Source organism: Mustelus asterias, chromosome 16, assembly GCF_964213995.1.
Source record: "Mustelus asterias chromosome 16, sMusAst1.hap1.1, whole genome shotgun sequence".
NCBI classification, from domain to species: Eukaryota; Metazoa; Chordata; class Chondrichthyes; order Carcharhiniformes; family Triakidae; genus Mustelus; species Mustelus asterias.
In genome coordinates, this window is record NC_135816.1 from 8,765,222 (window position 1) to 8,909,400 (window position 144,179).

Consider the following 144,179-nt stretch of genomic DNA (forward strand, 5'->3'; position numbering starts at 1 on the left):
CGGGCCTGCACCAACCACAATCCCACCCAGGCCCTATCCACATATCCCTACATATTTACCCACTAACCCCTCTAACCTATGCATCCCGGTACACTAAGGGGCAATTTAGAATGGCAATCAACCTAGCTCGCACATCTTTGGACTGTGGGAGGAAACCGGAGCACCCGGAGGAAACCCACGCACACACAGGGAGAATGTGCAAACCCACACAGACCCGAGCCAGGATTCGAACCCAGGTCCCTGGAGCTGTGAAGCAGCAGTGCTGACCACGTGCCCATGTTTTAAACGTTGCAGCCAATTTAGGTTAGTTGGTTTATTGAATGTGGGCAGATGTAGAAGATGTTGCAATTATTATGAGATCCATGTTTTCCCGTCGATTTGACTTCTCGAAGCGACTAGCACTGCCAGGATCACTTGCAACCCCTCTCTAGTGGCTGCTAACTTTGCCTTGAAATACTACTTCGGCATTCCCAAGATGTTTTGAATGCGCCTACCTGTGGCAGCTATTGTTTAAATATCCAGCACTTTGCATTTTTCATGTCTGTTCATTAGACGGTTGTGTTTCCGTGGTTGTCTCAATTATTGGAAATGATTCTCTCCTCACAATCCCCGAGTTTTCTGGTTGCGAATGTGGTCTTGCATTTTTAAACAGTTTGATTTGTCTCAATTCAAGTTGCAAATTTTCTACTTAGTTAAAAGTTGGAAATTCTATTTTCAAAAATGAAAGAGTACATCCTCGTAGAAATTGAAGCCGGCGACTACGCCGCAAAACTGGTTGCACACAGCTTTGCAATGGGATGCACTGTGAAATTATAAGGTTTTACTGTTTTCCTGGATGAAGAGATTGTGCTCCTTTCATATCAGGAAAGTAGAAACGTACAGGCACGTAAAGGTGTCTGACCCTGGTCAACCTGCGTATAAATGATCTTCCAGCCACATATAATCACTCTTTCATCAAGGCAGATGACATCTGCGGTGCTTGTCAATCAAGTGCTTTCAAGAACATTAACAATGCGTTTAATGAGGACCTCTCTGACTACTTTCAAATCCGGTGCCCCAAACCAAGTGCTGCCAAAACAGTATTTTATGCCTACAATCTTCGGGACACAAGAGCTCACCAGGAAATTGACCGCTACCTAAACGGCAGCCGCATCAAACACCATCCTGCACCCACCTATCTTGGTGTCGTTTTGGACTGCACAATGATCTTCAGCCACACCTCCAGAAATTCGCAACTAAATTGAAGACTCGCATCAATTTCATCAACAAGCTTGCAGGTTCATCTTGAAGAGCCAACAACAGAACTTTAAGAACTCTTTCTTTGGCTCTCTGCTACTCAGTAGCTGAATGTTGCACGTCCTCCTGGAAGAATTCTGCGCACTGCACACTGGTAGATGTCAAGCCGAATGAGACCATGAGAAACATCTCAGGAGCAATCCGATCAGCAACCATAACTGACTACCTGTGCTCTGCAACATTGTTCTACCAGAATCTGTTGTGAAGCGAGCACGGCACAATAGCAAGAAAGAGTGCACAAATATCCGGATCTGCCACTGGTAGAAGTTATTACCCACCCAGCAAACACCTCACCTCAAATGGGGACAATCTGGACCAACCTGCCAGGGTCAGGCAATTGACCAGTGAAAGGACCTGTGGCACAATACCAACAACATAGTCCAGGACCAACGCCTGGCTGATGACCCTAGGCCTTGACCTCCCGTGTGGCAAGTGGGTCAAACTGAATAGGTTTCGCATTGAAGTCAGGCCCTATCACAGCATCTTCTTCCTTTGACAACACTGAATCTCACCCTGTGTAACTATGGTGAAGTAGAAGCTATGGTGCATATAGTTGACAACTGCCCCGACCTTTGCTTCAGTGGCGGTCTCACTGTTCTACTGTGATGAGGAAGTTGCCACCTGACTGAAGAATTTCAAACTTGACACCTCGTTCTTCATCAATGCAGTCGTCACCTAGTGTTTGTGCGCCCACTTGCTGACGGTGCATGTCCAACAGTCTATTTCTTAAACAGAGCTGAGATGCGTCACTGACTAGTTTAGTTTCAACAGTAATCAACATATTTTGAGGCCCTTTTCAGGCTTCAGGTGATTGACAGTTAACTATCACTCAATTAGAATCTTCCAAAGCTGCGAACTCTGCGCAATAGATGAAGGGAACTCCACCACTGGTGGAGACACAAAGCATCCTGATTTGGAACTATTTTTCCAATATTTCACTGTTGCGGGATCTAACATGGAACTGCAAAACAAGGAATACAGCAGTTCAGAAAGACGGCTCAGCATTACCTACTCAAGTGCAATTAGGGTGGAAAACAATTGTTGACATTTCCAGTGACGCCCATGTTCCATGGAAGAACAAAAGGTTATGCACTGTCATTGTTAGAAATGACGAATGTTTGAAGGAGTGGATGGAGAGCCAATCAAATCAGTTGCTTTGCCGTCAGGGGTAACAAAATTCTTCAGTGTTGTTGGAACTTCATTAATGCAGGCGAGCTTGCAGGATTCCACCATACTCATATCTTGTGCCGCGCAGACGGTCGCAGAATTTGATAAGTCACGATTGTGAGTAGTTCACCAAACAATATTGAACCTCTGAGCCGCTCTTGTAGCTGCAGCATTTATGTGGTTCATAAAATGAATTTTCTGCTCAATTTCCAGGATGTTGAAGCTGAGGGTTTCAGCACCACCAATCCCGTTGACAGTCAAGGGGAGAAGGTGTGATTCTTTCTTGGTAGAAGATATTGGTACTTGTGTGGCATGGATGACGCTTTGCGCTTTTCAGCCCATGATTGAATAATGTCTTTTTCTTGTTGCAAGCAAGCACGGACTCTTTCATTGCTTAACTAGTGACTCCAGCGAGAGCACCTTCTAAACACGTACACTCTGTCACCTCGAAACACAAGGGCAGCAGATATATGGAATCACCACGCATTTGCATCCTTCCCTCCAAGCCACACACCATCCTGCCTTGGAACTTTCGCAGTTTTTCACTGTCGTTGGATCAAAACCCTGGAAATTTCTTCCGATCAACACGTTGATGTACCTACACCACATGGACTGCAGCGATTCAAGAAGACGACTCACCATCGCCTTCTCAATAGTTTGGGAAAGGAAATAAACGCTGCCTAGATAGCGACGCCCACACCAGTGAAATAATACACTTAAGAAAAGAACCTAAAAACCGTACACTCATCAGCAAGATTGCTCATTCTTCATCTAAGGATGGAGAGACACGGCTGAATATCGGTTGTGCTAAGATACATCCAAGAGAAACATAGAAAAATAAGAAGTAGAAGCGGGAATAGACTCTTCAGGCGCTCGTGTCTGGGCTCCCATTCAATCAGATGATTGCCATTCTGATTGTGGCATTACTCACATTTGTGCCTTCCCGCCTTGGTGCTTGAATCACTTCTAGGTCAAACATCCGTCGAACTCGGCCTTGAAGATATTCAATGATCAAGAATCCACTGATCTCTCGGATAAAATATTAAGGAACACCAGAGAGAAGAAATTGTTCCTCCTCTGGATATTAGATGGGAGAACCCTATAATCTGAATGGTGTCCCTAACTCGAAATTCCCCGATGTGTGGAAACATCCTCTCAGCCTCGACCTGTCAAGCCTCCTCATAAACTTCAATGCCCAACCTTCCTTCACAAGACAACCACTGTATCGCACAGATCAGCCTAGTGAGTCTTCTCTGACGTGCTTCCAATGCAAGTATACTTTTCCTTAATTAAGTAGAGCAAAAATGCAGACGGTAGTCTAGGTATGGTCTCACAACTACCCTGTAATGTTGTAGCGAGACTTCTCACGTTGCACTGCTTCTTCCCTGCCAGCAGAGACCAATGTTCTATGTACCATCCTCATTGTTTGCTTCCCTGGTTTAATATATGTTTTGGGATGCAGACGTCGTTGGTTAGACCTGCATTTATCGCCCATCCTTAATTGCCCTTGAGAAGTTAGGGGTGAGCCGCCACCTTCAATCGCTGAAGTGCACGGTTTGTTGGGACAACCAAAGTGCCAGCAGGAAGGGAGTTTCACGATTCTGACCAAGCAACAGTGAAAGAAACACGGATTTCATTCCACGTTCATTTGGAGCGTGGGTTGGAGGGGAACCCACCACAGCTAGTGACCTTCTCATGCATCTACTGCCCTTATTGTTCAAAGTGGTCAATATCGCAGATTTGAAAGTTACTGTTGAACATTGCTAACTTCCTGCATTGCATTTTATAGATGGACCACACTGCTGCCGCTGTGATTCGGTTGTGAGGGAGTGGAATTTTAAGTGGCGGACAGAATGCTAACCAAGCGGGCTGTTTCTGATCCCAAGATGGAATCGAGCTTCTTGAGTGCTGTTGGAGATGTATTCATTCAGATAAGAAGAGAGGATTCGCTCACACTCCCGACTTGTGGTTTTAGAAGGTAGACATGCGACGGGGAACACGAAGGTGAGTTACCAACTGCGGAGTTCCCAACCTCTGACTACTTCTTGTAGCCGCAATATTTATTTAGCTGGTACATTTCAGTTTCTGGTCAATGGTAACCCCGAGGATGTTGCCGATGGCATTTCAAGGATGGTAATGCCATTGAATTTCAGGAGGAGGTGGCTATTTTGTTTCTTCTTGAACTTGCACGCTGCCTGTCACTTTCAGGACAGGAATGTTACTTGCCACCTATCAGCCGAAAGCTGAATGCCGTCCAGGTCTTGCTACATATGAACACGGACTTAGTCAGTACCTGAGGAGTCACGACATATACTAAGCATTGTTCTATCAGCGGTGAACATTAATGCTTCTGATCTGATGATGGAAGAAGAGTCATTAATGAAGGAGCTTCAGATGGTTGAATCGAAGATAGTATCCCGACGAACATCTGCAGTGATGTCCTGGGAATACGGTGATTGAAAACCAACAAACACCACTATATTCCTTTGTGTAGATATCAATCCAACCAGAGATTCCTCTTGATTTCCATTGACATCAACTTTGCACCCAACTCGGCCATATGCTGCCTTGATATCAAGGGCATTTATCCTCACCTCAACTTTTGAGTTCAGCTCATTCGTCCCTGTTTGGAACAAGGCTGGACTGAGGTATGGGGCTGAGTGCACCTGAGGGAACCCAAAATGAGCATCAGTGAGTATGCTATTGCTAAGCAACTGCCACTTGATAGCACTCTAATGACGCCTTCCACCACTTTCATGATGATCGAGAGCAGAAATCAATGATTTCTAACCTCTTGTGATTTATAAGCAAGCACATACAGATCCCACTGCTCCATAGCATTCTGTACTCTCGCCCTCTCTCTAGTTAAATAATATTAATACTGTTTAATACGATATTACAGATAACATCAATTAAATAATAATACATTGTATTCTCTCTGTCAATTCTTCACTTAAATTATCTATACCTCTGCCGATTTCTGTGCCCTGCCAACATCACTTTATGCCCCCAATCTCTATGTCATCAATAAATTAGGTTACAACCCATCTATCCTTTCATCCACATATATTACATCTAGAGGGTTATCTTTATCTATCATTCTTGTTGCATCCTCAAATAACGAACAAATTTGACAAACATAATTTACTTTTCATCAAAATGCATTCAATCTGCTTGAGCGTATTATATTGTTTTAAATATCATGCCACTACTTCCTTAATAATGGATACTAGTATTTTCTCAATGATATATGTCAGGCTAACATGACTATAATTTCCTGCTTTCTGTCTCCCTCCTTCCTTAAAAAGGGGTGCTACGTTTGTGGCTTTCTAGTCCACCGCATTCCAGATTCTAGGAAACTTAGGAAGATTATAACAAATGTATCCACTCCCTTGAGCTAAAATAATTGGCCTCCAAAAAAAGGCATTATTTTGTGCTTGTTATGCCTTCAGAAATGAAAACTTTTCGCAAGTTGCACATTAACTATAATGTTTCAACTCTTCAATGCCGCACTTGGTCAAATGATGCCACGACGTAAAAGGAATCACTCTGACTTCGGGTCTAGAATTCAGTTCTTCTGTCCAAGTTTGGAACAAAGACTGTAATCAAACCTGCAACTGAATTGACCTGACTGAACCCAAAGTGAACAATGGTGACCAAGTTATTGGTGAATGTGTAATGCTTCATCGTTGTCACTTTTGGCACTTGGCTGATGATTCAGAGTGGACTGATGAGATACTTACTGGCTGGATTGTTTTATTGGGGCAGGGCATATCTGGACGAATTTCCATTTTGCCAGGCAGATGTCAAATTTGTAGCCCTAGTGGAACTGCTTGGCAACAATCAAGTCTATTTCTGAGGCACAAGTCTTCAGCAAAACAACTAAGGTGTTTTCCGGGTCCATAGATTTGCTGTCTGGAGTGAAGTTTGCCTATTTTAACATTACTGGGTTGTACCTACTTGGCTGAAAGCAGGAATCCAAGAATATGGGGCACTTCAGCAAGGGTCAAGAAGAGTTATGCCATTAATAATTCTGGGCTGAATATGATTGTGAACCGTCAAATCTTGTCTCTTGCTCTCATATGCTGGATTTGCCATCACTCATGAAGGGAGCGTCTCTTTCTTGTCAGTTGCTTAACTGTCCACGAACCTTCACAACTGGGTGTGACAGGACTGCAGAACTCTAATCTGATCCGCTGCTGGTGGGATCTCTTGTAACTCTACAACATGCTGTTTCTGTCATTTAGCATGTATATAGTCCTGTTTTGTAGCTTCACCAAGTTGGCACCTCAGTCTTTATGCCCAATGTTGCTCCTGGCATGCCTTAATGAGCCAGCGTTGGTACTTGGCTTAATGGTAATGGGTGTAAGGAAATGTTGGAGCATGAGGTTATATATATATTGAGGTGAAGGTACAATTTGCTCCTGCTGGAGGTCCGAAGTGTATCATTGATGCGTACTTTGAGCTCTTGGATTTGCCCTTAACCCATTTCATTTAAACAGACAATAACATCACCTAATATGATAGAGGGTATTTCCATTTCGAAGACGGGACCTCGTCTCCACAAGGACGGGTAAGTTACTTCTCTCGTGTTGGCCCTGTCACCATTTCAAAAGGGGCATGCCTAATGGTTATGTACTTCAGAATTCATTCAGCTTAGTCACCTGTGGTGCTGTCAACAGACATTTGAATGGAGAAGTACTGAAGAATAGATGTCATGAAAATAGATGGAACCTGGGGCCAATGGTGAGACCATCAAAATCAATGGTCTGTTGATGTGAACAAGTACACATTAAATGAGAAGATGCTTATAGGGAACAAACAAGCTATGCAGAAGCCTGTTTCACTCTATTTCAGATGTATGTTTAATTGGGGGCATGCCAATTTTGAAAGGATGGCACAGTGCAGCAAAACCATCATACAGCAGACGTTAGGGACAACATTATACCAGGGTTAGGCCCTCACAGCAGTTCTATCCTGCCAGTAGAACAGGATACATCCAGATAATGTGATGGAGGAGCCTTGACTGAAAGGTGTGATCATGTGAGCACGAAAAGATATCAGATTGTTGCCTATTCTGTGAGACTGATCTACCAAGTTCCCAGATATTAGCAACTTGGCAGAAGCACCTGGGCTAGTTGCTTTTTGTCCTTCCCCCCCTCCCCCCCCTCCCCCCCTCCCCCCCCACCCGCCCCCCCCCCCCCCCCTCCTGTACTTGCATCAGATGTGGGTGCTTTGTCAAAATGTTTTAGTCTTTTCTGAAGTAGTGTGAATCAACCGAATGGCTTGTCAATTTCCAGGAATTCAACCACATTTCCTTAGATCTGGATTCACATGTAGATCAGACGCCATTATTTCCCTATGGATATTAGTGAATCAGAGAGGTTCTTTTTTTTCAATCTGGTAGTTTCCACATTAATTTCATGAGTTAAACTCCAATTATCCAGCAGCGGAAGTGGGATTTGAACTCATGTCTCTGCATCCTTAATTCAGCCCCTAGATCATTAGATCAATGATATCATCATGACACTACTGAACACTTAAAAATTCCGACTTTATTCAGAAATCTACAAACGAAAGGTGTGGATAAATCTCATGCATTATTGTTGCATGCAAAATTAATATTCAGCATATGTTATCTGTTGATACCTTGCTGAAGCGACGCACCTAATTCGCAAGGTCTGCTAATTTTAATCAAGGAATATTTTAAATCAAAGCACTGATTTCTGATCTAAGTGGAAACTGATGCTTAAAACCAAACAGGAAAATTGAACACAATTATTGATTTATTGGTTTGGACAATTGCTGAGATTTAATGGACGTGCTTAACTCAGTATTCTCAATATTCATACATTTACATACAATAAAAGTTTGCATTTCTATTCAATTTCCCATGGAAGAATGCAGGTACATGTGACAAACAGAGCTAATTGATTATACCTCTTTATTCATAACAGTGACATTTCCTAACATTTCTCTTGAGGCAATGGTGAAATATAAGGCTTCAAGAACAGAAAATCTGTTTTGGAAGATTCCGGAGATAAACAAACCGTATAATGATAAGGTTCAGCAGCTATTTCGCCAACACCAGTATAATTCAAGTCGTCCATTCGTCCCTGTCTTTCAGCATACATATAATTTGAATCCTCCCCTCTGCAGCAACATAATGGGGAGTTGTAGCCTTCAATAATATTTCTGTCCTGTTTACACTTGATGCCAACCAGGAAAATTATAGTCACAAGAAATATTAATGTGGTTGAACCCAAAGCGATAATTAAATAGAGATTTAAATCAGTGGCATATTCAGGATTTCTGATCAAGTTGCTACTTTCAGAGAATCTTTCACTGACGTTGGCCAACATTGAAAAAAGGATTGTAACCGTGCTGGAGAGACTCGGCTGTCCATTATCCTTCACCAAGATCACGAGGCTCTGGGTGGAGGCATCCTTCTCCAAAATTCTTCGGGCAGTTCTGATTTCTCCAGAGTTCAGTCCCACGCTGAACAAACTGGGATCAGTGGCTTTCAGCACCTGATAGTGGAGCCGTGAGTTCTGACCAGAATCAGCATCAGTTGCGACTATCTGGGTGACCAAGTAGCCCTGACCCGCTGACTGAGGCACAATCTCCACTGCTGCTGATCCGCTCTGTGCTGAAGGTGAAACAATGACTGGAGCATTGTCATTTTGATCCAGGATGATCACATTCAATGCTGCGCTGCTACTCAGAGAGGGAACGCCAGCGTCTCGGGCTTGGACTTGGATCTGGAAGTTCTTCAGTTGCTCGTAGTCGAAAGAGAGCAGCGCATAAATGTCCCCATTATTGGAGTTAACGCTGATGATAGAAGACGCTGGCAGACCTTGGATCGTACCCGCCTCCATGGCATAGGAAACAAAGGAATTTTGATCCGTGTCTAGATCCAGAGCAGTAACTGCAAAAACAGAAGCACCAGGCAAATTGTTCTCCATCACGTACACAGTGTACAACATTTGCATAAATCGGGGTGCGTTATCATTTATGTCAGATACTGAAACATGGATGGTTTTATTTGTTGAAAGCGGAGGAGACGCCGAATCGCTGGCTAAAACATGTATGTTATACATGGAGACGGTTTCCCGATCCAGCATGCCACTGGTGATCAACTTATAATGGTTACTGGAAGAGGATTGAAGCTTAAACGGGATATTCTTTGGAATTTGACAGTGAACCTGTCCGTTTTCACCAGAATCCTCGTCAATCACATTGATCAAAGATATCAAAGTTCCTGGACCTGCATCTTCGGCAACCGTCGTTGACACGGATGTCACCTTTATCTCCGGGGCGTTGTCGTTTACATCAGTTACCTTGATGAGGACTTTCGAATGTCCCGCAATTGCAGGTGAACCGTTGTCCACAGCTTGTATATCAAGCGAGTAACTCTTCGTCTTTTCAAAATCGAGTGTTCTTTCAACTCTAATCTCCCCGGTCTGTGGGTCCAAACTGAATAATTCGCGCACTGCTGACGAAGCAAGTTTGCTGAAGGAGTATGTTACCTCAGCATTTGGACCATCGTCCAGATCATTAGCATTGACCTTAATCACCAAGGTACCCCGGGGTGCGTTTTCTGTTAAGCTGCTCCGGTAAATCGCACGGTCGAATACAGGGGGGTTATCGTTACTGTCCAGCACTGTAATGAGAATCTGAACTGTGCCGGATCTTTGAGGGCTCCCACCATCAGTCGCCGTCAACATCAGCTGATAGGACGACTGCTGCTCACGATCCAGAGGTTTCTCCAACAACAGCTCGGCAATTTTAAGCCCATCTTCTGTTGTTTGCATGTTTAGGCCGAAGTGCTCATTGGGACTAATTGTGTAAGCTGCGACTGTGTTTATTCCAGTGTCCGGATCTTGCGCACTCTCCAGGGGGAAAGATACCCCCGGTGCAATTGATTCGGCCATCTGTAGGGAAATGGTATTATCCGCGAATCTGGGGGAATTATCGTTTATATCCAGGATCTCCACTTCACCACGATACATCTCGAAAGGATTTTCTATTACTATTTCGAAAGGAAGAACACACGTAGCGACTGATCCACAAATATACTCTCTGTTGATTCTTTCACGAATGGATAAGACCCCATTATCCAAATTGACCTTCAGGTACTGCTTTCCGTTATCAGAGGCCAGCCGAAATTTGCGAGCTGACAGTTGCCGTACGTTCAGTTCCAAATCTCTAGCGATGTTCCCGATAAAAGTATCCTGCTCCAATTCCTCGGGAATAGAATACCGAATCTGTCCGGCAATCAGATCAGGCATATACACCAGAAAAAAAATAGCAAACGTTTTGAATGCTGAAGCGTCGTTACTCTGCGAATTGGCCATTGTTCTGGAATGAATCATTTCCCAAACCAGGCCTGTCTGGGATTAAACCGCAGAGCCGGTTTTACCACAAAATACGTACACCAATTACCTAAAGCCGAATTTGCAAAGTCGCGATCTTATCCTTCTGAACTTCTCTCCGCCGTCTGAAGGCAGGCACTGCTCCCTCTGCTCATGGATTCTGATCTCGGTCCGTTATGGGGGAGGGCCAATGGATCCAACACGGCATTTGAGTTTCTTATTGGTACACAGCGACACAACCAGTCCTTTTCAGTTACTGCATCAGCAATCCTTAAAGCCAGTCTGTTCTTGCAGTTGTTTAATATTGCACAACCATAAAACTTAATAAATGATAAAATCAAGTATTCAGCTTATTCTGACCGTAAAAGGTCAGTACAAACACTTTCGAGTGTAATTAAGATGAAATGTTGGAACTCATAATCCGTTCAACGTCAAAGTGATGGCATCAGCATTTCGGCGCCTCAACGTATAGTGTAGGCGACCTTCTTGTCTTGGTGACTGTAAATATTTTGACGCTAGTGAACCTCAGTTACGTAAATTGTTAGCAAATGAAGTGAGCAGATTCCAAAATATGTTCCATCACAAGTCAGGAACAGGGATTTATCTTGACAATTATGATACAAATATGTACATATAATTGTGAACTTATTAACATTCCTAAAACGTTGTTTCAGATATCCGGTTAGAATTTTCCGGCTAATCTAACTGATATTCTTCCGAATTTGATGCTACCTATTCTTGGAACAATTAAGAGAAATCCATGTAAAAAAGATCATTTGGCTGTCGAGTTCGGAACTATAAACTATTAACAAGGTGGAAAAATGTTGAAAACGTTTGTGAATTTGTCTTGCAAGGACACAAGGAACCAATAAACCAATAATAGAGTCATAGAGTCATAGGGGGTTACAGCATTAAAACAGGCCCTTCGGCCGAATTTATCCATGCCGCCCCATTCTTTAACCCCGAAGCTAGCCCCTATTGCATGCGTTTGGCGCATATCCCTCTATACCCATCTTACCCATGCAACTGTCTAAACGCTTTTCAAAAGTCAAAATTGTACCCCCTCTACTACAACATCTAGCGGCTTGTTCCAGACACTGACCACCTTCTGAGCGAAAACAAATGCCCTTCTGGACCCTTTTGAATCTCTCCCCTCTCACCTTAAACCTATGCACTCTAGTTTTACACTCCCCCACCTTTGGGAAAAGATATTGACTATCTAGCTGATCTATGCCCCTCATTATTATATAGACCTCAACAAGATCACCCCTCAGCCTCATACGCTCCAGAGAGAAAAGTCCCAGTCTATCCAGCCTCTCCTTGTAACTCAAACAACCAAGTCCCGGTCGCAACCTATTAAAAGTTTCTGCACTCCTTCTAGTTTAATAATATCCTTTCTATAATAGGGTGACCAGAATTGTACGCAGTGTTCTAAGTGTGGCTTTACCAATGTCTTATACCACTTCAACAAGACGTCCCAACTCCTGTATTCAATGTTCTGACCAATGAAAGTAAGCATGCCGAAGTCCTTCTTTACCACTCTGTCCACTTTGTGACTCCACTTTCAAGGAGCAATGAACCTGTATTCCTAGATCTCTTTGTTCTATAACTCTCCCCAATGCCCTTCCATTAACTGAGTAAGTCCTGCCCTGATTCAATCTAACAAAATGCATCACCTCGCATTTATCTAAACTAAACTCCATCTACCACTCATCAACTCACTGGCCCAATTGATCAAGACCCCGTTGAAATCCCAGATAACCTTCTTCATTGTCCACCATGCCACCAGCCTTGGTGTCATCTGCAAACTTACTAACCGTGCCGATCAAAGTCTCATCCCAATCATTAATATAAATGACATAGAGCAGCGGACCAAACACCGATTCCTGAGGCACACCGCTGGTCACAGGCCTCCAGTTTGAAGAACAACTCTCTACAACCACCATCTGCCTTTTGCCATCAAGCCAATTTTGTATGCATTCGGCTACCTCACCCTGGATCCCTTGAGATTTAACCTGATGCTATAACCTACCATGTGATACCTTGTCAAAGGCCTTCCTAAAGTCCATGTTGACAGTATCAATTGCACTGCCCTCTTCTACCTTCTTGGTTACCCCTTCAAAAAACTCAATCAAATTTGTGAGACATGATTTTCCACTCACAAAGCCATGTTGACTGTCCGTAATCAGTCCTTGCGTCTCTAAATGGCTGTGGATCTTGTCTCTCAAAATACCTTCCAAAAACTTACCCACTACAAATGTGAGGCTCACCGGCCTGTGGTTTCCAGGCTTTTCCCAAAGGTACTACGTTTGCCACCCTCCAGTCTTCATGCACTTCGCCTGAGGCTGCCGGTGATTCAAATACCTCTGCTCGGGGACCCACAATTTCCTCCCTGGCCTCTCACAACGTCCGAGGATACACTTCACCAGGTCCAGGTGATTTATCTACCTTGATGCGCTTTAAGACTTCCAGCACCTCCTTCTCTGTTATATATACACTCCTCAAGGCATCACTATTTATTTCCCCAAGTTCCCTAACATCCATGCTTTTCTTATCAGTGAATACTGATGAGAAATATTCATTTAGAATCTCACCCATCTCTTGTGGCTCCGCACATAAATGACCTTGTTGATCCGTAAGAGTTCTTGCGCTCTCCCCAGATACTCTTTTGCCCTTTATGTATTTGTAGAAGCTTTTTGGATTTTCCTTTGCCTTATCTTCCAAAGCAATCTCGTGACCCCTTTTTGCCTTCCTGATTTCTCTCTTAACTCCTTAAATAGGATCCAATTAAAGTAAATTAGAAGATGCTCCCGTTTATCATGAGCTAAATAGCAGGGATATAAATGTAATGTTCAGTTACATCCGTATAAAATCAAGCAATATCAAAGTGTAATATTTGACAACTAAGATGAAACGAATAAGATCTTGATATTATGAGCTCTTGTGACAATGTCTCCTCCCCAAGGTCCTTTCTAGTTCAATATTCCATTTGTTAATACATCGTTTGATTCTGACACAGACAGTATTCAGTCTTCATCTGCAAGAACAGTAAATCACAAATACTATACTGTGCAATTGAGGCACACAGAAAGGTAGCACTGAATTCCATTCTTGAAGCTATTTTATGAAAAGTAGCATTCTTCATTTGCACCAATTTCAATGAAATTGACGTTGCCCCTGCTGTAAGGGAGGATTGCAAGTTTCCAGGAACAAAAAGTTACCCTTATATGATTCTGGTGGTAGACAGACTGTGTAACCATTGGTATCTGGGATGGGGAATGTTTGAGCACAATAACTTGAAGAAGCTGTTGGCAACGATCTCCGAATAAAGGCACCATTCGAAACTTCTGGTTTGCAGCAGCATTTTGCAGAGTTGTACTTTTCAGTGACCCGCCTATCCTGGCCAAACAGGAAAATAATGATTCCAAGTAATGTAAAAGAAATTGAGCCCAAAGCAATAATCAAATCAAGATTTAAATAGGAAAGATGTGAAGGATTCGTGACCAGGTTACTACTGTCAAAGGATCTTTCATTAACATTGCCTAAGATTGTAACCATGATGGAGAGTCTCGGCTGTACATTATCCTTCACCAAGACGACCAGAGTTTCACTGATGGCATCGTGCTCCACAATTCCTCGCTCTGTTCTGATTTCTCCCGTGTTCAGCCCCACGCTGAGCAAACTGGGATCAGTGGCTTTCAGCAGCTGATAGTGGAGCCATGCGTTCTGACGGGAATCAGCAACAGTTGCGATTATATTGGTGACCAAATAGCCCTGAGCTGCTGACTGACACAATCTCCACTGCTGCTGATTCGCTCAGTGCTGAAGGTGAAACAATGACTGGAGCGTTGTCAATTTGATCCGGGATGATCACATTCAATGTAGCGCTGCTGCTCAGAGGGAAACGCCAGCGTCTCGGGCTTGCACTTCAATCTGGAAGTTTTAGACTTGCTCATAATCAAAAGCGCGTAAATGGTCCCGTTTATCGAATTAAGTTTGAGGTAATTTGACAATGGCAAATCTTGGACATCTAAATTGTAAAAGAGTAAGTGATGTAGTCAGTCACTGCGAAAATAGAAGCAGCTTTAGAAGTGTGTTCTCCATCGCACACACTGTGTCCATGGGCCGAGCAAATCTTGGAGCGTTATAGTTTATATCAGAAACGGCCATTTGGATGGTTTTATTTGTCGATATTGGAGGAGACCACGAGTGCCTGGCGAAAATTGCAATGTTGTATCAAGGGATAGTTTCACGATCCAATATGTCAGTGGTTATTAATTTATAATGACCACTCGGAGATGTTTGCAATTTAAAGGAAACGTTTTTGGGACCTCCCAGGTCACCTGTCCGTTTTTTTCAGAATCGCGATTGATTACATTGATCAGAGCTGCCACAGTCCCGGGAGTGGCATCTTCAGTGACCTCAGTGCAGCTACATAACTTTCTCGAGGGGAAGGGTCAACAGCCGGTAGCCCTGGTACATTTTGGTGCAAACAACATACGTGAAAACAAAAAAGCGATGAGGTCCTAAATGTAAAATATGAGGAGTTAAGAAAAAAGTTGAAATGTAGGACATCAAAGGTAGCGATCACAGGATGAACACCAGTGCCAGGTGCTAGTCAGAGCAGAAAGAGTAACATATATCAGATGAATACGTGGTTGAAGGCAAAGTTGAGGGGTAGGGTGTCAGATTCGTGTGAGTTTGAGACAGTTCCTGGGGAACAATTTAGATGGGAAACACCAGGACAGGACTGGGACTGATGTCCTAGGGAAATATTTGTTAAAATGGTTGGGGAGGGTTTAAGCTAAAATGGCAGGGGGTTGAAATTGTATGCAATGGGTCAGAGAAGGGGAAAACATGAACAAGAACAAAAGACAGAAAGATGAATAAGAAACGTGATCGTCTGAGAAATCGAGACCAGATTCAACCAGGGCGATAGTGAAAAATAATAGGAATGTAACAAGGATTGTTAAAAAGACAAGCCTTAAGGCTGCGAGACTTAATGCATGGAGAATTCACAATAAAGTGCATGAATTAATCACGCAAATAGATGCAAATAGGTATGATGTAGTTGTGATCACAGAGAAATGGGTACAGTGACATGCAATGAGAACTGAACATCCAGACGCAATCAGTATTTAGGGAGGACAGATAAAAAGGAAAAGTTGATGGAGTTGAGTTGCTGGTTGAAGAGGAAGTTAACACAATTGTGAGGAAACGTATTAGCTCTGATGTTGTGGAATCTCGTATCAGTGGAGATGATAAACACTAAGGGGTATAATACGTTAGTGGATGGTTGTAAATAGACAACCAAACTGTCGTGGCGATGTTGTGAATGGCATTAAAACAACACCCATAATTACAGGTGACTTTAATCTGCATAAAATTAGGCAAACCAAATTAGTGACAATGTCTGACGGGAGAGTCTCCAGGAGATTATACGGGATGGTTTTCTGAACCAACGCATTGAAGAAGCAACTGGAGAACAGATGTCCTAGAGTGGGCATTGTGTAATGAGAAAGGGATATTTGGCAATCCAGTTGCGCAAGGCCCCTGGAGATGCGCGACCATGATATTAAACGGTTTTGCATCAAGATGGAGACAGCTGTAGTTGATTCTGATACTAGCATTCTGAATCTAAATAAAGAAAACTACGATGGCATAAGATATTTGTTGACTATGATGGATTGCGAAACGTTACTTAACGGGATAATGGTAGATAGGCAATGGCCATCATAAAAGCACGCAAGGGTGAACTGTAAAAATTGTTCATTCCTGTCTGTTGCAAAATAAAACGGGAAAGCTGACCAAAACATGGTTTACAGGGGGAAATTAATAGAGCAAAGGATGATTCATACATATTGGCCACAAAAAAACAACAGACTTGAGGATTGGAGCAGCTTATAATTCAGCAAAAGAGTGCAAAGGGTATGATTAAGAACCTGAAAATAGAGCACGAGGGCAAGTTGGTGGGAAAGAAAGAAACTGACTGTAAATTCTTCTATAGGTTTGGGAAGAGAAATATATTGGTGAAAACAAATTTGCTGGGAAATGGTGTTGAGGAAATTGATGGGATTGAAGGCCAATAAAAACACGGAGACTGATAATCTACATCCCAGAGCACTTAAGGACGTGACGTCAGAAATATTCGATGGATTGGTGATCATCTTCCAAGATTCTATAGTCTCTGGAAAAGTTGCTACAGATTGGAGTGTAGCTAATGTAACTCCACCATTGAAAAAGAGAGGAAAAATAGGGAATTATAGACCAGTCAGCATTACATCGATAGTGTGAAATATGCTCCAGTCAATTCCAGAAACTTTAATAGCACATCACATGGAAAACTGTGGCAGGACCTGACAGCCTCAGCATGGATGGATGAAAGATAAATCGTGCCTAACAAATCTCCTGGAATTATTTGAGAATGCAGCTAGCAAGTTGACGAGAGGAACCAATGGATGTTGTTCATTTGGGTGTTCAAAGACGCACATAAGAGATTTGTGTGTAAAACAAGTGCATGGGATTGAGATAATGTATTGAGATGGATAAAACGCTGGTTGGCAACACGAAACAATGCGTCGATTACAAATGGCGGACAATGACCGGTGTGATACCACAGAGTTCACTGCTGGGATCCCAGCTAGGAAGGCTGATTATTATCTGAATAGTTCTAAATGGAGAAAGGGGAATATGCAACAAGACCTGGGCGCCCTTGTACGCAAGTTCCTGGAAGTAAGCTCGCAGGGAAACTAAATGGTGAAGCACATGTTATATTGATCTTCTTAGCGAGAAGATTCAAAACAACATAGAAAATAGAAGAATGAGTAGGCCATTCGGCCCTTCAAGCATGATCCGCCATTAATTTTGATCACCGTTAATCATCGAAATCAATATCCCGATCCCGCCTTCCCCCCATATCCCTTGATCCTTTTTGCCCCAAGACCGACATCTAACTTCTTCGTGATCTCACATATTGTTTTGGGCTCAACTACTTTCCGTGGGAGTAAATTCCACAAATTCCCCACTCTCTCGGTGAAGACATTTCTCCTCACCTCAGTCCCATAAAGTTTACCCCTTATCCTCAACCTATGACCTCTAGTCCTGGACCCCCCACCATCGGGAACATTCTTTCTGAATCTACTCTGCCTGATCCTGTTCGAATTTTATAAGTTTCTATGAAACCCCTCTCACTCTTCTAAACTCGAATGAATAAAGTCGTAACCGACTTAGTTTCTCCTGATATGACAGAACTGCCATCCCAGGAATCAGCCTGGTAAACCTTCGCTGTGCTCCCACGATAGCAAGGCTATCGTTCCTCAGATATGTACACGACAGCTGTACAAAATACTCCAAATGTGGCTTCACCAATCCCCTGTCCAGTTGTAGTAAAACATGCCTATTCATATACTCAAATCTTCTTGCTATGAAGGCCAACATATCATTTGCATTCTTTATTCCCTGATGTATCTGCGCGCTTACTTTCAGCGACTGGTGCAGGAGGACATCAAGGTCTCACTGAATATCCAATTCTCTCAATTTACACCCATTCCAATAATAATCCATCTTCTTATTTTTGCTACCGAAGTGGATAAACTCACATTAATCCACATTATACTGCATCTGCCAAGCAGGTAGTCCGGTGAGCCTGTGGGATTCGCTCCCACAGAAAGCAGTTGAAGCTCAGCATCGTACGTTTTCAAGAATGAATTAGACATAGCTCTCGGAGCTATGTGGATAAAAGGATGTGGGGGAACGCGGGAATAGGCTGCTGAGTTGTCTAATCAGCCATGATCATACTTAATGGCGGAGCAGGCTCGAAGCGCAGAAAGGCCTCACCCTGCTCCTATGTTTTATATTTCGATGCTTGTAAGTAGTCATTTTTCGATTCTCAGGTCTTATCTAAGTTCTTATATTTACATTTGCTGGATCCCAAAATATTTTAGACTTTATCACACTAAAACGGGATATTTGTTTGTAGTTCTCCGCCCATTCTTGTCTTGTTAAACAGCTTCAGGTCAGCATCAATGTTGAAGTAACTATAAGAATCCATTGGGCTGGTTATTGAACTTAAATCGCACCCATTGCCTTTTCCAATGTTTATAAAGGAATAGGGGCCCTCTAATCGCTTGTGTTGGCATTTAAAATAGCAAATAGTGAAGCGAAGTTCTCCACATTCATTTAGGTAACAATGCCCCAAGATCAATTGTGGGGCGCACCTGACAGCAAACCCAATTGTGTAGCTGATGGGACAACTGGTCTGCCAGATCCCCTTCTCAGCTAAAGGATGCCAGTTACAGACGCGTCGCTGTGATATCATGGAGCCTTTTATTTTGCACCATATCTTTTGATTAGCAACACTGACAGTTGCAAAACAAGAACCAATCTTTCATTCCACGATCGTGATCCTCAAAGCAAAAGCGTATCAGCAATACACGCGGCGGGGACGGATGTAACAAACGCTGCCAGTAATTCCGCTCTGCCTAAATGTTTTAAAAATCTTTAGAATTTAAAATTGTTCCTGAGACATGGCCGGTGTGTCGGGCTTCAAAAACAGAAAATCGCTTTTGGCTGATTCCGGAGATAGGCAAACTGCATAATGATGCGCTGCAGGCAAGCGAAGAATGTCGACAGCCGCAGGGTAATTTAAAGACTCTTTCAGTGTAGGCCTCGGATGAAAATCACGATGAGAATCGTCCAGTCTATAGCAACAACTTGGCGAGTTGTAATCTTCAATAGTATTTCTGTCCTGTTTACACTTGATGCCAATCAACAAAATGATGGTTACAAGAAATATGAACGATGTTGACCCTAAAATCACAATTACATAAAGATTTATATCAGAGTCATATTCTGGATTTGTCACTAAGTTGTGACTTTCCAGGTAAATGTCAGTAACATTCCCCAAGATTGAAAAGTTGATTGTAACCGTGCTGGAGAGATTCGGCTGTCTATTATCCTTCACCAAGATGACCAGAGTTTGACTGATGGCATCCTTCTCCAAAATGCCTCGCGCTGTTCTGATTTCTCCAGAGTTTAGCCCCACGCTGAACAAACCGGGATCAGTGGCTTTCAGCACCTGATAGTGGAGTCGTGCGTTCTGACCAGAATCAGCATCAGTTGCGATTATTTTGGTGCCGAAGTAGCCCTGAGCCGCTGTCTGAGGCACAATCTCCACTGCCGCTGATCCGCTCAGACCTGAAGGTGAAACAACGACTGGAGCGTTGTCATTTTGATCCAGGATGATCACATTCAATGTTGCGCTGCTGCTCAGAGGGGGAATCGCCAGCGTCTCGTGCTTGCACTTGAATCTGGAAGTTTTTGACTTGCTCGTAGTCAAAAGAACGCAGTGCGTAAATGGTGCCGTTCATCGAATTAAGATTGAGGAAATTTGACAATGGCAGATCTTGGGATGCGAGTTTCTGTGAAAGAGTAAGTGATGTAGGAATTCTGATCTAGATCAGGATCGAAGGGGGAAGCACCAGGAGCGTTATTCTCCATCACATACACTGTGTCCCTGGGGCGAGGAAATCTTGGGGCGTTATCATTTATATCAGAGACGGATATTTAGATGGTTTTATTTGTTGACAGCGGAGGGGACCCGGAGTCCCTGGCTAAAATTGCAATGTTGTATAAAGAGATGGTTTCACGATCCAACATGTCATTGGTTACTAATTTATAACGACCACGCGAAGATGCTTGAAGTTTACATGGAACAATCTTAGAGAGATCACAGTTCACATGTCCGCTTTTTCCGAAATCACGATCGATTACATTGATCAACGCTCTCACAGTCCCGGGAGCAGCAGCTTCAGGGACCACGTGAGACAAGGACATTAATAATATCACAGGGGCGTTATCATTCACGTCAACAACATTAATCACAACTTTAGAATGTCCAGCAATTGTCGGTGAACTATTGTCGATAGCTTGAACATCAAGTGAATAACTGCTTGCTTCTTCATAATGAATTCTGCCTTGAACCCTAATATCTCCTGTTCGCGGATCCAAGCTGAATAGTTCTTGCATTTTCTGTGAAACGCGGTTACTGAAAGAATACGTTACCTCCGCGTTCGGACCTTCATCTGGTTCAGTGGCATGGACTGAAACCACCAAGGTTCCTCCGGGTGAATTCTCCACAAGGTTGACCTTCTAGACCTTGCTATCGAACGCAGGCGCATTGTCGTTGCTGTCCAGCACAGTGATGAGAATCCGAGCGCTCCCGGATCTGGGAGGACTCCCTCCGTCAGTGGCCGTCAGCATCAGCTGAAACGATGGCTGCCGTTCGCGATCCAATGGTTTCTCCAATAACAACTCGAAAATTTTACTACGTCTTCTGCAATCTCCACTTTTAGACCGAAGTTCTCATTAGGGCTGATGTTGTAACCGGTGACTGTTTTTGTCCCCACGTCTAGATCAAGCGCGCTCTCTAGCGGAAAACTGGAGCTTGGCAGTATTTTCGGCCATTTGTAAGAGAACGGCACTCTCCGGGAAACTGGGCGAATTATCATTTATATCAAGAATCTCCACCTGAGTGCGGTACACCTCCAAAGGCTCTTCCACTTCAATCTCGAAAGAAAGGGCACAAGCTAGTTTTTGCCCACACAGCTGCTCTCTATCTACCCTTTCCTCTGCAAATAAAATGCCGGTTTCTGAATTCAAACACTCCAAACACTGCCTTTTATCAGCAGAGGCCAGTCGGAATTTTCGGGCTGACAGCCTCCGAATGTTCAATCCCAAATCTTTGGTGACATTCCCAACAAAAGCGCCAGACTCCATTTCTTCGTGAATAGAGTAATGAATTTTCCCGAAAACCAGATCCGATACAAAAAGAAGGAAAATTATTTCCAACTCTATGAATTTTAAGACGTTGGTTAACCGTGGCTCTGTCATTGCCTGTTCTGTTTGGAGACGTGCAAAAATAAACCGACAGTCTATTAAGGCCAAGCGCCTCTCAGTCGCATAATCTACAAAATACCTTAAGATCAAAATGCTGAGCGAACTGAGAGAGACCTTTCCACAAATGAACGTAGGCAAAGATTGCCTTTCTGTTCCTTCTGTGCGGGAGGAGGAGCAATAGATCTCTGGTTGGATTTGAGTTCTTCATTGGTCTACAGCGACACTGCGAGTCCCTGCCTACGATTACACCAGTTTTTGTTTCTTAAAGCTGCACTGTTGCTGATGTGGAGGCCTTCAATCATGAATATCCTTTTCACAGTGCACAATCAAAATACGCGCACAACGACATCAATTTCCGATTAGCAGCCTTTCTAGGTATGCCTTGAGTGCTCATTTCAGCTGCAATGGAATTATTAGGTAGAAGCTTTCCATTCGTTCCCTCAGCATATAATGTGTGACAAGACAATTTCAATATTTGTCACGGCAGCATCATATATATTTTCCCCATACCATCAGATGATCGTCTTTTGCAAAGGAAAACGTTCCATACCCATCAATGTATCAGCGACCATATTCTCTGAATTATTTGAGTTTTTCGTCTGCTTTGATAAAGGACTTTTAAATGCTATCAGTCTCCCCTATCCAGGTGCAGAATTTGAGTCGTCATTTCAAACTAATCATGATTATTTTTGGTCACAGCACTTTAAGATGATTTGGAAAACAGTTATCTTCAGGCCGATGAAAAAAGATGATTTTGCTCACAAGCATCTACTTGATTTGAGAAGTATGTGAGCCAATTTCGGATATTCCATGTAAACCTGAATCATCGCTCCTGTTAGCCTTTTTACGATTATTGATGGGAGAAGAAACGGATAACTGAAATACTAGGAATTATTAAATATTTGGAATAAGAGGCGACGGCAGTTCAAAAAATGTAAAAGGCAATATGAATCCGGGTGTGGAATCATGAATATTTGAAAGATATATTCTACTTAATTGAACTAAAACATCTATTAAAGTCAACAATCAGAACAGTCAACCTTTGGTGATACCCGGATTTCTAATGTAGTGTTCAGAATTCATTGTAACCTAAATGAAATATGGTTCTGATGTTACCGAATGACTGAATGGCACATAGGTGCCACATTTTCCTGCTGTCTATTTTGTTTCTAATATTAATATTAATCAAATTTTGTTAGGTGAGTCGGACATTCCATTTGATTGTTGCAGAGGTATATTCTGAATGTGTTCAGCATTTCTGAACTATTGCGACTGACGACAAATTGGAGATTCTGGATCAGTTTATGCCTGATCCCAATCCATGAGAATCATGTGCTCGCGATAAAGAGAGCGCAGAGTGCAGAAACATAACGGGAATGAGTTACAAATTAAGATTACGAATAAAGGAAATCCAGGGTGCAAAACTGTGGCTTGAGGTAAAAATAAAAAATGTCATCTACATTAAACCGGCAAAGACTGTAAGATAATATGAAATACATTTGAAGATAATTAGCTGTTTTTTTTTTTCAGAACAGCCAAATCGGCATTATTGTTGCACAGGTGGGCCTTGGAACTGAAAGTGGGATTCCCAATAAAATGCCAAACTTCACTCGCCATCCGGGTAAATCAACCTCGCTTCACAATCATGTTACTGTCACTTGCTCAAAATAATTTCTGATAAGAATCTTAAAACTATTCGCCCTAATGTCAGGCTATATTTTTGGCTGGTTTGATTAAAATCACCCTCTGCTTGTGCGAATTGTATTTTCTCTCATACTAATCAGCAAATGTTCAGTACCCTCGAAACAATTTTCATCTATTGACCACTCAAGTTGAGACACAACGCTACTCAATATGCGTTGAGTAGCGCATGGACGTCATAACCGGGTAACTGTCTCACCAACTGTCCATTAAGCGTATAGATATTGTACACGTTATGAATTGTGCGTTCTGGCTGCTGAATTGATTCGATCGACATAATCTGCGGCTAGCACCATTTGTTCCAACTCATTTAACTGAGCGGAAAATCACGGGCTGGAGAGCAAAAGTTCAAACCTTCAGCTTTATTTTGACAAAAATATATCTTGAGTTTTGTTGGCTTTTCAAAAAATACTTCGGAGGCTGTAAGTATCATTGTCTTTGCTGATATTTTACCTTCGACCCCGACTTATCTTCAACTTAACGTCAATGCTAAACCAAACGACTTCCCGGCACTTGTAAAAAAGTATGCTGATTGAGTTTGATGACTAAATGAGGGAGGCGACTGGAATGAGGCATAAACACCTCCATGGACCTATTACACCGAAAGCCCTATTTCTGTGTTTTACTTTCTTTGCAAACTATGCAATTCTCTGTAACTATGATTGCAGAATATTCGCATAATTATAGAAATCGTCTGACTTATCTTCTCAGAGCGGAGGCTGCCGGCCGTGCGGGGGATGCCCTGTACGGGAACAGCGAGTAGGTCTTGAAAAAATAAAATCAGGAGTGATCTTACAGGAAAATGGTAAATTGTTCAGATAGTAAGAAGCTGATGTGACGGATCGTGTTTAAACAGCTTAAACGAAAAGCCGTCTCATTTACAGCTAAGTAGCTCCTTGAATTTCAGGAAGGAAGATTCGCAAGAGGGAAGTTAAATCAAGTCGAAGTGAAATAAGGCAATTAAGTTTACAAAAAGAAGTATAATGAAGTTAAAAAGCGGGAGCCAGGAACAAAAGAGCACGAGACAGAGCGATTCTGAGAGCGGGGTTCGAGCTTGAACTTTGGAAATCCAAGGTAACGTCAGGATTCAAACGTGAACTAGGGCAAGTGGAAGCAGCTGACTGGGTGAGTATGATAGCGTTAGAACTTACTAGTTTATTGATTATCATTTTTAAGTTCCTTGTTTTGCATTTTATAGTTTCTCGGAACGAGGACGGTGGAGAAGGGCCCGAGATTAATTAATCTTAAATATTCTCCGAAAGGTTTAAAAAAGGGATGAATCATGGCAGGAGAACGCAATGTCGTTGCCTGGTCTTCTTGCTTCATGTGGGAAGCCGGGAACATTTCCAGTGCCCATAGCCAGAATGGGTCTCCAGCTACAGCTGCTGGAAGCCGGGATTTTGGAGCTGGAGCGGGGTCTGGTGACATTGTGGAATATTTGCGAGGCAGAGAATATTGTGGATAGCACATATGGACAGGTTATCACAATGCAAGTGGAGGCTCCACAGGCAAGAAGTGAATGGATGACCACAAGGCAGAGCAAGAGGGCTAGGCAGGCAATGCAGTAAACTCCTGTGGCCATTCCCCTGCAAAACAGATAGAGCCCTTTGGATACCTTTGAGGGGAATGCCCTCTCAGGGGAAAGATTCAGCAGCCAAATTCATTGCATCACGTTCGACTCTGCTGCACAGGGTTGGACTGAATAATGTGAGAATACAATCGTTGTAGGGGTTTCATTTGTAAGGGGAATAGATAAGCATGTCTGTGGCCACAAACAATACTCGTGGATGGTATGTTGCCTCCCTGTTGCTAGGGTCAATGATATGTCACAGTTGCTACAGAACATTCCTGAGGGGAAGGGTGAACAGCCAATGGTCATGGAACACATTGGTACAAACAACATAAGAAAAACAACAGGGATGACGTCCAAAAAGTAGAATATAAGGAGTTAGGAAAAAAGTTGAAAATTTAGACCTCAAAGGTAGTGATCGCAGGATTAACACCAGTGCCAGGTGCTAGTCAGAGCCGAAATATCAGTATATATCAGAGGAATTTGTGGTCGAAGGGATGGGTGGGTGACAGCATTTCAGATTCCTGGGACTGGTCTTGTGGGACAATTTAGATGAGTTACACCAGAACAGGAATGGGACTGATGTCCTTGGGAGATATTTGCTGGACTGGATTGGGAAAGGTTTAAACTGATGTGCCAGGGGGTTGAAAATGTATGCAACGGGTCAGAGGCGGAGAAAACATGGAAAAGAATAAAAGACAGAACGGTTAATGAGAAATATGATCGGCTGAGGAATTAAAGGCCAGAATCAACCAGGGCCGTGGTGAAAAATTATGGGAATGTGACAAGGAATGTTAAAAAGACAAGCATTAAGGGACTTGGGTGAATTATTCACACAAAGAGATGTAAGTGGGTATGATATAGTTGTGCTAACAGGGATATGGGTGCAGGCTGATATACAATGAGAACTGAAGATCTAGACGTCTTCATTATTTAGGGAGGACAGACAAAAAGGAAAAGGTGAAGGAGTTGTGTTGCTGGTTGAAAAGGAAATTGCCGCATTTGTAAGAAAAGTTATTATCTCTGACGGCGTGGAATCTGTACGGTGGAGTTGAGTAAACTACGTTAGTTGACGGTTGTAAATGAGCAGCCAAATTGTCGTGGCGATGTTATGAATGGCATTAAGCAGGAAATTAGAGAAGCATGCAGTAAAGTTACAATTATGTACTTATGGCTAACTTTAATCTGTTTAAAGATTGGGCAAATCAAATTACTAACAATGTCTTAGAGGAGGATTTCCTCGAGAGTATACGGAGTAGCTTTCTGAAACAATACATTGAGGAAACAACTAGAGAACAGGTTATGCGAGAGTGAGCATTGTGTAATGACAAAGGAATATTTGGCAATCCAGTTGTGCAAGGTCCCTGGAGATGAGCGATCATAATATGATAGGATTTTTCGTCAGGATGGAGACCGACATAGTTGATTCTGAGATTAGTGTCCTAAATCTAAATAAAGGAAGCTACGATGGTATGAGACACTTGTTGGCTATGATGGATTGCGAAACGTTACCTAAAGAGATGATATTGCTAGGCAATGACAAACGTAAAAAGCACGCGTGGATGAACTGTAAAAAATGTTCATTCGAATCTGTTACAAATTAAAACGGGAAAGGTGGCCAAAACATGGCTTACAAGGGAAATTCGAGATAGTAATAGAGCAAAGGATGAGGCACGCATATTGGCCTGAATAAAACAACAGACCTGCGGATTGGGAGCAGTTTATAATTCCGCAAAAGAGTACAAAGGGATTGAACTAATAAGCTGAAAATACAGCACTAGAGTTAGTTGGCGGGGAACAAAGAAACTGACTGTAAAATAGTCTACAGGTTTGCAAAGAGAAATACATTGGTGAAAGCAAATTTGTTGGTAGATGGTATTGAGGAAATTGATGGGATTGAAAGCCAATAACTCTACAGGACCTGATAATCTACGTCACAGAGTACTTAAGGAAGTGACGCTCGACATAATGGATAAATTGGTGGTCACCTTACAATATTCTATGGACTCTGGAAAGGTTCTCACAGATTGGAGTGCAGCTAATGTAACCCTACTATTTAAAAATGGAAGTAGAGAACAAACGGAATTATAAGCCAGTTGATAGTGGGAAATGGACTCCATTCCAGAATATTTTATAGCAGAACACATAGAAAACTGTGGCAGGATCATACTGCCTCAGCATGGATGGATGAAAGAGAAATCATGCTTAACAAACCTACTGCAATTATTTGACAATGCAACTAACAGAGTTGACGAGAGGGTTGGGGGGTGGGGGGAGGGGGATGCTGTGGATGTGGTTTCTTTGGATGTTGAAAGAAACACATGAGCGATTAATGTGTAACACAAGTTCATAGGATTGAGGTAGTGTATTAAGATGGAGAAAACCCTTGCTGGCAACACGAAACAATGTGTAGGTTTAAACTAGTCCTTTCCAAATGGCAGGAAATGACCAGCGTGATACTACAGGCATCAGTGCTAGGATCCCAGCTGTTAAGAATATATATTAATGATTGAGATGAGGGAACTAAATGTAATATCTCAACATTTGCAGATGACACAAGGCTGGATGGGTGTGTGAGCCGTGGGGAGTATGCCGCGATCCTTCAGTGTGATTTGGACAAGTTGAGTGAATGGACGATTGCACGACAGATATAGCAAAATATGGATAAATATGAGGTTATCCACTTTGGAAGCAAAACCAGGAAGGCTGATTATTATCTGAATGCCAATAAATCGAGAGAGGGGAATGTGCAACGAGACCCGAGACCCCTTGTATACTAGTTCCCGAAAGTTGGCACGCAGGCGAAGTAAGTGGGAAAGACGGCACATAGTGTGTTTACCTTCTGATCAAAATGGATGGCGGAGCAGGTTTGAAGGGCCGAATGGCCTACTCATGCTTTTAATTTCTATGTTGCTTTGAATCTTGAAGAGATTCGGCCCTTCAAACCTGCTCCACCATCCATTTTGATCAAAGTTGATCATCAAAATCGATATCCCGCCTGCCCCCCCCCCTCCCCCCCTCCCCCCCCCCCATATCCCTTGATCCCGTCAGCCCCAAGGCCTATATCTAATTTCTTCTTGAACTCACAGTGTTTTGGCCTCAACTAATTCCTGTGCGGGTGAATTCCACAGATTCACCACTCTTTATGAGACTCTGTCACTCTTCTGAACTCTGATGAACACAATCCTAAACGACTTATTCTCTCCTCATATGACAGACCTGCCATCCCAGGAATCAGTCTGGTAAACGTTCGCTCTACTCCCTTTATTGCAAGGATATCCTTCCTCCGATAAAGACACCACAACTGCACAAAATACTCCAGTTGTTGCCTCACCAATGCTTTATACAATTGTAGTAAAACATCGCGATTCTCATGCACAAATCCTCTTGCTATGAAGGCCAACATACCATTTGCCTTTTTTATTGCCTGCTGTACCTACGCACTTACTTTCAACGACTGGTGTAGGAGGACAGCAAGGTCTCGCTGAGTATCCACCTCTCTCAATTTATACCCATTCAAATAAGAATCCATCTTCCTATTTTTGCTACCGAAGTGGATAGCCTCATATTCATCTACATGATAATGCATCTGCCATGCAAGTGCCCACTCACTCAGCCTGTCCAAATCACGCTGAAGCATCTTTGCATCCTACTCACAGCACAATTCCCCACCCAATTTTCTGTCATCTACAAATTTGGAGATAATACATTTAGTTCCTTCTTCCAAATCATTACCATGTAATATATTCGAGGACAAGAACAGGGATGTTTGTATTAATTATACAGGCCCTGCTGAGACCACATGAGGACTGTTGTGTGCAGTTTTGATCTCGTTATCTGGGGAAAGATGTTCTTGCTATGGCAGGAGTGCAGCGAAGGTTTACTAGACTGATTCCTGGGATGGCGGGACTAACATATGAAGACAGATTGAGTCACTTAGGATAATATTCGCTTCAGCTTAGAAGAATGAAGGGGGATCACACAAAACCCTATAAAAATAAAACAGGACTAGACAGGGTCGAAGTCGGAAGGATGTTCTGATAGTGGTGGAGTCCAGAACGAGGGCCCAAAGTGTAAGGATACAGGGCAAGCTATTTAAGACTGAGATGAGGAGAAATGAATTCACCCATATAAAAGCAAATTACTGCGGATGCTGGAATCTGAAACCAAAACAGAAAATGCTGGAAAATCTCAGCAGGTCTGGCAGCATCTGTTAGGAGAGAAAAGAGCTGACGTTTCGAGTCCAAACGACCCTTTGTGAAAGCTAAAAGGCATAGAAAGTGGGAGATATTTATACTGCAGGGTGAGGGAATGAAAGATGAGTCATAGCCACAGAAACCAAGGGAAAAGACTGCGAATAGCTGTCCACAGAAAGAATAAATGGTGTGAATGGCCAAACGGCAGAGAGGCTAAAATAAAGATGTTGGGGGGTGGGGGGGGGGGGGGGGTGAAGGAAAATGGATGGGACAGTGGTAAGATTTAGAAAAGGAGAAGCAAAGGGGGAAAAAAGGTATGGGAAGGGGGATAAAATAGGGGGAAAGAGTAGGGGGGAAGAAAAATGAAGAAAGACAATAAAGAAATAAAAGGTAGAGAACAGTAAAAAATTAAATAAAATAGAATGAAAACAAAGGGGTCGAGGTGGGGTAGAACAAATGAAGTTGTTGAAATCGATGTTGAGACCGGAAGGCTGTAAAGTGCCTAGCCGGAAGATGAGATGCTCTTCCTCCAGTTTGCGTTGAGCTTCACTGGAATATTTCTCTTTTGGTTAATGTATTCAGCCAAGTAGTCTGCTGAGCCTGTGGAATTCACTCCCACAGAAAGCAGTTGAGGGTAAAACTTTGTACGTTTTCAAGAATGAGTTAGACATGGCTCTCGGGGCTACATGCATCAAAGGATAGGGTGGAAAGTTGTGATGGGTTACTGAGTTGGATAATTAGCCATGATCCTACTAAATGGCGGATCATTCTTAATGGAGGAGCAGACTCGAAACGCCGAATGGCCCCATGCTGCTCCTATGTTTTATGTTTCTATGCTTCTAGGTAGTCTTTTTTTTCGATCTTTAGTTCTCATCTAGGTATTATATTCAACTTTGCTGGATCCCAAACACACTAATACAGGATATGTGTTAGTAGATCTCCGCCGATTTCTTGTCATTGTTAAACAGCTTCAGGTCAGCATTAATGTTGAAGTCACCATAAGAATCCATTGGGCCCGTAATGAACTTCTAAAGCTCACCCGTTAATATTTCAATTGTTAACAAGGAATAGAGGCATTCTAATCGCTTGCGTTGACATTCAAAATAGCAAACGGTGAAGGGAAATTTTCCACATGCACTTTGGTAGCACTGCCCCAAAGTCAATTGTGGAACGGACCTTACAACATACCCAAATATGTAGCTGATGGAACAAATGGTCTGCCAGATTCCGTTCTCAGCTAAAGGATACCAGTTCCAGACGCGTCGCTGTGGTATCATGCAGCATTTTATTTTGCACCATATATTTTGCTAAACAACACCGACAATTGCATAACAAGACCCAACCGTTCATTCCATAATAGAGATCCGCTAAGGGAAAAAGTTTCAGCAATGCACGCGGCAGGGACGGATTTAACAAAGGTTGCCATAATTCCGCTCTGCCTCAGTGTTGTCAAATTTTTAGAATTTAGCATTGCCCCTGAGACATGGGCGGTGTGTAGGTCTTCAAATACAGAAAATCGCTTTTGGCTGACTCCGGAGACAGACAAACTGCATAATGATGCGTTTCAGGCATGCGAACAATATCTCCAGCCGCAGTGTAATTTAACGATTCTTTCAGTGTAGGTCTCGGATGGAAATCACTGTGAGAATCGTCCAGCCTATAGCAACAACCTGGGGAACTGTAATCTTCAATAGTATTTCTGTCCTGTTTACACTTGATGCCAATCAACAAAATGATGGTGACAAGAAATATAAAGGAAGTTGACCCTAAAATCACGATTAAATAAAGATTTATATCAGCGTTATATTCAGGATTTGTCACTAAGTTGCGACTTTCCAGGTAAATGTCACTAACATTCCCCAGGATGGAAAAGTTGATTGTAACCGTGCTGGAGAGACTCGGCTGTCCATTATCCTTCACCAAGATGACCAGAGTTTGACTGATGGCATCCTGGTCCAAGATTCTTCGCGCTGTTCTGATTTCTCCAGAGTTCAGCCCCACGCTGAACAAACTGGGATCAGTGGCCTTCAGCACCTGATAGTGGAGCCGTGCGTTCTGACCAGAATCAGCATCAGTTGCGATTATTTTGGTGACCAAGTAGCCCTGAGCCGCTGACTGAGGCACAATCTCCACTGCTGCTGATCCGCTCTGTCCTGAAGGTGAAACAATAACTGGAGCGTTGTCATTTTGATCCAGGATGATCACATTCAATGTTGCGCTGCTGCTCAGAGGAGGAACGCCAGCGTCTCGGGCTTGCACTTGAATCTGGAAGTTTTTGACTTGTTCGTAGTCAAAAGAGCGCAGTGCGTAAATGGTGCCGTTCATCGAATTAAGATTGAGGTAATTTGACAATGGCAAATCTCGGATATGAGTTTCTGTGAAAGAGTAAGTGATGTAGGAATTCTGATCCAGATCAGGATCGAAGGCAGTCACTGTGAAAATGGAAGCACCAGGCGTGTTGTTCTCCATCACGTACACTGTGTCCATGGGGCGAGGAAATCTTGGGGCGTTATCATTTATATCAGAAACGGATATTTTAATGGTTTTATTTGTTGATAGCGGAGGAGATCCTGAGTCCCTGGCTAAAATTGCAATGTTGTATATTGGGATGCTTTCACGATCCAACATGTCACTGGTTATTAATTTATAATGGCCACTCGAAGATGTTTGAAGTTTAAAGGCAACGTTCTTTGGGATCTCACAGTTCACCTCTCCGTTTTTTCCAGAATCACGATCGATTACATTGATCAGCGCTGCCACAGTTCCGGGAGCAGCATCTTCAGGAACCACGTGAGACAAGGACTTTAATAATATCTCAGGGGCATTATCATTCACATCAATTACATTAATCAGAATTTTGGAACGTCCTGCATTTGTCGGTGAACCATTGTCGACAGCTTGAACATCAAGTGAATAACTGCTTGCTTCTTCATAATCAATTCTGCCTTGAACTCTAATCTCTCCTGTTCGCTGATCCAAAATAAACAATTCTTGCATTTTCTGTGAAACGCGGTTACTGAAAGAATAAGTTACCTCCGCATTCGAACCTTCGTCTGGATCAGTGGCATGGACTGAAACCATCAAGGTTCCTCTGGGTGAGTTTTCCGCCAGGGTGACCTTGTAGACCTTGCTGTCAAACGCAGGTGCATTGTCGTTGCTGTCCAGGACAGTGATAAGAATCCGAGCGCTCCCAGATTTGGGAGGACTCCCTCCGTCAGTGGCCGTCAGCATCAGCTGAAATGATGACTGTCGTTCGCGATCCAGTGATTTCTCCAGTAACAACTCGACAATTTTACTCCCGTCTATTTCAGTCTCTACTTTAAGGCCAAATTGCCCATTGGGGCCGATGCTGTAACCGGCAACTGTATTTGTCCCCACGTCTAGATCGAGCGCGCTCTCTAGCGGAAAGCTGGAGCCTGGCAGCATGTTTTCGACCATTTGTATGAGAATGGCATTCTCCGGGAAACTGGGCGAATTATCATTTATATCAAGAATCTCCACTTCACCGCGAAACATCTCTAATGGCTCTTCCATTACAATCTCGAAAGAAACGAGACAACGTGACATCTGCCCACACAGCTGCTCTCTATCTATCTTTTCCTTTGCAAATAAAATTCCGGTTTCTGAATTTACCTCCAAACACTGCCTTTTATCAGCAGAGGTCAGTCGGACGTTTCGAGCTGACAGCCTCCGAATGTGCAATCCCAAATCTTCGGCGATATTCCCAACAAAAGCGCCAGACTCCATTTCCTCGCGAATAGAGTAACGAATTTTCCCGAAAACCAGATCCGATACAAAAAGAAGGAAAACGATATTCAACTGCCTGAATTTTAAGGCTTTGGTTAACCGTGGCTCTGCCATTGCCTGTTGTACATGGAGACGTGCATAAATAAACGGGCTGCCTATTAATATCAAGCGCTTCCCGATCGCATAATCTACAAAATCCCTTAATTCAGAATGCCGAGCGAACTGAGAGAGACCTTGCGACAAAATGAACGCAGGCAAAGATTGCCTTTCTGTTCCTGCTCTGGTTTTGTGCCGGAGGAGGAGCAATAGATCTCTGGTTGGATTTGAGATTCTCATTGGTCCACAGCGACACTGTGAGTCCCTGCCTAAGACTGCACCAGGTTTTTTTCTTAAAGCTACACAGTTGCTGATGTGAAGGCATTTAATCCGTTTATTTTTTAACAGTGTACAACCAAAATGCGGGCACAATGACATAAATTAGCAGCCTTTCTATATAGGCCATCGCTGCTCATTTCAAATGCAAGGGGAAAATATTATGTTGAACCTTTACATTCGCTGTCTCAGCATATATTCTGCGGCAAAACAATTTCAATATTTGTCACGGCAGCACCGTATGTATTTTTCCACGTATCACCAGATCATCCGGTTTTGCAAATGAAAAGGATCCATACCCGTCAATGTTTTAATGACCGTCTTCTCTTAATTACTTTCTAAATATAATGAGTGTTTCGACGGCTTTCTATGTTCCAGTGTCCCCTTGCCCAGGTGAAGAAATTGCAAAGTCTTTTCAACATAATCTTAATTGTTCTTGTGTTCAGCATTTCAAGATTATTTAGAATTCAGTTAGTTTCTGACCAATGAAATGTATGATTTCCCAAACAAAAATCTACAAAATATGTGAATTATGTGAGCCAGCTTTGGATACTCCATGTATAGCTGGCTTCTGACTCCAGTTACCCTTGTCACGATTATTAACAGGAGGCGATTTTAAAATCTGAAGTACTGGAAAAGAATAAACACTTGGAAGAAACGGCGACAAAAACGGTCAAAAAATATAAAATGATACGAGAATCATCGCCGCGACTGTGCAAGTCAAGTGTGCAACAATGAATATTTGATAAAATATTTTTTGATAATCAATCTGAAACAAATGCGAGGATAAAACACCACCATTCTATCTAACAATAATGCTCGGATTTTCCAATGTAGCCATGATGTGAAGATGTCGGCGTTGGACTGGGGTGGGCACAGTACGAAGTCTCACAACACCAGGTTAAAGTCCAACAGGTTTATTTGGAATCACAAGCTTTCGGAGCGCTGCTCCTTCATCAGGTGAGTGATGTGGTGCTTAAAATCCATTTTCTTCGAAATGCAACATGATTCTGATATTGACGATTGACACACATTTGCCCTATTTGCCTGCTAGCTATTCTGATTAAAATATTTCGTTGTTAAGTATATTTATTGGTGTCACAAGTAGTCTTACATTAACACTGCAAAGAAGGCACTGTGAAAATCCCCCCTCCCCACACTCCGGCGCCTGTTCAGACCACTGAAGGAGAATTTTGCATGGCCAATGTACCTAACGAGCACGTCTTTCAAGCTGTGGGAGAAAACTGGAGCACCCAGAGTAAACCTACGCAGACACGGGGAGAATGTGCAAACTCCACACAGTCACCCAAGCCAGGAATTGAACCCGGGTCCCTGACACTTTGAGGCAGCAGTGCTAACCACTGTGCCACCCAGTCGCCCTCTCAAACTGTGTTCAGTGAGTCAGATACTGGAATGTTCTGAATATTTTCATTATTTACGAACTATTGTGACAGATCATAATTTCTAGATTCTGGATATGTTTATGCCTGTTTACAGCCCATGATAAACATATACCAACAATTAAGAGGGCACAAAGCGCATATCCATACCGAGAATGAGATACCTATAAGATTACTGAAAATGCAATTCCTCGGTCCAAAATTGTGGTTTTAAATAAATACATTATTCTGCATTAAACTGACAAAACTGTAAACTAATATAAAGCAATTGAATGGGTATTGGCAATTCATTTTATCTAGAACAGCAGAATTAGTGTTACTGTTCTGGGAGTGCACATTGAAATTGAAACTGGGATTCCCAATGAAATTTCAAGCTTTTTCACTCATTCTCAGGGAAACTCAATCCCATTTCACTACTGTTGCTTGCTTAAAATCATTTCTGATAGGAATCGTGAATCTGTTTGCTCCAATGAAATATCAGTCGCTCTCTGTTACTTGCTGGTGTGATTAACATCGATGATGTGGAGATGCCGGCGTTGGACTGGGGTAAGCACAGTAAGAAGTCTCACAACACCAGGTTAAAGTCCAACAGTTTTATTTGGTAGCAAATACCATTATTGTAGATTCATGGTATTTGCTACCAAATAAACCTGTTGGACTTTAACCTGGTGTTGTGAGACTTCTTACGTTGATTAATATCACCCTTTGTGAGTATTGTTTTCTCTCATGTTGCCTTCTCCATGCACTGTGAACGTTCAGCTTCTGTAAGCACTTATCATTTCACACTTTGCATTATACCAGTCTAGAGACTACTCTGTCTAGTACTAAACAGCAAATGTTCAGTACTCTCGAAAAATATTCATCTATTGACCATTCCAATGAGACACCACGCTACTTAATATGAATGTGTTAACCCATCCACAAACGGAATAATCAGGTGAATGTCCCACCAACTGTCAAGTACATGTACAGCTATGTTGCAAGTTACGAATTGTGCATTCTGCTCATGGACTAAAAAGATTCCCATAGTCTCTGATGCCAGGCTCCATCTGCACCATCGGTATGATTTTGATGCAACTCATTATATTGCGCAGTTTCAAGCTGGACAGCAGAAGTTCAAACCTTGAGCTTCATTCTGACAAAAATACTTCAGAGTTTTGCTGCCTTTTTAAAAATGGCTTTGGAGGCCCAATCCCATCGTCTTTGCTGAGGTTCAGTCTTGCAACACGATTTACGATCAACTATGTCAATGCTAAGCCAAATTTCTTCCCATGAATACTCATACAAAAGTATGTTGATTGGGTTTGATCACTAAAGGTGGGAGGAGACTGGTGTGGTGCATAATCACCTCCATGGACCTATTGGATCGCAAGTCCTGAATCTGTTGTTCATTCTACATGCATTATACCATTCTCTGTATCCTGCCATTGCAACAATATTAGCGTATTTAGAGGGATGATATGAATCATGTAGGTCAAATTGTGTTTTCGACTGTTACTTCTTATCTCACTTATTATATTCGAATTTGTAGGATTGCAATATATCTTCTTCTTTATCAGGTGAATGTTACGCTTAGTAGTTTTACGCCAATTTCTTTTCATTATTAAACAAAGTTCATTTATTTGTCACAAGTCGGCTTACATTAACACTGCAATGAAGTTACTGTGAAAATTCCCAAGTCATCACACTCCGGCGCTTGTTTGGGTACATTGAGGGATAATTTAGTAGCACATCTTTAGGACTGTGGGGGGAAACCAGAATACCTGGCAGTCAACTTGGACCAACCTGCAAGAGTCAGGCAGTGAACCTGTGGAAGGACCAATGGCACAACACCAACAACATAGCCCAGGATCAACGCCTGGTTGATGATCCCAGGCTTCGACCTCCCGTGTGGCAAGTGGATCAAACTAAATAGATTTCGCATTGAAGTCATGCACTGCCACAACAAATTCTTCCGTTCACGACACTGAAACTCACCCTGTGCAACTATGGTAAAGTAGAAGATATGGTGCATATATTGACAACTGCCCCAACCTGTGCTTCAGTAGCGGTCTCACTAGTCTACTGTGATGAGGTAGTTGCCAGCTACCTGAAGAATTTCAAGTTGGACACCTAGCATTCATCAGTGCAGTCGTCCCCCAGTGTTTGTGCACTGACCATGCGACTCCAACAGTCCATTTCTTAAACAGAGCTGTGATGTGCCACTGACTAGTTTAGCTTCAACAGTAATCAACATATTTTGAGGCCCTCTTCAGGCTTCAGGTGATTGACAGTTAACTGTCACTCAGTAAGGATCTTTCAAAGCTGCGAACTTTGCGCAGTAGATCCAGGGAAATCCAGCACTGGTGGAAACGCAGAACATCCTGATTTGGAACTATTTATCCATTATTTCACTGTTGCGGCATCTAAACATGGAACAGCAAAACAAGGAATACAGCAGTTCAAAAATACGGCTCATCATCACCTAGTCAAGTGCAATTAGAATGGGAAACAACTGCTGACACTTCCAGTGATGCCCACATTCCATGGAAGAACAAAACGCTATGTACGGTCATTGGTAGAGATAGCGAGTGTTTGAAGTAGTGGATGGGGAGCCAATCAAATCGGTTGATTTGCCGTCTGTGGTATCAAAATCCTCGAGTGTTGTTGGAACTTCGTTAATCCAGGCGAGCACGCAGGATACCACAAACATAACTTGTGCCGTGTCGACGGTCGGCCGAATTTCCCAAGTCACGATTGTGAGTAGCTCACCGAACAATATTGAGCCTCTGAGCCGCTGTTGTATCTGCAGCATTTATGTGGTTCATAAAATTAATTTTCCGCTCAATATTCATCTCCAGGATGTTGAAGGTGGGGGTCACAGCACCACCAATCCTGTTGACAGTCAAGGGGAGAAGTTGGGATTCTTTTTTGGCAGAAGATGTTGATTACCTCGTATTGGTGGCATGAATGTCGCGTTGCACTGACCAGCCCATGATTGAATAATGTCCATTTCTTGTTGCAAGCAAGCATGGACTTTTTCATTGCCGGACGAGTTACTCCAGCGTGAGCACCTTCTAAACACGTAAACTCTGTCACCTCGAAGAACAAGGGCAGCAGATTTCTGGAATCACCACCCATCTGCATGTTTCCCTCCAAGCCACACACCTTCCTGCCTTGGAACTTTTTCTCTGTTCTTTCACAGGCGTTGAATCAAAACCCCGGAAATGTCTTCTGAACAACACGTTGCTGTACCTAAACCACATGGACTGCAGCGGTTCAAGAAGACGGCTTACCACCGACTTCTCAATAGAGTTTGGGAAAGAAAATAAACGCTGCCTGGACAGCGACGCCCACACCGGTGAAATAACACATTTAAGAAAAGAACGTAAAAATCCTACAGTCATCAGCAAGGTTCCTCATTCTTCATTTAAGGATGGGAGACACGGCTGAGGGTCGGTTGTGCTAAGATACATCCAACAGAACCATAGAAACATAATCAGTGGAAGCGGGAGTAGACTCTTCAGGCGCACGTGTCTGGGCTCCCATTGAATCAGATGATTGCCATTCTGATTATGGCATTATTCACATTTGTGCCTTCCCGCCATGGTGCTTGACTCACTTCTAGATCAAACATCCGTCTAACTCAGCCTTGAAGATATTCAATGACCAAGCATCCACTGATCTCTCGGATAGAGAACTAAAAATATTATGGAATACCAGAGAGAAGAAATTGCTCCTCTTCTGGACATTAGGTGGGAGAAGCCTATAATCTGAATGGTGTCCCTAACTCGAAATTCCCCGATGTGTGGAAACATCCTCTCAGCCTCTACCCTGTCAAGCCTCCTGATTAACTTCAATGCCCAACCTTCCTACTCAAGACCACTGTATCGCACGAATCATCTAGTGAATCTTCTCTGACGTGCTTCCAATGCAAGTATACCTTTCCTTAATTAAGTAGAGCAAAAATGGAAACATGAGTTTAGGTATGGTCTCACCACTACACTGTAATGTTGCAGCGAGACTTCTCAAGTTGTACTGCTTCTTCCCTGCCAACAAAGGCAAATGTTCCAAATGCGTCCCTCAGTGCTTACTTTCCTGTTTTAATTTATGTTTTGCGATGTAAACGTCGTTGGTTAGACCAGCATTTATTGCCCATTCCTAATTGCCCTTGAGAAGTTAGGGGTGAGCCCACCTTGAATCGCTGAAGTGCACGCGTTGTCTTCACAGCCAAAGTGCTGTTAGGATGGGAGTTTCACGATTCTGACCCAACAACAGTGAAGGAATATGGATTTCATTCCACGTTAAAATGGAATGTGAGTTGGAGAGGAACCCACAGCTGGTGGTCTTCTCATGCATCTACTGCCTTTGTCGTTAGAAGTGGTCAATATCGCAGGTTTGAAAGATGCGGTTGAGCATTGCTAATTTCCTGCACTGCATTTTGTAGATGAAAGACACTGCTGCCACTGCGATTCGGTTGTGGAGGGAATGACATTTTTATGTGGCGGATGAGGTGCTCACCAAGCGGGCTGTTTCTGATCCCTAGATGGATTCGAGCTTCTTGAGTGCTCTTGAAGATGTATTCATTCAGATAAGAAGATAGAATTCGCTCGCACCCCCGAGTTGTGATTTTAGAAGGTGGACATGCTATGGGGAGCAGGAAGATATGTTACTCACCGCAGAATTCCCAGCATCTGACAACTTCCTGTTGCCACATATTTATATAGCTGGTATAGTTCAGTTTGTGATCAATGGTAACCCCCAGGATGTTGCTGGTGGCATTTCGAGGATGGTAATGCCATTGAATTTCAAGAGGAAATGGTTAGATTGTCTCTTCTTGGATTTGGACAATGCCTGTCACTTTTAGGGCAGGAATGTTACTTGCCACTTATCAGACCGAAGCTGAATACCGTCCAGGTCTTGCTGCATATGAACACGGACTAAGTCAGTTTCCGAGGAGTCACGAAATCTACTATGCATTGTGTTATCATCAGTGAATATTAACGCTTCTGATCTGATGATGGACAAAGGGTCATTAATGAAGGAGTTTGAGATGGTTGAATCGAGGATAGTATCCTAAGGAACACTCCAGCGATGTCCTGGGAATACGGTGATTGAAATCCAATAAACACCACTATATTCCATTGTGCTAGATATAAATCCAACCAGAGATTGCTCGTGATTTCCATTGACATCAACTTTGCACCAAACCCGGCCATATGCTGCCTTGATGTCAAGGGCAGTTACTCTCACCTCAACGTTTGAGTTCAGTTCGTTCGTCCATGTTTGAACAAAGGCTGTCCTGAGGTCTCGAGCTGAATGCGCCTGGCAGAACCCAAAATGAACATTAGTGAGCATGTTATTGCTAAGTAACTGCCTGTTGATAGCACTGTAACGACGCCTTCCATCACTTTGCTGATGATCAAGAGTAGACTGATGGGCAATAGTTGGTCGAATTGCAGTTTTCCTGAATTTTGTGAATTTTACTCATTGCTGAGCAAATGCCACTTTTGTAGCTGTACTGGGACTAATTGGTTAGGGACGCAGCAGATTTTTTGATTTGATTTATTATTGTCACGTGCAGATTCCGGAGGACAAATCTTCAGTACTATTGTTGTAATGATGTCAAGGCACAGAGCCTTTGCAGCATCCAGTGACTTCAGCTGCTCCTTGATATCACGTGGGCTGAATCGAATAGACTGAAGACTGGCATCTGTGATTCTGGAGACTTGAAGAGGACACTTAAGTGGATCATCCGCTCGGCAGCTCTGGCAGAAGACAGTTGCAAATGCTAACCTCTTGTGATTTATGTACAAGCACCTCCAGATTCCTCTGCTCCACAGCATCCTGTACTCTCTCCTTCTTTCCAGTTAAATAATATTAATGCTAGTTAATATGTGTGCTATATTATAGATTACATTAATTAAATAATAATATTGTACTCCCTCCGTCAATTCTTTGCACATTCACTTAAACTATCTTCATACCTTTGAATATTTTTGTGCCATCACAACACCACTTTATGCTCCCAATCTCTATGTCATCAGTAAATTTGGTCACAATCCATCTACCCTTTCATCCACATCATTATCTACCCTTCTTGTTACATCCTCAACTAACTAATGAATTTCTCAAACATAATTTCCTTTTTGGTCAAAGTACATTCAGTCTGCTTGATCGTATTATGTTGTTTTAAATATCATGCCACTATTTTCTTAATAATGGATGCCAGCATTTTCTCAATAGTATATGTCAGCCTAACATGACTGTAATTTCATGCTTTCTTTCTTTCTCCTTTCTTGAAAGGGGATGGTACATTTGTGGCTTTCCAGTCCACTTCATTCCAGAATCTCGGAAATTGAGGAAGGTTATAACTAATGTGTCCACTTTCTCGAGCTATAATAATTGGCCTCCAAAAAACGGCTTTATTTTGTGCTTGTTATGCCTTCAGAACTGAAAACTTTTGCTGCAAAGTTGCACATTGACAATAATTGTTCAAATCTTCAAAGCTGCACTTGGTCAAATGATGCCATGATGTAAAATGAGTCACTCTGACTTCAGGTCTAGAATTCAGTTCTTCTGTCCAAGTTTCGAACCAAGACTGTAATCAAGCCTGCAACTGAATTCCCTGGCAGAACCCAAAGTAAACAATGGTGACTAAGTTATTGGTGAATGTGTAATGTTTCATAGCACATCACTTTTAGCACTTGGCTGATGATTGAACATAGAACATAGAAAGCCACAGCACAAACAGGCCCTTCGGCCCACAAGTTGCGCCGATCACATCCCCACCTCTAGGCCTATCTATAGCCCTCAATCCCATTAAATCCCATGTACTCATCCAGAAGTCTCTTAAAAGACCCCAACGAGTTTGCCTCCACCACCACCGACGTCAGCCGATTCCACTCACCCACCACCCTCTGAGTGAAAAACTTACCCCTGACATCCCCCCTGTACCTACCCCCCAGCACCTTAAACCTGTGTCCTCTCGTAGCAACCATTTCAGCCCTTGGAAATAGCCTCTGAGAGTCCACCCTATCCAGACCCCTCAACATCTTGTAAACCTCTATCAGGTCACCTCTCATCCTTCGTCTCTCCAGGGAGAAGAGACCAAGCTCCCTCAACCTATCCTCATAAGGCATGCCCCCCAATCCAGGCAACATCCTTGTAAATCTCCTCTGCACCCTTTCAATGGCTTCAACATCTTTCCTGTAATGAGGTGACCAGAACTGCGCGCAGTACTCCAAGTGGGGTCTAACCAGGGTCCTATAAAGCTGCAGCATTATCTCCCGACTCCTAAACTCAATCCCTCGATTAATGAAGGCTAGTACGCCATACGCCTTCTTGACCGCATCCTCCACCTGCGAGGCCGATTTAAGAGTCCTATGGACCCGGACCCCAAGGTCCTTCTGATCCTCTACACTGCTAAGAATGGTACCCTTCATTTTATACTGCTGCTCCATCCCATTGGATCTGCCAAAATGGATCACCACACACTTATCCGGGTTGAAGTCCATCTGCCACTTCTCCGCCCAGTCTTGCATTCTATCTATGTCTCGCTGCAACTTCTGACATCCCTCCAATATATCCACAACACCACCTACCTTGGTGTCGTCAGCAAACTTACCAACCCATCCCTCCACTTCCTCATCCAGGTCATTTATGAAAATGACAAACAGCAAGGGTCCCAGAACAGATCCCTGGGGCACTCCACTGGTCACTGACCTCCATGCAGAGAAAGACCCCTCCACAGCCACTCTCTGCCTTCTGCAGGCAAGCCAGTTCTGGATCCACAAGGCAACAGCCCCTTGGATCCCATGCCCTCTCACTTTCTCAAGAAGTCTTGCATGGGGGACCTTATCGAACGCTTTGCTGAAGTCCATATAGACCACATCCACCGCTCTTCCTTCGTCAATGTGCTTGGTCACATTTTCAAAGAACTCAACCAGGCTCGTAAGGCACGACCTGCCCCTGACAAAGCCGTGCTGACTACTTTTGATCATACTAAACTTCTCTAGATGATCATAAATCCTGTCTCTCAGGATCCTCTCCATCAACTTACCAACCACTGAGGTTAGACTCACCGGATTGACAGTAGACTGATGAGATACTTACTGGCTGGATTGAATTCGTCCTGTTTTCTTGGTGCAGGGCATATCTGGACGGATTTCAATTTTGCCAGGCAGATGTCAAATTTGTAGCATTAATGGAACTGTTAGGCAACAATCAAATCTATTTCTCAGGCACGAGTCTTCAGCATAACAACTAAGGTGTTTTCGGGGCCCATAAACTTTGCTGTATGGAGTGACGTTAGCCAATTTTAACATTACTGGGTTGTACCTATTTGGCTGAAAACAGGAATCCGAGAATATGGGGCACTTCAGTAACGGTCAAAAAGGGTTATGCCATTAACAATTCTGGCTGAATATGGTTGTGAATCGTTAAATCTTGTCTCTTGCTGGATTTGCCATCACTGATGATGGGAGCGTCTCTTTCTTGTCAATTGCTTAATTGTCCACGAACTTTCACAACTGGGTGTGACAGGACTGCAGAACTCTAATCTGATCCGCTGCTGGTGGGATCTCTTGCAACTCTACAACATGCTGTTTCTGTTATTTAGCATGTATATGGTCCTGTTTTGTAGCTTCACCAAGTTGGCAACCCGGTTTTTTATGCCCACTGTTGCTCCTAGCATGCCGTACTGAACCAGCGTTGACCCTTAGTTTAATGGTAATGGGATGTAAGGGATATGAGGTTATATATATTGAGGTGAAGGTGCAAATCTGCTCCTGCTGCAGGCCTGCAATGTATCATTGATGCGCACTTTGAGCTCATAGATTTGTCCTTAACCCATTTCATTTAACATGACAGTAATATCACCTAACATGATAGAGGGTGTTTCCATTTTGAAGACGGGACCTCGTCTTCACGGGGACTGTGTTGTCGTCATACCTACCAATATGTCATGATTAGATGGATTTTCAACACGTAAGCTATTGAGGACGAGAATAAGTAAGTTATTTCTCTCATGTTGGCCCTCTCACCATTTCAAAAGGGGCATGCTTAATGGTTCTGTATTTCAGAATTCATTCAGCTTAGTCGGCTGTGGTGCTACCGAAAGTCATTGGAATGGAGAAGTCCATTGCGCAAACTTATGTTCTGTACTCTTGCTAATTCAAGTGCTTCTTCCGAGGGGTGCTCGGCACGGAGAAGTATTGAAGAATAGATGCCATGAAAATATATGCAGTCTGGAGCCAATAGTAAGACCATCAACATCAATGGTCTGTTGATGTGAACAAGTACACATTAAATGCGAATGTGCTATAGGGAACAAACAAGCTATGCAGAATCCTGTTGCACTCTATTTTAGATGTATGGCTACTTGGGGGCATGCCAATCTTGAAAGGATGGCACAGTGCAACAAAACCACCATACAGTCGACGTTACAGACAACATTACACCAGGGTTAGACCCTCAAATCAGTTTCCTACTGTCACACCCCCACTGATAAGTCTATCCTGCCAGTAGAACAGGATACATCCAGATAATGTGGTGGAAGAGTCTTGGTTGAAAGGTGTGATCATGTGAGCATGAAGAGTTATCAGATTGTTTTTCGCCTATTCTGTGAAACTGAACTACAAAGTTTGACACAAGTTCCCAGATATTAGCAATGTGGCAGAGGTTTGGTTTTTTTTTACCCTGCCCTGCAGCTGCATCAGATTTGGGTGCTTTGTCCAAATGTATTAGACTTTTCTGAAGTCGCGTGAATCAACCGAATGGCTTGTCAATTTCCAGGAAGTCAGCACATTACCTTAGATCTGGATTCACAGGTAGATCAGATGCCATTATTTCCCTATGGACATTAGTGAATCAGATAGGTTCTTTTTTTTTCAATCTGGTAGTTTCCAGATTAATTTTATGAACTAAACTCAAATTATCCAGCATCGGAGGTGGGAATTGAACTCATATCTTTGCATCCTTAGTCCACCCCTGGATCATCAGATCAATGATATCATCATGACACTACTGAAGCCTTAAAAATTCCGACTTTATTCAGAAGTCTACATACAAAACGTATGGATAAATCTCATGTATTATGTTTGCATACAGAATTAATATTCAGCGTATGTTTTCTGTTAATATCTTGCTGAAGTGTTGCACCGAATTGTCACGGTCTGCTTATTTTGATCAAGGAATATTTTAAATTAATGCACTGATTTCTGATCTAAGTGGCAACTGATGCTTAAAAACAAACAGGAAAATTGAACACATCTGTTGATTTATTGGTTTGGACAATTGCTGGGATTTAATGGACATGCTTAACTCAGCATTCTCAATATTCATAAATTTACATTATAATAAAACTTTGCATTCCTATTCAATTTCCCATGGAAGAATACAAGTACATGTGACAAGCTGAACTAATTGACTCTACCTCTTTATTCATAACAGTAACATTTCCTAACATTGCTGTTGAAGAACAGAAAGTCTGTTTTGGAAGGTTCAGGAGATAAACAAACAGAATAATGATAAGGTTCAGCATTTGGGGCTATTTCTCCAACACCAGTATAATTCAAATGTTCCATTCGTCCCTGTCTCTTAGCAGATGTATAGTTTGAATCCTCACCTTTGCAGTAACATAATAGGGAATTGTAGCCTTCAATAATACTTCTGTCCTGTTTACACGTGATGCCAACCAGGAAAATTATAGTCACAAGAAATATTAAAGCGGTTGAACCTAAAGCGATAAGTAAATAGAGATTTAAATCAGTGGCATATTCAGGATTTCTCATCAAGTTGCTACTTTCAGAGAATCTTTCAAGATTGAAAAGAGGATTGTAATCGTGCTTGAGAGACTAGGCTGTCCCTTACCCTTCACCAGGATCACGAGGCTCTGGGTGGAGGTATCCTGCTCCAAAATTCCTCGGGCTGTTCTGATTTCCCCAGAGTTCAGCCCCACGCTGAACAAATTGGGATCAGTGGCTTTCAGTACCTGATAGTGGAGCCGTGCGTTCTGACCAGAATCAGCATCAATTGCGATTATCTTGGTGACTAAGTAGCCCTGAGCCGCTGACTGAGGTACAATCTCCACTGCTGCTGATCCGCTCTGTGCTGAAGGTGAAACAATGACTGGAGCGTTGTCATTTTGATCCAGGATGATCACACTCAATGTCGCGCTGCTGCTCAGAGGGGGCACGGCAGCGTCTCGGGTTTGCACTTGAATCTGGAAGTTTTTGACTTGTTCGTAGTCAAAAGAGCGCAGTGCGTAAATGGTGCCGTTCATCGAATTAAGAGTGAGGTAATTTGACAATGGCAAATCTTGGATACGAGTTTCTGTGAAGGAGTACGTGATGTAGGAATTCTGATCTAGATCAGGATCGAAGGCAGTCACTGCGAAAATGGAAGCACCGGGAGTGTTATTCTCCATCAGGTACATTGCGTCAATGGGGCGAGGAAATCGTGGGGCGTTATCGTTTATATCAGAGACGGATATTTGGATGATTTTATTTGTTGATAGTGGAGGAGATCCCGAGTCCCTGGCCAAAATTGTGATGTATATAGAAGTGGTTTCACGATCCAACATGTCATTTGTTATCAATTTATAACGACCACTCGAAGAACCCTGGACGTTTAAATGGGACAATCATTGATAGGTCACAGTTCACCTGTCCGCTTTTTCCGGAATCGCGATCGATTACATTGATCAGAGCTGTCACAGTCCCGGGAGCAGTATCTTCAGGGACCACGTGGGACAAGGGCATTAGTGATTATGATTCACATCAATTACATTAATCAGAATGATAGAACGTCCTGCGTTTGCCGGTGAACCATTGTCGATCGCTTGAACATCAAATGAATAACTGCTTGCTTCTTCATAATCAATTCTGCCTTGAACTCTAATCTCTCCTGTTCGCGGATCCAATCTAAACAGTCCTTGCATTTTCTGTGAAACGCGGTTACTGAAAGAATACGTTACCTCCGCATTCGAACCTTCGTCTGGATCAATGGCACGGACTGAAATCACCAAGGTTCCTCTGGGTGAATTGTCCACCAGGCTGCCCTGGTCGACCTTGCTAACAAACGCCAGTGCATTGTCGTTGCTGTCCAGGACAGTGATGAGAATCCGAGCGCTCCCAGATCTGGGAAGACTCCCCCCGACAGTGGCCGTCAGCATCAGCTGAACCGATGACTGCCGTTCGCGATCCAACGGTTTCTCCAATAACAACTCGACAATTTTACTGCCGTCTTCTGCAGTCTCCACTTTTAGGCCGAAGTGTTCATTGGGGCTGATGTTGTAAGCGGTGACTGTATTTGTCCCCACGTCTGGATCATGCTTGCTCTCTAGCGGAAAGCTGGAGTGGACTATAAAACGCATGGGTGGACTATAAAACGCGTTCATTCCAATCTGTTGCAAAATAAAATGGGAAAGGTGGCCCGAACATGGTTTATAAGGGAAATTAGAGATAGTAATAGAGCAAATGATGAGGCACACATATTGGCCAGAAAAAACAACAGATCTGAGGTTTGGGAGCAGTTTATAGTTCAGCAAAAGAGTGTAAAGAGGTTGATTAAGAAGCTGAAAATAGAGCAGGAGAGTAAGTTGGCAGGGAACAAAGAAACTGACTGAAAATCTTCGACATGTTTGCAAAGAAAAATATAACGGTGAAAACGTATTTGTAGTGAAATGGTATCGAGGAAATTGATGGAATTGAAAACCAATAAATCCACAGAGCCTGATAATCTACATCCCAGAGTACTTAAGGAAGTCAGGCTAGACATAATGTATAAACTGAGGTCATCTTCCAATATTCTATGGACTCTGGAAACGGTCCTATAGATTGGAGTGTAGCTAATGTAACCCCACCATGTAATAATGGCGGTAGAGAACAAATGGAATTATAGACCAGTCGGGAGTTGGAAATATGTTCGAGTCCATTGCAAAAAATTTAATTGCAGAACACATAGAAAACTGTGGCAAGATTATTCAGCCTCGGCATGGACGGATGGAAGAGAAATCATGCTTAACAAACCTACTGGAATTATTTCATAATGCAACTAGCAGAGTTGACGAGGGGAGGCAATGGATGTGGTTTATTTGGATTTTCAGACACACGAGAGATTAGTGTGTAACACAAGCACATATTATTGAGGTATTGAATTGAGATGGTGAAAACGCTGGATGGCAACGCGAAACAATGTGTAGAGATAAACTGATCCTTTGCAAATGGCAGGCAATGACCAGTGTGGTACCACAGGGATCAATGCTAGCTCCCAGCTGTTAAGAATATATATTAATGATTTAGATGAGGGAACTAAATGTAATATCTCAACATTCGGCCCTTCAAGGCTCGGTGGGAGAGTGGGCCATGAGGAGTATTCCGAGATCCTTCAGTGTGATTTGCACAAGTTGAGTGAATGGACAATTGCACGACAGATACAGTGAAAAGTGGATAAATGTGAGGTTATCCATTTGGAAGCAGAACCAGGCAGGCTGATCATTGTCTGAATTGCTCCGAATGGAGAGACGTTAGTGTGCAACGAGACCTGGGTGCCCTTGTACACCAGTTCCTGAAAGTTAACACGCAGGTGAAGTAAGTACAAAGACGGCAGGTAGTATGTTTACCTTCGTAGCGCGAAGTTTTAAAGCAACATAGAAAATAGATGCATGATTAGGCCATTCGGCCCTTCAAGCCTGTTCCGCCATTCATTTTGATCATAGCTGATCATCAAAATCGATACCCTGCCTTCCTCCCGTACCCCTTGATCCCTTTTGCCCCGAAACCTATATCTAACTTCTTCTTGAATTCACATTGTGTTTTGGCCTCAACTACTTCTTGTGGGAGTGAATTTCACAGATTCACCACTCTCCAGGTAAAAATATTTTTCTTCACCTCAGTCTCACACGGTTTACCTCTTATCCTCAAACTATGACCTCGAGTCCTGGATTCCCCCACCATTGGGAACATTCTTTCTGAATCTATTCTGTCTAATCCTGTTAGAATTTTAAAAGCTTCTCTGATACTCCTCTCACTCTTCTAAACTCTTATGAATACAATCCTAAGCGACTACTTCTCATATAACAGACTTGTCATCCCAGGAATCAGTCTAGTAAACCATCGCTGTATTCCCTCTGTAGCAAGGATATCCTTCCTCGGACGAGTATACCAAAACTGCACAGAATGCTCCAAGTGTGGCCTCACCAATGTTGTGTACAATTGTAGCAAAACATCCCTATTCCTATACTTAGATCCTCTTGCTATGAAGGCCAACATGTCATTAGCCTTCTTTATTCCCTGCTGTACCTGCGTGCTTACTTTCAACATTAGTGCAGGAGGACACTAAGGTCTCGCAGAGTATCCACCTTTCTCAATTTACACCCATTCAAATAATAGTCCATATTCCTATTTTTGCTACCGAAGTGGATAAGCTCATACTCATCCACATTATACTGCATCTTCCACGCACATACCCACTGACCCAGCCTCTCCAAAACACCGGAAGCATCTCTGCATCCTCCTCACAGCCCACCCTCCCACCCAAACCTTGAGATAATTCATTTAGTTCCTTCTTCCAAGTCATTAACATATAATGTATTCGAGTACAAGAACATGGATGTTTGTATTAATTATACAGGGCCTCGCTGAGACCACATCAGGAATGTTGTGTGCAGTTTTGACCTCATTATCTAGGGAAGGATGTTATTGCTATGGCAGGAATGCAGCGAAGGTTAAGCAAACTGATTTCTCGGATCGCTGGACTGACATGTGAGGACGGATCGAGTCAGTTAAGATAGTATTCGTTCAGTTTAGAAGAATGAAGAGGGTCGTATAGAACCCTATTAAAATCTAACAGGTCCAGGCAGCATCGAAGTAGGAAGGACGTTCTGATAGTGGTGGAGTCCAGAACCAGGGACCAAAGTGTATGGATACGGGGAAAGCCATTTAAGACTGAGATAAGGAGAAATGAATTCAACTAGGTAGTCTGGTGAGCCTGTGGAATTTACTTCCTCGGAAAGCAGTTGAGGCTAAAACATTGTACCTTTTCAAGAATGGGTTAGGCATAGCTCTCGGGGCTATGTGCTTCAAAGGATATGGCGGAAAGCTGGAATAGGTGACTGAGTTGGAGAATCAGCCATGATCATGCTTAATGGCGGATCATACTTAATGGCGCAGCAGGCTCGATGCGTAGAATGGCCTCATTTTGCTCCTATGTTGTATGTTTCTATGCTTCTAGGTAGTCTTTATTCGACCCTTAGTTCTTATCTAGGTTATTATATTCAAATTTGCCGGATCCAAAATATTTTAGACTTTATCACACTAATACGGGATATTTGTTAGTAGTTTTCCGCTTCAGGTCAGCATCAATGTTGAAGTCACCATAAGAATCCATTGGGCCGGTTATGAACTTTTAAAGCTCACCCATTGCTCTTTCAAATGTTATAAAGGAATAGGGGTCACCTGCTCGCTTCTGGTCGCATTTAACATACTAAACGTTGCAGGGAAATTTTCCGCATACATTTAGGTAAAAATGGCCCAAAGTCAAATGTGGAACGGACCTGACAAAAAACCGAATTGTGTCACTGATGGAACAACTAGTCTCCAGATTCCCTTCTCAGCTAAAGGATACCAGTTCTAAACGCGTCGATGTGGTACCATGGAGCCTTTAATTTTGCACCACATATTTTGCTAAACAACAGTGACAGTTGCATAACAAGAAACAACATTTCATTTCATAATCGAGATCCGGAAAGGGAGATAGTTTCAACAGTACACGCGGCAGGAACGGATTTAACAAACGCTGCCAGTAATTTAACCCTGCCTCAATACTGTCAAATCTTTACAATTTAACATTTATCCTGGGACACGGGCGGTGTGCAGGGCTTCAGATACAGAAAATCGCTCTGAGCTGAATCCGGAGACAGACAAACTGCATAATGATACGTTTCTGGCATGCGAACAATATCTCCAGCCGCGGTATAATTTAACGATTCTTTCAGTGTAGGTCTCGGGTGAAAATCATTATGAGAATCGTCCAGCCTATAGCAACAACTTGAGGAGTTGTAATCTTCAATAGTATTTCTGTTCTGTTTACACTTGATGCCAATCAACAAAATGATGGTTACAAGAAATATAAAGGAAGTTGAACCTAAAATCACAATTAAATAAAGATTTATATCGGAGTCATATTCAAGATTTGTCACTAAGTTGCGACTTTCCGAGTAATTTTCAGTAACATTGCCCAGGATTGAAAAGTTGATTGCAAACGTGCTGGAGAGACTCGGCTGTCCATTATCCTTCACCAAAATGACCAGAGTTTGAGTGATGGCATCCTGATCCAAAATTCCTCGGGCTGTTCTGATTTCCCCAGAGTTCAGACCCACGCTGAACAAACTGGGGTCAGTGGCTTTAAGCACCTGATAGTGGAGCCTTGCGTTCTGACCAGAATCAGCATCAGTTGCGATTATCTTGGTCACCAAGTAGCCCTGAGCCGCTGACTGAGGCACAATCTTCACTGCTGCTGACCCGCTCTGTGCTGAAGGTGAAACAATGACTGGAGCGTTGTCATTTTGATCCAGGATGATCACATTCAATGTTGCGCTGCTGCTCAGAGGAGGAACGCCAGCGTCTCGGGCTTGCACTTGAATCTGGAAGTTTTTGACTTGCTCGTAGTCAAAAGAGCGCAGTGCGTAAATGGTGCCGTTCATCGAATTAAGAGTGAGGTAATTTGACAATGGCAAATCTTGGGTACGCGTTTCTGTGAAGGAGTAAGTGATGTAGGAATTCTGATCAAGATCAGGATCGAAGGCAGTCACTGCGAAAATGGAAGCACCAGGAGCGTTGTTCTCCATCACATACACTGTGTCCATGGGGCTAGTAAATCTTGGGAGTGTTATCGTTCGTATCAGAGACGGATATTTGGATGGTTTTATTTGTTGATAGCGGAGGAGATCCCGAGTCGCTGGCTAAAATTGTGATGTTGTATATAGAGTTGGTTTCACGATCCAACATGTCATTTGTTCGTAATTTATAACGACCACTCGAAGACGTTTGAAGTTCAAATGGAACAATCATTGATAGATCACAGTTCACCTGTCCGCTTTTTCCAGAATCGCGATCGATTACATTGATCAGAGCTGTCACAGTCCCAGGAGCAGCATCTTCAGGGACCACGTGAGACAAGGACGTTAATAATATCTCAGGGGCGTTATCATTCACATCAATTATATTAATCAGGATTTTAGAACGTCCTGCATTTGCCGGTGAACCATTGTCGACAGCTTGAACATCAAGTGAATAACTGCTTGCTTCTTCATAATCAATTCTGCCTTGAACTCGAATCTCTCCTGTTCGCCGATCCAAACTAAACAGTTCTTGCATTTTCTGTGAAACACGGTTACTAAAAGAATATGTTATCTCCGCATTCGAACCTTCGTCTGGATCAGCGGCATGGACTGAAACCACCAAAGTTCCTCTGGGAGAGTTCTCCATCAAGTTGACCTTGTAGACCTTGCTATCGAACGCAGGCGCATTGTCGTTGCTGTCCAGCACAGTGATGAGAATCCGAGCGCTTCCAGATCTGGGAGGACTCCCTCCGTCAGTGGCCGTCAGCATCAGCTGAAACGATGACTGTCGTTCACGATCCAATGGTTTTTCCAACAACAACTCGGCAATTTTACTACCGTCTTCTGCCGTCTCCACTCTTAGGCCGAAGTTTTCATTGGGGCTGATGTTGTAAGCGGTGACTGTATTTGTCCCCACGTCTGGATCAAGCGCGCTCTCTAATGGAAAGCTGGAGCCTGGCAGTATGCTTTCGGGCATTTGTAAGAGAATGGCACTCTCCGGGAAACTGGGCGAATTATCATTTATATCAAGAATCTCCACTTGACTGCGGTACATCTCCAAAGGCACTTCCACTACAATCTCGAAAGAAAGGACACAAGCTGTCTTTTGCCCACACAGCTGCTCTCTATCTATCCTTTTGTTAGCAAATAAAATGCCGGTTTCAGAATTCACCTCCAAACACTGCCTTTTATCAGCAGAGACCAGTCGGAATTTTCGAGCTGACAGCCTCCGAATGTTCAGTCCCAAATCTTCGGCGGCATTCCCAACAAAAGCGCCAGACTCCATTTCTTCGTGAATAATGTAATGAATTTTCCCGAAAACCAGATCCGATACTAAAAGAAAGAAAATTATATCCAATTGTCTGAATTTTAAGGCGTTGGTTAACCTTGGCTCTGCCATTGCCTGTTCTATTTGGAGGCGCAAAACTAAACCAGCAGTCTATTAAGATCAAGCGCCTCCCGATCGCATAATCTACAAAATATCTTAAGATCAAAATGCTGAGCGAACTGAGAGAGACTTTTCCACAAAATGAACGCAGGCAAAGATTGCCTTTCTGTTCCTGCTCTGGTCTGTGCGGGAGGAGGAGCAATAGATCTCTGGTTGGATTTGAGATCTTCATTGGTCTGCAGCGACACTGCCAGTCCCTGCCTATGATTACACCAGTTTTTGTTTCTTAAAGCTGCACTGTTGCTGATGTGGAGGCCTTCAATCTCGAATACCCTTTTAACAGTGTACAACCAAAATACGCACACAACCACAGAAAATTCCGATTAGTAGGCTCTCTATGCAGGCTATCACTGCTCATTTCAACTGAAATGGAATTATTAGGTTGAAGCTTTCCATTCGTTCCTCACCATATAATCTGCGACAAGACAATTTCAATATTCGTCACGGCAACATCGTATGTATTTTTCGACATACCACCAGATGATCCTATTTTGCAAATGAAAACGATCCATACCCATCAATATATCAGTGACCGTCTTCTCTTGATTATTTGAGTTTTTCGACTGCTTTGGTAAAGTACTTTTATACGCTGTCAGTCTCCCCTATCCAGGTGCAGAATTTAAATGGTCTTTTGAAACTAACCATAATTATTTCCGATCACAGCCCTTCAGGATTATTTGACCAATCAGACAAATAAAACAAGATGATTTTGCACACAGGCATCTACATGATCTGTGAAGTATGTGAGCTAATTTCGGATATTCCATGTATACCTGATTTATGGCTCCTGTTAATCTTATCACGATTATTGACGGGAGGGTAATCGGATAATTTAAATACAATAAATTATTAGATACTTATAAGTGGCGACAGCAATTCAAAAAATATAAAAGGCAATATGAATCCGATGTGGAATTATGAATATTTGATAAATATTTTGTACTTAATTAAACGAAAAAATATATTAACATCAGCAATGAGGAAATTCAACCTGGCAGTGATACCCGGATTTCTAACGTAGTTTTCAGAATTTATTATATCCAAAATGAAATGTGATTTTGATGTTGGTGAACGACTGATTGGCACACAATTGCCACATTTTCCTGCTGCCTATTTTGTTTCTAATATTAATATTAAATCAAATTTTGTTAGTGAGTCGGACATTCCATTTGATTGTTACAGAGTAATATTCTGAATATGCTCAGCACTTCCGACCTATTGCGACTGACGACAATTTGGGGAATCTGGATCAGTTTATGCCTGACCCTAATCCATGAGAATCATGTGCTCACGATAAAGAGAGCGCAGAGTGCAGAATCATAACGGGAAGGAGTTACGAATTAAGATTACGAAAAATGCAAATCCAGGATCTAAAATGGTGGCTTTAAATAAAAATTTAAAAAACTCATCTACATTAAACCGGCAAAGACTGTAAGCTAATATGAAATAAATTTAAAGAGAATTGGCTATTTATTTGATCCAAAACAGCAAAATCGGCGTTATTTTTACGCAAATGGAATTCCCAATAAAATGTCAGGCTTTACTCGCCCTCTAAGTAAATAAACCCCGCTTCACAATCATGTTACTGTTATTTGCTCAAAATTATTTCTGATAAGATTCTTGAATCTATTTGCCCTAATGTTACCTCTGTCATTGGCAAGTTTGATTAAAATCGCCCTCTGCTTGTGTGAATTTTGTTTTCTCTCATACTAATCAGCAAATGTTCAGTACCCTCGAAAAAAATGTTCATCTATTGACCACTCAAATTGAGACACCACGCTATTCAATATGAATGTGTTACACCTCCATGAACGTCATAACAAGGTAGCTGTCCCACCAACTGCCCATTACGCGTACAGCTATTGTGCACGTTATGAATTGTGCGTTCTGGCTGCTGAATTCATTCAATCGACATAATCTGCGGCTAGCGCCATTTTGCTCCAATTCATTTTACTGGGCAGAAGATCACGGACTGAAGAGCAGAAATTCAAACTCAAATATTTCTTGAGTTTTGTTGACTTTTAAAACATGTTTTGGAGGCTGAAAGTACAATTGTCTTTGCTGATGTTGTGCCTTCGACCCAGACTGATGTTCAACTTAACGTCAGTGCTGAACAAAACTACTTCCCAGCGGCACTTAGCAAAAATGCATGCTGACTGAGTTTGATAACTAAAGCGGGGAGGAGACTGGTGTGCAGCATTCAGTACTCCATGGACCTATTAGACCGAAAGCCCTATTTCTGTGTTGTACGTTCTTTGCAAAATATGCAATTCCCTGGCGCTATGATTGCAGAATATTAGCGTAGTTAGAGAAATCGTGTGACTTATCTTCTCAGAACGGAGATTGCCGGCATTGCGGGGGATGTCCGACACTGGAATAGAGAGCTGAGTTTGAAAAAAGAAATTCAAGAGTGATCTTACGGGAAAATGGTAAATATTTCAGTTAACTTCATTGCAGTGCTAATGTAAGCCTTACCTGTGATTAATAAATTAGCTTCTAAAAAGTTAGTGAGAGATGCTTTTAGGGATTGTGTTTAAATAGCTTAAACTGAAAAACCATGCCATTTATAAATAAGTAGCTCCTTGAATTTCGGTAAGGAAGAGCAACAAGCGGGAAAGTGAATCAAGTCAAAGTGAAATAAAGAAATAAAGACGAGTATGATGAAGTTGAAGATGATGTGGAGTTATCGGCGTTGGACTGGGATAGGCACAGTAAGTGGTCTCACGAGTTGAAGTTGAAGAGTGGGAGCCAGAGAAAAAAAAGGTTGCGAGACAGAGCGAAACAGAGAGCGGAGTTCCAGCTTGGACTTTGGAGATCCCGAGATGACGCACCGCAAGTGGAAGCAGCTGACTGGGCGAGTATGATAGCGTTAGGACTTATTACTTTATTGATTATAATTTCCAAGGAGCTTGTTTTGTATTTTATAATTTATCGAAACGAGGGCAGTGGAGAAGGGCCCTAGATTAATTAATTTTAAGTCTTCCCCAAAAGGCTTCAGAACGGGATGAATCATGGCAGGAGAACTCAATGTCGTTCCCTGGCCCTCCTGCTTCATGTTGGAAGCCGGGAACATTTCCAGTGCCCAGAGGCAGCATGTGTGCAGGATGTGTCTCCAGCTGCAGCTGTGAAGGCCCGGGTTTTGGAGCTGGAGCAGGATCTGGGGACACTGTGGAGCATTTGCGGGGCAGAGAGCATTGTGGATAGCACAAATAAACAGGTGGTCATAATGCAGGTGAAGACTCCACAGGCAGGAAGGGAATGGAAGACCACCAGGAAGAGCAAGGGAACTAGGCAGGCAGTGCAGTAAACTCCTGTGGCTATTGCCCTGCAAAACAGATAGAGCCCTTTGGATACTGTTGAGGGAATTCCTTCTCAGGGGAAAGATTCAACAGCCAAATTCATTGCACCACGTTCGACTCAACTGCACAGGGTAGGATTAAATAATGTGAGAATGCATATGTTATCGGGGTTTCATTTGTAAGGGGAATAGATAAGGATGTCTGTGGCCACAAGCAAGACTTGAGGATGGTATGTCCCTCCCTGTTGCTAGGGTCAAGGATATATCAGATGAGCTACAGACCATTTTGAGGGGAAGGGTGAACAGCTAATGGTCATAGAACACATCGGTACAAACAACATAAGAATAAAAAACAGGGATGAGGTCCTAAAAGTACCATATAAAAAGTTAGGAAATAAGTTGTAAAGTAAGACCTCAAAAGTAGTGATCACAGGATTAACACCAGTGTCAGGTGCTAGTCAGAGCAGAAATATCAGTATATATCAGATGAATACGTGGTTGAAGGGATAGGTCAGGGATACGGTTTCAGATTCCTGGGAGTTCGGGACTGGTCCTGGGGGACAATTTGGATGTGCTACACCGAGGGCAGAGCTGGGACTGATGTCCGAAGGATATATTTGCTGGAGTAGTTGAGGAGGGTGTAAACTAAAACTATGCAAGGTGTCAGAGGCGGAGAAAACATGGACAAGAACAAAAGACAGAACGATGAATAGGAAATATGATAGGCTGGGGAATCAAGCGCCAGAATCAACCAAGGCCATCGTGAAAAGTCATGGGAAACGTGACAAGGAATGTGAAAATGACAAGCCGTAAGGCAATGGGACATAATGCATGGGGCATTCACGATAAAGAGGGTGAGTTATTCACACAAATAGATGTAAATGGGTATAAAGTAGTTCTGATCACAGAGAAATGAGTGCAGAGCGACCAACAGTGAGAACTGAACATTCAGACGTCTTCATATTCAGGGAGAACAGACAAAAAGGAAAGCGTCTTGGAGTTGTGTTGCTGGTTGAAGAGGAAATTACCGCAATTGTGAGGAAAATTATTAACTCTGAGAGAACTGATTTCATCACTTATCTATATAACGTATATTGTACAATGATTCAAATGTTTGCTAAGTTATTTGGGATGTCAGGCCAAGCTGATAAGTGTCTCACCCTGTCAGTGTCTCTGCTATTGGCCTCAGCTCAGCGGTAGGATAGAACAAAATGGTGAATGGACTGCTCTTACTCGCCTGACGATGTGGAATCTGTATCGGTCGAGGTGAGAAACACTCAGGAGTACAATACGTTAGTGGGCGGTTGTAAATAGACACCCAAACTGTCGTGGCGATGTTGTGGAGGAGTTAGGAAATAAGTTGAAAAGTAAGACCTCAAACGTAGTGATCACAGGATTAATACTTATTTCCTAAGCAGGAAATTACAGAAACATGCAGTAAAGAAATATATGTAATTATAGGTAACTTAAATCTGCATAAAGATTGGGCAAAGCAAGTCAGTAACAGTCTCTTAGAGAAGGATTCCCTGGAGTGTACGGGATGGGTTTTCTGAACCAACATATTGAGGAAACAACGAGAGAACAGGTTGTCCTAGAATGAGCATTGTGTAATGAGAAAGGGACATTTGGCAATCCTTTTGTGCAAGGACCCTGGAGATGAACGACCATCATGTGAGACGAATTTGCATCAAGATAGAGACAGATGTAGTTGATTCTGAGACTAGTGTCCTGAATCTAATTAAAGGAAACTACGATGGTATGAGGCATTTTGATAGATTGCGAAACGTAACCTAAAGGGATGACATAGCTCGGCAATTGCAAACGTATAAAAATGCATGGGTGAACTGTAACAAATGTTCTTTCCATTCTGTTGCTAAATAAAACGGAAAAGGTGGCCAAAACATGGCTTACAAGGAAAATTAGAGATAGCAATAGAGCAAAGGATGAGGCACACATATTGGCCAGAAAAAAACAATAGACCTGAAGATTGGGGGCAGTTTATAGTTCACAGCAAAAGAGTGCAAAGAGATTGATTAAGAAGCCGAAAATAGAGCACGAGAGTAAATTGGGGGGAAGGAAACTGACTGAAAATCCTCTACAGGTTTGCGAAGAGAAATATATTGGTGAAAACAATTTTGGGGGGAAATGGTGTCGAGTAAATTGATGGGATTGAAAGCCAATAAGTCCACAAACCCTGATATATATCCTTGAGTTTTTAAGGAAGTGGCACCAGACAAAATAGATGCATTGTTGGTCATCTTCCAAGATTCTATATATTCTGGAGAAGTTCCCTCAGATCAGATTGTAGCTAATATAACCCCACTGTTTAAAAATGGAGGTAGAGAACAAACGGAATTATAGACAAATCGGTAGTGGGAAATATGCTCGACTCCATTCCAGAAGATTTAATAGCAAAACACTTGGAAAACTGTGGTAGGATCATATAGTTCAGCATAGATGTATGAAAAACAGATCATGCTGAACAAACCTACTGAATTATTTGAGAATGCAACGAACAGAGTTGACGAGGGGAGCCAGTGGATATGGTTTATTTGGATGTTCAAAGTCGCACATAAGAGGTTATAGTGCAAAGCAAGTGCATAGGATTGAGATAATGTATTGAAATGGATAAAACGCTGCTTGGCAACATGAAACAACGTGCAGGGCTGGTCCTTTCCAAATGGCAGGCAATGACCGGTGTGGTACCACAGTGATCAGTGCTAGGATCCCAGCTATTAACAATATATATTACTGATTTAGATGAGGGAACTAAATGTAATATCTCAACATTTGCAGATGACAGGTGGGAGGGTGGGCCGTGAGGAGCATGCAGAGATCCTTCAGTATGATTTGGACAGGTTGAGTGAATGGACAAATGCATGAGAGTTCCCGCAAAATGTGGATAAATAAATATCCATTTGGAAGCAAAAACAGAAAGGCTGATTATTATCTGAATGGCTTGAAATCGAGAGAGGGGAATGTGCAATGAGACCTGGGTGCCCTTGTACACCAGTTCCTGAAAGTCAGCACACAGGTGAAGTAAGTGGCAAACAAGAAGGCCGCTAATATGTTGACATTCGTGGCGAGAAGATTCAAACCAACATAGAAAATTGAAGCAAGAATAGGCCACTCGGCCCTTCAAGCCTGTTCCGCCACTTATTTTGATCATAGTGGATCATCAAAATTAATATCCCGCCTTCCCCCCATATCCCTTGATCACTTTTGCCCCAAGACCTATATCTACCTTCTTCTTGAACTCACAGAGTGTTTTGGCCTCAACTTCTTGCTGTGGGAGGAAATTCCACAGATTCAACCCTCTCTGGATGACGACATTTCTCCTCACCTTAGTCTCACAAGGTGTGAGACCAAATTACCCCTTTTCTTCAAACTATGACCTCTAGTCCTGGATTCCCTCATCATTGGGGACATTCTTTCTGAATCTACTCCGTCTAATCCCGTTAGAATTTATAAGCTTCTATGAGACTCCTCTCACTCTTCTAAACTCTAATCAAGACAATCCTAACCGACTTAGTCTCTCCTCATATGACAGACCTTCCATTCCAGGAATCAGTCTGATAAACCTTTGCTGTACTCCCTCGAGAGCACGGATATCCTTCCTCTGACAAGGACACCAAAACTGCACAAAATACTCCCTGTGTGGCCTCACCAATGCCCTGTACAATTGTAGTAAAAGATCCCTATTCCTATAGTCAAATCCTCTTGCCATGAAGGCCAAAATACCATTTGCCTTCTTTATTGCCTGCTGTACCTGCGCACTTATTTTCAAAACCAATGCAAGAGGACACCAGCCTCTCGCACCTTTCTCAATTTACACCCATTCAAATAATAATCCATCTATCTATTTTTGCTACCGAAGTGGATAACCCCATCTTCATCCACATTATACTGCATCTGCCATGCATATACCCATACACTCAGCCTGTCCAAGTTACTGCATCCTCCTCGCAGCTCAGCCTCCAACCCAATTTCATGTCGTCTGAAAAATTTGGAGATAATACTTTTTTGTTCCTTCTTCCAAATCATTAACTTATAATGTATTCGAGTACAAGAACAGGAATGTTTGTACTAATTATACAGGGCATTGCTGAGACCACATCTGGTTTGTTGTGTGCAATTTCATCTCGTTATCTGGGGAAAGATATTATTGCTATAGCAGGAGTGCAGCGATGGTTTAGCAGCCTGATTCCTGGGATGGCGGGAGTGACATATGAAAACAGATTGAGTCAGTTAGGATAATATTCGCTCCAGTTTATAAAAATGAAGGGGGATCACATAGAACCCTGTTAATATCGAACAGGACTAGGAAGGGTCGAAGTAGGAAGGATGTTCTGATCGTGGCGAATTCCAGAACCAGGGGCCGAAGTGTAAGAACACGGTGTAAGCCCTTTAGGAATGAGAAGAGGAGAAATGTATTCAGCCAGGTAGTCTGGTGAGCCCCTGGAGTTCACTCCCACAGTAAGCAATTGAAGCTAAAACATTGTACGTTTTCATGAATACGTTAGGCATAGCTCTCGGGGCTATGTGCAACAAAGGATATGGGGGAAAGCTGGAATAGACATGATCATACTGAATGGCGAATCATACTTAATGGCGGAGTAGGCTCGAAGAGCAGAATGGCTTCATCCTGCTCCTAGGTTTTAAGTTTCTATGCTTCTAGGTAGCCTTTTTTCCATCCTTAATTCTTATCTGGGCTATTATATTCAAATTTGCTGGATCCCAAAATATTTTAGACTTTATCACACGAATACGGATATTTGTTAGTAGTTCTCCAGCGATTTCTTATCATTCTTAAACAGCTTCAGGTCAGCATCAATGTTGAAGTCACAATCAGAATCCATTGAGCTGGTTCTGAACTTTTCAAGCGCACCCACTACTCTTCCAATGTTACAAAGGAATAGGGGCCCTCTAATCTCTTGTGTTGGCATTTAAAATAGCAAACGGTGAAGGCAAATTTTCGGCATTCATTTCGGTACCAATGCCCCAAAGTCAATTGTGGAACGGACCTTACATCAAACCGAATTGTGTCTCTGATTGGACTAAACGTCTGCCAGATTCCCTTCTCAGCTAAAGGATACCAGCTGCAGACGCTTCGATGAAGTAACATGGAGCTTTTTATTTTGCACCATATATTTTGCTAAACAACACTGACAGTTGAATAACAAGAGGCAACATTTCAATCCATTATAGTGATCCGGAAAGGGAGAAAGTTTCAGCAATACACGCGGCTGGGACGGATATAACAAAAGTTGCCAGTAATTTAACCCTGCTTCAATGCTGCCAAATCATTAGAATTTAACATTGCTCCTGAGACATGGGCGGTGTGTAGGGCTTCAAATACAGAAAATCGCTCTGTGCTGATTCCGGAGACAGACAGACTGCATAATGGTGCGTTTCAGGCAAGCGAATAATATCTCCAGCCGCAGGATAATTTAAAGATTCTTTCAGTGTAGGTCTCGGGTGAAAATCACTGTGAGAATCGTCCAGCCTATTGCAAAAACTTGGGGAGTTGTAATCTTCAATAATATTTCTGTCCTGTTTACACTTGATGCCGATTAACAAAATGATGGTGACAAGAAATATAAAGGAAGTTGAACCTAAAATCACGATTAAATAAAGATTTATATCAGAGTCATATTCAGGATTTGTCACTAAGTTACGGCTTTCCGGGTAAATTTCAGTAACATTTCCCAGGATTGAAAAGTTGATGGTAGCCGTGCTGGAGAGACTCGGCTGTCCATTATCCTTCACCAAGATGACCAGACTTTGAGTGATGGCATCCTGCTCCAAAATTCCTCGGGCCGTTCTGATTTCTCCAGAGTTCAGCCCCACGCTGAACAAACTCGGATCAGTGGCTTTCAGCACCTGATAGTGGAGCCGTGCGTTCTGACCAGAATCAGCATCAGTTGCAATTATCTTGGTGACCAAGTAGCCCTGAGCCGCTGACTGAGGCACAATGTCCACTGCTGCTGATCCGCTCTGTGTTGAAGGTGAAACAATAACCGGAGCGTTGTCATTTTGATCCAAGATGATAACATTCATTGTTGCGCTGCTGCTCAGAGGAGGAACGCCAGCGTCTCGGGCTTGCACTTGAATCTGGAAATTTTTGACTCGCTCGTAGTCAAAAGAGCGCAGTGCGTAAATGGTGCCGTTCATCGAACTAAGAGTGAGGTAATTTGACAATGGTAAATCTCGGATACGAGTTTCTGTGAAAGAGTAAGTGATGTAGGAATTCTGATCCAGATCAGGATCGTAGGCAGTCACTGCGAAAATGGAAGCACCACGAGCATTATTCTCCACCACATACACGGTGTCCATGGAGCGAGGAAATCTTGGAGTGTTATCGTTTATATCAGAAACCGTTATCTGAATGGTTTTATTTGTTGACAGCGGAGGAGATCCCGAGTCCCTGGCTAAAATTGCAATGTTGTATAAAGGGGTGGTTTCACGATCCAGCATGTCACTTGTTAGTAATTTATAATGCCCACTCGAAAATGTTTGCAATTTAAAGGGAACGTTCTTTGGGATCTCACAATGCACCTCTCCGTTGTTTCCAGAATCGCGATCGATTACATTGATCAGAGCTGTCACAGTCCCGGGAGCAGCATCTTCAGGGACCAAGTGAGACGAGGACTTTAATAATATCTCAGGGGCGTTATCATTCGCATCAATTACATTAATCACAATTTTGGTATGTCCAGTAATTGCCGGTGAACCATTGTCAACAGCCTGAACATCAAGTGAATAACTGCTTGCTTCTTCGTAATCAATTTTGCCTTGAACCCTAATCTCTCCTGTTCGCGGATCCAAACTAAACAGTTCTTGCATTTTCTGTGAAACGCGGTTGCTGTAACAATAAGTTACCTCCGCATTCAGGCCTTCGTCTGTATCAGTGGCATGGACTGAAACCACCAAAGTTCCTCTGGGTGAATTCTCCACCAGGTTGACCTTGTAGACCTTGCTATCGAACGCAGGCGCATTGTCGTTGCTGTCCAGCACAGTGATGAGAATCCGAGCGCTCCCAGATCTGGGAGGACTTCCTCCGTCACTGGCCGTCAGCATCAGCTGAAACGATGACTGTCGTTCGCGGTCCAATGATTTCTCCAATAACAACTCGATAATTTTACTACCGTCTTGTTCAGTCTCCACTTTTAGCCCGAAGTTCTCATTGGGGCTGATATTGTAACCGGTGACTGTATTTGTCCCCACGTCTGGATCAAGCGCGCTCTCTAGTGGAAAGCTGGAGCCTGGCAGTATGTTTTCAGCCATTTGTAGGAGAATGGCACTCTCCGGGAAACTGGGCGAATTATCATTTCTATCAAGAATCTCCACCTCACCGCGATACATCTCCAAAGGCTCTTCTACTACAATCTCGAAAGAAAGGAGACAAACTGGCATCTGCCCACACAGCTGCTCTCTGTCTATCCTTTCCTTAGCAAATAAAATCCCGGTTTCCAAATTGACCTCCAAACACTGCCTTTTATCAGCAGTTGTTATTCGGAAATTTCGAGCTGTCAATCTTCGAACGTTCAATCCCAAATCTTCGGCCACATTCCCAACAAAAGCGCCGGACTCCGTTTCTTCGCGAATCGAGTAATGAATTTTTCCGAAAACCAGATCCGACACAAAAAGAAGGAAAATTATTTCAAATTGTAATTGTCTGAATTTTAAGGCGTTGGTTAACCGTGGCTCTGCCATTGCCTGCTCTATTTGGAGACGTGCAAAAAAACCCGGCATTCTATTAATATCAAGCACTTCCCGATCGCATAATCCACACAATACCTTACGAGAAGAATACCGAGTGAATTGACAGGGACCTTTCCACAGAATGAACGCAGGCAATGATTGTCTTTCTGTTCCTGCTATGGTTCTGTGCGGGAGGAGGAGCAATAGATCTCTGGTTGGATTTGGGATCTTCATTGGTCTACAGCGACACTGCGAGTCCCTGCCTATGATTACACCAGTTTTTCTTTCTTAAAGCTGTACAGTTACTGATGTGAGGGTCTTCAATTCTGTTTATTCTTTTAACAGTGTACAACCAAAATATGCACACAACGGCATACATTTCCGATTAGCAGCCTTTCTATATCGGCAATCACTGCTCCTTTCAAATGCAATGGAATTATCATGTTGAACCTGTCCATTTACTTCCTCAGCCTCTAATCTGGGACAAGACAATTTCAATATTTGTCAAGGCGGCATCATATGTATGTCCCATTTAACACCAGATGATCCTGTTTTATGAAGTAAAAGGTTCCATACTCATCATTGTATCAATGACCGTCTTCTCTTAATTATTTTCAAACTATGATGAGTTTTCGACTGTTTTCGCAAAGCATTTTTAACTGCTGTGAGTATCCCTTATCCAGATGGAGAAATGTACTTGCCTTTTGATTATAACCTGAATTATTTTTGACCAAAGCACTTTAAGATTATTTCGAAAACATTTATCTGCAGACCAATAAGAAATATGATTTTGCAAACAGAAATCTTCAAAATTTGTAAAGTATCTGAGCCAATTTCGAATGCCTCATGTATCGTTGGTTTATAGCTCCAGTTAGCCTTATCATAAGGCCATAAGACATAGGAGCAGAATTACGCCACGTGGGACATAGAGTCTGCTTCGCCATTCAACCATGGCTGATATTTTTCTCATCCCCATTCTCCTGCCTCTTCCCCATAACTCCTGATCCCCTTATTAATCAAGAACCTAATAAGACCATAAGACATAGGAGCAGATTATTAATCATGATTATTAACAGCAGGGGAACCGGATAACTGAAATACAGGAAATGATTAACCATTTGGAATAAGTGGCGATGGACAAGCAAAAACAATGAGGGAATATGAACCAGGGTAACCAAACAAATGCTAAGATAAGCAATTAAGACATTCTATGTAGCAATTATGCTCGGATTTCTAATGTAACGCTCAGAATGCATTTAATCCTAAATAAAATATGATTTTGATGTTGCCGAACGAGTCATTGGCACGTATTTGTCACATTTCCCTGCTTATTATATTGATTATAATATTAATCAAATTGTGTTATGTGGATCGGCATTCCACTTGATTAAATATTCTGAATGTATTCAGCACTTACGAACTATTGCGACAGACGACAATTTGGAGATTCTGGATATTTTTATGTCTGATCACAGCCCATGGGAATTATAAACTAACAATAAAGGGAGCGCACAGAGCGCAAACATAACAGGAATGAGATTCAAATTAATATTACGAAAAATGCAACCCCAGGGTCCAAAATCCTGGTGTTTTGTAAAAACTATTCGCTCTCATGAAAAGTTTTTGTCAGCCTCTGTTACTTGGCTGCTTTGATTAAACCACCCTCTACTTTTGTGAATTTTGTTTTTTCGCAAACGACCTTGCAATTATGCACTGTGAACGTTCAACTTCTCTCACCATTCATCATGTCACAGCTTGCCTAATATCAGTCAAGTGACCACTTGGAGTCAAGTGACCGCTTGTCCTCTCGCACCAATCCGCAAAAGTTCACTACCCTCAAAAATGTTCATTTATTGACCACTGAAATTGAGACACCACGCTACGCAATATGAATGTCTTAACAGCTCCACGAACGGAATAATCAGGCAAACGTCCCGCCAACTGTCTACTACTGTGCCCTGCAACCAGAGGTCTTCTCAGTCTACTGAAGGGACCATACAGCGGCCTCAGGCAAGGAATAAGGAGGTGGGGTCTGCCTTCTAATTAACACGTCTTGGTGCATAGACGTATCAATGCTGCCGAGTTTCTGCTCCCTGACCTTGAATAACTGACCGTGAAATGCCGCCCCAACTATCTTCGGCGGGATTTCAATTCTGTTATCTTGACAACAGTTTACATTCCAGCCCATGCGGATGTATAGACCTCGCTGGACGAAATAAATATCACCACAAGTCGCGTTGAAACGAAATATCCTGAGGCCTTGTTCATAGTGGTCGGGGACTTCAATCAGGCTAAGCTCAAGAGTGTCCTACCAAGATAGCACCAACATATCTCCTGTTCCACGAGAGGCGCAAACATTCTAGACCACTGCTGCACAAACATAAAACACTTTGGCAAATCAAACCACAAGGCTGTGCTTCCTGCTCCCGGCTTACAAGAAAAAATTGATATGGGAGACACCGATAAAGAAACTCGTGAAATGTTGAGAAATCGAATGATCTCCGACGGGACTGCTTCGAGTCATTGGACTGGTCAATATTTATAAACTCAGTGACCAACCTGAACAAGTACGCCACGACAGTACCTGACTTCATTAGTAAGTGTGTAGAAGACAGTGTGCCAAAGAAGCAAATCTGTATGTTTCCTAACTGGAAACCATGGATGACCAGCAATATCCACTGCTTGCTGAATTCCATGTCTGAGGCGTTTAAGTCAGGCGAACCTGACCTATACAAGCAATACAGATATGGAGTTGCATCAAAGACGCCAAAAGGCAGACCGGACCAAGCTAGAGTCCCAGTCTAGCCAGACGGGCTCCCACTGACAGTCTGCAACACAGCCTACAAAATGAAGTAATGTAGAATTGCCGGCACCAATGCACCTTTCCCCGATGAGTTCAATGAATTCTACACCCATTTTCAGGAAGAGGTCAGCGAGTGCACACTTTCCACCCTAGAAGCCTTGGCCAAACCATCGCAGATGTCACATAAGCCTTCTTGAAAGTCAACCGATGGCAAATGACTGGCCCGGATGTGATACCTGGAGGAGCACCTTTATTCCTAAAAAACCTCATCTCCAAACTCCATGGAGAAACTACAAACCATAAGATCATAAGACCATAAAACATAGGAACAGAATTAGGCCATTTGGTCCATCAAGTCTGCTCTACCATTCAATCATGACTGATGTGATTCTCATTCGCATTCTCCTGCCTTCTCACCGTAAACCCTTGATCTCTTTATTGATCAAGAACCTATCCATCTCTATTTTCAAGACACTCAATGACGTGGCCTCCACAGATTTACCACCCTCTGGCTGAATAAATTCCTCCTCACCTCAGTTTAAAAGAAGCATCCCTTCCTGAAGGTTGTGCCCTCGAGTTCTCGTCTTTCACACGAGTGGAAACATCCTCTCCACGTCCACTCTATCAAAGCCTCTCATTATTCTGTAAGTTTCAATTAGATCCCCCCTCATCCTTCGAAATTCCATCGAGTATAGACCCAGACTCCTTAACCATTCCTCATATGACAAATGTAGCAGGATGGCATGTTGGCACAGTGGTTAGCACTGGTGCCTCACAGCGGCAGGGACCCAGGATCAATTCCCGGCTTGGGTCACTGTCTGCGTGGAGCTTGCGTATTCTCCCTGTGTCTTCGTGGGTTTCCTCCAGGTGCACCGCTTCCCTCCCACAGTCCAAAGATGCAAGTTAGATGGATTTGCCACACTAAATTGTCCCTTAGTGTCAGGCAGACTAGCTCGGGTAAATGCAAAGGGCTTTGGGGATAGGGCCTGGGTGGGATTGTGGTAAATGCAGACTCGATGGGCCGAATGGCCTCCTTCTGCTCTGTAGAATTCTATGATCCAACTTCCTTCTATGAAACCCTTCATTCCTGGGATCATTCTTGCGAACCTCCTCTGGTCCCCCTCGAAGGCCAGCACATCCTTCCTTAGGTATGGGGCCCAAGACTGTTCACAATGGGCCTTCTGGCCAGAATCTTCCCAAAATTTACATAGCGTTTGTTCAGGCAAGAAAACCAGTGTTAAGTTCGCAGGCTGCACAGCTGACTTTTCTCGCTGCAGCAGGCTCACAGAATCACACAATGCTACAGTGCGGAAGAGGCCCTTTGGCCCATCGAGGCTGCACTGATGCATGAAAGGCCCTGACCTGCCCACCTAATCCCATTTTCCAGCACTTGGCCCATAGCCTTGAATGTTATGGCATGCCAAGTACTCATCCACGTACTTTTTAAAGGATGTGAGGCATCCCACCTCCAGCATCCTCCCAGGCAATGCATTCCAGACCGTCACCACCCTCTGAGAAAAAGGTTTTTCCTCAAATCGCCCCTAAACCTCCGACCCCTCACATTTAACTTGTGTCACCTCGTGACTTACCCTTCAACTAAGCGGAACAGCTGCTCCCTATCCACCCTGTCCATGCCCCTCATAATCTTGAACACCTCAATCAGGTCGCCCTCAGTTTTCTTTGCTCCAGAGAAAACAAACCAAACCTATCCAACCTCTCCTTATAACTGAAATGTTCCATCCCAGGCAACACCCTGATGAATCTCCTCTGCACCCCCTCCAGTGCGTTCACAGCCTTCCTATAATATGGCGACCAGAATTGCACACAGTACTCCAGCTTTGGCCTCACGAAAAATCTATACTACTCCATCATGACCTCTCAGCTTTTGTAATCTATACCCCAATTGATAAAGGCGAGTGTGCCATATGCCTTTTTCACCACCCTATTAACCTGCCTTTCTGCCTTCAGAGATCTATGGGCGGCACGGTAGCACAATGGTTAGCACTGCTGATTCACAGCTCCAGCGACCTGGGTTCGATTCCCGGCTTGGGTCACTGTCTGTGTGGAGTTTGCACATTCTCTTCGTGTCTGCGTGGGTTTCCTCTGGGTGCTCCGGTTTCCTCCCACAGTCCAAAGATGTGCGGATTAGGGTGATTGGCCATGTTAAAATTGCCCCTTAGTGTCCTGAGATGCGTAGGTTAGAGGGGTTAGTGGGTAAAATATGCAGGGATATGGGGGTAGGGCCTGGGTGGGATTGCGGTCGGTGCAGACTCGATGGGCCGAATGGCCTCTTTCTGTACTGTAGGGTTTCTATGATTCTACGGACAAACACACCAAGGTCTCTTTGGAATTTCCCAGTGTCAGACCTTTCGTATTATACTTCCTTGTCAAATTACTCCTTCCAAAATGCATCACCTCACAATTTTTAGGGTTAAATTCCATCTGCCACTTATCTGCCCATTTGACCACCTAGTCTATATCTTCCTGTAATCCAAGAAACTCAACCTCACTGTTCGCCACCCGGCCAATCTTTGTGTCAAAGGGTCGTGAACGACGCCCAGTCCATCACGCAAACCAGCTTCCCATCGATTGACTCTGTCTGCAATTTGCGGTACCTTGGAAAAGGAGCCAGAATAATCAAGGACCCCACCCAACCGGACATTCTCTCTTCCATGTTCTTCCGTCCGGTAAAAGATACAACAGTCTGGAGTCATGTACCACCGACTCAAGAACAGCTTCTTCCCTCCTGCCGTCAGACTTTTGAATTGATCTACCTCATATTCAGTTGATCTTTCTCTACACCCTAGCTATGACTGTAATATTACATTCTGCACCCTCCCCTTTTCTTCTCTATGTAAGTTCTGCTTTATCTGCATAGCGCGCAAGAAACAATACTTTTCACTGCATACTAATACGTGCCAATAATATCTGAAATCAAAATAAATCGAATAAAATAATGCGTACAGGCATGTTGCAAATTATGAATCGTGCGCTCTGACCAGCCAATTTATCGAATTAACATAATCTTCTCCGAGCGCCATTGTGTGATTTTGGTCCATCTTATTTTATTGGGGGCAAATCATGGGCTGGCAAGCGGAAGTTCAAACCTTCAGCTTTGTTCTGACCAAAATACCTCGAGTTTTGTTGGCTTCTGTAAAAATTATTTTGGAGGTTGTAAGTCTCACTGTCGTTGCTGATGTTTTGTCTTCAGCCCCGATTTATGATCAACATAACGTCAGTTCTAAACCAAACTACTGCCCAGCGGCAGTTAGAAAAAGTATGCTGTTTGAATTTGATAACTAAAGGAGGGGGGAAACTGATGTGGAGCATAAACACCTCCATTGACCGATTGGAGCGAAAGCTCTGTTTCTGTGTTGTACATTCTATGCAAACTATGCAATTCTCTGTAACCTGTAATTGCAAAATATTACCGTAGTTATATAAATCGTGTGACTTACCTTCTCGGAGCAGAGACGCCGGGCCTGTCGAGGACCCCTGTACTGGGCAACCAGCTGAGTGTGAAAAAGAAATCCAGGAGCGATCTTATAGGAAAACGGTAAATTCTTTAGTTGGTGAAAAGCTGCTGTTAGGGGTTGTGTTTAAATAGCTTAAACTAAAAAAAAGTATCATTTATAAAGCAACTCCTTGAATTTCCATAAGACCAGCAATAAGTAAAATCAAGTTAAAGTGAAATAAGGTAGAAAATAAAAAAATATAAGATAAAAAGAGCGGATCCAGGAAGAAAAAGAGCAAGAAAAAAAGCGAGACTGAGAGTGGAGCCGAGGGGTATAATGGAGTGCAAAAAAGAGTGAAACTGAGAGCAGATTGCTTTGCACCTTTGCGATCTCACGGGGGCGCCAGGATTCAAATGTGAAACGGGGAGAGTGAATCTTGGGTGAGTACGGTAGAGTTAGTATTTGCTACATCTTTTATTATAATTTGTAAGGTCCTTATTTTGTGTTTTGTAGATTGTAGTTACGAGGACCAGAGGAGAAGAGCCCTGATTTTAAGCATCTTCCGAAGTTTCAACAAAGGGATAAGTCATGACAGGAGAGCTCAAAGTCATGGTTGGCTCCTCCTGCTCTGTGTGGGAAGACTGTGTTTTAGAACTGGAGTGGCGCCTGGGGAAGCTGCGCAGCATCGGTGATTGTAGTATTGTAGTATTGCAGATAGGAGGAATGGAGAGCAGGTTACAATGCTGGTGAACTCTCGGCAGACAGGAAGGGAATGCATTACTATCAGGCGAGCAAGAGGACTAGGCAGACAGTGCAAGAATCTCTCGTGACCTTAAAGCTGGTGACCTCAGGATTAGCACCAATGCCACGTGATGGTCAGAGCAGAAAAATACTAGATGCATACATGGGTGCAGGAATGATGTGAAGGGGAAGGATTCAGATTCCTGGGATATCAAAACGAGTCCTGGGGGAAATGGAACCAATACAAATTGGATGGGTTGCACCTGGGTAGATCTAGGACATCTGTCCGAAGAAGAGTATTTGCAGAATTGGTTGGGGAGGGTTTAAAGTAAAATAGCATGGGGCTGGGAACATATGCAAGGGATTAGAGGAAGGGGAAAGGCGGATAAGAATAAAAAAACAGAAGATGAATAAGAAACTTGATCGGCTGAGAAATCAAGGGCCAGAATCAACCTTGGACAGAGTGAAAAATAGTGGGAATCGGACAAGGAATGTTAAAATGCAAGAATTAAGGCTTTGTGCTTTATTGTGCGGAGCATTCACAATAAAGTGGATGAATTAATCCGCAAATTGATGTAAATGTGTATGATGTCGCCGGGATAAGAGAGAAATGGGTGCATGGTGACCATGAATGAAAACTGAACATCCGGGGTATCCAGTGTTTAGGAACGACAGACAAAATGGTAAAGGTGGTAGAGTTGCATCGATTGCAGAAGAGGAAATTAATGCACTCGTGAGAAAGGATATTAACTCAACAATGTGGAATCTATATGGACAAAGCTAAGAAACATCAAAGGGGAAAACGTTAATGGGGGGTTGTATACAGACCCCAAACGATGCTGGTTAGTGGCGATGCTGCAAATGGCATTAAGCAGGAAATTAGTGAAGCATGCAATAAAGAAACATTTGTATTGATGGGTGACTTTGATTTGCATATAGATTTGGCAAATCAAATTAGGAAAAAGGCTTCGGAGGAGGAATTCCTGGAGTTGTTTACTGGGCCAGTACATTGAGGAACCAACAAGAGAACAGGCTATCTTAGACTGGTTATTGTGTAATAAGAAAGGAATACTTGGCAATCTGGTTGTACAAGGCCCCATAATATGATAGAATTCTTCATAAAGATGGAGACTGGTGTAGTTAATTCTAAGACTAGTATCCTGAACCTAAATAAAGGAATGTCCGATGGTATGAGGCACGAGTTGGCCATGATGGATTGGGAAACTTTACTTAATGGCATGACGGTAGATAGGCAATGGCAAACATACAAAACACGCATGGGTGAACGGCAATAATTGTTCATTCCTCTCTGGCGCTAAAATAAAATGGGAAAGGTGATCAGACAATGGCTTAGAAGGTGAAATTAGGGATAGTATTAGATCAAAGGGTGAGGTACATATACTGGCTCGAAAAAAACAATAGATTTGAGGATTAGGAGAAGTTTAGAATTGAACAAAGGAGGGCAAAGGAATTTATTAAGAAGGAGAAATAGAATACAAGAGTAAGATTGCAAGGAACATAAAAACTGACTGTAAAAGATTCTATAGGGATGTGAAGAGAAATCGATTGGTGAAATCAAATGTAGGCCATTTACAGACAGAAACAGGGGAATTTATAATGGGGAACAAAGGGAATGGCTGACCAACTAAATACATACTTTGGTTCACAAATTAGAACACAAATAACATACCAGAATTGTTGCTGACCAGAGGGTTTAGCGAGAGGGTGGAAGTGAAGAAAATCTCTAGCAGCTGGGAAATGGTGTTGGGGAAATTGATGGGATTCAAGGCCAATCAATCCCCAAGGTCTAATAATCGACATCTCAGAGTATGTAAAAAGTGACCCTAGACATGGAGGATGTATTGCTCGTCGCATTTCACGATGGTATGTTCTCTGGAACCGTTCCTATAGATTGGAGTGCAGCTAATATAACTCCATTATTTAAAAGGAGGTAGAACAGGGAATTATAGATCAGTCAGCCTGACATCGGGAGTGGGAAATGCTCGCGTCCATTTTAAAAGATTAAATAGCAGAACACTTGGAAAACTGTGGCAGGGTCGGACAAAATCAACATGGATTTACGAAAGGGAAATCATGCTTGACAAAGAGCTGGAATTCTTTGAAAATGCAATTGGTAGAGTTGACAAGGGAGAGCCAGTGGACCTGGCCTATTTCAGTTTTCAAAGTTGCTTGAGATGGTAGTGTGTAAAACAAGTGCAAAGGATTGGGGGTACTTTGTTGACACGGATAGAAAACTGGTTGGCAACAGGGAACAATGCGCATTGATAAACTGGCCCTTTCCAAATGGCAGGCAGTGACAAGTGGGATACCACAGGGACTAGTGTCAGGATCCCAGCTATTAACAATATATATTCATCATATACACGGGTGAACTAAATGTAACGTTCCTAAATTTGCAGATGACACAAAGCTGGGTGGGAGGGTGAGCCATGAGGAGAACAAAAATATCCTTCCGTATGATTTGGGTATGTTGAGTGAGGCAAATGAATGGCAGATGGAGTATAATGTGGAAAAGTGTGAGGTTATCCACTTTGGCAGCAAAAACAGGAAGGCAGATTATTATTGGAATCCTATAAATTGAGACAGGGGAAGGTGCAACGTGACCTGGCTGTCCTTCTACACCAGTCGCTGAAAGTAGGCATTCAGGTGCAGTAAGCGTTAAACAAGGCAAATGGTATGCTGGCCTTCACAGAGTAAAGATTCAAGTGTAGGAATAGGAATGTCCTGCTGCAATTATGCAGGGACTTGGTGAGACCACATCCTGAATATTGTGTGGTCTATTTATCTCAGGGAAGATATCATTTCTATTGAAGGAGGGCAGAGAAGATTTACCTGACTGATTCCAGGGATGGTGGCTCTGGCATAGAAGGGGCTTTCAGACTATATTCGGTGGAGTTTAGACGAATGCGGGGGATCTCGTAGAACCCTATAAAATTCTAATAGACTGGACAAGGAAGATGTAGGCAAGATGTTCCCGATGGTGGGGATGTCCAGGACCGGGGTCTACAATCTAAGAATACGGACTGTGATGAGGAGAAATATCTTCACCCAGTGAGGCTGCTGAGCCTGCGAAATTCACTGTCACAGAAAGCAGTTGAGAACAAAACATGGTCTGTTTTCAAGAATGTAGACATAGCTCTTAGGACAACGTGGATCAAAGGATATGGGTGAAAGCGGCAATAGGTTACTGAGTTAGATGATCAGCCATGATCATACTTAATGGCGGAGCAGGCTCGAAGCCCAGAATGACCTCATTCTGCACCTATGCTGTATGTTTCTATGGTTCTAGGCAGACGTTTTTCGAAACTTAGTTCCAATCTAGATTATTAGAGAAACATTTGCTGGAGAGCAAAGTGTTTTATGCATTATCAGAGTAATACGTTATAATTTGGTCGTAGATTTCCCCCAATTTTTGAGTCATTGTTAAACAGCTCAGGGCAGCATCAAGTCACCATATGTATCAATTCGGCCAGTTCTGAACTTTAAAAGCTTCAGCAATAACACTTTCCAATCTCATGAGGGAAAAAGAGCCTTTTAATCACTTGTATTGGGATTTAAAATAGCAAACCGTAAAAGGAAATTCTCCACATGCATTTAGGTACCGATGCCCCAACGTCAATTTTGCAGCTGACCTTACAACGAAGCCAATTGTATAGCTCAGGAAATAACTGGTCTGCCGGATTCCATTCTGTGCTAAATCGTACCAGTTCCAGACGCGTCGCAGTAGTATCATGGAACCTTAAATTTTGCACCATACTGTTTGATTAATAAAAGTGACAGTTGTGTCACAAGAACGATCCTTTATTTTCGTTATAGACTTCCTCAAAGGGAGAAGGTTTCACCAAATCACGTTGCAGCGACGGGTTCAACAAAGGTTGCCAGTAATTGAACCCTGCCTCAATGTTGCCAAATCTTTAGAATTTAGCATTGCTCGTGAGAGATTAGCGGCGTGTAGGACTTCAAATACAGAAAATCGCTCTTAGCTGATTCCGGAGACAGACAAACTGCATAATGATGCGTTTCTGGCATGCGAACAATATCTCCAGCCGCAGTATATATTAACGGTTCATTCAGTGTAGGTCTCGGGTGAAAATCACTGAGAATCGTCCAGCCTATAGCAACAACTTGGCGAGTTGTAATCTTCAATAATATTTCTGTCCTGTTTACACTTGATGCCAATCAGCAAAATGACGGTGACAAGAAATATAAAGGAAGTTGAACCTAAAATCACAATTAAATAAAGATTTATATCGGAATCATAGTCAGGGTTTGTCACTAAGTTGCGACTTTCCGAGTAAATTTCAGTAACATTTGCCAGGATTGAAAAGTTGATTGCAACCGTGCTGGAGAGACTCGGCTGTCCATTATCCTTCACCAAGATGACCAGAGTTTGAGTGATAGCATCCGGCTCCAAAATTCCTCGGGTTGTTCTGATTTCTCCAGAGTTCAGCCCCACGCTGAACAAACTGGGATCAGTGGCCTTCAGCACCTGATAGTGGAGCCGTGCGTTCTGACCAGAATCAGCATCAGTTGCGATTATCTTGGTGACCAAGTAGCCCTGAGCCGCTGACTGAGGCACAATCTCCACTGCTGCTGATCCGCTCTGTGCTGAAGGTTAAACAATGACTGGAGCGTTGTCATTTTGATCCAGGATGATAACATTCAATGTTGCGCTGCTGCTCAGAGGAGGAACGCCAGCGTCTCGGGCTTGCACTTGAATCTGGAAGTTTTTAACTTGCTCGTAGTCAAAAGAGCGCAGTGCGTAAATGGTGCCGTTCATCGAATTAAGAGTGAGGTAATTAGACAATGGCAAATCTCGGATATGAGCTTCTGTGAAAGAGTAAGTGATGTAGGAATTCTGATCTAGATCAGGATCGAAGGCAGTCACTGCAAAAATGGAAGCCCCAGGAGCGTTGTTCTCCATCACATACACTGTGTCCATGGGGCGAGGAAATCTTGGAGCGTTGTCATTCATATCAGACACGGATATTTTAACAGTTTTATTTGTTGATGGCGGAGGAGATCCCGAGTCCCTGGCTAAAATTGCGATGTTTTATAAAGTGGTGATTTCACGATCCAACATGTCACTGGTAACTAAATTATAATAACCACTCGAAACTGATTGAAGTTTAAAGGGGACGTTCTTTGGGACCTCGCAGTTCACCTGTCCGTTTTTGCCGGAATCGCGATCGATTGCATTGATCAGCGCTGTCACAGTCCCGGGAGCAGCATCTTCAGGGACCACGTGAGACAAGGACATTGATAAGATCTCAGGGGCGTTATCATTCACATCAATTACATTAATCAGAATTTTAGAATGTCCAGCAATTGCCGGTGAACCATTGTCGAAAGCTTGAACATCAAGTGAATAACTGCTTGCTTCTTCATAATCAATTCTGTCTTGAACCCGAATCTCTCCTGTTCGCGGATCCAAACTAAACAGTTCTTGCATTTTCTGTGAAAAGCGGTTACTGAAGGAATAAGTTACCTCCGCATTCGAACCTTCGTCTAGATCAGTGGCATGGACTGAAACCACCATTGGGTGAGTTCTCCACAAGGCTGACCTTGCTATCGAAAGCAGGGGCATTGTCGCTGCTCTCCAGCACAGTGATGAGAATGCGAGCGCTACCAGATCTGAGAGGACTCCCTCCGTCAGAGGCCGTCAGCGTCAGCTGAAACGATGACTGTTGTTCGCGGTCCAATGGTTTCTCCAATAAAAACTCGACATTTTTACTATCGTCTTCTGCAGTCTCCACTTTTAGACCGAAGTGTTCATTCGGGCTGATGTTGTAAGCGGTGACTGTATTTGTCCCCACATCTGGATCAAGCGCCCTCTCAAGCGGAAAGCTGGAGCCTGGCAGTATGTTTTCGCAGTAAGAGTTTTAACAACACCAGGTTAAAGTCCAACAGGTTTATTTGGTAGGAAATGCCATTAGCTTTCGGAGCGCTGCTCCTTCGTCAGATGGAGTAGATATCTGCTCTCCACTCCATCTGACGAAGGAGCAGCGCTCCGAAAGCTAATGGCATTTGCTACCAAATAAACCTGTTGGACTTTAACCTGGTGTTGTTAAAACTCTTACTGTGTTTACCCCAGTCCAACGCCGGCATCTCCACATCACCACAGTATGTTTTCGGCCATGTGTAAGAGCATGGCATTCTCCGGGAAACTGGGCGAATTATCATTTATATCAAGAATCTCCACCTCACCGCGATACATCTTCAAAGGCTCTTCCACTACGATCTCGAAAGAAAGGACAAGTTGGCATCTGCCCACACAGCTGCTCTCTATCTATCCTTTCCTTCGCAAATAAAATGCCGGCTTCTGAATTCACCTCCAAACACTGCCTTTTATTAGCAGAGGCCAGTCGGAATTTTCGAGTTGCCAGCCTCCGAATGTTCAATCCCAAATCTTCGGCGACATTCCCAACTAAAGCGCCAGACTCCATTTCTTCGCGAACAGAGTAATGAATTTTCCCGACAACCAGATCCGATACAAAAAGAAGGAAAAGTATTTCAAATTGTAATTGTCTGAATTTTAAGGCGTTGGTTAACCGTGGCTCTGCCATTGTCTGTTCTATTTGGAGACGTGCAAAAATAAACCGGTAGTTTATTAAGATCAAGCGCTTCCCGATCGCATACACTGCAAAATACCTGAAAAGCAGGATACCGACTAAATTGACGAAGACCTTTCCACAAAATGATTGCCTTTCTGTTCCTGTTCTGGTTCTGTGCCGGAGGAGGAGCAATAGATCTCAGCTTGGACGTGAGATGCTCATTGGTCCACAGCGACACTGTGAGTCCCTGCCTACGATGACAGCAATTTATTTTAAAAGCGGCACATGTGCTGATGTGAAAGCATTCATCCCGTTTCTAATTTTAACAGTGTACAAACAAAATACGCCCACAGCGACATGAATTTCAGATTAGCAGTCTTTCTATATCGGCAATCACTGCTTCTTTCAAATGCAATGGAATTATAATGTTGAGTCTTTCCATTTAGTTCCTCAGCATATAATCTGCGACAAGACAATTTCAATATTTGTCACGGCAGCATCATATGTATGTCCCACGTAACACCAGATGATCTTGGATTAGGAAGTAAAAGGTTCCATACCCATCACTGTATGAATGATTTGATTTGATTTATTATTGTCACGTGTATTAACATACAGTGAAAAGTATTTTTTGTGCGCCATACAAACAAAGCATACCGTTCATAGAGAAAGGAACAAGAGAATGCAGAAAATAGTGTTACAGTCATGGCTATGGTGTAAAGAAAGATCAACTTAATGCAAGGTAAGTCCATTCGAAAGTCTGACAGCAGCCGCGAAGAAGCTGTTCTTGAGTTGGTTGGTCCGTGACCTGTTGTATCTTTTTCCTGACGGAAGAAGGTGGAAGAGAATGTCCGGGGTGCGTGGAGCCCTTAATTATGCTTTGCCGAGGCAGCGGGAAGTGTCGACAGAGTCAATGAATCGGAGGCGTGATGGATTGGGCTACATTCATGACCTTTTGTAGTTCCTTGCGGTCTTGGTCAGAGCAGGAGCCATACCAAGCTGTGTTAGAACCAGAAATAATGCTTTCTATGGGGCATCTGTAAAAGTTGGTGAGAGTCGTAGCTGACATGCCAAATTTCCTTAGTCTTCTGAGAAAGTAGAGGCGTTGGTGCGCTTTCTTAACTATAGTGTCGGCATGGGGGACGAGGACAGGTTGTTGGTGATCTGGACACCTAAAAACTTGAAGCTCTCGACCCTTTCTACTTCGGCCCCATTAATGGAGACAGGGGTATGTTCTCCTTTACGCTTCCAGAAGTCGGTGACAATCTCCGTTTTGTTGACATTGAGGGAGAGATTATTGTCGCCGCACGAGTTCACCAGATTCGCTATCTCATTCCTGTACTCTGTCTCATTATTGTTTGAGATCCTACCCACTCTTCTCTTAATTATTTTCAAACAATGATGAGTTTTCGACTACTTTCGTAAACTAATTTTATATGCAAGTATCTCTTGTCCAGATGCAGAATTGTAATCGTTTTTTTGAATATAACCGTAATCATATTTGACCAAAGAACGTAATGATTATTTAGAAAACATTGATCTGTAGATCAATGAGAAAGATGATTTTGCATACAGATATCTACAAGATATTTGAAGTATCTGACCAATTTCAAATACTTCATGTACCGCTGGCTGATAGCTCCAGTTAGCCTTATCATGATTACTAACAGCAGGGGAAACGGATAACTAAAATACTGGAAATGATTAAATATTTGGAATCAGTGGCGACGGATATGCAAAAACAATTAAGAGGGAATATGAACCAGGGTAACTAAAACAAATGCTAAGATATGCAATTAAGACATTCTATGCAGCAATTATGCTTGGATTTCTAATGTAATGCTCAGAATGCAGGTCATCATGAAATATGATTTTGATGTTGGTGAACGTGTCATTGGCACATATTTGTCACATTTCCCTGCTGGCTATATTGATTATAATTTTAATCAAATTGTGTTCGGTGGGTCGGACATTCCACTTGATTGTTACAGAGGAATATTCTGAATGTATTCAGCACTTACGAACTATTACGACAGACGACAATTTGGAGATTCTGGATTAGCCCGTGGGAATCCAAAACCGAGAATGAGATTCGAATTAAGATTACGGTAAATGTAAATGTAAATGCAAATCCAGGGTCCAAAACTGTGGTTTTATATATAAACTATTCGCTCTCATGTAACACTTTGTCATCCTCTGTTACTTGGCTGCTTTGATTAAATCACCCTCTGCTTTTGTGAATTTTCTTTTTTCTCATATTACCTTCTCCGTGCACTGTGAACGTTCAAGTTCTGCAAGCATTCATCATTTCACATTTTGCATAATACCACTCAGGTGACCGCTCCGTGTAGCTCCAATCCGTAAAAGCTCAGTACCCACAGAAAATGTTTATCTATTGATCACTCAAATTGAGACACAACGCTACTCAATATGAATGTCTTAACAGCTCCACGAACGTAATAATCAGACAAGCGTCCCACCAACTGTCTACTACTGTGCCCTGCAACCAGAGGGCTTCTCAGTCCACTGACTGGACCACACAGCGGCCTCAGGCAAGGAATAAGGAGGTGGGGCCTGCCTTCTGATCAACACGTCTTGGTGCATAGACGTAGCAATACTGCCGAGTTTCTGCTCCCGGACCTAGTATACCTGACCCCGAAATGCCGCCACTGCTACCTTCTGCGGGACTTCAACTCTGTTATCCTGACAGCAGTTTGCATTCCAGCCCATGCGGACGTGAATATGTACCACCACAAAAAGTCTTGAAACGAAACATCCCGAGGCCTCTTGTTCATAGTGGTCGGGGACTTCAATCAGGCTAAACTCAAGAGTGTCCCACCAAGGTAGCACCAACATGTTGTCTCCTATTTCACCAGAGGCACAAACAATCTAGACCACTGCTACACAAACATAAAACACTTTGGCAATTCAAACCACAAGGCTGTGCTCCTGGTCCCGACATTCATGAAAAAACTGAAATGGGAGAATCCCATAAAGGAAGTCGCGCAATGTTGGCCTGACGGATCAGTTGATCTTCAGTTTAAATATTGATTGGTCAATATTTATAAACTCAGTGACCAACCTGAACAAGTACGCCACTACAGTACCTGACTTCATTAGTAAGTGTGTATAAGACAGTGTGCCAGAGAAGCAAATCTGTGTATTTCCTAACCGGAAACCATGGATAAACAGTGATATCCACTACTTGCTGAAGTCCACGTCTGAGGCGTTTAAGTCAGGCAACACCGACTTATACAGGAAATACAGGTACGGAGATGAAATCAAGGATGCCAAAAGACAGTACCGGACTAAGCGAGAGTCCCAGTCTAGCCACAGGAACTCCCATTCATTATGCAAGGTCTGCAAGACAGCCTACAAGATGAAGGCATGTAGAATCGCCGGCACCAATGCGCCCCTCGCCGATTAGCTCAATGCATTCTATGTTCATTTTGAGCAAGAGGTCAGCAAGTGCACGCCTTCCACTCTGGAAGACTTGGCCGAACCATCGTAGGCGTCAAATCAGCCTTCTCGAGAGTCAACCCACAGAAAGCGACTGGCCCGGATGGGATACCTGGAGGAGCTCCATTATTCCTACAAAACGCATCTCCAAACGCCATGGGGAAACAACAAACGGTCGTGAACGAAGCCTAGTCCATCACGCAAACCACTTTCCCATCGATTGAGGCAAAGTGTACACTTTGCGGTGCCTTGGTGAGCAGCCAGCATAATCAAGGACCCAACGCATGCCGGACATACACTCATCCGTCGGGAAAAAGATACAAAGGTCTGAAGTCAGGTACCACCCACTCAAGAATTGCTTCCTCTCTGCTGCCATCAAACTTTTGAATAGAACCTACCTCATATTAAGTTGATCTTTCTCTTCATCCTAGCTACACTACATTCTGCACCCTCCTCTTTCCTTCTCTATGTACGTTCTGCTTTGTCTGTATAGCGCGCAAGAAACAATACTTTTCACTGCATACTAATACATGTGACGATGATAAATCAAATCAAATCCAATCAAAAATGTAAGCAGGTATGTTGCAAGTTATGAATCGTGCATTCTGACCAGTGAATTGATAAGATTGACATAATCTTCTCCAAGCGCCATTGAGTGATTTTGGTCCATCTTATTTAACTGGACAGCAAATCACAGGCTGGGAAGCGGAAGTTCAAACCTTCAGCTTTTTTATGACAAAAGTTCATCTGGAGTTTTTTTGGGTTTTTGAAGAATTACTTTGAGGTTGTAAATCTCATTGTCTTTGTTGATATTCTGCCTTCGACCCAGATTTATGATCAACATAACGTCAGTGCTAAACCAAATTACTTCCTAGCGGCAGTTATAAAAAGTATGCTGATTCCATTTGATAACTAAAGGAGGTGGGGACGCTGGGGCGGGGGGGGGGGGGGGGGGGGCGGGGGGAGCCGCGGGGACTGATGTGGAGCATAAACAATTCCATGGATCTATTGGAACGAAAGCCCTGTTTCTGTGTTGGACATTCCATGCTAACTATGCAGTTATCTGTAACCTGCGATTGCAGAATATTACCGTAGTTATATAAATCGTGTGACTTACCTTCTCGGAGCAGAGACTGCCGGGCCTCTCGGGAACAAATGTAATGGGCAGCCAGCTGAGTTTGAAAAAGAAATCCAGCAGTGATCTTACAGGAAAAAGGTAAATTATTTGGTTGTTGAAAAGCTGCTGTTAGGGATTTTGTTTAAATGGTTTAAACTAAAGAAAAAGTATCATTTATAAAGTATCTCCTTGAATTTCCGTAAGTAAGACTAGCAATATAAAAAATATAAGATAAAGAAACCGGATTCAGGAAGAAAAAGAACAAGTGAAAGAGCGAGATTGGGAGTGGAGCCGGGGGGTGTAACAGAGTGCAAGAAAGTGTTAACCTGAGAACAGCCTGCCAGCTTGGACCTTGGAGATCCCATGACGACGCCAGGATTCAAATGTGATGCAGGGGGAGTGGAATCAGCTGATTGGGTGAGTGCGCTAGAGTCAGTATTTACTACATTTTTAAATTATAATTTGTAAGGTCCTTATCTTGTATTTCATAGGTTGTCGTTACTCGGACCAGAGGTGAAGAGCCCCAGGTTATGTGATTTTATGCATCTTCCTCAGTTTCAGCAAAGGGATAACTCATTGCAGGAGAGCTCAAAGCCATGGTTGCTCCTCCTGCCTTGTGTGGTAAGCCTGCAACACTTTCTATGCCCAGCGCTAGCATGAGTGCAAGTAGTGTCTCCAGATGCAGCTGCTGGAAGTCTGGATTTTATAACTGGAGTGGTGCTTGGGGGAACTGTGCAGGATCAGTGAGGCAGAGAGCATTGTGGATAGCACGAATGAAGAGGTAGAACATAGAACTGTACAGCACAGAACAGGCCCTTCGGCCCACGATGTCCTGCCGAGCTTTATCTGAAACCAAGATGAAGCTATCCCACTCCCTATCATCCTGGTGTGCTCCATGTGCCTATCCAATAACCGCTTAAATTTTCCTAAAGTGTCCGACTCCACTATCACTGCAGCCAGTCCACTCCACACCCCAACCATTCTCTGAGTAAAGAACCTACCTCGGACATCCTTCCTGTATCTCCCACCATGAACCCGATAGTTATGCCCCCTTGTAATAGCTCCATCCACCTGAGGAAATAGTCTTTGAATGTTCACTCTATCTATCCCCTTCATCATTTGATAAATCTCTATTAAGTCACCCTTCAACCTCCTCCGCTCCAGAGAGAACAGCCCTAGGTCCCTCAACCTTTCCTCATAAGACTTATCCTCCAAACCAGGCAGCACCCTGATAAATCTCCTTTGCACTCTTTCCAGCGCTTCCACATCCTTCTTATAGTGAGGTGACCAGAACTGCACACAATATTCCAATTGTGGTCTCACCAAGGTCCTGTACAGTTGCCGCAAATCCCCACGGCTCTTAAACTCCAATCCCCTGTTAATAAAAGCTAACACACTATAGGCCTTCTTCACAGCTCTATCCACTTGAGCGGCAACCTTCAGAGATCTGTGGATATGGACCCCAAGATCTCTCTGTTCCTCCACAGCCTTCAGAACCCTACCTTTGACCCTGTAATCCACATTTAAATTTGTCCTCCCAAAATGAATCGCCTCACACTTATCAGGGTTAAACTCCATCTGCCATTTTTCAGCCCAGCTTTGCATCCTATCTATGTCTCTTTGCAGTCTACAACAGCCCTCCACCTCATCCACTCCTCCACCAATCTTGGTGTCATCAGCAAATTTACTGATCCACCCTTCAGCCCCCTCCTCTAGGTCATTAATAAAAATCACAAAGAGCAGAGGACCAAGCACTGATCCCTGTGGCACTCCGCTAGCAACCTGCATCCAGTCCGAAAATTTTCCATCCACCACCACCCTCTGTCTTCGAGCAGATACGGTAAGAAGTCTCACAACACCGGGTTAAAGTCCAACAGGTTTATTTGGTAGCAAATAGCCCTTATATAATAGCCCTTACTATACAAATAGCCCTTACTATACTACAGATAGCAAATAGAAAATTTGCTACCAAATAAACCTGTTGGACTTTAACACGATGTTGTGAGACTTCTTACCGTGTTCACCCCAGTCCAACGCCAGCATCTCCACATCATGACAACCTTCGATCAGATAAACAGTTACCTATCCAATCGGCCAACTTTCCCTCTATCCCACACCTCCTTACTTTCATCATAAGCCGACCATGGGGGACCTTATCAAACGCCTTACTAAAATCCATGTACATGACATCAACTGCCCTACCTTCATCAACACACTTAGTTACTTCCTCAAAGAATTCTATCACATTTGTGAGGCACGACTTGCCCTTCACGAATCCGTGCTGACTATCCCAGATTTATCCGCATCTTTCTAAATGGTCATAAATCCCATCCCTAAGGACCTTTTCCATCAACTTACCAACCACCGAAGTAAGACTAACCGGCCTATAATTACCAGGGTCATTTCTATTCCCTTCCTTAAACAGAGGAACAACATTCGCCACTCTCCAGTCCTCTGGCACCATCCCCGTGGACAGTGAGGACCCAAAGATCAAAGCCAAAGGCTCTGCAATCTCATCCATCGCCTCCCAAAGAATCCTAGGATATATTTCTTCAGGCCCAGGGGACTTATCGACCTTCAGTCGCTTCAGGTGTTTACAATGCAGATGAAGACTCGACAGGCAAGAAGGGAATGGGTTCCTATCAGGCAGAGCAAGAGGACTAGACAGGAAGTGCAAAAATCTCTCATGACCATTCCCCTGCAAAAGAAATAGACCCTTTTGGATACTGTTCAGGGGGAGGGCCTCTCACGGGAAAGCACCAACATCCAAACACATTCCACCATGGTTGGCTCTGCTGGACAGAGGAGTATAAAGTGTTATAGGGGTTTCAATAGTAAGGGCAATAGACAGGCATGTCTGTGGTTGCAAACGAGACTCGAGGATGGTATGTTGTCTCGCAGGTTTTGGGGTCAAGGTTGTCTCAAAGCGGCGACAGAATACTGTGGAGTGGGATGGGGTGGGGGGCGGAGTTGACAGCCGATCGTTGTGGTGCACACAAGTTAAATTAAAAAAGAACGAGGAGCTAATATTAGAATGTCGGGAGTTGGGAAATAAGTTGAAGAATAAAACCTCAAAGCTCCTGATATCAAGATTAACACCAGTGCCACGTAATCATAGAAGCCTTTAGTGCAGAAGGAGGCCAGATGGCCCATCGCGTCTGCACTAACCACATTCCCACCCTATCCCCTCAACCCCATGCATTTACCTTAGCTAGTCCCCCGACACTAAGGGGCAATTTAGATGGCCAATCAACCTAACCCAGACATCTTTTTACTGTGGGAGGAAACTGGAGCACCCGGAGGAAACACACGCAGACAAGGGGAGAACATGCAGACTCCACAGACAGTGACACAAGCCAGGAATCAAACTCAGGTCACTGGCGCTGTGAGGCAGCAGTGCTAACCACTGTGCCATCGTGCCGCCACCATGGTCAGCGCAGAAAAAAATAGTATATGCCAGAAGTATACATGGGTGAAGGAATGATGCAAAGTGGAAGAAGTCACATTCCTGGGACGTCAGGACCGGTCCTGGGGGAGATGGGGCCAGTAGAAATTGGACGGGTTGCACCAGGGCGAAACCAGGACTGATGTCCGAAGCAGAACATCTGCTGACGTAGTTGGGGCAGATTTAAAGTAAAATGCCATGGGGATGGGAAATTAGGCAAGGAGTTAGAGGAAGGGGAAAGGTGGATATGAATAGAAGACAGAGGATGAATAAGAAACATGATAGGCTGAAAAATCAAGGAACAGAATCAACCTGGCACATAGGAAAAATAGTGGGAATGGGACGAGGAATGTCAAAATGCAAGTATAAAGGCTTTGTGCCTTAATGTGCAGAGCATTCACAATAAAGTGAATGAACTAATCAAACAATAGATGTAAATGTGTATGATGTAGCCAGGATAAGAAACAAATGGTGGCCAGGGTTGAAAACTGAACATCCGGACTGTTCAGTGTTTAGGAATGACAGACAAAAAGGTAAAGGTGGTGGAGTTGCGTTGCTAGTAGAAGACGAAATTAATGTACTGGTGAGAAAGGACAACCATGTGGAATCTGAGTGGGCAAAGCAAAGAAACATCAAGGAGAAAAAAACTTGAGTGGGGGGTAGTATCTTGACCCCGAATTTTAGCGGTGATGCTGCAAATGGCATTAAGCAGGATATTAGAGAAGCAGGCAATAAAGGAACATTTGTATTTATGGGTGACTGATTTGCATATAGATTGGGCAAATCAAATTAGTAACAAGGCTGTAGAGGAGGAATTCCTGGAGTGGTTTACTAGGCCAATACATTGAGGAACCAACTGGAGAAAAGGCTATCCTGGACTGATTATTGTGTAATGAGAAAGGAATACTTGGCAGTCTGCTTGTAAAAGGACCCTGGAGATGAGTGATCATAATATGATAGAATTCTTCATAAAGATGGAGATTGGTGTAGTTGATTCTGAGACTAGTATCCTGAACATAAATAAAGGAACATCCGATGGTATGAGGCAAGAGTTGACTCTGATCAATTGGGAAACGTTACTTAAAGGGACGACAGTAGATAGGCAATGGAAAACATACAGAACACGCATGGGTGAACAGCAATACTTGTTCATTCCCATCTGGCGCGAAAATACAATGGGAAAGGTTGTCAGACCATTGCTAAGAAGATAATATTAGGGATAGTATTCGACCAAGGGTTGAGGCAGGCACACTGGCCAGAAAGGAAAATAGACCTGAGGATTGGGAGGAGTTTAGAATTGAACAAAAGAGGGCAAAGGAATTTATTAAGAAGGGAAAATGGAGTACACGAGTAAGATTGCCTGGAACATAAAAACTGACTGTAAAAGCTTCTATACAAATGTGAAGAAAAATCGATTGGTGTAAACAAACAATCAGAAACAAGGGAATTTATAATGAGGAACAAAGGGAATGACTGACCAATTAAATACATACATTGGTTCTGTCTTCACAAAACAGAACACAAACAACGTACCAGAATTGTTGCGGAACAAAGGGTTTAGCGAGACAGAGGAAGTAAAGGAAATTGCTCCTTGCTGGAAAATGGTGTTGGGGTAATTGACGGGACTGAAAGCCAATAAATCCACTGTATCCAAAAGTCAACGTCCCAGAGTTAAAAAGTGACCCTCGACATTGTGGATGCATTGCTCTTCATCTTTCACGATTCTAAACATTCTGGAACAGTTTCCACAGGTTAAATTGTAGCTAACGTAATCCCACTGTCTAAAAGGATGTGGAGAGAAAACAGGGAATTATAGATCAGTCAGCCTGACATCGCTAATGGTAATAAATGCTCGATCCATGTCAAAAGATTTAACAGCAGAACACTTGGAAAACTATGGCAGAATCAGACAAAACCAGCATGGACTTACGAAAGGGAAATCATACTTGACAAGCGCACAGGAACTCTTTGAGAATATAACGAGTAGCGATGACAAGGGAGAGCCAGTGGATCTGGTCTGTTTGGATTTTCAAACTCACACATGAGAGAATATTGTGTAAAGCAAGTGCATAGGATTGGGGCAAGTGTGTTGACATGGAGAGAAAACTGGTCGGCAACAGGCAACAATGCGTATCGATCAACTGGTCCTTTCGAAATGGCAAGCAATGACAAGTGGGGTACCACAGGGACTAGTGCAAGGATCTCAGCTATTCACAATATATATTCATGATGTACACGAGTGAATTAAATGTAATGTCTCGAAATTTGCAGATGACACAAAGCTGGGTGGGACGTTAAGCCATGAAGCGGCACGGTAGCGCAGTGGTTAGCACTGTTGCTTCACAGCTCCAGGGTTAGCAGTGGTTAGCACTGCTGCTTCACAGCTCCAGGGTCCCGGGTTCGATTCCCGGCTCGGGTCACTGTCTGTGTGGAGTTTGCACATTCTCCTCGTGTCTGCGTGGGTTTCCTCCGGGTGCTCCGGTTTCCTCCCACAGTCCACAGATGTGCGGGTTAGGTTGATTGGCCAGGTTAGAAATTGCCCCTTAGAATCCTGAGTTGCGTAGGTTAGAGGGCTTAGCGGGTAAATATGTGGGGGTAGGGCCTGGGTGGGATTGTGGTCGGTGCAGACTCGATGGGCCGAATGGCCTCCTTCTGCACTATAGGGTTTCTATGATTCTATGATTTCTAAGCGGACACAGAGAACCTTCAGTATGAATTGGGGAAGTTGCGTGAGACAAATGCATGGCAGATGTGGATAAATGTGAGGTTTTCCACCTTGGTAGCAAAAACAGGAATGCAGATTATTATTTGAATGGCTATACACTGAGAGAAGGTAATGTGCAACGTGACCTGGGTGCTCTTGTACACCAGTCGCTGAAAGTAGACATTCAGATGCACTGAGCGGTAAAGAAGGCAAATGGTATTCTAGCCTTCACAGCGAAAAGATTCGAGCAGAGGAAAGGAATGTCCTGCTGTAACTATACAGGGCCACATCCTGAATGTTGTGTGCAGTATTGGTCTATTTATCGGAGGAAAGATATTCTTGCTCGTGGAGGAGTGCAAAGAAGGTTTACCAGACTGATTCCTGGCACGGTTCCGACATGTAAGGGGAGATTGAGGCTTTCGGACTATATTCGGTGGAGTTTAGAAGAATGAGGGGGATATCATAGAACCCTATAAAATTCTAACTGGACTAGGCAAGAAAGATGTAGGCAAAATGTTGCAGATTGCGGGGGTGTCCAGAACAAGGGGCCACAATCCAAGAATACGGACTGCGATGAGGAGAAATATCTTCACCCAGTGAGTCTGATGAGCTGTAAAATTCACGACCACAGAAAGCAGTTGAGGCCAAAACATTGTCTGCTTTGAAGGAATTAGACACAGCTCTTAGGGCAACGTAGATCAAACGGTATGGGGGAAAGCGAGATTAAGTTATTGAGCTGGATATTCATCCATGATCATACTTAATGGCGGAGCAGGCTCGAAGCGCTGAATGACCTTATTCTGCGCTTATGTTTTATGCTTCTATGTTTCTCGGTAGTCTTTTTTTCGAAACTTCGTTCTAATCTAGGTTATTTTGCAAACATTTGTCGCAAAGCAAAATATTTTATACTTTATCACAGTAATATGTTATAACCTGGTCGTAGTTTTCTGCCGATTTTGTGTCATTGTTAAACAGCTCAGGGCAGCATCAAATTACCACAAGTGTCCATTTGACCAGTTATGAACATTTAAAGCTTCAGCAATAACACTTTCCAATGTGATGAGGGAAGACGAGCCTTTTAATCGCTTGTGTTGGCATTTAAAATAGCAAACCTTAAAAGCGAATGTTCCACATGCATTTAGGTACCAATGCCCCAAGGTCAATTGTGCAGCTGACCTTGCAATGAAGGCAATTGTGCAGCTGAGGGGATAATTAGTCTGCCAGATTCCATTCTGAGCTCAATCATACCAGTTCCAGACGCGCCGCTTTGGCATCATGGAGCCTTGTATTTGGCACCATGTCTTTTGATTAACAGCACTGACAGTTGTATCACAAGAACAATCCTTTATTTCCATAATAGAGATCCTCAAAGGGAGAAGGTTTCATCAAATCACACGGCAGGGACGGATTTAACAAACGTTGCCAGTAATTTAACCCTGCCTCAATGTGGCCAAACATTTAGAATTTAATATTGTTCCTGAGACAGGAGCGACACCGCCCCTGTCTCAGGAACAATAGGGCTTCAAATACAGAAGGGCTTCAAATACAGTAGGGCTTCAAATACAGAAAATCGCTCTTAGCTGATTCCGGAGACAGACAAACTGCATAATGATGCGTTTCAGGCTTGCGAACAATATCTCCAGCCGCAGTATAATTTAAAGATTCTTTCAGTGTGGGTCTCGAGTGAAAATCACTGTGAGAATCGTCCAGTCGATAGCAACAACTTGGTGAGTTGTAATTTTCAATAGTATTTCTGTCCTGTTTACACTTGATACCAATCAACAAAATGATGGTGACAAGAAATATGAAGGAAGTTGAACCTAAAATCACGATTAAATAAAGATTTATATCAGAGTCATATTCAGGATTTGTCACTAAATTGCGACTTTCCGAGTAAATTTCAGTAACATTTGCCAGGATTGAAAAGTTGATTGTAACCGTGCTGGAGAGACTCGGCTGTCCATTATCCTTCACCAAGATGACCAGAGTTTGAGTGATGGCATCCTGCTCCAAAATGCCTCGGGCTGTTCTGATTTCTCCCGAGTTCAGCCCCACGCTGAACAAACTGGGATCAGTGGCTTTCAGTACCTGATAGTGGAGCCGTGCGTTCTGACCAGAATCAGCATCAGTTGCGATTATTTTGATGACCAAGTAGCCCTGAGCCGCTGACTGAGGCACAATCTCCACTGCTGCTGATCCGCTCTGTGCTGAAGGTGAAACAATAACTGGAGCGTTGTCATTTTGATCCAGGATGATCACATTCAATGTTGCGCTGCTGCTCAGAGGAGGAACGCCAGCGTCTCGGGCTTGCACTTGAATCTGGAAGTTTTTGATTTGTTCGTAGTCAAAAGAGCGCAGTGCGTAAATGGTGCCGTTCATCGAATTGAGAGTGAGGTAATTTGACGATGGCAAATCTCGGATACGAGTTTCTATGAAAGAGTAAGTGATGTAGGAATTCTGATCGAGATCAGGATCGACGGCAGTCACTGCGAAAATGGAAGCACCAGGAGCGTTGTTCTCCATCACATACACTGTGTCCATGGGGCGAGGAAATCTTGGGGCGTTATCGTTTATATCAGAAACAGATATTTTAATGGTTTTATTTGTTGATTGCGAAGGAGATCCAGAGTCCTTGGCTGAAATTGTAATGTTGTAAAAAGGGGTGGTTTCACGATCCAACATGTCACTGGTAATCAAATTAAAGTGACCACTCGAAGATGTTTGAAGTTTAAAGGGAACGTGCTTTGGGACCTCACAGTTCACCTCTCCGTTTATTCCAGAATCGCGATCGATTACATTGATCAGCGCTGTCACCGTCCCGGGAGCAGCATCTTCAGGGACCACGTGAGACAAGGACATTAATAATATCTCAGGTGCGTTGTCATTCACGTCAATGACATTAATCAGAACTTTGGAACGTCCTGCATTTGCCGGTGAACCATTGTCGACAGCTTGAACATCAAGTGAATAACTACTTGCTTCTTCATAGTCAATTCTGCCTTGAACCCGAATCTCTCCTGTTCGCGGATCCAAACTAAACAGTTCTTGCACTCTCTGTGAAACGCGGTTACTGAAAGAATAAGTTACCTCCGCATTCGGGCCTTCGTCTAGATCTGTGGCATGGACTGAAACCACCAAGGTTCCCCTGGGTGAATTCTCCATCAGGCTGACCTTGTAGACCTTGCTGTCGAACGCAGGCGCATTGTCGTTGCTGTCCAGCACAGTGATGAGAATCCGAGCGCTTCCAGATCTGGGAGGACTTCCTCCGTCAGTGGCCGTCAGCATCAGCTGAAAGGATGACTGCCGTTCGCGGTCCAATGCTTTCTCCAATAACAACTCGACAATTGTACTACCGTCTTCTTCAGTCTCCACTTTAAGGCCGAAGTTCTCATTGGGGCTGATGTTGTAACCGGTGACTGTATTTGTCCCCATGTCTGGATCAAGCGCGCACTCTAGCGGAAAGCTGGAACCTGGCAGTATGCTTTCGGCCATTTGTAAGAGAATGGCACCCTCCGGGAAACTGGGCGAATTATCATTTATATCAAGGATCTCCACCTCACCGCGATACATCTTCAAAGGCTCTTCCACTACGATCTCGAAAGAAAGGACACAAACTGGCATCTGCCCACACAGCTGCTCTCTATCTATCCTTTCCTTAGCAAATAAAATGCCGGTTTCTGAATTCACCTCCAAACACTGCCTTTTATCAGCAGAGGCCAGTCGGAATTTTCGAGCTGACAGCCTCCGAATGTTCAGTCCCAAATCTTCGGCGACATTCCCAACAAAAGCGTGAGACTGCATTTCTTCGCGAATAGAATAATGGATTTTCCCGGAAACCAGATCCGATACAAAAATCAGGAAAATCATTTTCAATTGCCTGAATTTTAAGGCGTTAGTTAACCGTGGCTCTGCCATTACCTGTTATATTTGCAAATATAAACCAGCAGTCCGTGAAGATCAAGCGCTTTCCGATCGCAGAATCTACAAAATACCTTAAATCAGAATGCCGAGCGAATTGACAGAGACCTTTCCACAAAATGAACGCAGGCAATGATTGCCTTTCTGTTCCTGTCCTTGTTCTGTGCCGGAGGAGGAGCAATAGATCTCTGGTTGGATTTGAGATCCTCATTGGTCCACAGCGACACTGTGAGTCCTTGCCGAAGGTTGCAACAGTTTTTTTCTTAAAGCTGCACAGTTGCTGATGTGAAGGTCTTCAATCCCGTTTATCCTTTTAACAGTGTACAACCAAAATACGGGCACAATGACATAAATTAGCACCGTTTCTATATGGGCCATAGCTGCTCATTTCAAATGCAAGGGGGAATTATTATGTTGGAGTTTCCATTCGCTTTCTCAGCATATAATCTGCGACATAACAATTTCCATATTTGTCACGGCAACACCATATGTATTTTTCCACCTATCACCAGATAATCCTGTTTTGCAAAGGAAAAGGATCCGTACCCATCAATGTTTTAATGACCGTCTTCTCTTAATTATTTTGTAACTATGATGTGTGTTTCGACGGTTTTCTGCCTTTCAGGGTCCCCTGCCCAGGTGCAGAAATTGTAAAGTATTTTCAATATAATCTTAATTATTCTTGTGCACAGCATTTCAAGGTTATTTCGAATTCAGTTAGTTTTTAAACAATAAAATGGATTATTTCCCAAACATAAATCTTCAAGATATGTGAATGATGATGTGGAGATGCAGGCATTGGACTGGGGTGGGAATAGTAAGAAGTCTCACAACACCCCAGGTTAAAGTCCAACAGGTTTATTTGGTTGCACGAGCTTTCGGAGTGCTGCTCCTTCCCTCACCAGATGAAGGAGGTATGAGACTTCTTACTCTGTGAATTATGTGAGCCAATTTTCATTTGATTTGATCTGATTCACTATTGTCACATGTATTAGTATATAGTGAAAATTACTGTTTCTTGCGCACGAGACAGGCAAAGCATACCTTTCACAGAGAAAGAAAGGAGAGAGTGCAGAATGTAGTGGTACAGTCACAGCAAGGGTGCAGAGAAAGATCAACTTAATTCAAGGTAGGTCCATTCAAAAGTCTGATGGCAGCAGGGAAGAAGCTGTTCATGAATCGGTAGGTGCTTGACCTCAAACTTTTGTATCTTTTTCCCGACGGAAGAAGGTGTTAGAGAGAATATCCGGGGTGCATGGAGTCCATGATTATGCTGATTGCTTTAGCCGAGGCCGCGGGAGGTGTAGGCAGAGTTAGTGGATGGGAGGCTGGTTTGCGTGATGGATTGGGCTACATTTACGACCTTTTGTAGTTTCTTGCGGTCTTGGGCAGAGCAGGAGGCATACCAAGCTGTGATGCAACCAGAAAGAATGCTTTGGATACTCCATGTATCGCTGGCTTCTGGCTCCATTTACCCTCATCACGATTATTAACAGGGGGAGACTTGGAAATCTGAAATACTGAAAAAGAATAAATATTTGGAATAAATGGCAACGAAAACGGAAAAAATATATAAAATAATACGTGAATCATCGCTGTTACCATGCACGTCAGGTGTGCAACAATGAATATTTGATTAAATATCCTTTGATAAACAATCTGAAACAAATACTAAGATAAACAACCATCATTCTGTATAGCAATTATGCTCGGATTTCCAAATGTAGCCATAATGTGGAGATGCCGGCGTTCGACTGGGGTGGGCACAGTCGGACGTCTCAAAACACCAGTTTAAAGTCCAACAGGTTTTCTTGGAATCACGAGCTTTCGGAGCACTGCTCCTTCAACTGGTGAGTGATGTAATGCTCAGAATGCATTTTCTTTCCAATGCAATATGATTCTGATGTTGGTGGTTGACACACATTTGCTTCATTTGCCTGCTGGTTATTTTGATTATAATATTAAGTTTTTAAGTTTACTTATTAGTGTCACAATTCGGCTTACATTAAAGCTGCAATGAAGCCACTGTGAAAACCCCCTGGTCACCACATCCCGGCGCCTGTTCAAGTATACTAAGGGAGAATTAAACATGTCCCATGCACTTAACCAGCACGTCTTTTGGTCTGTCGGATGAAACATGAGCACCCAGAGGAAACCCACGTAGACATGGGGAGAACGTGCAAACTCCACACGGACAATCACCCAAGCCAGGAATCGAACGTGGGTCCCTGGCATTATGAGGCAGCAATGCTAACCAGCATGCCACCCAGTCGTCCTTTCAAACTGTGTTGAATGAGTCAGACACTAGAATATTCTGAATGCATTCATTATTTATGAACTATTGCGCCAGATCACTTTTTGTAGATTCTGGATATGTTTATGCCTGATTACAACCCACGACAATCATATACTAACAATAAAGAGAGCACAAAACGCATAAACGTAACGAGAATGACTTACCAAATAACATTACTGAAAAAATAACTCCAGCGTTCAAAATTGTGGTTTTAAATAAATATATTATTCTGCATTAAACTGACAAAACTTAAACTAATATAAAGTAATTTTAACAGGAATTGGCAATTCATTTTTTCCAGAACAACAGAATTGGTTTTATTGTTCGGAAACTGGACATTGAAATTGAAACTTGGATTCCCAGTGAAACTTCAAGCTTCACTCATCCTCAGAGAAACTCACTCCCATTTCACAACTGTCACTCGCTTAAAATCATTTTTGATAGGAATCTTGAAACTATCCCTTTTAATGAAATGTCAGTGGTTTCTGTCTCTTAGTTGATTTGATTAATTTCACCCTTCGTGAGTTTTGATTTCACACATATTGCCTTCTCCATGCACTGTGAACGTTCTGCTTCTGTAAGTACTTATCGTTTCACACTTTGACTAATACCAGTCTCGGGACACCCTGTCTCGCACCTACCAGCAAATGATCAGTACTCTCGACCAATATTCACCTATTGACCATTCAAATGAGACACCGCGCTATTTAAAATGAATGTGTTAACACATCCACAAACCTAATAATCAGGTGAATGTCCCACCAACTGTCGAGTGCATGTACAGCTATGTTGCAAGTTCCGAATCGTATTTTCAGCCCAGTGGACTAAAAAGATTCGCATAATCTCTGGTGCCAGGCTATTCTCCATCTACACCGTCAGCATGATTTTGGTGCAAATCATTTTACTGCGCAGTTGCGGGCTGGACTGCAGAAGTTCAAACCTTTAGCTTTATTCTGACAAAAAATACTTCAGAATTTTGTTCCCTTTTTAAAAACTGCTTTGGAGCGCTAAATCCTATTGTCTTCGCTGAGGTTCAGCCTTAGACCACAATTTACGATCAACTTAATGTCAGTGCTGAAACAAATTACTTCCGAGCAATACTTTTTAAAAAGTATGCTGATTGGGTTTGATAACTAAAGGTGGGAGGAGGATGGTGTGGTGTATAATCACCTACATGGACCTATTGGACCGCAAGTCCTGTATCTGTGTTGTTCACTCTACGTACATTATGCCATTCTCTGTAACCTCTAACTGCAACAATATTAGCCTAATTATTGGGATCGTGTGACTCATGGAGGTTAAATAGTATTTTTGGACCCTTACTTCTTATCTCGCTTTTTATATTTACAGGTTCCCAATATATATTCTTCTTTATCACATTAATATGTTACACTTCGCAGTTTTACGCCAATTTCATCTGATTGTTAAACAATGTAATGTAAGCATCTATGTGGCAGTCAAAGGTCATTTATTTGTCACACGCAGACTTACATTAATACTGTAACGATGTTACTATGAAAATCCCCTAATCCCCACACTACAGAGCTCGTTTGGGTAAACTGAGGGACAATTTAGTCAGGGCAAAGCACCTGACCAGCACAGTTTTCGGACTGTGGGAGGAACCTAGAACACCCAGAGGAAACCCACACAGACAGGGGGAGAATGTGAAGATTCTGCACAGACAGTGACCCAAGGCTGGAATAGAACCTGGGTCTCTGGCACTGTGAGGCAGCAGTGCTAACCACTGTGCCACCGTGCTACTCTGCTGCCCAAGTCACCATTAGAATCCATTGGGCCGGCTATTAAATTTTGCAGTCTCACCCATTAACATTGTCAATGTTATGAAGGAATAGGGATCTTCTAATCGCTTGTGTTGGCTTTTAAAACAGCAAACTGTGAAGGGACATTCTCGAAGTGCATTCAGGCACTAATGACCGAAGGTCAATTGTGGAGCTGACCTTACAACAAACCCAAATGTGTAGCCAGTGAATATATCGTCTGCCACCTTCCCGTCCCAGCTAAATAATACCAGATCCAGACGGGTGGCTGTAGTATCATGGCACCTTTTATTTCGCACCATATCATTTGATTAACACTGGCAGTGCATCACAAGAACGATCCTCTCTTTCCACAATAAAGATCCTCAAAACGAAAAGGTTTAAAGAAAATCACGGGGCAGGGACGGAGTTAGCAAACGCTGCCAGTAATTTAACTTTGCCTCAATGTTATCAAACATTTGGAATCTAACATTGTTCCTGAGAATGGGACGGTGTGTACGGCTTCAAATACAGAAAATCGCTTTTGGCTGATTCCGGAGACAGACAAACTGCATAATGGTGCGTTTCAGGCATGCGAACAATATCTCCAGCCGCAGTATAATTTAAAGATTCTTTCAGTGTAGGTCTCGGGTGAAAATCACTGTGAGAATCGTCCAGTCGATAGCAACAACTTGGGGAGTTGTAATCTTCAATAGTATTTCTGTCCTGTTTACACTTGATGCCAATCAACAAAATGATGGTTACAAGAAATATAAAGGAAGTTGAACCTAAAATAACAATTAAATAAAGATTTATATCAGAGTCATATTCAGGATTTGTCACTAAGTTGCGACTTTCCGAGTAAATTTCAGTAATATTGCCCAGGATTGAAAAGTTGATTGTAACCGTGCTGGAGAGACTCGGCTGTCCATTATCCTTCACCAAGATGACCAGAGTTTGAGAGATGGCATCCGGCTCCAAAATTCCTCGCGCTGTTCTGATTTCTCCCGTGTTCTGCCCCAGGCTGAACAAACTGGGATCAGTGGCTTTCAGCACCTGATAGTGGAGCCGTGCGTTCTGACCAGAATCAGCATCAATTGCGATTATCTTGGTGACCAAGTAGCCCTGAGCCGCTGTCTGAGGCACAATCTCCACTGCTGCTGACCCGCTCTGTGCTGAAGGTGAAACAATGACTGGCGCGTTGTCATTTTGATCCAGGATGATCACATTCAATGGTGCGCTGCTGCTCAGAGAGGGAACGCCAGCGTCTCGGACTTGCACTTGAATCTGGAAGTTTTTGACTTGTTCGTAGTCAAAAGAGCGCAGTGCGTAAATGGTGCCGTTCATCGAATTAAGAGTGAGGTAATTTGACAATGGCAAATCTTGGATACGTGTTTCTGTGAAAGAGTAAGTGATGTAGGAATTCTGATCTAGATCAGGATCGAAGGCAGTCACTGTGAAAATGGAAGCACCAGGAGCGTTGTTCTCCATCACATACACTGTGTCTACGGGGCGAGGAAACCTTGGGGCGTTATCGTTTATATCAGAAACAGATATTTTGATGGTTTTGTTTGTTGATAGCGGAGGAGATCCCGAGTCCTTGGCTAAAATTGCAATGTTGTATAAAGAGGTGATTTCACGATCCAACATGTCACTGGTTATTAATTTAAAATGACCACTAGAAAATGTTTGCAATTTAAAGGGAACGTTCTTTTGGATCTCACAGTTCACCTCTCCGTTTTTTCCAGAATCGCGATCGATTACGTTGATCAGCGCTGTCACAGTCCCGGGAGTAGCATCTTCAGGGACCACATGAGACAAGGACTTTAACAATATCTCAGGTGCATTGTCATTCATATTAATTACATTAACCTGTACTTTGGAACGTCCTGCATTTGCCGGTGAACCATTGTCGACAGCTTGAACATCAAGTGAGTAACTTTTTGCTTCTTCATAATCAATTCTGCCTTGAACCCGAATCTCTCCTGTTCGCGCATCCAAACTAAACAGTTCTTGCATTTTCCGTGAAACGCGGTTACTGAAAGAATAAGTTACCTCCGCATTCGGGCCTTCGTCAGGATCAGTTGCATGGACTGAAACCACCAAGGTTCCCCTGGGTGAATTCTCCATCAGGCTGACCTTGTAGACCTTGCTATCGAACGCAGGCGCATTGTCGTTGCTGTCCAGCACAGTGATGAGAATCCGAGCGACTCCCGATCTAGGAGGGCTCCCTCCGTCAGTGGCCGTCAGCATCAACTGAAACGATGACTGCCGTTCGCGGTCCAATGCTTTCTCCAATAACAACTCGACAATTTTACTACCGTCTTCTTCAGTCTCCACTTTAAGGCCGAAGTTCTCATTGGGGCTGATGTTGTAACCGGTGACTGTATTTGTCCCCACGTCTGGATCAAGCGCGCTCTCTAGCGGAAAACTGGAGCCTGGCAGTATGCTTTCGGGCATTTGTAAGAAAATGGCACTCTCCGGGAAGCTGGGCGAATTATCATTTATATCAAGAATCTCCACCTCACCGCGATACATCTCCAAAGGCTCTTCCACCACAATCTCGAAAGAAAGGAGACAACCTGGCATCTGCCCACACAGCTGCTCTCTATCTATCCTTTCCTTAGCAAATAAAATGCCGGTTTCTGAATTCACCTCCAAACACTGCCTTTTATCAGCTGAGGTTAGTCGGAATTTTCGAGCTGACAACCTCCGAATGTTCAACCCCAAATCTTCAGCGACATTCCCAACAAAAGCGACAGACTCCATTTCTTCGCAAATAGAGTAATGAATTTTCCCGAAAACCAGATCCGATACAAAAAGAAGGAAAATTATTTCAAATTGCGTTCGTCTGAATTTTAAGGCGTTGGTTAACCGTGGCTCTGCCATTGCCTGTTATATTTGGAGACGTGCAAAAATAAACCGGCAGTCTATTAAGCTCAAGCTCTTCCCGATCGCATAATCTACAAAATACCTTAACCCCGGGATACCCAGTGAATTGACAGAGACTTTCCACAGAATGAACGCAGGCAGTGATTGCCTTTCTGTTCCTGTTCTGGTTCTGTGCGAGAGGAGGAGCAATAGATCTCTGGTTGGATGTGAGATCCTAATTGGACCACAGCGACACTGAGTCCCTGCCTATGATTATACCAGTTTTTTTCTTAAAGCGGCACAGTTTCTGATTTGAGGGTCTTCAATCCCGTTTATCCTTTTAACAGTGTACAACCAAAATACGCACACAATGGCATAAATTTCCGATTAGCAGCCTTTCTATATCGGCAATCACTGCTCCTTTCAAATGTAATGGAATTATAATGTTGAGTCTTTCCATTTATTTCTTCGTCATATAATCTGCGACTAGACAATTTCAATATTTGTTACAGCGGCATCATATGTTTGTCCCACGTAACACCAGATGATCCTGTTTTATGAAGTAAAAGGTTCCATACACATCATTGTATCAATGACCGTCTTCTCCTAATTATTTTCAAACTATGAGTTTTCGACAGCTTTCGTGAAGTACTTTTAAATGCTGTCAGTATCCTTTATCCAGATACAGATATGTAATCGTCTTTTGAATCTACTCTTAATTATTTTTGACCAAAGCACTTTAAGATTATTCAGAAAACATTGATCTGTAGACCAATAAGAAATATGCTTTTGCAAACAGACATCAATAAGATATGTGAAGTATCTGACCGATTTGAAATACCTCACGTAGCGTTGATTTATAGCTCCATTTGGCCTTATCATGATTATTAACAGTAGGAGAAACAGATAACAGAATTACAGGAAATTATTAAACATTTGGAATAAGTGGCGACGGATATGCAGAAATAATTCAGAAGGAATATGAACCAGGGTAACTAAAACAAATGCTAAGATAAGCAATTAAGACAATCTATGTAGCAATTATGCTTGGATTTCTAACGTAATGCTCAGAATGCAGGTAATCCTAAATGAAATATGATTTTGATGTTGGTGAGCGTGTCATTGGCACATATTTGTCACATTTCCCTGCTGGCTATATTGATTATAATATTAATCAAATTGTGTTCGGTGGGTCGGACATTCCACATAATTGTTACAGAGAATATTCTGAATGCATCCAGCACTCAGAACTATTGCAACAGACGATAATTTGGAGATTCTGAATATGTTTATGCCTGATCACAGCCCCTGGGAATCATAAACTAACAATAAAGAGAGCGCAAAGAGCGTAAACATAACGGGAATGAGATTCGAATTGAGATTACGGAAAGTACAATTCCAGGGTTCAAAATCGTGTTTTTATATAAAAACTATTCGCTCTCATGTAAAAAATTGTCACCCTTTGTTACTTGGCTGCTTTGATTAAAATCACCCTCTGCTTTTGTGAATGTTGTCTTTTCTCAAATTATCTTCTCCGTGCACTGTGAACGTTTAACTTCTGTAAGCATTCATCATTTCACAGCTTGCATAATATCAGTCTAGTGAGCACTCCGTCTAACGTTCTGTACCCTCGAAAAATGTTCATCTATTGACCACTCAAATTGAGACCCCACGCTATGCAATATGAATGTCTTAACAGCTTCACAAATGTAATAATCAGGCAAACATCCCAACTGTCTACTCCTGTGCCTTGCAACGAGAGGGCTTCTCAATCCACTGAATGAACCATACAGCGGCCTCAGGCAAGGATAAAGGAGGTGGGGTCTGCCTTCTAATCAACAGATCTTCGTGCATAGACGTAGTAATACTGCCGAGTTTCTGCTCCCAGACTTAGAATACCTGACCCTGAAATGTGCCCCTACTCCTTCCGCGGAACTTCAACTCTATTATCCTGACAGCAGTTTACATTCCAGCCCATGTGGATGAGAAGACATAAGAACATAAGAATTAAGAGCAGGAGTAGGCCATCTGGCCCCTCGAGCCTGCTCTGCCATTCAATAAGATCATCGTTGATCTTTTTGTGGACTCAGCTCCACTTACCCGCCCGCTCACCATAACCTTTAATTCCTTTACTGTTCAAAGATTTATCTATCCTTGCCTTAAAAAATTTTAATGAGGTAGCCTCAATTGCTTCACTGGGCAGGGAATTCCACAGATTCACAACCCTTTGTGTGAAGAAGTCAGAAGAACACAAGAACATAAGAACTAGGAGCAGGAGTAGGCCATCTGGCCCCTTGAGCCTGCTCCGCCATTCAATAAGATCACCGTTGATCTTTTTGTTGACTCAGCTCCACTTACCCGCCCGCTGACCATAATCCTTAATTCCTTTACTGTTCAAAAAGTTATCTATCCTTGCCTTAAAAACATTCAATGTGGTAGCCTCAACTGCTTCACTGGGCAGGGAAGACCACGCTGGACAAAATATATACCACCACAAAAAGCCTTGAAACAACATCCCGAGGCTTCTTGTCCATAGTCATCGGGACTTCAATCAGGCCCAGCTCAAGGATGTACCAGAGGCGCAAACATAGACCACTACTATACAAACATAAAATACTTTGGCAAATCAGACCACGAGGCTGTGCTCCTCTTCCCCTCTTAGAAGAAGAACTGAACCAGGAGAATCGCACAATGTTGGCCTGAGGAATCGGATGATCTCCTACAGAACTGATCAATATTTAAAAATTCAGCGACTAACCTGATCAAGTACCTGACTTCATTAGTAGATGTGTAGAAGACAGTGTGCCAAAGAAGCAAATCCATGTGATTCCTAACCGGAAACCATAGATGAACAATGATACCCACTGCTTGCTGAAGGGAATATCTGAGGCGTTTGAGTCAGGTGACCCTGACCTATACAAGAAATACAGATATGGAGATGTATCAATGATGCCAAAAGACAGTACCGGACTAAGCTAGAGTCCCAGTCTAGCCACACAGTCTCCCACTAACTATGGCAAGGTCTGCAAGACAGCCTAGAACAAAGAAAAGTATGGCACAGGAATCGGCCCTCCAAGCCTGCACCGACCACGCTGCTCGACTTAACTAAAACCCCTTACCCTTCCAGGGACCATATCCCTCTATTCCCATCTCATTCGTGTACTTGTCAAGACGTCCCTTAAAAGTCACTACCGTATCCGCTGCCACTACTTCCCCCGACAGCGGGTTCCAGGAACCCACCACTCTCTGTGTAAAACATCTGCCTCGTACATCTCTTTTAAACCTTGCCCCTTGCACCCTAAACCTATGCCCCCTAGTAATTGACTCTTCCACCCTGGGAAAAAGCTTCTGACTAGCCACTCTATCGATGCCTCTCATAATCTTGTAGATTTCTATCAGGTCTTGCCTCAACCTCCGTCACTCCAGTGAGAACAAACAAAGTTTGTCCAACCTCTCCTCATAGCTGATGCCCTGCAGACCAGGCAACATCCTGGTAAATATTTTCTGTACCCTCTCCAAAGTCTCCACATCCTTCTCGTAATGTGGCGATCAGAATTGAACACTATATTCCAAGTGCAGCCTAACTAAAGTTCTATAAAGCTGCAACATGACTTGCCAATTTTTAAACTCAATACCCTAGCCGATGAAGGCAAGCATGCCGTATGCCTTCTTGACGACCTTCTCCACCTGCATTGCCACTTTCAGTGACCTGTGTACCTGTACACCCAGATCCCTTTGCCTATCAATGCTCTTCAGGGTTCTTCCATTTACTGTATATTTCCTATCTGTATTAGACCTTCCAAAATGCATTACCTCACATTTGTCCGGGCTAAACTCCATCTGCCATCTCTCCGCCCAAGTCTCCAACTGATCTATATCCTGCTGTATCCTCTAATGGTCCTCATCGCTATCCGCAAATCCACCAACCTTTGTGTCATCCGCAAACTTACTAATCAATCCAGTTACATTTTCCTCCAAATCACTTATATATATTACAAACAGCAAAGGTCCCAGCACTGATCCCTGAGGAACACCACTTGTCACAGCCCTCCATTCAGAAATGCACCCTTCCACTGCTACCCTCTGTCTTCTTTGACCTGACACAGCAACCTCTGCAAGACATTCCGGATCATCGACACAGATGCCAACATCTCACGTGAGAACACCATCCACCAGGTACACGGTACATACTCTTGCAACTCGGCCAACGTTGTCGACCTGATACGCTGCAGGAAAGGATGTGCTGAGGCATGGTACATTGGGGAGACCATGCAGACGCTATGACAATGGATGAATGAACACCGCTAGACAATCACCAGGCAAGAGTGTTCTCTTCCTGATGGGGAACACTTCAGCGGTCACGGGTATTCGGCCTCTGATCTTTGGGTAAGCGTTCTCCAAGGCGGCCTTCACGACACACGACAATGCAGAGTCGTGGAGCAGAGACTGATAGCCAAGTTCCGCACACATGAGGACGGCCTCAAACGGGATCTTGGGTTCATGTCACACTATCTGTAACCCCCATGACTTGCCTGGGTTTGCAAAATCTCACTAACTGTCCTGGCTGGAGACCATGCACATCTTTTTAACCTGTGCTTAACCCTCTCTCCACTCACATTGTCTGTACCTTTAAGACTTGATTACCTGTAAAGACTCGCATTCCAACCATTATTTTGTAAATTGAGTTTGTGTCTTTACATGCCCTGTTTGTGAACAGAACTCCCACTTACCTGACGAAGGAGCAGCGCTCCGAAAGCTGGTGGCTTTTGCTACCAAATAAACATGTTGGACTTTAACCTGGTGTTGTGAGACTTCTTACTCTGTTCTTTGACCGAGCCAATTTTGTATCCACCTTGCCAGCTCACCTCTGATCCCATACGACTCCACCTTCTGCACCAGTCTGCCATGAGGGATCTTGTCAAAGGCCTTACTGAAGTCCATGTGGACAACATTCATTGCCCTACCCTCATCAATCATCTTTGTCACTTCCTCAAAAAACTCGATCAAGTTCGTGAGACACGGCCTCCCCTTCACAAAACCATGTTGCCTCTCACTAATACGTCCACTTATTTCCATGTGGAATAAATCCTGTTTCGAAGAATCCACTTCAATAATTTTCCTACCACCGATGTAAGGCTCACCAGCCTGTAATTGCCTGGATTATTCTTGCTACCTTTCTTAAACAAAGGAACAACAATGGCTATTCTCCAATCCTCTGGGACCTTTCCTGTAGCCAGTGAGGATATAAAGATTTCTCTCAAGGCCCCAGCAATTTACTCCCTTGCCTCTCTCAGTATTCTGGGGTATATGCCATCAACCCCTGCAGACTTGTCTACCTTAATGTTTCTCAAGAACCACAATACCTCCTCCTTTTTGATCTCAACATGACTCAAACTATCTACACATCGTTTCCCAGACTCATCATCCACCAAGTCCTTCTCTTTGGTGAATACTGACGCAAAGTACTCATTTAATACCTCACCCATTTCCTCTGGCTCCACACATAGATTCCCTCCCTTGTCCTTGAGTGGACCAACCCTCTCCCTACCCTCTTGCTCTTTATATATGTATAAAAAGCCTTGGGATTTTCCTTAATCCTGCTGGCCAATGCTTTTTCATGACCCCTTTTTAGCCCTTCTTACTCGTTGCTTAAGTTTCTTTCTACTTTTCTTGTATTCCAAACTTGCTTCCTGTGTTCCCAGCCTCCTAGGTTTGACAAATGTTTCCTTTTTCTCTTTGACTAGGCTCACAATATCTCTCGTTATCCAAGATTCCCAAAACGTGCCATAATTATCCTTCACCCTTACAGGAATGTACCGGTCCTGAATCCCTATCAACTTACACTTGAAAGTCTCCCACATGCCAGATGTTGATTTGCCCTGAAACATCTGCCCCCAATCTACATTCTTCAGTTCCTGCCTAATATTGTTGTAATTAGCATTTTCCCAATTTAGCACCTTAACTTGAGGACTGCACTTATCTTTATCCATCAGTACCTTAAAGCTTACTGAGTTGTGGTCACTGTCCCGAACTGCTCCCCTACTGAAACATCGACCACCTGGCTGGGCTCATTCCCCAATACCAGGTCCAGTATAGCCCCTTCCTTAGTTGGACTATCTACATACTGTTTCAGGAAGCCCCCCTGGATGGTCCTTACAAACTCGGCCCCATTCACGCCCCTAACACTGAGTCCCAGTCAATATCGGGGAAACTAAAATCTCCCACCACAACAACCCTGTTACTTTTACACCTTGCCAAAATCTGCCGACATATCTGTTCCTCAATCTCCCGCTGGCAGTCGGGTGGCCTATAGTAAACCCCCACATTGTGACTACACCTTTCCTATTCCTGAGCTCTACCCATATTGCCTCGCTGTATGAGCCCTCCAAGGTGTCCTCCCGGAGTACAGCTCTGATATTCGTGAAGGCATGTAGATTCGCCGCCATCAATGCACCCCTCCCCGAAAAGCTCAATGCAATCTATGCCCATTTTGAGCAAGATGTCAGCGAGTGGACACCTTCTACCCTGGAAGACTTGGCCGAATCATCGCAAACGTCAGGTCAGTCTTCTTGAAACTCAACCCACAAAAAGCGACTGGCCCGGATGGGGTACCTGGAGGAGCACCATTATTCCTACAAAACGCATCTCCAAACTACATGAAGAAACTACAAAGGGTCGTGAACGAAGCCCAGTCCATCACGCAAACGAATGTCCCATCGATTGAATCTGTCTGCACTTTGCGGTGCCTTGGAAAAACAGCCAGCATTTTCAAGGACCCCACGCACGCCGGACATACACTCTGCCACGATCTTCCGTGAGGGAAAATATACAAAAGTCTGAAGTCACGTACCACCCACTCAAGAACAGCTTCTTCCCTGTTGCCATCAGTCCTTTAAATACCTCATATTAAGTTGATCTTTCTCTCCATCCTAGCTATGACTGTAATACTACATTCTGCATTCTCTCTTTTCCTTCTCTATGTACGTTCTGCTTTGTCTGTATAGCGCGCAAGAAACAATACTTCTCACTGCATACTAATACAAATCAAAACAAATCCAATCAAAAATGTGTGTAGGCATGTTGCAAGTTATGAATCGTACGTTCTGACCAGTGAATTGATAAGATTGACATAGTCTTCTCCGAGCGCCATTGTGGGATTTTGATCCATCTTGTTTTACTGGGCTGGGGAGCAGAAGTTCAAACCTTCAGCTCTGTTCAAACAAAAATATATCTTGAGTTTTGATGGCTTTTTTAAGAACACCCTTGGAGGCTGTAAGTCTCATTGTCTTTGTTGATATTCTGTCTTCGACCCAGATTTATGATCAACATAACGTCAGTGCTAAACCAAACTACTTCCCAGCGGCAGTTAGAAAAATTATGCCGACAGAATTTGATAACAAAAGGAGGGAGAGATTGGTGTGGAGCATAAACAACTCCATGGACCTTTTGGAGCGAAATCCCTGTTTCTGTGTTGGACATTCTATGCTAACAATGCAATTCTGTGTACCTTGTGATTGCAGAATATTACTGTAGTCATATAAATCGTGTGACTTACCTTCTCGGAGCAGAGACTGCCTGGCCTGTCGAGGTCACCTGTACTGGGCAGCCAGATGAGTTTGAAAAAGAAACCCAGGAGTGATCTTACAGGAAAACGGTAAATTATTTGGTTGGTGAAAAGTTGTCAGGGATTTTGTTTAAATGGTTTAAACTAAAAAAAGTATCATTTATAAAGTAGCTCCTTGAATTTCCATAAGTACGTCTAGAAATATGAAAGTTAAATCAATTTCAAGTGAAATAAGGTAGAAAATAAAAAAACATAAGATAAAGAGAGTGGATCCAGGAAGAAAAAAGCAACAAAAAAAGAGAGACTGAGAGTAGAGCCGGGGGTATTACAGAGTACAAGAAAGTGTTAATCTGAGAGCAGATTCCTAGCTTGGACTTTGGAGATCCCATGACGACGCCAGGATTCAAATTTGAAACAGGGGGAGTGGAATCAGCAGATTGGCTGAGAACGTTAGAGTTAATATTTACTACATTTTTTAAATTATAATTTGTAAGGTCCTTATTTTGTGTTTTATAGGTTGTAGTTACGGGGACCAGAGGAAAGGAGCCCGAGGTTATGTCATTTTACGCATCTTCCTAAATTTCAACAAAGGGATAAGTCCTGGCAGGAGAGCTCAAAGCGATAGTTGCTCCTCCTGCCCTGTGTGGAAAGCCTGGAACATTTCCAACACCCAGAGCCAGTATGTGTGCAAGAAGTGTCTCCAGATGCAGCTGCTGGAAGCCTGGGTATTAGAGCTGGAGTAGCACCTGGGGGAACTGTGCAGCATCGGTGAGGCAGAGAGCATTGTGGAGAGCACGAATGGAGAGGTGGTCATAATGCAGATGAAGACTCGACAGGCAGGAAGGAAATGGGTTACTATCAGGCAGAGCAAGAGGACTAGACGGGAAGTGCAAAAATCACTCGTGACTATTCCCCTTCAAAAGAAATAGACCATTTTGGATACTGTTCAGGGGGATGGCCTCTCACGGGAAAGCACCAACATCCAAACACATTCCACCATGGTTGGCTCTGCTGGACAGAGGAGGAGTAAAAAGTGCTATAGAGGTTTCAATAGTAAGGGGAATAGACAGGCATGTCTGTGGTTGCAAACGAGGCTCGAGGATGATATGTTGCCTCGCAGGTTTTGGGGTCAAGGTTGTCTCAGAGCGGCGACAGAACACTGTGGAGTGGGATGGCGTGGGGGCGGAGTTAACAGCCGATGGTTATGGTGCACACAGTAAATTTAAAAAAGAACGAGGAGCTAAAAGTAGAATGTCAGGAATTGGGAAATAAGTTGAAGAGAAAGACCTCAAAGATCGTGCTCTCAGGATTAACACCAGTGCCACGTAATCATAGAATCCTATAGTGCAGAAGGAGGCCAGATGGCCCATTGCGCCTGCACTGACCACACTCTCACCCTATCCCCTCAACCCCATGCATTTACCTTAGTTGGTCCCCCTGACACTAAGGGACAATTTAGATGGCCAATCAACTTAAGGCACACATCTTTTTACTGTGGGAGGAAACTGGAGCACCCGGAGGAAACACACGCAGACACGGGGAGAACGTGCAGACTCCACAGACAGTGACACAAGCCAGGAATCAAACTCAGGTCAATGGCGCTGTGAGGCAGTAGTGCTAACCACTGTGCCACCGTGCCGCCACCATGGTCAGAGCAGAAAAAAATAGTACATGCCAGATGCATGCATGGGTGAAAGAATGATGCAAAGGGGAAGGAGTCAGATTCCTGGGATGTCAGGAACGGTCCTGGGGGAGATGGGGCCAGTTGAAATTGGACGGGTTGCACCTGGGCAGGACTAGGACTGATGTCCGAAGGTGAGTATTTGCTGGAGTGGTTGGGCCGGGTTTAAAGTAAAATGATACGGGGGATGGAAACGAAGGCAAGAGGTTAGAGGAAGGGCAAAGGTAGATAAGAATAAAAGAAAGAAGATGAATGAGAAATATGATAGGGTGAGAAATCAAGGAACGGAATCAACCTGGGATATAGGGAAAAACAGTGGGAATGGGACAAGGAATGTTAAAATGCAAGTATTAAGGTTTTGTGCCTTAATATGCGGAGTGTCCACAATAAAGTTGATGAATTAATCCAGCAATAGATCTAAATGTGTATGATGTGACGGAGGTTAGAGGCAAATGAGTACGTGGTGGTCAGGGTTGAAAACTGAACATCCAGGGTGTTCAGTGTTTAGGAATGACAGACAAAAGGTAAAGGTGGTGGAGTTGCATTGCTAGTAGAAAAGGAAATAATGCAATAGTGGGAAAGAAATGTGGAATCTATATGGGTAAAGCTAAGAAATATCAAAGAGAAAAAAACGTGAGTGGGGGGTAGTATATCAACCCCCAAATTTTAGTGCAGATGCTGCAAATGGCATTAAGCAGGATATTATGGAAGCATGCAATAAATGAACATTTGTATTTATGGGTGACTGATTTGCATATAGATTGGGCGAATCAAATTAGTAACAAGACTGTAGAGGAGGAATTCCTGGAGTGGTTTACTAGGCCAATACATTGAGGAACCAACTAGAGAAAACGCTATCCTAGACTGATTATTGTGTAATGAGAAAGGAATATTTGGTAATCTGAGTGTAAGGCCCCTGGAGATCAGTGATCATAATATGATAGAATTCTTCATAAAGATGGAGATTGGTGTAGTTGCTTCTGAGACTAGTATCCTGAACCTAAATAAAGAAACGTCCGATGGTATGAGGCAAGAGTTGGCTCTGATGAATTGGGAAACGTTACTTAAAGGGACGACAGTAGATAGGCAATGGCAAACATACAGAACACGCAGGGGTGAACAGCAATACTTGTTCATTCCCATCTGGCGCAAAAATAAAATGGGAAAGGTTGGCAGACCATTGCTAAGAAGATAATATTAGGAATAGTATTCGATCAAAGGTTGAGGCATACACACTGGCCCGAAAGAAAAGTAGACATGGGATTGGGAAGAGTTTCGAATTGAACAAAGGAGGGCAAAGGAATTTATTAGGAAGGGAAAATGGAGTACAAGAGTAAGATTGCCTGGGACATACAAAATGATTGTAAAAGCTTCTAATCAACTGTGAAGAGAAATCGATTGGTGAAAACAAATGTAGGTCCTGAACAATCATAAAAAAAGGGAATTTATAATGGGGAACAAAGGGAATGACTGACCAATTAAATATATACGTTGGTTCTGTCTTCACGAAAGAGAACACAAATAACATACCAGAATTGTTGCAGAACAAAGGGTTTAGCGAGAGGAAGTGAAGGAAAATGCTTCTAGCTGGGAAATGGTGTTGGAGAAATTGATGGGAATGAAGGCCAATAAATGAGCAGGATCTAATAGTCTACACCCCAGAGTACCTAAAAAGTGACTCTCAACATGGAGGATGCATTGGTGGTCATCTTTCGCGATTCTATACACTCTGGAACAGTTCCTACAGATTGAAGAGTAGCTAATGTAATCCCACAATTTAAAAGGAGATAGAGAGGAAACAGGGAATTATACACCAGTCAGCGTGACATTGGTAGTGGTAATAAATGCTCGCGTCCATTTTAAAAGGTTTCATAGCAGAAAAATTGGAAAACTACGGCAGGATCAGACAAAATCAGCATGGATTTACGAAATGGAAATCATGCTTAACAAACGCACAGGAATTCTTTGAGAATGTAACTAGCAGAATTGAGGAGGGAGAGCCAGTGGCCTGGTCTGTTTGGATTTTCAAAGTCGCACATGAGAGAATATTGTGTAAAACAAGTGCATAGGATTGAGAGTAGTGTGTTGAGATGGAGAGACAACAGGTCGGCAAAAGGAAACAATGCGTATTGATAAACTGGTCCTTTCGAAATGGCAGACAGTGACACGTGGGGTACCACAGGGACTAGTGCTAGGATCTCCGCTATTCACAATATATATTAATAATGTACACGAGTAAATTAAATGTAATATTTCTAAATTTGCAGATGACACAACGCTGGCTGAGGGTAAGCCATGGGAAATGTGCAAAGTGACCTGGATGCTCTTGTACACCAGCCACTGAAAGTAGGCATTCAGATGCAGTGAGCGGTAAAGAAGGCAAATAATATTCTGACCTTCACAGCGACAAGATTCGATTACGGGAACAGGAATGTCCTGCTGCAATTATACAGGGCCTTGGTGGGGCCACACCCTGAATATTGTGCGCAGTTTTGGTCTATTTATCTGAGGAAAGATGTTCTTGCTATTGAAGGGGTGCAGAGAAGGTATAGCAGACTGATTCCTGGCACGGCGGTTCTGACATGTAAGGGGAGATTAAGGCTTCCCGATTATATTCGTTTAGAACAATGAGGGGGATATCATAGAACCCTATAAAATTCTAACTGGACTAGGCAAGAAAGATGTAGGCAAGATGTTGCAGATTGCGGGGGTGTCCAGAACAAGGGGCCACAGTCCAAGAATAGGGACTGTGATGAGGATAAATATATTTACCCAGTGAGTCTGATGAGCCTGTAAAATTCACTATCGCAGAAAGCAGTTGAGACCAAAACATTGTCTGTTTTGAAGGAATTAGACATAGCTCTTAGGGCAACTTAGATCAAAGGATATGGGGGGAAGCGGGATTAGGTTATTGAGCTGTATATTCAGCCATGATCATACTAATGGCGGAGCAGGCTCGAAGCGCCGAATGACCTCATACTGCGCTTATGTTTTATGTTTCTATGTTTCTCGGTAGTCTTTTGTCGAAACTTCGTTCTAATCCAGGTTATTTTACAAATATTTGCCGGATAGCAAAATATTTTATACTTTATCATAGTAATATGTTATAATCTGGTCGTAGTTTTCCGCCGATTTTGTGTCATTGTTAAACAGCTCAGGGCAGCATCAAGTTACCATAAGTATCCATTCGGCCAGTTTTGAATTTTTAAAGCTTCAGCAATAACACTTTCCAATGTTATGAGAGAATAAGAGCCTTTTAATCGCTTGTGTTGGCATTTAAAATAGCAAACCTTAAAAGCAAATTATTCACATGCATTAAGGTACCAATGCCCCAAGGTCAGTTGTGGAGCTGACCTTGCAACGAAGCCAATTATGTAGCTGAGGGAATAATTAGTCTGTCAGATTCCATTCTGAACTAAATCATACCAGTTCCAGACGCGCCGCTTTGGCATCATGGAGCCTTGTGTTTTGCACCATATATTTTCACTAACAGCACTGGCAGTTGTATCACAAGAAAGATCCTTCCATAATAAAGATCCCCAACGGGAGAAGGTTTCATCAAATCACGCGGTAAGGACGGATTTAACAAAAGTTGCCAATAATTTCATCCTGTCTCAATGTTGCCAAACATTTAGAATTTAACATTGCTGCTGAGACATGGGCGATATGTAGGGCTTCAAATACAGAAAATCGCTCTTAGCTGATTCCGGAGACAGACAAACTGCATAATGATGCGTTTCAGGCATGCGAACAATATCTCCAGCCGCAGTATAATTTAAAGATTCTTTCAGTGTTGGTCTCGCGTCAAAATCACTCTGACAATCGTCCAGTCTATAGCAACAACTTGGATAGTTGTGATCTTCAATCGGATTTCTGTCCTGTTTACATTTGATGCCAATCAACAAAATGATGGTTACAAGAAATATAAAGGAAGTTGAACCTAAAATCACAATTAAATAAAGATTTATATCGGAATCATAGTCAGGATTTGTCACTAAGTTGCGACTTTCCGAGTAAATTTCAGTAACATTTGCCAGGATTGAAAAGTTGATTGTAACCGTGCTGGAGAGACTCGGCTGTCCATTATCCTTCACCAAGATGACCAGAGTTTGAGTGATGGCATCCGGCTCCAAGATGCCTCGGGCTGTTCTGATTTCCCCAGAGTTCAGTCCCACGCTGAACAAACTCGGATCAGTGGCCTTCAGCACTTGATAGTGGAGCCGTGCGTTCTGACCAGAATCAGCATCAATTGCGATTATCTTGGTGACCAAGTAGCCCTGAGCCGCTGACTGAGGCACAATCTCCACTGCTGCTGATCCGCTCTGTGCTGAAGGTGAAATAATGACTGGAGCGTTGTCATTTTGATCCAGGATGATCACATTCAATGTTGCGCTGCTGCTCAGAGGAGGAACGCCAGCGTCTCGGGCTTGCACTTGAATCTGGAAGTTTTTGACTTGCTCGTAGTCAAAAGAGCGCAGTGCGTAAATGGTGCCGTTCATCGAATTAAGAGTGAGGTAATTTGACAATGGCAAATCTTGGATACGAATTTCTGTGAAAGAGTAAGTGATGTAGGAATTCTGATCTAGATCAGGATCGAAGGCAGTCACCGCGAAAATAGAAGCACCAGGAGCGTTGTTCTCCATCACATACACTGTGTCCATGGGGCGAGGAAATCTTGGGGCGTTATCATTCATATCAGAAACAGATATTTGGATGGTTTTATTTGTTGATAGCGGAGGAGATCCCGAGTCCTTGGCTAAAATTGCAATGTTGTATAATGGAGTGGTTTCACGATCCAACATGTCACTGGTTATTAATTTATAATGACCACGCGAAGATGTTTGCAATTTAAAGGGAACGTTCTTTTGGATCTCGCAGTTCACCTCTCCGTTTTTTCCAGAATCGCGATCGATTACATTGATCAGAGCTGTCACAGTCCCGGGAGCAGCATCTTCAGGGATCACTTGAGACAAGGACGTTAATAATATCTCAGGGGCGTTATCATTCACATCAATTACATTAACCATAATTTTGGTATGTCCAGCAATTGCCGGTGAACCATTGTCGACAGCTTGAACATCAAATGAATAACTGCTTGCTTCTTCATAATCAATTCTGCCTTGGACCCTAATCCTCCCTGTTCGCGGATCCAAACTAAACAGTTCTTGCATTTTCTGTGAAACACGATGACTGAAAGAATAAGTTACCTCCGCATTCTGGCCTTCGTCTGGATCAGTAGCATGGACTGAAACCACCAAGGTTCCTCTGGGTGAGTTCTCCATCAGGTTGATCTTGTAGACCTTGCTATCGAACGCAGGCGCATTGTCATTGCTGTCCAGCACAGTAATGAGAATCCGAGCGCTGCCAGATCTGGGTGGACTGCCTCCGTCAGTGGCCGTCAGCATCAGCTGAAACGACGACTGTCGTTCGCGGTCCAATGATTTCTCCAATAACAACTCGATAATTTTACTACCGTCTTCTGCAGTCTCCACTTTTAGGCCGAAGTTCTCATTGGGGCTAATGTTGTAACTGGTGACTGTATTTGTCCCCACGTCTGGATCAAGCGCGCTCTCTAGCGGAAAGCTGGAGCCTGGCGCCATGCTTTCGGCCATTTGTAAGAGAATGGCACTCTCCGGGAAAGTGGGCGAATTATCATTTATATCAAGAATCTCCACTTCACCGCGATACATCTCCAATGGCTCTTCCACTACGATCTCGAAAGAAAGGACACAAGCGGACATTTGCTCGCACAGCTGCTCCCTGTCGATCCTTTGCTTCGCAAATAAAATGCCGGTTTCTGAATTCACCTCCAAACACTGCCTTTTATCAGCAGAGGTTAGTCGGAATTTTCGAGCTGTCAACCTCCGAACGTTCAATCCCAAATCTTCGGCGACATTTCCAACAAAAGCGCCAGACTCCATTTCTTCGCGAATAGAGTAATGAATTTTCCCGAATACCAGATCCGATGCAAAAAGAAGGAAAATAAGATTCAATTGTCTGAATTTTAAGGCGTTGGTTAACTGTGGTTCTGCCATTGCCTGTTGTATTTGCAGAAGTAAACCGGCAGCCTATTAAGGTCAAGCGCTTCCCGATCGCATAATCTGCAAAATACCTGAAGAGCAGGATACCGAGTGAATTGACAGAGACCGTTTCACAAAATGAACGCAGGCAGTAATTCCCTTTCTGTTTCTGTTCTGATTCTGTGCCGGAGGAGGAGCAATAGATCTCTGGTTGGATTTGAGATCCTCATTGGCCCACAGCGACACTGTGAGTCCCTGCCTAAGATTACAACAGCAATTTTTCTTAAAGCTGCACGGTTGCTGATGTGAAAACCTTCAATCCCGTTTATCCTTTTAACAGTGTGCAACCAAAATACGCACACAAGCACACATATTAGCAGCCTTTCTGTATCGGCCATCGCTGCTCATTTCAAATGCAAGGGGGAATTATTGTGTTGGAGTTTCCATTCGCTTTCTCAGCATATAATCTGCGACATAACAATTTCAATATTTGTCACGGCAGCACCATGTGTATTTTTCCACATATCACCAAATGATCCTGTTTTGCAAAGGAAAAGGATCCATACCCATCAATGTTTAAATGACGGCTTCTCTTAATTACTTCTAACTATAATGAGTGTTTCGACGGCTTTCTGTGTTCCAGTGTCCCCTGTCCAGGTGCAGAAGTTGTAAAGTTTTTTCAATATAATCTTAATTATTCTAGTACACAGCATTTCAAGATTATTTAGAATTCAGTAAGTTTCTGACCAATAACACAGATGATTTCCCAAACAAAAATCTCCAAAATATGTGAATTATGTGAGCCAATTTTGGATACTCCATGTACCGCTGGCTCTTGGCTCCAGTTACCCTTGTCACGATTATTAACAGGAGGCGATTTGGAAATCTGACATATTGGAGAAAAATAAACATTTAGAATAAATGGCGGCAAAAACGGCAAAAAAAGATAAATGACATGTGAATCATTGCCATGACAGTGCAACAATGTGTAACAATGAATATTTGATGAAATATTTTTTACAAATCAATCTGAAACAAATGCTAAGATAAACAACCAGGGTATTCTATGTAGCAACTGCTCTCAGATTTTCTAATGCAGTGTTCAAAATGCATTTTCTCCTAAATGCAACATGATTCTGACGTTGGTGATTGACACACATAAAATCATAGAATACCTACAGTGCAGAAGGAGGCCATTTGGCCCATCGAGTCTTCACCAACAGCAATCCCACCCAGGCCCAATCCCCATAACCATATATATTTACCCTGTTAATCCCCCTGACATGCCCCTAACACTAAGGAGAAATTTAGCATGGCCAATCAACCTAACCTTCACATTTTTGGATGGTGGGAGGAAACTGCGGTACCCAGAGGAAACCCAAGTAAACACGAGGAGACTGTGCAAACTCCACAAAGACAGTCACCCAAGCCAGGAGTCAAAACTAGGTCCCTAGCACTGTGAGTCAGCAGTGCGCCACCATGCCGCCCCAGTTTGCCTCATTTGCCTGCTGGTTATTTTGATTATAGTATTTAGTTTTTAAAATGTATTTATTAGTGTCACAGCTGGCTTACATTAACACTGCAATGAAGCCACTGTGAAAATCCCCGAGTCGCCACACTCCGGCACCTGTTCGGTTACACTGAGGGAGAACTTAGCATGGCCAATACACCTAACCAGCACGTCTTTCAGGCTGTGGGAGGAAACCAGAGCACCCACGCAGACTTTGGGAAAACGTGCAACAGACAGTCACCCAAGCCGGGAGTCAAAACCGGATCTCTGGCGCTGTGAGGTAGCAGTGCTAACCAATGTCTGGTAGCAAGTCGCCGCATTCACATTGTGTTGAGTGAGTCGGATACTGGAATATTCTGAATGTGTTCAATATTTGTGAGCTGTTGCGCCAGATCATAATTTATAGATTCTGGATAATGTTTATGCCTGGTTACAGCCCGTGGTAATCATATACTAACAATGAAGTGGGCACAAAGCGCATAAACATAACCAGAATCAGATACCAAACAAGATTACTGAAAATGCAATTCCAGGGTTCAAAATTGTCGTTTTAAATAAATATATTATTTTGCATTAAACTGACAAAACTGTAAACTAATATGAAGTAATTTAACGCGAATTGGCAATTCATTTTATCTAGAACAGCAGAATTAGTTTTATTGTTCGGTAAATGGACATTTAAATTAAAATTTCGAGCTTCACTTCTCTGGGTAACTCAATCCCTCTTCACATTTGCTACTTGCTTAAAATCATTGCTGATAGGAATCTTGAAACTATCCCTCTAAAGGAATGTTGGTCGTTTTCTGTTATTTGGCAAGTTTGATGAATATCATCCTCTGTGAATTTTGATTTCTCTCACAATACTTTGTCCATGCACTGTGAACGTTCGGCTTCTGTACGTTCTTATCACTTATCACTTCACACTTCGCATTATACCAGTCTAGGGTCCACCCTGTCTAGTACCAATCAGCAAATGATTGACCATTCATCTATTGACCATTCAAATGAGACACCACGCTACTTCATATGAATGTGTTAACATCTCCACAAACGCAATAATCAGGTGAATGTCCCATCAGTTGTCAAGTACATATACACCTATATTGCAAGTTACGATTTGTGCATTGGACTAAAAAGATTTCCAGTGGACTAAAAAGATTTCCATGCAATAGTATTTTTAAAAAAGTAAACCATAGAAACCCTACAGTGAAGAAAGAGGCCATTTGGCCCATCGAGTCTGCACCGACAACAATCCCACCCAGGCCCTATCCCCGTACCTCTACATATTTACCCGCTAATCCCTCTAACCTACGCATCCCGGGACACTAAGGGGCAATTTAGCATGGCCAATCAACCTAACCCGTGCATCTTTGGACTGTGCGAGGAAACCGGAGCACCCGGAGGAAACCCACGCATGCTGATTGGACAGTATGCTGATTGGGTTTGAGAACTAAAAGTGGGAGGAGACTGCTGTGGTGCATAATCACCTACATGGACCTATTGGACCGCAAGCCCTAGATCTGTGTTCTTCATTCTATATACATTATACCATTCACTGTAGCCTATGATTGCAACAATATTAGCGTAGTTATAGGGATGATGTGACTCATGTAGGTCAAACAATCTTTTTCGACCCTTATTTACCTAGCTTATTATATTCGAGTTTTCAAGATCCCAATATAGATTCTTTGTTATTGCATTAATATGTCACATTTAACAGTTTCACGCCAATTTCATCTCATTCTTAAACAGTGTAATGTAAGCATATATATGTAATTCAAAGTTAAAAATAAAGTTCATCTATTTGTCACAAGTAGGTTTACATTAATACTGTAATGAAGTTACTGTGAAAACCCCTATTGTCACAGTCCGATGCCTGTTTGGGTACACTGAGGGAGACACATCCTTAGGACTATGGGCGGAAACCAGAACGCCCAGAGGAAACTCACACAGACAGGGGGAGAATGTGCAGACTCCGTACAGACAATGACCCGAGGCTGAAATCGAACCCGGGTCCCTGGAACTGTGAGACAGCAGTGCTAACCACTATGCCAAAGTGCCACTCGACTGTCCAAGTCACCATAAGCATCCAACGGGCCGGCAATGAAATTTTACAGCCTCATCCAATAACTTGTTCAATGCTATGAGGAATAGGGGTCTTCTGATCGCTTGTGTTGGCATTTAAAATAGTAAACTGCGAAGGGAAATTCTCCAAGTGCATTCAGGTACTAATGAACCAAGGTCAATTGTGGAGCTGACCTTACAACAAACCCAATTGCGTCGCTAGTGAAGTTCTCGTCTGCCGCCTTCCTTTCCTAGGAAAGATACCAGATCCAGACGGGTCGCTGTGGTATCATGGAATCTTTTATTTCGCACCATATCGTTTGACTAACAACGCTGACAGTACATGAAAAGAACGATCCTCTCTTTCCGTAATAAAGATCCTCAAAACGAAAAGGTTTAAGGAAAATCATGGGGCAGGGACGGATTTGACAAACGCTGCCAGTAATTCCGCTCTGCCTAAATGTTGTCAAACCTTTAGAATTTAATATTGTTCCTGAAACATGGGCGGTGTGTAGGACTTCAAAAGCAGAAAATCGCTCTTAACTGATTCCGGAGACAGCCAAAGTGCATAATGATGCGTTTCTGGCATGCGAACAATATCTCCATCCGCAGTATAATTTAAAGATTCTTTCAGTGCAGGTCCCGGGTGAAAATCACTGTGAGAATCGTCCAGTCTATAGCAACAACTTGGAGAGTTGTAATCTTTAATAGTATTTCTGTCCTGTTTACACTTCATGCCAATTAACAAAATGATGGTTACAATCTCCACTGCTGCAGATCGGCTATGAGCTGAAGGTGAAACAATGACTGCAGCGTTGTCGTTTTGATCCAGAATGATCACATTCAATGTTGCGCTGCTGCTCAGAGGAGGAACGCCAGCTTCTCGGGCTTGCACTTGAATCTGGAAGTTTTTGACTTGTTCGTAGTCAAAGGAGCGCAGAGAGTCGAATTAAAAGTGAGGTACTTTGACAATGGCAAATCTTAGATACGAGTTTCTGTGAAAGAGTAAGTGATGTAGGAATTCTGATCCAGATCAGGATCGAAGGCAGTCACTGCAAAAATGGAAGCACCAGGAGCATTGTTCTCCATCACATACAGTGTGTCCATGGGGCGAGGAAATCTTGGGGCTTAATCATTTATATCAGAAACAGATATGTCAATGGTATTACTTGTTGATAGCGGAGGAGATTCCGAGTCCCTGGCTAAAATTGTAACATTGTATCAAAGGATGGTTTCACGAACCAACATGTCACTTGTTATTAAATTATAATGGCCACTCTCAGATGATTAAAGTTTAAAGGGAAAGTTCTTTGAGACCTGTATGTTTATTCCAGAATTGCGATCGATTACATTGATCAGAGCTGTCCCGGTCCCGCGAGCAGCATCTTCAGGGACCACGTAAGACAAGGACATTAATAATATCTCAGGTGCGTTATCATTCCCGTCAATTACATTCATCAGAATTTTGGAACGTCCTGCATTTTCCGGTGAACCATTGTCGACAGCAAAAAATCAAGGGAATAACTGCTTGTTTCTTCATAATCAATTCTGCCTTGAACCCTAATCTCTCCTGTTCGCGGATTCAAACTAAACAGTTCTTGCATTTTCTGTGAAACGCGGTTACTGAAAGAATAAGTTACCTCCGCATTCGGGCCTTCGTCTGGATCTGCGGCATGGATTGAAATCACCAATGTTCCTGTGGGTGAATTCTCCACCAGGTTGACCTTGTAGACCTTGCTATCAAACGCAGGCGCATTGTCGTTGCTCCCAAGCACAGTGATGAGAATCTGAGAGGACTCCCTCCGTCAGTGGCCGTCAGCATCAGCTGAAACGATGACTGCCGTTCGCACTCCAATTATTTCTCCAATAACAACTCGACAATTTTACTACCGTCTTCTGCAGTCTCCATGTTTAAGCCGAAGTTCTCCATGTTTAAGCCGAAGTTCTCATTGGGGCTGATGTTGTAAGCGGTGACTGTATTTGTCCCCACGTCTGGATCAAGCGCGCTCTCCAGCGGAAAGCTGGAGCCTGGCAGCATGTTTTCGGGCACTTGTAAGAGAATAGCACTCTCCGGGAAACTGGGCGAATTATCATTTATATCAAGAATCTCCACCTCATCGCGGTATTTCTCCAAAGGCTCTTCCACTACGATCTCGAAAGAAAGGACACAAGCTGGCATCTGCCCACACAGCTGCTCTCTATCTATCCTTTCCTTAGGAAATAAAATGCCGGTTTCTGAATTCACCTCCAAACACTGCCTTTTATCACAGAGGTTAGTCGGAATTTTCGAGCTGACAGCCGCCGAATGTTCAATCCCAAATCTTCGGCGACATTCCCAACAAAAGCGCCAGACTCTATTTCCTGCTGAATACAATAATGAATTTACCCGGAAACCAGATCCGATACAAAAAGAAGGAAAATAAGATTCAACTGTCTGCATTTTAAGGCGGTGGCTCACCATGACTCTGTCATGACCGGTTGTATTTGTAAATATACACCGGCAGTCTGTTAAAATCAAGCTCTTCCCGATCGCATAATCTACAAAATACCTTAATCAGAATGCCGAGCGAATTGACAGAGACCTTTCCAGAAAATGAACGCAGGCAAAGAATGCCTTTCTGTTCCTGTTCTGATTCTGTGCCGGAGGAAGAGCAATAGATCTCTGGTTGGATTTGAGATTGTCATTGGTCCCTGCCTAAGATGACAACCGTTTTTGTCTTAAAGCTGCACAGTTGCTGATGTGAGGGTCTTCAATCCCGTTTATCCTTTTAACAGTGAACAACCAAAATACGCACACAACGACATAAATTAGCAACCTTTTTGCATAGGCCACCGTTGCTTATTTCAAATGCAAGGAGGAATCATCATGATGAAGCTTTCCATTCGCTTTCTCAGCATAAAATCTGCGACAAAACAATTTCAATATTTGTCACGGCAGCACCATATGCATTTTTCCACATATCGCCAGATGATCCGGTTTTGCAAAGGAAAAGGATCCATACACATCAATGTTTTAATGACCGTCTGCTCTTAATTACTTTCAAACTATGATGAGTGTTTCGACAGCTTTCTGTGTTCCAGTTTCCTTTGCCCATGTGCAGAAATTGTAAAGTCTTTTCAATATAACCTTAATTATTCTTGTGCTCAGCATTTCAAGGGAATTTTGAATTCAGTTATTTTCTGACTAACAAAATGGATGATTTCCCAAATAAAAATCGACAAGGTGTGTGAATTATGTGAGCGGGTTTTGGATACTCCATGTATCACTGGCTTCTGGCTCCAGTTACCCTTGTCACGATTATTAACAGGAGGCGATTTGGGAATCTGAAATACTGGAAAAGAATAGACATTTGGAATAAATGGCGACAGAAACGGCAAAATAATATAAAATAATACGTGAATCATTGCTACGACTGTGCAGGTCAGGTGTGTAACAATGAATATTTGATTTTAAAAAATCTTTGAAAGTCAATCTGAAACAAATGCTCAGACAAACAACCACCATTCTATCTCGCAATAATGCTCGAATATTTTAATGTATCCATGATGTGGAGATGCCGGCGTTGGACTGGGGTGGGTACAGTACGAAGTCTCACAACACCAGGTCCAACAAGTTTATTTGGAATCACGAGCTTTCGGAACGCTGCTCCTTCATCAGGTGAGTGATGTAGTGCTCAGAATGCATTTTCTTCTAAATGCAACATAATTCTGATGCTGGTGATTGACACACATTTCCTCCATTTGCCTGCTGGTTATTTTGATTAAACAATAAGGTTTTTAAATATATTTATTAGTGTCACAAGTAGGCTTACATTAACACTGGAATGAAGCCACTTGTGAAAATCCCCTAGTCGTCACACTCCGGCACCTGTTCAGGTACACTGAGGGAGAATATAGCATGGCCAATGCACCTAACCAGAACGTCTTTCGGGCTGTGGGAGGAAACTGGAGCACCCAGAGCAAACGTACGCAGACACAGGGAGGACGTGCAAACTCACACAGACAGTAACCGAAGCCAGGAATCAAACCCGGGTCCCTGGCACTGTGAGGCAACAGTGATAGCCAGTGTACCACCCAATCGCTCATTCAAGCTGTTTTCAGTGGGTCCGACACTGGAATGTTCTGAATGTGTTCATTATTTACGAACTACTGCGACAGATCATAATTTGTAGATTCTGGATATGTTTATGCCTGGTTACAGACTATGACAATCATATACTAACAAAAAAGAGGGCACAAAGCGCATAACCATAACCAGAATGAGATACCAAATAAGATTACTGAAAATGCAATTCCAGGGTCCAAAATTGTGGTTTTAAATAAATATATTATTCTGCATTAAACTGACAGAACTGTAAACTAAAATAAAGTAATTTTAACGGGAATTGGCGATTCATTTTATCTAGAGCAGCAGAATTAATTTTATTGTTCGGTAAATGAACATTGAAATTGAAACTGGGATTCCCAGTGAAATTTCAAGCTTCACTCATCCTCAGAGAAACTCAATCCCATTTCACAACTGTCACTTGCTTAAAATCATTTCTGATAGGAATCTTGAAATGTTCCCTCTAATGTTGGTCGCTCTCTGTTACTTGGCTGGTTTGATTAATATCACCCTTTGTGAATTTTGATTTCTCTCATAATACCTTCTCGATGCACTGTGAACGTTCGGCTTCTGTAAGTACTTATCATTTCACACTTTGCATAATACCAGTCTGGGGACCATCCTGTCTCGTACCAATCAGCAAATGTTCAGTACTCTCAAACAATATTCATCTATTGGCCACTCAGATGAGACACCACGCTACTTAATATGAATGTGTTAACACATCCACAAACGTAATAATCATGTGAATGTCCCCCCAACTGTCAAGTACATATGCAGCTATGTTACAAGTTACGAATCGTGCATCCGATCCAGTGGACTAAAATGATTCCCAGTGAGGAGACTCGTGTGGTGCATAATCACCTATATGGACCTATTGGACCACAAGCCCTGGATCTGTGTTGTTCATTCTACGTACATTATACCATTCACTGAAACCTATGATTGCAACAATATTAGCGTAGTTATAGGGATGGTGTGACTCATGTAGGTCAAGTAGTCTTTTTTGACCCTTACTTCCTATCTAGCTTATTATATTCCAATTTGCAGGATCCCAGGTATATGTTCTTCTTCATCAGATTAATATTGCTATTAATATTACTATGAGATTAACATTAAGATACACTTAGTAATTTTGCACCAATTTCACCTCATTCTTAAACAAAGTTCGATTATTTGTCACAAGTAGGTGTACATTAATATTATAATGAGGTTACTGTGAAAATCCCCAAGTCGCCACACTCCGGCACCTATTTGGATACACTGAGGGAGAATTTAGTAGCACAACTTTAAATTGTGGGAGGAAACCAGAACACCCAGAGAAAATCCACGCAGACACGGGGAGAATGTGCAGACACAACACAGTAACCCAAGGGTGAAATCGTACCCGGGTCCCTGGCACAGTGAGGCAGCAGTGTTAACCACTGTGCCACCTGTCACTCATATTGCCCAAGTGACCATAAGAATGCATTTGGCCGGCTGTGAAATTTTACAGCCTCACCTGTTAACTTGTTCAACACTATGAGGGAATAGTGGTCTTCTGATCGCTTGGCATTTAAAACAGCAAACCGTGAAAGGAAATTCTCCAAGTGCATTTAGATGCTAATGCCCCAAGGTCAATTCCGGAGCTGACCTTTTGTGACCCAACTATGTAGCTAGTGAAGATCTCGTCTACCGCCTTCCATTCCTAGCTAAAAGGTACCAAATCCAGACAGATCGCTGTTGTATCATGGAACCTTTTATTTTGCTCCAAATCATTTGATTAACAACACTGACAGCTGCATAATAAGAACGATCCACTCTTTCCATAATAGAGATCCTCAAAACGAAAAGGTTTCCGGGAAATCATGGGGCAGGGACGTATTTAACAAACGCTGCCAGTAATTCCGCTCTGCCTCAATATTGTCAAACATTTAGAATTTAACATTGTTCCTGAAACAGGGGCGGTGTGTACGGCTTCAAATACAGAAAATCACTCTTAGCTGATTCCGGAGACAGGCAAACTGCATAATGATGCGTTTCAGGCATGCGAACAATATCTCCAGCCGCAGTATAATTTAAAGATTCTTTCAGTGTGGGTCTCGGGTGAAAATCACTTTGAGAATCGTCCAGTCTATAGCAACAACTTGGCGAGTTGTAATCTTCAATAGTATTTCTGTCCTGTTTACACTTGATGCCAATCAACAAAATGATGGTTACAAAAAATATAAAGGAAGTTGAGCCCAAAATCACAATTAAATAAAGATGTATATCAGAGTCATATAAGGTATTTGTCACTAAGTTACGACGTTCTGAGTAAATTTCAGTAATATTGCCCAGGATTGAAAAGTTGATTGTAACCGTGCTGGAGAGACTCGGCTGTCCATTATCCTTCACCAAGATGACCAGAGTTTGAGTGATGGCATCCGGCTCCAAGATGCCTCGGGCTGTTCTGATTTCCCCAGAGTTCAGTCCCACGCTGAACAAACTCGGATCAGTGGCCTTCAGCACTTGATAGTGGAGCCGTGCGTTCTGACCAGAATCAGCATCAGTTGCGATTATCTTGGTGACCAAGTAGCCCTGAGCCGCTGACTGAGGCACAATCTCCACTGCTGCTGATCCGCTCTGTGCTGAAGGTGAAATAATGACTGGAGCGTTGTCATTTTGATCCAGGATGATCACATTCAATGTTGCGCTGCTGCTCAGAGGAGGAACACCAGCGTCTCGGGCTTGCACTTGAATCTGGAAGTTTTTGACTTGCTCGTAGTCAAAAGAGCGCAGTGCGTAAATGGTGCCGTTCATCGAATTAAGAGTGAGGTAATTTGACGATGGCAAATCTCGGATGCGAGTTTCTGTGAAAGAGTAAGTGATGTAGGAATTCTGATCAAGATCAGGATCGAAGGCAGTCACCGCGAAAATGGAAGCACCAGGAGCGTTGTTCTCCATCACATACACTGTGTCCATGGGGCGAGGAAATCTTGGGGCGTTATCGTTTATATCAGAGACGGATATTTTGATGGTTTTATTTGTTGATAGCGGAGGAGATCCCGAGTCCCTGGCTAAAATTGCAATGTTGTATAAAGGGGTGGTTTCACGATCCAACATGCCACTGTTTATTAATTTATAATGACCACGCGAAGATGTTTGCAATTTAAAGGGAACGTTCTTTGGGATCTCACAGTTCACCTCTCCGTTTTTTCCGGAATCACGATCGATTACATTGATCAGAGCTGTCACAGTCCCGGGAGCAGTATCTTCCCGGACCACGTGAGACAAGGACTTTAATAATATCTCAGGTGCGTTGTCATTCACGTCAATTACATTAATCAGAACTTTGGAACGTCCTGCATTTGCCGGTGAACCATTGTCGACAGCTTGAACATCAAGTGAGTAACTGCTTGCTTCTTCATAGTCGATTCTGCCTTGAACTCGAATCTCTCCTGTTCGCGGATCCAAACTAAACAGTTCTTGCATTTTCTGTGAAACGCGGTGACTGAAAGAATAAGTTACCTCCGCATTCTGGCCTTCGTCTGGATCAGCGGCATGGACTGAAACTACCAAGGTTCCTGTGGGTGAATTCTCCACCAGGTTGACCTTGGAGACCTTGTTATCGAACGCAGGCGCATTGTCGTTGCTGTCCAGCACAGTGATGAGAATCTGGGCGCTGCCAGATCTGGGAGGACTCCCTCCGTCAGTGGCCGCCAGCATCAGCTGAAACGATGACTGTCGTTCGCGGTCCAATGATTTCTCCAATAACAACTCGACAATTTTACTACCGTCTTCTGCAGTCTCCACTTTTAGACCGAAGTTCTCATTGGGGCTGATGTTGTAACCGGTGACTGTATTTGTCCCCACGTCTGGATCAAGCGCGCTCTCTAGCGGAAAGCTGGAGCCTGGCGCCATGCTTTCGACCATTTGTAAGAGAATGGCACTCTCCGGGAAAGTGGGCGAATTATCATTTATATCAAGAATCTCCACCTCACCGCGATACATCTCCAATGGTTCTTCCATTACGATCTCGAAAGATAAGAGACAAAGTGACATCGGACCACACAGCTGCTCTCTATCTATCCTTTCCTTAGCAAATAAAATGCCGGTTTCTGAATTCACCTCCAAACACTGCCTTTTATCAGCAGAGGTTAGTTGGAATTTTCGAGCTGACAGCCTCCGAATGTTCAGTCCCAAATCTTCGGCGACATTCCCAACAAAAGCGCCAGAGTCCATTTCTTCACGAATAGAATAATGAATTTTCCCGAATGCCAGATCCGATACAAAAAGAAGGAAAATTATTTCAAATTGCGTTCGTCTGAATTTTAAGGCGTTGGTTAACCGTGGCTCTGCCATTGCCTGTTATATTTGGAGACGTGCAAAAATAAACCGGCAGTCTGTTAAGATCAAGCACTTCCCGATCGCATCATCTACAAAATACCTGAAGTGCAGAAACCGAGTGAATTGACAGAGACCTTTTCACAAAATGAACGCAGGCAATGGTTGCCTTTCTGTTCCTGTGTGGTTCTGTGCCGGAGGAGGAGCAATAGATCTCTGGTTGGATTTCAGATCCTAATTGGTCTACAGCGACGCTGCGAGTCCCTGCCTTTGATTGCACCTTTTTTTTCTTAAAGCGGCACAGTTGCTGATGTGAGAGTCTTCAATTCCGTTTATCCTTTTAACAGTGTACAACCAAAATACGCACTCAGCGACATAAATTTCCCATCAGCAGCCTTTCTGTATCGGCAATCACTGTTCATTTCAAATGCAATGGTTTACAATGTTGAGTCTTTCCATTCATTTCCTCAGCATATAAACTGCGACAAGACAATTTCAATATTTGTCACGGGAGTATCATATGTATTTTCCACGAAACACCAGATGACCCTGTTTTATGAAGAAAAAGGTTCCATACCCATCTGTGGGCGACACGGTAGCACAGTGGTTAGCACTGCTGCTTCACAGCTCCAGGGTCCTGGGTTCGATTCCCGGCTCGGGTCACTGTCTGTGTGGAGTTTGCACATTCTCCTCGTGTCTGCGTGGGTTTCCTCCGGGTGCTCCGGTTTCCTCCCACAGTCCAAAGATGTGCAGGTTAGGTTGATTGGCCAGGTTAAAAATTGCCCCTTAGAGTCCTGAGATGCGTAGGTTAGAGGGATTAGCGGGTAAATATGTGAGGGTAGGGCCTGGGTGGGATTGTGGTCGGTGCAGACTCGATGGGCCGAATGGCCTCCTTCTGCACTGTAGGGTTTCTATGATTTCTATGATCATTGTATCAATGACCGTCTTCTCTTAATTATTTTCAAACTATGATGAGTTTTCAACTGCTTTCGTAAAGTACATTTAAATGCTGTCAGTATCCTTTATCCAGATGCAAAAATGTAATCGTCTTCTGAATGTAACCTTAATTATTTTTGACCAAAGCACTTTAACATTATTTGGAAAACATTTATCTGTAAACCAATCTCCTAGGGGGCTGCTTGGAGTCCTGGACTGGTCAGTATTTTAAAACTCTGCGACCAGCCCGAACGAGTACGCCACTACAGTAACTGACTTCATTAGTAAGTGCGTAGAAGACTGTGTGCCAAAGAAGTAAATCCGTGTGTTCCCCAACCAAATACCATGGACGAACGGGGATATCCACTGCTTGCTGAAGTCCAGATCTGAGGTGTTCAACTCAGGCGATACTGACCTATATAAGAAAGCCAGATACGATCTAAGAAGATCCATCAAAGATGCCAAAAGACAGTACGGGACCAAGCTAGAATCCCATGCTAGCCACACCGAGCCTCGCCAACTATGGCAAGACCTGCAAGACATAACAGGCTACAAGATGAAGGCATGAAAAATCGCCGGATCCAAAGCACCCCTCCCTGATGACCTCAATGCATTCTACGCCCATTTTGAGCAAGAGGTCAGTGAGAGCATGCCCTCCACCCTGGAAGCCCTGGATCAACCTGTATCTGGGGTCACAATTGCAGATGTCAGAGCACCTTCTCGAAGGTCAACCCACAGAAAGCAACTGGCCTGGATGGGGTACCCGGACGAGCACTCAAATCTACGTGGATCAGCTGGCGGGGATATTCACAGACATCTTCAACCTCTCTTTACAACAATCTGAGGTCCTTATCTGCTTCAAGAAGACGACTATCATCCCAGTACCTAAGAAAAACCAAGCAGCGTGCCTTAATGACTATTTGCCAGGGTCTCTGACATCCATCATTATGAAGTGCTTCGAAAGGCTAGTCATGGTATGAATCAATTCCAGCCTCCCAGACTACCTGAATCCACGACAGTTTGCCTACCGCTGCAACAGGTCCACAGCAGATGCCATCTCCCTGGCCCTGCACTAAACCCTGGAACACCTAGATAACAAGGTCACCTATGTCAGACTCCTATTTATTGACTATACCTCAGCCTCCAGCACTATTATTTCCACGAAACCCATTTCCAAACTCTGTGGCCTGGGCCTCGGCACCTCCCTATCGTGACTGGATCCTGAACTTCCTTACTCACAGACCATAATCAATAAGGATAGGCAACAACACCTCCTCCACGATCATCCTCAACACGGCTGTTTCTCAGCCCCCTACTGTACTCCTTATACATCTATGATTGTGTGACCAAATTCCTCTCCAATTCGATTTTCAGGTTTGCTGATGACACCACCATAGTGGGTCGGATCTCAAACAATAATTGGACAGAGTATAGGAATGAGATAGAGAATCTGGTGAATTGGTGCAGCAACAATAATCTCTCCCTCAATGTCAACAAAATGAAGGAGATTGTCATCGACTTCTGGAAGCATAGAGGAGAGCATGCCCCTGTCTACATCAACGGGGACGAAGTAGAAAGTGTCGAAGAGCTTCAAGTGTTTAGGTTTCCAACTCACCAACAATCTGTCCTGGTCCCTCCATGCCGACACTGTAGTTAAGAAAGCCCATCAATGTCTCTACATTCTCAGAAGACTAAAGAAATTTGGCATTTCAGCTACGATTCTCACCAACCTTTACAGATGCACCATAGAAAGCATTCGTCCTGGTTGTATCACAGCTTGGCATGGCTCCTGCTTGCCCAATCCATCACGCAAACCAGCCTCCCATCTATTGACTCTGTCCACACTTCCCGCTGCCTCAGCAAAGCAGCCAGAAAAATTAAGGACCCATACATCCACGACATTCTCTCTTCCACCTTCTTCCGTCGGGAAAAACATACAAAAGTCTGAGGTCATGTACCAACTGCTTCAAGAACAGCTTCTTCCCTGCTGCTGTCAGACTTTTGAATGGACTTACCTTGCATTAAGTTGATCTTTCTCTGCACCCTAGTTGTGACTGTAACACCACATTCTGCACTCTCCCATTTCCTTCCCAATGAATGGTATGTTTTGTCTGTATAGCACGCAAGAGTCAATACTTTTCACTGTATGTTAATACATGTGACAATAATAAATCAAATCAAAATCAAATCAAATCAATAAGAAGTATGATTTTGCAAACAGAAATCTACAAGATATGTCAAGTATCTGAGCCAATTTCAAATGCCTCATGTATTCGCTGGTTTATAGCTCCAGTTAGCCTTGTCATGATTATTAACAGCAGGGGAAACAGGTAACTGAAATATTGGAAATGATTAAACATTTGGAATTAGTGACGATGGATATGCAAAAAAAAGAGGGAATATGAAACAAGGTAACCAAAACAAATGCTAAGATAAGCAATTAAGACATTTCATGTCGCAATTGTGCTCGGAATGCATTCCATCCTAAAAGAAATTTGATTTTGATGTTGGTGAATGAGTCATTGGCACATATTTGTCACATTTTCCTGCTGGCTATATTGGTTTTAATATTAACCAAATTGTGTTTAATGGGTCGGCATTCCACTTGATTCTTACAGAGGAGTATTCTGAATGTATTGATCACTTACGAACTATTGCAACTGTCGACAATTTGGAGATTCTGGATTTGTTTATGCCTGATCACAACCAATGAGAATTATAAACTAACAATAAAGAGAGCGCAAAGAGCGCAAACATAACGGGAATGAGATTCAAATTAAGATTACGAAAAATGCAACTCCAGGGTCCAAAATTGTGGTTTTATATAAAAATTATTCGCTCTCATCTTTGTCACCCTCTGTTACTTGTCTGCTTTGATTAAAGTCACCCTCTGCTTTTGTAAATGTTGTGCTTTCTCAAATTACCTTCTCTGTGCACTGTGAACGTTCAACTTCTGTAATCATTCATCATTTCACAGCTTGCCTAATACCAGTCAAGTGACCACTTGCAGTCAAGTGACCACTCCTTCTGGCAGCAATCCGCAAAAGTTCACTACCCTCAAAAATGTTCATTTATTGACCACTGAAATTGAGACACCATGCTACGCAATATGAATGTCTTAACAGCTCCACGAACGTCATAATCAGGCAAACGTCCCACCAACTGTCTACTTCTGTGCCCTGCAACCTGAGAACTGCTCAAGCCACTGAATGGACCGTACAGCAGCCTCAGGCAAGGATAGAGGAGGGGCGCGGCGGGGTGGGGGGGGGGGGGGAGTTCTGCTTTCTAATCAACACTTCTTGGTGCACAGACGTAGCAATAGTGCCAAGTTTCTGCTCCCGGACCTAGAATACCTGACTGTGAAATGTGGCCCCCACTTCTTCCGTGGGATTCAACTCTGTTGTCCTGACAGCAGTTTACATTCCAGCCCATGCGGACGTGAAGACTGCACTGGACGAAATATATACCACCACAAATAGCGTTGAAACAAAACACTCCTAAGCCTTGTTCATAGTGGTCGGGGACTTCAATCAGCCAAGCTCAAGAGTGTCCTGCCAAGACAGCACCAACATGTCTCCTGCTTCACCAGAGGAGCAAACATTCTAAATCATTGCTACACAAACATAAAACACTTTGGCAAATCAGACCACAAGACTGTGCTCCTGCTCCCAGCTTACAAGAAAAAACTGAAACGGGAGACACCGATAAAGAAAGTCGTGTAATGTTGAGAAATCGAACGATCTCCGATGGGGCTGCTTCAAGTCATTGGACTGGTCAATATTTATAAACTCAGTGACCAACCTGAACAAGTCTGCCACTACAGTACCTGACTTTCTTAGTAAGTGTGTAGAAGACAATGTGCCAAATAAGAAAATCTGTATGTTTCCTAACTGTAAACTATGGATGAACAGCGATATCCACTGCTTGCTGAAGTCCTTGTGTGAGGCGTTTAATTCAGGTGACTCTGACTTATACAAGAAATACAGATGCAGAGATGCATCAAAGAAGCCAAAAGTCAGATTGGACCAAGCTAGAGACCCAGTCGAGCCAGACAGGCTCCCACTGACTATGACAAGGCGTGCGAGACGTCTACAAGATGAAGGCATGTAGAATCGCCAGCACCAATGCACCCCTCCCCGATGAGTTCAATGAACTCTATGCCCGTTTTGGGCAAGAGGTCAGCGAGTGCACGCCTTCCACCCTGGAAGCCTTGGCTGAACCATCGCAGACATCACGTCAGCCGTCTTGAAACTCAACCCATGGAAAGCGACTGGCCCAGATGGGGTACCTGGAGGAGCACCATTATTCCAACAAAGCCCATCTCCACATTTCGTGGAGAAATTGCAAATCATAAGACCTTAAGACCATAAAACATAGGAAAAGATTGGACCATTCGGTCCATCAAGTCTGCTCCGCCATTCAATCATGGCTGATATGATTCTCATCCCCATTCTCCTGCCTTCTCACCATAACCCTTGATCCCTTTATTGATCAAGGACCTATCCATCTCTGCCTTAAAGACACTCAATGACCTTGGCTCTACCCTCTGGCTGAATAAATTCCTCCTCACCTCAGTTTAAAAGGAGCATCCCTTCACTGAGGTTGTGCTGCCGAGTTCTAGTCTCTTGCACTACTGGAAACATCTCTCCACGTCCACTCTAACGGGGCCTCTCAGTATTCTGTAAGTTTCAATTAGATACCCCCTAATCCTTCTAAATTCCATCGCGTATAGACCCAGACTCCTCAACCATTCCTCATATGACAAATGCAGCAGGGCAGCATGGTGGCATAGTGATGAGCACTGCTGCATCACAGCGCCAGGGACCCTGGTTTGATTCCCGGCTTGGTTCACTGTCTGTGTGGAGTTTGCACATTCTCCCCGTGTCTGCGTGGGTTTCCTCCAGCTGCTCCAGTTTCCTCCCACAGTCCTAGGATCTGTGACTTAGGTGGATTGGCCATAATAAATTGCCCCTTCGGGTCAGGTGGGCTAGCTCGGGTAAGTGCATGAGGTTATGGGAATAGGGCCTGGGCGGGACTGTGGTCAGTGCAGATTGATGGGCCAAATGGTCTCCTTCTGCACTGTAGGATTCTATGATCCACCTCCCTTCTGTGAAACCCTTCGTTCCTGGGATCATTCTTGTGAACCTCTTCTGGACCCCCTCGAAGGCCAGTACATCAATCCTTAGGTATGTGGCACAAAACTACTCACAGCGAGCCTTCTGGCCAGAATCTTCCCAAAATATAGACAGCGCTGGTTCAGGCAAGAAAACTAGTGTGAAGCTCGCAGGATGCACAGGTGACTTTTCTCGCTGTAGCAGGCTCGCAGAATCACAGAATCACAGAATACTACAGTGCAGAAGGAGACCATTTGTCCCATCAAGTCTGGACCGACGCAGGAAAGGCCCTGACCTGCCCACCTAATCCCACTTTTCAGCACTTGGCCCATAACCTTGAATGCTATGGCGTGCCACGTACTCATCCAGGTACTTCTTAAAGGATGCGAGGCATCCTGCCTCCACCCCTCTCCCGGCAGTGCATTCCATACCGTCACCACCCCCTGAGGAAAAATGTTTTTCCTCAAATCCCCCTAAACCTCCCACCCCTCACATTTAACTTGTGTCCTCTCGTAACTGACCCTTCACCTAAAGGGAACAGCTGTTCCCTATCCACACTGTCCATCCATGCCCCTCATAATCTTGAACACCTCAACCAGGTCGTCCCTCAGTCTTCTCTGCTCCAGAGAAAACAACCGAAGCCTATCCAACCTCTCTTTATAATTTAAATGTTCCATCTCAGGCAACCCATCCTGGTGAATCTCCTCTGCACCTTCTCCAGTGCGTTCACATCCTTCCTATAATGTGGCAACCAGAACTGCACACAGTACTCCAACTGTGGCCTCAGCAAAATTCTATACAACTCCATCATGACCTCTCAGCTTTTGTAATCTAGACCCCGATTGCTAAAGGCGAGTGTGCCATGTGCCTTTTTCACCACCCTATTAACCTGCCTTTCTGTCTTCAGAGATCTATGGACAAACATGCCAATGTCCCTTTGTTCTTCAGAACTTCCCAGTGTCAAACCTTATATAGTATATTTCCACGTCAAATTACTCTTTCCAAAGTGCATCACCTCACACTTTTTAGGGTTAAATTCCATCTACCACTTATCTGCCCATTTGACCATCTCGTCTGTATAAACCTGCAATCCAAGACACTCAACCTCACTGTTAACCACCCGGCCAATCTTTTATATCAAATGGTCCTGACGACGTAAACCTGCTCCCGATCGATTGATTCTGCCTACACTTTGCGGTGCCTTGGAAAAGCAGCCAGGATAATCAAGGAACCCACCCACACCGGACATACTCTCTTCCATGTTCTTCCGTCAGGAAAAAGATACGAAAGTCTGAAGTCACGTATCAACCTACTCAAGAACAGCTTCTGCCCTGCTGCCATCAGAAATTTGAATGGACCTACAAAAGCCCAGTCTGCAGGTACAACAGGTGATCAAGAAGGCAAATGGGATGTTGGCCTATATTGCGAGGGGGATAGAATATAAAAGCAGGGATGTCTTGATGCACCTGTACAGGGCATTGGTGAGGCCGCAGCTGGAATACTGTGTGCAGTATTGGTCCCCTTATATGAGGAAGGATATATTGGCATTGGAGGGAGTGCAGAGAAGGTTCACCAGGTTGATACCGGAGATGAGGGGTTTGGATTATGAGGAGAGGCTGAGGAGATTGGGTTTGTACTCGTTGGAGTTTAGAAGGATGAGGGGGGATCTTATGGAGACTTATAAGATAATGCGGGGGCTGGATAGGGTGGAGGCGGAGAGATTCTTTCCACTTAGTAAGGAAGTTAAAACTAGAGGACACAGCCTCAAAATAAAGGGGGGTCGGTTTAAGACAGAGTTGAGGAGGAACTTCTTCTCCCAGAGGGTGGTGAATCTCTGGAATTCTCTGCCCACTGAGGTGGTGGAGGCTACCTCGCTGAATATGTTTAAAGCGCGGATGGATGGATTCCTGAGCGGTAAGGGAATTAAGGGTTATGGGGATCAGGCGGGTAAGTGGTACTGATCCACGTCAGATCAGCCATGATCTTATTGAATGGCGGGGCAGGCTCGTGGGGCTAGATGGCCTACTCCTGCTCCTATTTCTTATGTTCTTATGTACCTCATGTTAAGTTGATTTTTCTCTTCACCCTAGCCATGACTGTAAGGCTACATTCTGCAGTCTCCCCTTTTCTCCTCTATGTAAGTTCTGCTTTGTCTGTATAGCGCGCAAGAAACAATACTTTTCACCGAATACTAATACATGTGACAATAATAACTGAAATTAAAACAAATCAAATAAAAAAATACGTACAGGTATGTTGCAAGTTATAAATCGTGCGTTCTGACCAGCGAATTTATCAAATTTGCACAATCTTGTCCTTGGGTCATTGTGTGATTTTGGTCCATTTTGTTTTATTGGGGGCAAAGCACGCGCTGGGAAGCGGAAGTTCAAACCTTCAGCATTGTTCTGACAAAAATACATCGAGTTTTCTTGGCTTTTGTAAAAATTAGTTTGGAAGCTGTAAATCTCAATGTCGTCGCTGATGTTCTATCTTCGACCCCGATTTATAATCAAGATAATCAGTGCTAAACCAAACGACTTCCCAGCGGCACTTATACAAAAGTATGCTGATTGAATTTGATAACAAGAGGGTGGAGACTGGTGTGGAGCATAAACAAGGCCAAGGACGTATTAGAGCGAAAACACTGTTTGTGTGTTGTACATTCTATGCAAAATATACAATTCTCTGTAACCTATGATTGCAGAATATTGCCGTAGTTGTATAAATCGTGTGCCTTACCTTCTCGGAGCAGAGACTGCCGAGTCTGTCGAGGACACCTGTGTTGGGTTAGCAGCTGAGTTTGAAAAAGAAATCCAGGAGCGATCTTACACGAAAATGGTAAATCCTTTGGTTGGTGAAAAGATGCTGTTAGGGGTTGTGTTTAAATAGCTTAAACTAAAAAAAACATCATTTATAACGCAGCTCCTTGAATTTCCGTGAGTAAGACTGGCAATATGCAAGTAAAATCAAGTGAAAGTGAAATAAGGTAGAAAATAAAAAAATATGAGATAAAGAGAGTAGATCCAGGAAGAAAAAGAGCAAGAAAAAAAGCGAGACTGAGAGTGGAGCCAGGGGCATTACAGAGTGCAAGAAAGAGTGAAACTGAGAGCAGATTTCTAGCTTGGACTTTGGAGATTCCAAGGGGATGCCAGGATTCAAATGTGAAACAGGGGGAGTGGAATCAGCTTATTGGGTGAGTACGCGAGAGTTAGTATTTACTACATTTTATAATTATAATTTGTAAGATCCTTATATTGTGTTTTATAGATTGTAGTTACGAGGACCAGAGGAGAAGAGCCCTAGGTTATGCGACTTTATGCATCTTCCTAAGTTTCAACAAAGGGATAAGTCCTGGCAGGAGAGCTCAAAGCCACGGTTGCTCCTCCTGCCCTGTGTGGGAAGCCTGGAACACTTTCTATGCCCAGAGCTAGCATGTGTGCAAGGAGTGTCTCCAGATGCAGCTGCTGGAAGCCTGGGTTTCGAGCTGGAGTGGTGCCTGGAGGAACTGTGCAGCATCGGTGAGACAGAGAGCATTGTGGATAGCTCGAATGGAGAGGTGGTCACAATGCAGATGAAGACTCGACAGGCAGGAAGGAAATGGGTTACTATCATTTAGAGCAAGAGGACTAGGCAGTTAGTGCAAAATTCTCTCGTGACCATTCCCCTGCAAAAGAAATAGACCATTTTGGATACTGGTCAGGGGGATGGCCTCTCACAGGAAAGCACCAACATTCAAACACATTCCACCATGGTTGGCTCTGCTGGACAGAGGAGTAAAAATTGTTGTAGAGGTTTCAATTGTAAGGGGAATAGACAGGCATGTCTGTGGTTGCAAACGAGACTCCAGGATGGTATGTTGCCTCGCAGGTATTGGGGTCAAAGTTGTCTCAGAGCGGCTACAGGACACTGTGGAGTGGGATGGGTGGGGGCGGAGTTAACAGCCGATGGCTGTGGTGCACACAAGCTAAGTTAAAAAAAGAATGAGGCCCTAAAGGTAGAATGTCGGGCGTTGGAAAATAAGTTAAAGAGTAAGACTGAAAGCTAGTGATATCAGGATTAACACCAGTGCCACGTGATCATAGAATCCTATAGTGCAGAAGGAGGTCATTTGACCCATGGAGTCTGCACCGACCACACTCCCATCCAGGCCCTATCCCCTTAACCCCATGCATTTACCCTAGCTAGTCCCCCTGACACTAAGGGGCAATTTAGCATGGCCAATCCAACTAACCCGCACATCTTTGGAATGTTGGAGGAAACTGGAGCACCCAGAGAAAACCCATGCAGATACGGGGAGAAGGTGCAAACTCCTCACAGCCAGTGACACAAGCCAGGAATCAAACTCAGGTCACTGACGCTATGAGGCAGCACTGCTAACCACGGTGCCACCGTGCCACCATCATGGTCAAAGCAGAAAAAAATAATATATGCTAGATGCATACATGGATGAAAGAATGATGCAAAAGGAAAAGATTCAGATTACTGGGACATCAGGACCGGTCCTGGGGGAGATGGGGCCAGTAGAAATTGGACAGGTTGCACCTGGGCAGGACTCGGACTAATGTGCGAAGAGTGTATTTTCTGGATTGATTGGGGCGGGTTGAAAATAAATTAGCATGGGGATGGAAACGTATGCAAGGCTTTAGAGGAAGGGGAAAGGTGGATAAGAATAAAAGACAGAAGATGAATAAGAAAAATGATCAGCTGAGAAATCACGGACCAGAATCAACCTGGGACATAGTTAAAAATAGTGGGAATGGGACAAGGAATGTTAATATGCTTGTTCCTTAATGTGCGGAGCACTCACAATAAAGTGGATGAATTAATCAAGCAAATGGATGTAAATGTGTATGATGTAGCCAGAATTAGAGACAAATGGATCCATGGTGACTAGGGTTGAAAACTGAACATCCGGACTGTTCAGTGTTTAGGAATGACAGACAAAAAGGTAAAGGTGGTGGAGTTGCATTGCTAGTCGAAGAAGGAATTAATGCACTCATGAGAAAGGACAACGATGTGGAATCTATATGGGTAAAGCTAAGAAATATCAAGAAGGAAAAAACTTTAGTGGGGGGTAGTATATAGACCCCCAAAGTTTAGTGCAGATGCTGCAAATAGCATTAAGCAGGATATCAGAGAAGCACGCAATAAAGGAATATTTGTATCTATGGACGACTGATTTGCATATAGATTGGGCAAATCAAATTAGCAACAAGGTTATAGAGGAGGAATTCCTGGAGTGGTTTACTAGGCCAATACATTGAGGAACCAACTAGAGAACAGGCTAGCCTAGACTGGTTATTGTTAATGAGAAAGGAATACTTGGCAATCTGATTGTAAGGCCCTGGAGATGCGTGATCATAATATGATAGAATTCTTCATAAAGGTGGAGACTGGTGTAGTTGATTCTGAGATTAGTGTCCTGAACCTAAATAAAGGAATGGCCAATGATATGAGGCAAGAGTTGGCTCTGACGAATTGGAAAACGTTACTTAAAGGGTTGATAGTAGATAGGCAATGGCAAACATACAGAACACGCATGGGTGAACAGCAATACTTGTTCATTCCGATCTCGCGCTAAAATAAAATGGGAAAGGTTGTCAGACCATTGCTTAGAAGATAAAATTAGGGATAGTATTCGACCAAAGGTTGAGGCATATAAATTGGCCATAAAGAAAAATAGACCTGGGGATTGGGAGGAGATTAGAACTGAACAAAGGAGCGCAAATGAATTTATTAAGAAGGGAAAATGGAGTACACGAGTAAGATTGCCTGGAACATAAACACTGACTGTAAAAGCTTCTAAACAAATGTGAAGAGAAATCGACTGGTGAAAACAAACGTAGGTCCTTTACAATCAGAAACAACGGAATTTATAATGGGGAACAAAAGGAATGACTGGCCAATTACATACATACATTGGTTCTGCCTTCACAAAAGAGAACTCAGATAACATACCAGAATTGTTGCAGAACAAACGGTTTAGCGAGAGGGAGGAAGTAAAGGAAATTGCTTCTCGCTGGGAAATGGTATTGGGGAAATTAATGAGATTGAAAGCCAATAAATCCGCAGGACCTAATAGTCGATATCCCAGAGTACTTAAAAAGTGACCCTAGCCAATGTGGATGCATTGGTGGTCATCTTTCACGATTGTATACACTCTAGAACAGTTCCGACAGATTGGAGTGCAGCTAATGTAATCCCACTATTTAAAAGGAGGCAGAGAGAAAACAGGGAATTATAGATCAGTCAGCCTGACATCGGTAATGGTAATAAATTCTCGAGTCCATTTCAAAAGATTTAATAGCAGAACACTTGGAAAACTACGGCAGGATCAGACAAAATCAACATGGATTTACGAAAGGGAAATCAGGCTTAACAAACAGGAATTCTTTGAGAATGTAACGAATAGAGTTGACAAGGGAGAGCCAGTGGCCTGGTCTGTTTGGATTTTCAAAGTCGCATATGAGAGAATATTGTGTAAAACAAGTGCATAGGATTGGGAGTAGTGTGTTGAGGTGGAGAGAAAACAGGTCGTCAACAGGAAACAATGCGTACTGATGAACTGGTCCTTGCGAAATGGCGGACAGTGACAAGTGGGATACCACAGGGAGTAGTGCTAGGATCTCAGCTATTCACAATATATATTAATGATGTACACGAGTGAATTAAGTATAATATCTCTAAATTTGCACATGACACAAAGCTGGGTGGAGGACACAGAGAACTTTCAGTGTGATTTGGGCAAGTTGCGTGAGACAAATGCATGGCAGATGGAGTATAATGTGGATAAATGTGCGGTTATCCACCTTGGCAGCAAAAACAGGAATGCAGATTGTTATTTGAATGGCTATACATTGAGAGAGGGGAATGTGCAAAGTGACCTGGATGCTCTTGTATGTATACCAGTCACTGAAAGTAGGCATTCAGATGCAGTGAGCGGTAAAGAAGGCAAATGGTAGCCTTCACAGCGAAAAGATTCGAGTACAGGAAAGGAATGTCCTGCTGCAATAATACAGGACATTGGTGAGGCCGCATCCTAAATATTGTGTGCAGTTTTGGTTTATTTATCTGAGGAAAGATGTTCTTGCTATTGAAGGAGTGCAGAGAAGGTTCACCAGACTGATTCCTGGCACGGCGGTTCTGATATGTAAGGGGAGATTAAGGCTTTCGGACTATATTCGGTGGAGTTTAGAAGAATGAGGGGGATATCATAGAATCCTATAAAATTCTAACAGGACTAGACAAGAAAGATGTAGGCAAGATGTTGCAGGTTGCGGGGGTGTCCAGAACAAGGGGACACAGTCCAAGAATACGGACTGCGATGGGGAGAAATATCTTTACCCAGTGAGTCTGATGAGCCTGTAAAATTCACTACCACAGAAAGCAGTTGAGACCAAAACATTGTCTGTTTTGAAGGAATTAGACATAGCTCTTAGAGCAACGTACATCAAAGGATATGCGGGAATGCGGGAATAAATTATTGAGCTGAATGATCAGCCATGATCATACTAAATGGCGGAGCAGGCTCGAAGAGTCGAATGGCTTCATTCCGCTCTGATGTTTTATATTTCTATGCTTCTAGAACATAGAACAGTACAGCACAGAACAGGCCCTTCGGCCCACGATGTTGTGCCGAGCTTTATCTGAAATCTCATCAATTTCTCGGCAGTCTTTTTTTCGAAACTTATTTCTAATCTATGTTATTACACAAATATTTGCCGGAGAGCAAAATATGTGATACTTTATCACAGTAATAAGTTATAATTTGCTCGTTTTCCGCCAATTTTTGTGTCATTGTTAAACAGCTCAGGGCAGCATCAAGTCACCATAAGTATCCATTCGGCCAATTATGAACTTTTAAAGTTTCAGCAATGTCACTTTCCAATGTCATGAGGGAGTAAGAGCCTTTTAATCGCTTGTGTTGGCATTTAGAATAGCAAACCGTAAAACGAAATTCTCCACATGCATTTAGGTACCAATGCCCCAACGTCAATTGTGAGCTGACCTTGCAACGAAGCCAATTGTGTAGCTGAGGGAATAACTGGTCTGCCGGATTCCCTTCTGAGCTAAATCATACCAGATCCAGACGCATCGCAGTAGTATCATGGAATCTTAGATTTTGCATCATGAAGTTTGATTAATAACACTGACAGTTGTGACATAAGAACGATCCTTTATTTGCACAATAGAGATCCTCAAAGGAAGAACGTTTCATCAGTTCACGCGGCAGGGACGGATTAAACAAAGTTTCCCAACAACTCCATCTTGCTACAATGCTGCAATTTAACATTGCTCCTGAGACAGGGGCGGTGTGTAGGGCTTCAAATACAGAAAATCGCTTTTAGCTGATTCCGGAGACAGACAAACTGCATAATGGTGCGTTTCTGGCATGCGAACAATATCTCCAGCCGCAGTATAATTTAAAGATTCTTTCAGTGTCGGTCTCGGGTGGAAATCACTATGAGAATCGTCCAGCCTATAGCAACAACTTGGGGAGCTGTAATCTTCAATAGCATTTCTGTCCTGTTTACACTTGATGCCAATCAACAAAATGATGGTTACAAGAAATATAAAGGAAGTTGAACCTAAAATCACAATTAAATAAAGATTTATATCAGAGTCATATTCAGGATTTGTCACTAAGTTGCGACTTTCCGAGTAAATTTCAGTAACATTGGCCAGGATTGAAAAGTTGATTGTAACCGTGCTGGAGAGACTCGGCTGTCCATTATCCTTCACCAAGATGACCAGAGTTTGAGTGATGGCATCCTGATCCAAAATTCCTCGGGCTGTTCTGATTTCTCCAGAGTTCAGCCCCACGCTGAACAAACTGGGATCAGTGGCCTTCAGCACCTGATAGTGGAGCCGTGCGTTCTGACCAGAATCAGCATCAGTTGCGATTAACTTGGTGACCAAGTAGCCCTGAGCCGCTGACTGAGGCACAATCTCCACTGCTGCTGATCCGCTCTGTGCTGAAGGTGAAACAATGACTGGAGCGTTGTCATTTTGATCCAGGATGATCACATTCAATGTTGCGCTGCTGCTCAGAGGAGGAACGCCAGCGTCTCGGGCTTGCACTTGAATCTGGAAGTTTTTGACTTGCTCGTAGTCAAAAGAGCGCAGTGCGTAAATGGTGCCGTTCATCGAATTAAGAGTGAGGTAATTTGACAATGGCAAATCTTGGATACGAGTTTCTGTGAAAGAGTAAGTGATGTAGGAATTCTGATCTAGATCAGGATCGAAGGCAGTCACTGCGAAAATGGAAGCACCAGGAGCGTTATTCTCCATCACATACACTGTGTCCATGGGGCGAGGAAATCTTGGGGCGTTATCATTCATATCAGAGACAGATATTTGGATGGTTTTATTTGTTGACAGCGGAGGGGATCCCGAGTCCTTGGCTAAAATTGTAATGTTGTATAGAGAGGTGATTTCACGATCCAACATGTCACTGGTTGTTAATTTATAATGACCCTTCGAAGATGTTTGCAATTTAAAGGGAACGTTCTTTGGGATCTCACAGTTCACCTCTCCGTTTATTCCAGAATCGCGATCGATTACATTGATCAGAGCTGTCACAGTCCCGGGAGCAGCATTTTCAGGGACCACGTGAGACAAGGACGTTAATAATATCTCAGGTGCGTTGTCATTCACATCAATTACATTAATCAGAATTTTGGAACGTCCTGCATTTGACGGTGAACCATTGTCGATAGCTTGAACATCAAGTGAATAACTGCTTGCTTCTTCATAATCAATTCTGCCTTGAACCCGAATCTCTCCTGTTCGCGGATCCAAACTAAATAGTTTCTGTATTTTCTGTAAAACGCCGTTACTGAAAGAATAAGTTACCTCCGCATTCGGACCTTCGTCTGGATCAGTGGCATGGACCGAAACCACCAAGGTTCCTCTTGGTGAATTCTCCATCAGGCTGACTTTGTAGAAATTGCTATCGAACGCAGGCGCATTGTCGTTGCTGTCCAGCACAGTGATGAGAATCCGAGCGCTGCCAGACCTGGGAGGGCTCCCTCCGTCAGTGGCCGTCAGCATCAGCTGAAACGATGACTGCTGTTCGCGGTCCAATAGTTTCTCCAGCAACAACTCGACAATTTTACTACCGTCTTCTGCAGTCACCACTTTTAGACCGAAGTTCTCATTGGGGCTGATGTTGTAACTGGTGACTGTATTTGTCCCCACGTCTGGATCAAGCGCGCTCTCTAGCGGAAACCTGGAGCCTGGCGCCATGCTTTCGGCCATTTGTAAGAGAATGGCACTCTCCGGGAATCTGGGCGAATTATCATTTATGTCAAGAATCTCCACTTCACTGCGGTACATCTCCAAAGGCTCTTCCACCACGATCTCGAAAGAAAGGACACAAGTTGGCATTTGCCCACACAGCTGCTCTCTATCTATCCTTTCCTTCGCAAATAAAATGCCGGTTTCAGAATTCACCTCCAAACACTGCCTTTTATCAGCAGAGGTTAGTCGGAGCTTTCGAACTGACAACCTCCGAATGTTCAATCCCAAATCTTCGGCGACGTTCCCAACAAAAGCGCCAGACTTAATTTCTTCGTGAATAGAATAATGAATTTTCCCGAAAACCAGATCCGATGCAAAAAGAAGGAAAATTATATTCAACTGTCTGAATTTTAGGGCGTTGGTTATTCGCGGCTCTGCCATTGCCTGTTGCATTTGAAAATATAAACTGTTAATCTATTTAAGATCAAGCGCTTCGCGATCGCATAATCTACCAAACACCTTAAATCAGAATGCTGAGCGAATGGACAGAGACCTTTCCACAAAATGAACGCAGGCAATGATTGCCTGTCTGTTCCTGTTCTGGTTCTGTGCCGGAGGAGGAGCAATAGATCTCTGGTTGGATTTGAGTTCTCATTGGTCCACAGCGACACGTTGAGTCCCTGCCTACCATTGCAACAGCTTTTTTCTTAAAGCTGCACAGTTGCTGATGTGAAGGCCTTAAATTCCGTTATCCTTTTTCAGTGTACAACTAAAATACGCACACAACGACATAAATTAACAGCCTTTATATATCGGCCATCGCTGCTCATTTCAAATGCAATGGAATCATTATGATGAAGCTTTCTCAGCGTATATTCTGCGGCAAAATAATTTCAATATTTGTCACGGCAGCGCCATACGTATTTTTCCGCATATCACCAGATGATCCTGTTTTGCAAAGGAAAAGGATCCATACACATCAATGTTTTAATGACTGTCTTCTCTTAATTACTTTCAAACTATGATGAGTGTTTTGACGGCTTTCTGTGTTCCAGAGTCCCCTGTCCAGGTACAGAAATTGTAAAGTCTTTTGAATATAACCTTAATTATTCTTGTGCACAACATTTCAAGGTTATTTAGAATTCAATAAATTTCTGACCAATAAAACAGACGATTACCCAAACAAGAGTTTACAAGAATTGTGAATTATGTGAGCCAATTTTGTATATTCCATGTATCGCTGGCTTCTGGCTCCAGTTACCCTTGTCATGATAATTAAAAGGAGGCGATTTGGAAATCTGAAATACTGGGAAAGAATAAAGATTTGGAATAAATGACGATAAAAACGGCAATAAAGTATAAATGATATGTGAATCATCGCCATGGCAGTGCAAGTCAGGTGTATAACAATGAACATTTGAGGAAATATTCTTCGCTAATCAATCTGAAACAAGTGCTAAGATAGACAACCTGGGTATTCTATCTCGCAATTACACTCGGATTATC

At 43.2% G+C, this 144,179-nt stretch overlaps 4 protein-coding genes and 5 pseudogenes across 5 annotated transcripts; all 9 read right to left on the bottom strand.

Annotated features, from left to right (window-relative positions):
• Positions 1-8,239: 8,239 nt before the first annotated feature.
• On the bottom strand, positions 8,240-10,826 carry LOC144505438 (protocadherin gamma-C5-like). The gene has a single exon (XM_078231543.1). It carries the CDS (start codon positions 10,818-10,820, stop codon positions 8,430-8,432), a length of 2,391 nt encoding a protein of 796 aa, XP_078087669.1. The 5' UTR covers positions 10,821-10,826; the 3' UTR covers positions 8,240-8,429.
• Positions 10,827-30,472: 19,646 nt separating this feature from the next.
• On the bottom strand, positions 30,473-33,052 carry LOC144505439 (protocadherin gamma-A6-like). The gene has a single exon (XM_078231545.1). The coding sequence runs from the start codon at positions 32,946-32,948 to the stop codon at positions 30,666-30,668; it is 2,283 nt and encodes a 760-aa protein (XP_078087671.1). The 5' UTR covers positions 32,949-33,052; the 3' UTR covers positions 30,473-30,665.
• Positions 33,053-50,543: 17,491 nt separating this feature from the next.
• On the bottom strand, positions 50,544-64,003 carry LOC144505608 (uncharacterized). Its single transcript, XM_078231715.1, is given in 3 exon segments — positions 50,544-51,584; positions 51,586-52,967; positions 61,606-64,003. Coding segments are annotated over 3 exon segments (4,821 nt in total).
• A 10,929-nt stretch (positions 64,004-74,932) lies between these two features.
• LOC144505609 (uncharacterized) lies at positions 74,933-92,157 on the bottom strand. The gene is given in 7 exon segments (XM_078231716.1): positions 74,933-75,110; positions 75,112-76,551; positions 76,553-76,875; positions 77,139-77,265; positions 77,267-77,585; positions 82,142-82,267; positions 89,838-92,157. Coding segments are annotated over 7 exon segments (4,833 nt in total).
• A 4,495-nt stretch (positions 92,158-96,652) lies between these two features.
• LOC144505440 (protocadherin gamma-A8 pseudogene) lies at positions 96,653-99,313 on the bottom strand (annotated as a pseudogene).
• A 12,307-nt stretch (positions 99,314-111,620) lies between these two features.
• Positions 111,621-114,460, bottom strand: LOC144505441 (protocadherin gamma-A8 pseudogene; annotated as a pseudogene). The gene has a single exon (XR_013499813.1). The product of XR_013499813.1 is annotated as a protocadherin gamma-A8 pseudogene (transcript).
• Positions 114,461-119,428: 4,968 nt separating this feature from the next.
• Positions 119,429-122,934, bottom strand: LOC144505610 (protocadherin-10 pseudogene; annotated as a pseudogene).
• A 967-nt stretch (positions 122,935-123,901) lies between these two features.
• On the bottom strand, positions 123,902-126,507 carry LOC144505442 (protocadherin gamma-A7 pseudogene; annotated as a pseudogene).
• Positions 126,508-140,586: 14,079 nt separating this feature from the next.
• On the bottom strand, positions 140,587-143,114 carry LOC144505611 (protocadherin gamma-A6 pseudogene; annotated as a pseudogene).
• Positions 143,115-144,179: the final 1,065 nt, after the last annotated feature.

Excerpts from the sequence above, each read along its gene's own strand:
- LOC144505438 (XM_078231543.1), bottom strand. The coding sequence starts at position 10,820 with ATGGCCAATTCGCAGAGTAACGACGCTTCAGCATTCAAAACGTTTGCT.
- LOC144505439 (XM_078231545.1), bottom strand. The coding sequence starts at position 32,948 with ATGGAGTCTGGCGCTTTTGTTGGGAATATCGCCGAAGATTTGGGATTG.